General features: G+C 37.8%; 7 protein-coding genes and 1 long non-coding RNA gene across 16 annotated transcripts; 3 read left to right on the forward strand and 5 right to left on the reverse strand.

The window, feature by feature from the left end:
• Nucleotides 1-3,671: 3,671 nt before the first annotated feature.
• Nucleotides 3,672-4,423, reverse strand: LOC128736882 (C-type lectin 37Da-like). Its single transcript, XM_053831382.1, has 2 exons — nucleotides 4,293-4,423; nucleotides 3,672-4,232 (listed from the first exon to the last, which is right to left on the reverse strand). The coding sequence occupies exons 1-2, from the start codon at nucleotides 4,416-4,418 to the stop codon at nucleotides 3,849-3,851; spliced, it is 510 nt and encodes a 169-aa protein (XP_053687357.1). The 5' UTR covers nucleotides 4,419-4,423; the 3' UTR covers nucleotides 3,672-3,848.
• Nucleotides 4,424-7,184: 2,761 nt separating this feature from the next.
• Nucleotides 7,185-9,193, reverse strand: LOC128736906 (uncharacterized protein F21D5.5). Of its 2 annotated transcripts, XM_053831415.1 has the most exons (5): nucleotides 9,012-9,193; nucleotides 8,364-8,945; nucleotides 8,092-8,249; nucleotides 7,401-8,032; nucleotides 7,185-7,330 (listed from the first exon to the last, which is right to left on the reverse strand). In XM_053831415.1, exons 1-5 carry the CDS (start codon nucleotides 9,148-9,150, stop codon nucleotides 7,207-7,209), a joined length of 1,635 nt encoding a protein of 544 aa, XP_053687390.1. In that variant the 5' UTR covers nucleotides 9,151-9,193; the 3' UTR covers nucleotides 7,185-7,206. The 2 variants fall into 2 exon arrangements, with proteins under 2 accessions (XP_053687390.1, XP_053687389.1); XM_053831414.1 differs by having other exon boundaries at nucleotides 8,092-8,945.
• A 2,794-nt stretch (nucleotides 9,194-11,987) lies between these two features.
• On the reverse strand, nucleotides 11,988-47,642 carry LOC128734466 (sarcolemmal membrane-associated protein). 6 transcript variants are annotated; one of them, XM_053828685.1, is made up of 11 exons: nucleotides 47,626-47,642; nucleotides 46,804-47,237; nucleotides 18,047-18,352; nucleotides 17,775-17,930; nucleotides 17,358-17,707; nucleotides 16,982-17,294; nucleotides 16,777-16,923; nucleotides 16,585-16,719; nucleotides 16,399-16,528; nucleotides 15,871-16,346; nucleotides 11,988-14,141 (listed from the first exon to the last, which is right to left on the reverse strand). In XM_053828685.1, the coding sequence occupies exons 3-11, from the start codon at nucleotides 18,347-18,349 to the stop codon at nucleotides 13,197-13,199; spliced, it is 2,955 nt and encodes a 984-aa protein (XP_053684660.1). In that variant the 5' UTR covers nucleotides 18,350-18,352; nucleotides 46,804-47,237; nucleotides 47,626-47,642; the 3' UTR covers nucleotides 11,988-13,196. The 6 variants fall into 6 exon arrangements, with proteins under 6 accessions (XP_053684660.1, XP_053684657.1, XP_053684658.1 ...); XM_053828682.1 differs by lacking the exon at nucleotides 47,626-47,642 and adding an exon at nucleotides 47,518-47,620; XM_053828683.1 differs by lacking the exon at nucleotides 47,626-47,642 and adding an exon at nucleotides 47,518-47,614 and having other exon boundaries at nucleotides 46,804-47,266.
• Nucleotides 27,999-33,293, forward strand: LOC128738653 (uncharacterized). Its single transcript, XM_053833960.1, has one exon. It carries the CDS (start codon nucleotides 27,999-28,001, stop codon nucleotides 33,291-33,293), a length of 5,295 nt encoding a protein of 1,764 aa, XP_053689935.1.
• Nucleotides 47,643-69,911: 22,269 nt separating the features above from the next.
• Nucleotides 69,912-70,968, forward strand: LOC128734910 (uncharacterized). Its single transcript, XR_008411991.1, has 4 exons — nucleotides 69,912-70,140; nucleotides 70,313-70,371; nucleotides 70,543-70,617; nucleotides 70,836-70,968. It is a non-coding gene; the product is annotated as an uncharacterized LOC128734910 (long non-coding RNA).
• Nucleotides 70,969-71,007: 39 nt separating this feature from the next.
• LOC128734908 (ATPase WRNIP1-like) lies at nucleotides 71,008-72,799 on the reverse strand. The gene is made up of 3 exons (XM_053829311.1): nucleotides 71,818-72,799; nucleotides 71,596-71,767; nucleotides 71,008-71,532 (listed from the first exon to the last, which is right to left on the reverse strand). The coding sequence occupies exons 1-3, from the start codon at nucleotides 72,795-72,797 to the stop codon at nucleotides 71,008-71,010; spliced, it is 1,677 nt and encodes a 558-aa protein (XP_053685286.1). The 5' UTR covers nucleotides 72,798-72,799.
• A 7,972-nt stretch (nucleotides 72,800-80,771) lies between these two features.
• On the forward strand, nucleotides 80,772-81,674 carry LOC128738666 (myb-like protein F). The gene has a single exon (XM_053833978.1). The coding sequence runs from the start codon at nucleotides 80,772-80,774 to the stop codon at nucleotides 81,672-81,674; it is 903 nt and encodes a 300-aa protein (XP_053689953.1).
• Nucleotides 81,675-89,134: 7,460 nt separating this feature from the next.
• Nucleotides 89,135-111,711, reverse strand: LOC128735007 (uncharacterized). Of its 3 annotated transcripts, XM_053829458.1 has the most exons (9): nucleotides 111,640-111,711; nucleotides 111,393-111,580; nucleotides 111,148-111,333; nucleotides 99,351-99,969; nucleotides 98,537-98,672; nucleotides 93,919-94,061; nucleotides 91,209-91,488; nucleotides 90,508-90,622; nucleotides 89,135-89,996 (listed from the first exon to the last, which is right to left on the reverse strand). In XM_053829458.1, exons 4-9 carry the CDS (start codon nucleotides 99,421-99,423, stop codon nucleotides 89,826-89,828), a joined length of 918 nt encoding a protein of 305 aa, XP_053685433.1. In that variant the 5' UTR covers nucleotides 99,424-99,969; nucleotides 111,148-111,333; nucleotides 111,393-111,580; nucleotides 111,640-111,711; the 3' UTR covers nucleotides 89,135-89,825. The 3 variants fall into 3 exon arrangements, with proteins under 3 accessions (XP_053685433.1, XP_053685431.1, XP_053685432.1); XM_053829456.1 differs by having other exon boundaries at nucleotides 111,393-111,690; XM_053829457.1 differs by having other exon boundaries at nucleotides 111,148-111,690.
• Nucleotides 111,712-144,179: the final 32,468 nt, after the last annotated feature.

Below are 144,179 nucleotides of genomic sequence, written 5' to 3' on the forward strand. Positions count from 1 at the left end.
TTATTCTTCAACATATTTAATGTGTCTTTATTTATAATAAATTCATAGAATAAAAGCTAATTACCTAATTTAGAATTAGAAAAAAAAGCTCATCAACTCGGGAAGAATTATTCAAAATCAAATGGTGCTCATCTAATTGGGGCCCTTCAGAGTCAACAAAAAATGTCAACACTATTTCAACCTTTTTTTCTGAATAATTTGAACATTATTTGTAAGCGTCACAGGCGTGCCCAGACTGGGGCACACTGGGGCGCGTATCAACCTTTTCTATAAAAAAAATTCTCAAGGTAACCAGCAAGTATAAATATTGTAGAATTATTGCATTAAGTAAATTAACTGCACGAAAATAGATCCCGTCTCAAATCAAATTTAAAGCTTAATTTCAAGTTCAACGTTAAATAGAATTTCAAGTTCGATTTAGGTCCAATTTCAAGTCTAATTTAAAATTAACTATCTGTCATTTGAGCGTCTTAGTAAAATATCTGGAGAGCAACAAATTGATTAATGTTACCATTTAATTCTACTGCCATTTTATTAGGCCGTAAGAATCAAACGGTTTGCTTTATTTTTTCCGTGTTAACCTTATGAGATGTAAAGCACACTTTATTCATACGACCTAATGTCTACGTAACTGTCTAAAGGGTGTTCACAGTAAAATTGCAACACACAAAATCAATTCGCAAAATTCTAGTTTTTGTCCGATTCCAATCAAATTTTCAGTGTATTAAATTAAACTTAGTTGTAGTGTCTTTATCTTATTTAATTTCGCCTCCGTACCCGAATGTCCGTACTTTGACTTTAACCTCATCCATGAGATTTTTCACAACCTCAAAATCGCCATATTTTTTGCGTATTTACTTCATTTCTTCAACTGTTTTAAACGTTTTAGAAAATTTTGCTTCATAATAGCCCGGTTATTCTCGATTTTCCGCAGCTCCGGTGTATTTGGGGAGTTAAGATCTTTCGGCACGAAAGCGACATTATTTGCCTTATACCACTCCAGCACGTTGTTTGCATAATGGCATCCGGCCAAAAAATAGTAGGACAGTTGTGAGACTTCAGAAGAGAAAGAAATCGCTTTTAGAAGCACTCTTTCAAATACACCGGACATTCATGGTATATGTCCCAAACAACAATGTAAGTTTTATTGTACTCTTATGGCGGTCTTCATGACTAATTTTGGCCTTAAATGCTATCATCATGTTACTTGGGGTGGTTACGAAAGGTGTACTCCGTTGTCACATGAACAAATTGCTTGCCAAATCAAGCGTTTCTTGGCAAAGTTCGACACCCTCTGTTTTCGGAAGTTCTAGAACATCAAACGTATCCTTTGCAGTGAAATACTGGTTCCCCTGAATCTGGGTTAAGCCCGCTTTTACGTAGGTCTCCCCGTCTATAACACAGCAGTGTGGTTTTGCCAGCTTTTGATCGAATAAGTTCCGGGCACTGCTTTTCGCGACCACATTCTGTTGAACCTTGAATGTACGTAATCCAGCTCGAGTATTGTCCTTCTGCACGAAACTTTTGCTCAGATTCAGTACTTTTCCCACATCTCGAACGGAGGGCCAAAGGCCACAACTACACAACTACACGATGATCCTTAACAGTATACGGACGACTTTTTTCTCTGCATCTTGGCTTGTGATCGACATTCAGATGGTCTTTTAATCATTTTATGTCATAAGAAACCGTAGAATTCGGGATTTTCAACTTTTTACTGATGGCACGATGTGTTAGATTCTCATTTTCGATGTACTTGTGCAGATTTTTTCGCAAACGAGAGGTTCTTTCGACGCCAAATTTCAGATATTTGCACACCTGATGAAACGACTCACGTAGCATAAACGTTGCACTTTGGATCTTCTCCATGCAAAATTTCAATTATTTTACCCAACGGTTTGAAACATAGAGCAATTTGAGTGTGTTGCAATTTCACCGTGGACATCCTTTAATTTAGTTTCAATTTCAAGCTCAATTCTTCAACTTCAAAGCTTCAACTTCAATTCTTATTTCATGTCCTATTTTATGCCTAATTTCTAGTCCAATTTTAAGTGAAATTTTGTTTTTAATTTTAAGCGTAATTTCATGTAAAATTTTGAACTTAATTTTAAGTCCAATTTCATGCTCGATTTTCAACTCCAGCTTCAATTAAAATTTCAAATTTCAAATTTTTAGTCTGATATGCCTAATATCAAGTAAAAGTCTGATTTCAAGTCCCATTTCATATCTGATTTCAATTGGAATGTAAAATCCATATTCAAATCTAGTTAGTAATCTAATTTCAATACCAATTTTAAGTCCAAGTTCAAATTTCAATACCTACAAAATGTAATCTATTGTCAAGTAGAATTTTATAGTTATAGGTTCACTGAAGGGATACTGGAGCACGTGTCCCATCTTCTCTATGAAATATAATGTATAAAAATCATCAAGCCGTAGCCCAGAAATCCGGAGTTTTCAATCAAATTGGTCGGAATTTTTACGATAAGTAAATTAATTGCTTAAATATAGATCCGCCATACTAAAAAGTTTTAGGTTTGCTTTATTTTTTCCTGATGACCGAACTATATACTGAAATAGCTGTATATAAACAACCCGCAAAGATCGAGCCTGTACAACCTAACTGATTTTAAGTTGTGGCAACCTTATGCCCTATGAACATACAAAAAATGAGCTCTATGACTAGTGAGGCTACTGAGAAATTCCAGTGAACACACAACAGCACCCTTCGCTGTATTCAGGGACTACATAAAGTAAAAGACTGACAGCTGACAGCTGACAACCACGGACATACCCCACCTACTCTTGAAGTTTTATTTGAAAATTGAAAAATCTCTAGGTGTGTTCCGGATGTCTAAGGAATTTAATTTATTTTACCGTTTTTTGGCGATAAGTAAATTAATTACGTAAAAATCGGCTCTGCTTAAAGTCCAATTCAAGTCCAATTTCAACGTCGATTTCATGTCTAATTTCAAGTAAACTTACGTGTCCAATTTAAAAAAAAAGATCCAATTCCAAGTCCAATTTAAGTCTAATTTCAAGTTCATAATCAAAATCAAATTTTAAGTTTAATCTCGAGTCCAACTTCAGTCTAATTTCAGGCTTACTTTCATGTCCAATCGATCCAGTTGTAAGTTTCGTTTAATTTGAATTTTAAATTTGTATAATTGTATATTCGATTTCAACTTCGCTTCGCTCGTCCAGCACAAATCAACTTTAAGCCCAATTTCGAATCTAATTTAATCCTTAAATGCGCAATGTTGCTTTAAAACAACTTAGTGAAAAACATCCCAAAGTAAATTATGTTTATTGCCTTTAGATAAGGCCATTACAAATATTTAAAAAAGTTTTTGTCCCTCCGGTTTTGGGCCACTGAAGGGAGGGGTGAAAAAAAAACAAAGAGAAGCTGACAAAAACTTTGAAAATGATTTGCAATGGCCTAAGTTTTTATTTAAAATGAATCAGAATCAGCGTGCGCATTTAAGGGTTAAGGTGGGTACAAAACGGGGAAGCGTCCAACATAGCTCTGGCCATCCCAAGCTCCTACTTAGCGCCCTACGTTGTCAGACCCAGTAATGCTCTATTGAGCAGGTAAGCTAGGAGGCTGTGGTTCCCGCCTGCCTGATCAGAAAACTGTGGTTTTATGCTGACAGCTAAGAGGTAAGAGGTAAGAGAAATACATTTTATTTTAATTATTCGTTTCATTTTAGCTCATCAAGTACCTGCTACTGTACTGTGAAAACTTTGACCATTACAAGTTTAAAGAATGTACATGATATCAAAAGAAAAATTAAATTGATGGCTTGAATATAGTTTTGATATTGCAGCAAAACTTTGAAAACAGCAATTCAAAATTGCGATATACATTCCAATTCGTTGTTTTCACAAATAAAGTAATAGCGATGGGTTTTGCAGTTGTTATCATTCCAGCTCCAATACTGTTTAAACTTTGGTATGTATACCAGCTGCATACAATCTTCCGTCCCGTTGGTATTGTTAGGCTCACCTAGGGACCAATTTTCGTACGTGACCAGCTTTCCGGTGGCTGTCCATGAAAATACACCTTCTTCAGCAAGATCGGTTCCCCCGATCCAAAAGACGCATACGTCGTTATCAAACTTGTCGGTACTTTTGACAAATGCTGCTACTGCATCATTTTTTTCCTGCGACTGAATTGCCACTAACTGCATTCCGATTGAGTTACAAAATTCATTCGCTTTATGCCAATTAACCTATGTAACAAAGATACAGACGTAAACTGTTTACTCGAGTTAATAAAAGTTACTACTTACTTTAATATTTGGAATGTAATATTTTTTACTTGGATTTTGCAACCCAACGCGAAATAGTGCAATTAATAAAGCACTTAAAAACAACGATTTGCTATGACTGTTCCGCATCCTCTTATTCACGCACATTCAATGAAGAACGTCTCATTGACTACTATCAGTTGCAAGGTCAACGAGGTGAGGTGTTAGCACAATAAAAAAAAGAGCATCCTTCTCACTCTTTTTCGTGTTGTACATTATATTGATCGCACACTCGGTTAGCTTCGATAAACGGTCTAAAAAACCGTTCGACGGTATGATCGAATTCCGGCTGAGCGTACTGCCTAGGAGCCACTTAGCCTAATAGCTCTAATAACCGACTGCGAAGTCTGTCGATGAAAAGAAAAGGGTCAAGTGTCAAGTCTGCAAAAAGTTTTGTTAGAAAGAAAAATTACGACTTGAGAACAGGTTAGTAAAATTACCTAACGCGACTTGTTGTTTTATTTATTTATAAAATGTCGTTACATCCCTTATAAATCTCGAAATTATACCCTCCTTAAGAGACGTATTCTCAGGTCAATCGGTAACCGGCACTTCTTTTGGATACCGCTAATAACGTGCATTGATGAAAAATCCCGTTGGCCAGTCAAATCAACTTTTTCAAATTAAAACCACATTAAATAAAAAAAAAACTTTCAAATCAGTGATCTTGTAAAATTTGCGTCAATGAGTAAGATATGAGTGAACATCACCCTTATTCTGCGAGGCCTTAAACCTCACACTATCTTGGTGTAGTAAAGAAGGCCTGGGCATTAATCCTTCAAAAACAACAATTGTTCCTTTCACTAGGAAGAGGAAACTGAAGTTACAGTCTCTACACTTTGGGGAAGAAGAAATTAAATGTAGCGTCTCAGTTAAATATCTGGGAGTAATCCTAGACGCTAAATTATCTTGGAACGCACACTTAGATTCAATAATTAGCAAGGCGAATACTGCCCTATGGGTGTGTTCAAAAATGGTAGGAAAAACATGGGGCCTCAGGATAGCTTATGCTTCGTTGGTATGGCGGCCAAAAACTTCAGAAGCCACGGCTATTAAAAAGTTGAACAAACTTCAACGATTAGCATGCATGGCCATAACCGGAGCAATGAAAAACACACCTTCGAAGGCTCTAGAAGCTATCCTTCACTTGCTACCTCTGAATCAACACGTTCAGTTAGAGGATAAGAAAAGCGCCCTAACACTTAAACGATGGAAAACAATACTCGACGGAGATAAAACCGGACACTTGAGTATCCTGAAACTTCTACCTATTGGCCCAGTTGCGGAAATGAACAGTGATTGGATGGAAGCTAGAACCAACTACGACAATTCCATACACGGTAAACGAACCATCACGTTCGGTTTGAGATGAGGGTGGACCTAGCGTCCGTAGGGGTGCAATCAAGTTCTATACCGACGGGTTAAAAGTGGGAGTCAAAACGGGTGCTTGAGTGTACGACCCTAGAACTAGAATATCTGTAACAATGGGAGATTGGCCAACAGTTTTCCAGGCTGAGATAGCTGCTATAATAGAATGTGTAAACGTCTGTCTCGAAAGGAAATACAGACATGCTAATATCTGCATTTTCTTTGACAGCCAAGCGGCACTAAAAGCGCTTAAAGCTTTTAAGTGTTTCTCAAAAATTGTCTGGGATTGCATTTGTCTCTACGCAACTGAGCCAGGTAAACTCGGTAAACCTGTACTGGGTCCCTGGTCTTTGCGGAATAGATGGAAATGAACTTGCAGACGAACTAGCCAGATGTGGTTCTAACTGCAACTCTCCATTCACAGGTCCAGGTCCATTCTGCGGTATCCCGGACTGTGTGATGAAGAGTGAGCTGAAACAATGGGAGAGCCGAACGTTTATGGCCAATTTGATGGCCGTACAATCGCTCAAACAATAAAAAAAAATATAATGCCGAGTATTAAGGTTACTCAAAAGCTGCTGAGTCGCAATAAGAGAGATCTCAGCACATTTACCGATCTGGTGCCAGGACATTGCCCGAGTAAATATCATCTTCGGAATCTCGGTTTCGTGCAAGATGATATTTGTCGCCTGTGTAATGCCGAGAGCAAAACCTCGGAACAGTATCTCAAAAAGGGCCTAGGGAGATCTGGTTTGGGTCGCCGATCAGGATTACAAGGTTTATAAAACAAGTCATCCCTGATTGGCTCTCCAGCTACCAGCCTACCACTTCCTCAATAAGTGATAGGTAAGCCTGAAGCGTAAAGCAAAAGAAACAACGGGGCATGCCACAATAGTTCAAATTTCAAAATAATGGACACAATGGTAAGAGTACCCAACAGAAGAGTAGATTCTGCGAGGCGAGTGACGTGACTAATTTGGAGTCATCGCGAATGAGGCGACAATTGTCACCTAGGTGACTCGCTTTGTTTGCTGTATAACCTTGATTCTACTAAGATTCGAACCCACGACCACTCGCTTGTCAAAGCAGACTCGATAACCTACAGAGCCCCCCATCGGTTTGTCACTTAGGTGACACATGTTTGTTACCTAGGTGACACGGTTGTCACCCAGGTGACAGCACTCAATTCGACTCGCCGTGGCGAGTGACAATTGTCGTATTGAGTCACGTGACTTGCAGAATAAAGTGTCAGTAGTTACCAGAAATTACTAGAGTACTCTTGAAGCTGAAATAGTTCGAAATAACCGGAACAAATTGCATATTCATAACATAATTCACCACTATCATGTAGAAAGGAAGTCAAACCAGCATATATGAATCGGAAATAAACATGAAAGTCAAAAGTTTTTGGCTTGCTTCATTTTCCGAGGTGATCAGCAAACGATTTGAATTCTCAATTGAATAAAAACGAATTCTACCGTCAGAAAGGCAATCCGCCATGCGTATAATATCCAATCCATAACAGTAATTAACTTTCCAATAAGTACAATTTGTACAAGTTTTCTTCAACGTCAGATTTGAAATTCGCTAAAAAGTTTACCTTCACTATTTCACTGAAACCCTCTTCGATAGATGGTTCCTGGTATTTTGATCTGAAAGTATTTATAAAGTTATGATTTAATAAACGTATTTCACTTACCATTATACAACTGCAAAGCTTACTTATACATATTGAATACCATATCGTTTATCGATGTATGTGACCGATCAGTCAATTCTCGAAATATATTGTTATGTTTTGACTGCTTGTAACTGACGTTCATCACAAAACAGCGACAAGGTACGTTCCTTTTTTTAGCCACTTCGACAAAGCGTTTCCGGCTCTCCACGTCAGGGTTAGTGTTGTCGATGACAGCTGATTTTTTGTTCCTTAGCGCACTCTCCAGTAGTGAAACACATTTTTGCCATGAACCCAAAGTATCACGATTGATCAAAGTATAACCTTTCGATTCAAGATTCGCTCGAACAAAACTGCTTTTGCCAGATCCAGGAAAGCCAACCATTACTATAACTTCCGGTTCAGAAGAAACCATTTTACTTCCGCTTGGTGATAAAAGCTCTCGAAATTCGAAAACTGATTTCGGATCAAATTCCGGCTTAGTCCACTCAAGGTCTTTAGCATTCTGAAAATGAACTTCTGGAGTAAAGAATGGTATTCCAACGTTCAACGCCATTAATCGATCGACGCAAGAATGATCCTTTTTGCGTTTCACAGGTTTTTTCTGTTCTAGTCGACCAGCTGCGTCACCAACATAAAAACTATGTACTTTGTCTACTTCAAGGTCGTCATTATACTAAAAGCAATTGAAAATACTTTTAATCAAAAATGATTTATGAATTTGTTCGTACCTACCAGCTGACACATCTTATCCCACATTCCCGTTAAAGGCTTGCGGTATTCCCCTTTTCCAGTAGAGATATATACTTGCAGCGGAATGTTCAATTTGGATTGTAAGGCTTCAATCTTCGTTTTAAATTCATCAATTTTTAGTTTTCCTTTCGAAATTCCAGCTTGGTTAGTAAAAATAACAATTTTAAATCCATTTTTCGACAAAGATTTCAATTTTCCGGGGACTTCAGGAAACGCAATCTGCCAATCGTCAATTGTTTTTGGAAAAACGTTACCTGATTTTGTCTTGATAAGTGTTCCATCCATGTCGTAAGCGGCTATCTTATTTGAAGAATTCAGTCCTTTGCTATGAAAAATATACAATTGCTTTCCGTCGATGACTTCCCAACGGTTGCTCTCAACAGGTACTGATATTCTTAGCCCAACACTAGTTCGATTATTTAAATCCGTCTTGCTGTTGTTCCCATTGTGTGTATTTTCAGTACGACTTTTTTTGCTCTGTTTGGAACTACTTTCACTGTCTTTCGACAAACTTCTTTTGTGAGTATCTTTTTTGTCAATGATTTTGACCTTTTTATCGCTTTTCGTAAAACATTCAAGATTGGCAAACTCTTTTTTTCTTGGAACCAGATTATTCTGTAACATTCCCGTTTTCTCCTGTTCCATTTCACAGACCACCTCCTCAAATTTAAAATCAAAGGAATATTGATGTTCACCAGGAAGCAATTCCAGAATATCCCCATCGTAAGCTTCATATCCAAGGTGTTTTTCCAACTTTTTTCCATTTAACACCGACGGGTTTGAGCCAAGACATTTCACCAAAACGTAACCATCTTTAACATTGGCCTTAAGACAAACTGAATAAAAAAAATAGAACAAGTTGGTAATCTATGGTCGCTCAAGCAAAATCGTTTATAACACACCTTGCTGTCGTGAGCAGCATGGATCCTGAATCAGTGTTTGTGGACTGCGTCCTATAAAAGTCCGTTCTGGTTCAATACGAATCGGTGGATGACGATTGGTTAAAGACTTTAAGAAGCATTCTTTTAAAACTTTGCTCATTTTACGATAAATGTTGACTGACAAAATTCGGCACTAAAGGAATAATATTCACTTCGCTTACTCGCAGCGCTCGCAGCTTGCTCATAACAAAAGTAAACATTACATTTACTGACATTTACCCTTACCACAGTGTGGATGAATACACCGGTGAAGAAAAAGGGGAAAAACATTTCCTTTGTGAGCAAATATTTTATGTTTCACGTACAGATAGCGCAAGCATAGAGGAACTAGATATTTCTGGCTTGAGTTTTCAAAAGATAATCATTCCTTTTGCATAGGTTATGCGACCTATTGAAAACTAAGGCCGGATTTATTTAAGCCAGTATTCCATTTTCTCATAATGAGTAAAAACTTAAATTATAAAAAATAAGAAAGACTCTTCGTAGATTCAATCGTCAGTAAAGTAACTGGTGATTTCAGCTGCTGTACATCATTTAGACATTTCAGCAAAATCATTCTAAATTATGTATGAGTTCATAAGCCCCCCCTAGAAAAATTAAGCTGGATTTTTAAATTTAAGAAAAAAACTATAGTTATATAACTTTACATAATAAAAGCTTGAGAGTAATTTTTATATTAAAGTTCCCATGCATCAATGTACCTACATTTAATTTTAATATGCCAAGGAAATAAAATGGTCGAAAAAATGCCGGGGGCTATAGCCCCCCTAGAAATGAGCGCTAGTTCCGCCAATGACTAAATCTATGCATTCTGTGTCCACTTTCTAAATCAAATTCAACAAATTTAAATATTTCATGAAAAAAAACTGATACAAATTATTCTGCTGTTGCTGTTGCTGCTGATACCGTTCATCAGTCGGCGTACACCTTCTTTAGTTGCGGTCTAGGCGAGCCGTGGAACCGACTGAAAGATGAACACATTATATGACCAATGTATCTGGTAACTGCTTCCTTTTGCTTCAGCTTTCGTTTAATTATCAATCCATAAATCAATCAATACGGGGACGATTTGGTAGATTTAGTTCTTTTGGGATGAACTGGACTCCATTGTCGTTGTATCAGGGTCAGGGTAGCACGTCCTTACTGGCTACATTTGACTAAAACGTAACTGGATCATCACGGGACTTAATGAATGGTAAAATCCGTTTTTACCACATTTATGGTCATACACGGATACATAAAAAAAACCGTTGGTTTTCTTTCCATAGGAAAAGTATCTCTTGCCAAACCATGAATTTTCTCGCAAACTTATCTGCGAAAAAAAACTTGAATTTAGGTTAGGACAACGTCATACAAACTGTATAAGCGTTACTTCAATGATTCTCGCTTACCTAATTTTTCACTCTTTCCCTTCACGCCTTATCTTCTCTGAGATAGGTGTTATAAAAAAATTTGTTCCATTACTTTTTTCTACGTTTCTACAGACGGAGGCTGTCGATTGTAACAAACTATCGCCATAAAAAATTAAACTTAACTTGTAGAATTCAATTACCGGTTAACGATCAAGTACCTGGAAAGAACACTGAAGTAGGAAGTAAGTGGCCGCCACATTGATGCTTCGCCAAGTGCGCCGCAATATAATGCTACGGCTCTGAGTGCAGTGCAGGTTATAACCACTACATTCACGACCAACATGTCAAAAGGTCGAATGTGCAAGCGACAGATTCTCTTTGCGTCTCTCTGTTACGCTTAGGGTAAATGAGGTATTTTGGCCCATGCGTTACGCACACTCCATTTTGTAGGTAAGCATAATATAAGTTATTTCAATTATGTTTTTTGTTTTAGCTTATGAAGCATCCTGCTATATAGTGAAAACTTTGGCCAATACGTGTGTTAATACTGCACATGGATACCAGAAGAAAAAATTAAATTAATTATTAGAAGCACTTATGGAAACTCAAAGGACGCAACTCTGTTCCATTCGAGGGACTAAATAAACTAGAATCGGGAAGAGGGAGGGTCCCTCAGAGCAATTGTTTGAGGCGGTGTGCCTAGGGAGAGTGAAACAGTCAACTTTCTAAGGTAATTCTTGGCCCGATTAACAACACATCGTGGATAACGAGCGGGCCCTTCTCCCCACCTGCTGGAGTCATTCTGCATTAAGACGGTTTATTCAACGATTGACGAAACGATCGTGCAAACTAAACGTTATCGCGTCCGCCTCCAACAATGGTTCAATACGGAATTATCTTTCATGTTATTGTTCTATCATGTCGGTTATAATAAACTTTCTAATATATACATAAATATCATACCATAATACAAGAGTTGGGAAGCATGACCAATCGTTGAATATGACTAACAATTTTGACATGGTAGGTTCATTGCTATGAACGGATGTTCTGCTAAGGTGGTAGTACCATATATTCATATTCATATGCTTATCACGGCGGCATAAATGCATTTGAATGCGTCTGTTTTGCATGAAACGGTGGCTGAACGTGCACATGCGATTGCTGCATTGACCCAACTAGAATAGACTATATCAAGGTGAAGTCACGAATAAGACGTCTTTCTTAAGACTTGACGCTTCTTTCTCGACAGACTACACTGGCGACTATTAGAGTACAGGACAGTTACGGGACTAGTGCAACTATCCTACTGACTCTCTATCTAGCAGCACCGCATAGCCGAGTTTCGAACATACGACAACTGGTTTGTTAGACCAGTATCGTTCGTACCTCGAAACCAACTAAGCGGTTGAATAAGATTCTAATGTTTAATATGTTTAAGTCGTGCCTGATGTGCTGACGTTCCTTTTCTAGAGACGGAAGATAAAGTGCATACTTTTTGCTGCTTCATGTCAGGTGGACCACAGGGGTTTATCGGATTAGTTACTAAGCGATTCTTAATTTTTTCTTTTCTTTATCAGTTGATTTTCCTTAACTGCATCGCGTACTGTATTGTTTGAAATATATGTCGTTTTGCTGTTTTGAATGTACAATATCCATTCGACGTTATTGGAGCATTTTTCTCAGCTATAATTTTTCACCGTTTGCTACAAAGAATAAATAAGTTTCATTTATTGCTAACAAACAATTCAAGCAACACTCTTGGCATTCGTCTCGTACAATATTGTTCTCGAGTACGATAGCTATGGCTATAATTAACCTTTAAGCACTTCCAATGGTAATGGCTATGATGTCAACAGATGGAGTAGTCGGCTCACATTTTTACAATGTTTCGATCTCTGTCATCTAGGCATATTGTTTGGTTTAACTGCTGAATCATGACGTGCGGTTTATGTTCTCCCATACCAATTTAGCATTTGTACTTTTGAATTATTTGATACACTTTCTTATTCGAGTCTATTAGATTTACCCATGCATACAAGCTATTTCAGCACACGTTCTGATATTTTGTTATTGTACAATTTTAAAACGGTATTCGTCATATTGCGCCATAGAAGCATTTTGAATATTGTTTTATTTTGATGGCCTAGTTTAAGCTGTCTTATAGCGTAAAACTGAACTCCAAAAACTCTCGATACTGTGATGTCACCAAGGAACACTCGAAGTACGAAAGCTATATAGTCGTTTTTGGATAGATTTAGTAAACGATTTTTATCCACTGAGAGCGTATAAAAGCTATTATAACCTGCTATAGATAATATATATTCCATCTGCTTACAGAATTTGCAATGCGTTTAGGGATGAGAGGATGTGAAACTCTAAAAATCTTCTGTTAGTGAGTGATACTTGTATATAAAGTGTTTTGAAGGGTTTCCATATTATATTATCGATATTCAACTCATTTACAGAAAAAAAGAAAAGGAGTCCCTCATTCGCACAAACTGCTGAATTTTTAGCTCAAATTGGATTTTTCTATGCATCAGTATTAGTACATGTTTTCTTTTTCATTAATAATAAATATATATTAGCTATAGATTGTTACATGAAGAGTCGCAGAAAAAAACTTATAAAGCTATTTGCCGAAATACGATAGATTCATATTTAAATGATTTGTTTTTGATAAAAAAATAACCAAACAAATTTTACCGGTCTGCTTTTAGCTGAATTCGAAATAAATATCTCAATAAAATTCTCTAATCTCTGCAACTCAACTAAACTGAAAATTTTGATGGTTTTATGATACACGATTAAACATTATATAACCAACGATAACAATGAAGGGTGCTATGTACATTAGAAATTTTATCAACGATTTACTTTTGAATCGACTAAAATCGTCGTTCAACTTTTGCAGTTGCTGATTGAGCCGTATATTTTCTTGGGTAAGATGGGTATACTTTTCTTTGAATGCTATCAGTTCCTCTTCTCGTTGAACATCTGGATGGTTGATAAGTTCCAACTCTTGCTGCATACTAGTAATGCTCAGCAAAACTGGTTCAACTTGCTCTGCTAAAGTCCCATTTGGTTCCCCGATTTCACTGTCATAAGTTTTAACGATATTAGCATCCACCATTCGTGGTGTCGATTCACTGCAGATCATACTAGTGTAGCTAGAACTATTGATATTATGGCTATAGCTAGTCACAGAGTCGCTGGTACCAAAACTACTGTTATTTAAACTAGTCCTGCTATTGTCCAGCAGTCTTTGGCCGACAAAAATTTCTGTTGTATCGATCGTTTCCGTTTTTTCGTCCTCGTCTTCTTCATCATCTACTTCATAATCAAACTCTTCAATATTGGAGCTGATCGGAGCTTCTTCTTCCTCTTCTTGGGGTTCAGTTTGTGTCTCAGCATCAATAACGCTAGGAATCGGCACGTTTTCCTTTTTTGTAGCGCATTTGACATCAGTGTTCCCCACAGCATCGTCACTGAGCACAGGGACTGTCGGTTCCTGTTGAAGCATTGCACTTATCTTTTCGTTTTCGACATTTTTCTTTTGAAGTAGTTCGTTTTCCAAACGATTCATTTCCTCATGGCAGCGATCATTTAAGGCTCGGAGCTCTTCAGTTTCGATTCGCATCGATGCCAAGTCTTCAGTAAGACTTTCACAAAGTCGTTGCTTCTTTTCCAATTCATCCTGCTGCGGACGAGTACCCAGTTCCTGTTTGAGCGCACGTAGCTAAAATTGTAACAAAATTGTGATTAATAGAAGAGATTGAAAACCCGGTCTCTGCTCTACTATCATGGTTTATAGTTATTATAAAAGACGTGACGTTTTTTCGTCAACTTGCCGCACTAGTAATATTTTCTAGAACTATTACATCTTACTTCTTTTAAAACAAATTAAGATAGTCAAATCTCTGCTTTAGGCACATTCCATGCCCACCACGCAAATCAGCTCCTATTTAACCAAATCCCTGGCATACAACTGCACAGGGAAGTCCTCTATAGTCACTAATTGTGAGTCACTAATGTGTCTTTAGCTATATTCATATGATCGCCTAAAAATACAAATATTAAATCTTGCATCTTTAAATTGTGTAAACTGCACCACCTATTCAAAATATTGAGAATGTCAAAGCAAAACCAAAATACATAAACATATTTACCTACCCTATACACTTTAAGATTTATAGACGCGTAAAGGTTCATACAATTTACAACTAAATAGAAAATTTTCGAAATTCTTTTGCAGTGGATTAAGAATAGTTTGGTACTTGGGAATCAGTAGAAGAAATTTTAAAGCATGTCGGCATTACGCTAAAAGTACATAATAGCTTGTAAGGTAAGAAACGAGTTTTAACTCACATTTTGTTTTTACCTGGGTATAACATTTTTGTTGAACTAAATGGCCATAAACAGTCAGAATAAAAAAATATCTGGGTAAGCCGTAAGTCTGCAATATTTTTTGTTAAATTTATGCAGATTCCCTTACCATTTATTTTGATGTATTTTTACTAATTATGAATGTAAGCTTAGATTCATCTATTAGTTTCGAAGATGTCTGATGTTTTCGGAAACGACTAAATCGACTTTTAAAGTATATTGCCTAATATTGTTCCTTGCAGCAATTTTGCAAGTCCTACGCAAATTCATATTTTAATAATAATTATCCTGTACTTACCAATTAATACATTGAAAATATGCTTGTCAAGCAAGGAGTGGTGCAGTGGGGAGCAATAATGAAAAACTGATGGTTCAAATTGCTAAATTGCAAACATGTGTGGGACATGCAGAAAATAATAATTTTCGCATGGGAGTCTAAAAAGGTGGAATCTCTGCAATAAATAGGCAGTTTCTTTACATCGAAAACAAAGCAAAAGCGCACCTTAGCTTACATTCCGCTTTCGCAACTCTCTGGTCTTTTATTCAACTGATTTCTTAGCCAGCTGTTAAATGTAAAGGATAATTGCAGGGATAGTGCTACAATCCTATCGACTATTACAGTCTCTCTCAGTATATATTCGAGCATGCGACGACTGGCTTGTTAGACGAATATCGTACCTCAAGGCCAACCGGAAAACTGCCTCACCAATGAACATTTTTTATGTCATGAAAGGGCAAATGTCTAAATTGATTTTTTTATTTTTGAGAAGCCACCATTTTAAAAGTTATTATGTTTTATTCTATTGATTTATTATAGAATAACACCTTATAATTGAAAATTTTTTGGTTGGTTTGCTCCTACTTTGCTATAAACTGATCACAGCTATCGTGTGAATTGATCATAGCTATGAAACCTGTTTGGGGGCGTTCCAGGAGATTAGCCCTCTAACTATATATAATTCCCAGATATAGTGGCACTTAATTATTATCATTGGCTACGCAATGTGGTTTAGCACAGCAACGCCACTGTATACAACATGCAATGAACATTGGTCTAATATCGATAATACAAATATGCATACCTCTGCCTCTAATTCGTCGTATTTTATTTTGGCCACCAGGTTTTCCTCATTTTTGCGGTTATCTTCGTTTGTTCGACTAACTTGACGTAGCAGAAGTGCACAGTCGCTTTTGATGTGTTTGAGATTTCTTCGAAGTACGTTTTGATTCAATTCGCAGCTTAAATGTGCAGATAATTTGGTTCCTGCAGAACGTTTTTGTTGTAAATCCTTCGTTGTAACGGTGGTAATAGTCGTCGTCAAGATCGATTCGGTTGTGGACGGTGGCATTTGTTGAGAGTCATTTACGTTACTACTACCAGTAGTGCTCACATTCTGATTGCCATCACATTCCTCACCACCGCTTTTAACCAATGGCTCCATCGCTTCTTCAAATGGCCCATTGTCATTGGCATTCACCGAAACAGCAGCAACAGGTGCAGTTGCTGTGCTTGTCGTCGATGAAGAGGTTACGCTTGTGTTATCGTTTGGCTCATTTTCTAGAAAACATACATTTCGTTACTTGCATAAATTCGAAAAGAAATATCATACCATTTTCTATCCTATTATCAGTTTCTATAAAGAGAGAAATGTTCCTTTCCAAAGTAAGAATTCTTCTCTGCAGTTGCATCACGCTATCTTCCAAATTGATCTCCTTTCCATCAGGATTCATTTCGGATTCCTTGAAGTGTAAGAAGAGAATAGAACAAAAGTATTCAAAAAGAATGAAGTTCTTACAGCATCGTTACAAATGGCTTTAATAATATCTTCAGATCCTTCTAATTTCTTAATATCGGACTTGAGCAACCAATCGGAGACTGCTGAATCATTGTACTCCTGCTGCTGTTGTTCATCCTCATCAGATGCATAAAACTAAAACAAAAATATTGTTAAGAAATTGAAGATTTTACATGCTCTAACAGATACTACCGCATAAAAACTAATTTTTTCTTGCAACAGATTAATTTCATGACTAAGGTTGGCAACTTCAGATTCTTTGAGTTTTAGCAGTTCCTCGCTGGATGCTACTTTTTCATCATACTGGCTCTGTAGCGCGTCCAACCTTCCAGTTACTTCCTAAAACGTAAGTTTAAGTCAATTTTGTACTCAAAACAATATCATTATCAAAATTTACCTGTAATTGCAGTTGCGTTTTGTTCAGTTGTTCGCGCAGAAGAGAGCATTCGTCCTCACTGCTGCACAAAGCCTTTTCGATCGTTGCTAACTTATGAGTAGCTTCCAGCCTTTCCTGGTGCACTTTCCACAGGGCTTCCTTAGCTGAATTTTGATATTGGTGTTTTTCATCTTGTAACTTGAGAACCTCTTCGCGCAGTTTATCGTCAGTCATTCCCTTTTGGAAATATTGTAGTTTCTTTTCTAGCATGTCAATGCGACTGAGTAGCCGATCTTCGTCAATCATAGCTTGCCATCCGAGAGCTGAATTTTGCCTTTAATAAAATATACGATGTAATATATTTTTCCAGTTCGATAAAGTTATATATTAAACGTACTTTGTTGCTTCAACCATTTTTTGCAGACTGGTCAACTTTGTCTCCAAAATTTGTTCCCGCTGGTTTGCCTCCTGGATGTACTGGTTAAGTCGGTATAGATCGACTGGCGGTATTTTGGTGCTTTGACCGCCGACACCAATCGACTGACTCGCTTTTGTCTCTCGGCCATCCGGAAGAAACAATTTTAGTGTAGCTACTATGCAACCATGTGTTTCGCGTCGCGAATTCTCCATAACATCCACTCCGAACTGTACAATATCGCCAGAACTGACCTCGTACGGTTCAGATTCCGTGCTCGTCTGGCTGAGACGGACATTGTTGATGAACGTGCCATTGCTGCTACATGTGTCCTAAAATTTTAGCAAATGTTTTTACGCGTGATATGTTAAACAGTTATCTTTTCAGCAAAGCGTTTACCTTGATAAAGAACTTGCCATCACTGTACCATAATACGGCATGGTTTCGTGACAAGACTTTACAATCGAAGATTGCATTATTTTCGGAAACGCGATTTCTGGCTACCGAGCGACCGACTTTCACCTCCTGATGTGGCTCAAGAAATAGTGTTCGATTCTAGAACGGAATATACAGGTGATTTATTCAGTGCGTTACAACCAATGAGGTTCGATGTAGGTAGCTGATACTAACTCATTTTATCTAATACTCATGATCATTCAATCACTACTTACATTAAACGGGTGTGAATTTTGTCGACAAATAAGCACCGCCTTCGCCAAACCAGGCAGTCCGTTATTATTATTGTTACTGATAGTCACACCGTTACCGTTGTTATTGTTGTTGATGTTGTTTACTAACGTAGTATTGTTGTTCGTTTGATTCTGCTGCTGCTGTTGCTGTTGTTGAAGGTTGGTGTCCCGGTTCAGTGTCGTTGTCGGCGTCGAAGAATTGTTGCTCACTACAGGAGTTTGCATTCTTACTCCTGGCACTTTCAGGAAGGATAAGTATTCATCTCTATTATTTATAATAACCATGACCTGAAATCAATAAAAACCAAACGTGAAAAGACAGTCAATGAAAGAAGTGTTCAACCACCGACTCAGCAATTGCACATGACATAAAAATATATTTTACCATTTAAAACACCGAGAATACAAAAATACCATTTGGTAAGCAAAGCCTGCTTATTTCGCTGTTCATATAAAAGCAAATGAGCAGTCATTAACTTTGCGTCGGAAAGCCCAATTCCGAAACAGTCAAAAACAGGGATTCTGTTTTTAGAAATGTATTCACTGCATTCTTCTTGCCAATCTGACAAAGAGAATATATTTTCATGAACAAAATTTTCGTTTCAAACTAAAAACCGGTATTTGAAATTCACAGAATCAATGGCGACTCATTTCTTTTTAATCGGCTCCCATACGTCACTACATTACATGCATCGATATCTTTTACAATTGCGGGCAATCATGGTATATCCATTCACCTAACAATTTTTAAACTATTTTCAAACTTTAATTTAATTATAACTCATTTACTGGCCATCTTACCAATTGTGAGCTCTCAACTATCCATTAGTATGTATATACATATTACCATTAGTATGTATATACATATACTCTCACCTTCGCTAAGTTTATAGTTTTGGCCTAATATCAAGAATTTTTTAGCCTGCCTAAATCTACATTTTTCGCATTAAGCATCTATTCTTCCCCAACAGTATAAAAATAAAGTTACATGTTTTTTAATGCAAACTTTACTTGAAAAGGTATTAAATTGAAATACTCAATGTTACAGTAATATTGCAGAATTAAACCACGTAAAAATACTATTTTCGATTACATAAAAGTTACGTACATAGCATAGCATAGCATAGGCAACCGTACACACCATGGGTGGCTGATATGGTGTACCCGTAAGTTGACCATGTCCTTACGATTGTAGAAATGGGCACGTTAGTTGAACACCTATTTTAAGAGGATGCGCAAATAACTCAGGCAATCTTCATAGGTGTTCGTGTACCCAGTAATAAACGATGCGAATATAATACGAATATATAGGCGTAAAAATAAAATGAAATGGAGCATATATAGACAAAAATAGAACAATCTCACCAGCAATCTGTCGAATAAAATATAATTGCATCTTTGAGTTTCCATTAATGCATCTAATATACAATAGGGTGATTTATGTGTTTTGGACAAACGTTACGCCTCCTCTAGTTTGGACATTTTCCATTTGATTTTGCCGTAAAAGTCCAAAATAGAGTATGCGTAACGCTTGTCCAAAATATATAAATCACCCTAATTAATTCAGTTTTCCCTTCTGATATCCATGTGCATTATTTAAACTCGCTCACGGCCAAAGTTTTCACTGTACAGTAGGAGCTGCTTGGTGAGCCAAAACAAAACAAATCATTAGAATAACATATTAGGTTTACCTTGCCGTGAGGCTCAGCCGTCTGCCCAAAATCACAATTTTGAAATCAGGCAGCCGGGAACCACGCAGCTTCGCACCTCCGAGCTTAGCTACTTAACAGAACATTACCGGGTATCGCCACGTGGAGGCTCTAGGTAGGGACTTGAGATGGTAAGAGCTGTATTGGTCGCTCTCTTGTGTGCCTACCCTATTTCATACCCATTACATAAAAGTTACGTACACACACATAATTATTTTCAACTTTCAATTTTTCTGTACCTACGCTACCAAAATTTGAGAGTTTTGAAATATGCTTGTGACTAGATGCTCATTAAAAAAAAAACATTCATAAATTTTTGTACTGTAACCGCTAAACCTAACCTACAACTTACCCACACTGTTTTTCTTACCAACAGTTCCCCTATCTGTCATTTGTATCTGTGTCTGTAACTGGTCGACATTCAGGATAATTTAGAGCAGTGGTGGCCACGGTATAAGCATAATGCGGTCTAAATCAGATCTCCTCAATAGATTCGCGGCCCGAAATGACCTCTGACATTAATAAATTCAACCTATAGTTCCCGCCTACCATCCATCAAACCAGTCCACGGGCCGTAAGGACCATACTCAAGGCGGACCGCTGTTTGGCCATCATTGATTTAGAGGCTTCAACTACTTGGCAATGAAATCCCTACCTTACCTATGTGTTCTAAGGCATATTCTTGCGCTCAGCTTACCTCACATTATACTCCTCATTTGATTTGTATCAGTCAAAATAAAGTAAAGCCTTGGGTTTAAACCACTTTCTAAGACTTGACCCTTTCTTGTCGACAGATTTAGCCGCCTGTTAGAGTACAGGACAATTACAAGGCATGTGCAACGATCCTACTGAATCTATCCAGCAGCACGCGGATTTGTACTATTGGTTGGTTCGACCAGCCGAGAGCCGAGGTGGCTCTTGTCGTATAAAGAATTCCTCTCCACTGTTTACGGTCCTAGGCTCCTCTCCGCCAATCCGTTGCGCGTCTTGACACACGCGAGTCGGCTTCAACCTGGTCGAACCATCTAGCACGTTGAGTCCCTCCGGTGGGTTTCTAGAAGAGAACGGATTTCACTGCGCAGTCGTTCGGCATCCTTGCGAGGTGGCAGGCCCACCGCAATCTCCCAACTTTCGCCAGGTGCACAATGGGAATTTTTCCAAATAGTGCCTACAACTCGTGGTTCATACGCCTACGCCACTCTCCGCTCTCCGTTTATACTTCGCCAAAAAGAATCCGCAAAACATTTCGTTTAAATACGGCAATTGCATGTCTTCCGCAAGCAAAGTTACTGTCTCAAGTCCGTAGAGGACTACCGGTCTGACTAGCGTTTTGTACATCGTCAGTTTTGTGTGGCAGCATATGCTCGTACTCGACTTCCAGCTTGAATGAGTCACTGAATCTTCTTACTAGTATTATTGTCGGCGATGACCATCAACCACTTCCAGTTCATCGCCATCAATAGTCACTGTCCGTGGGAAGCAAACGTTGCTTTCTCTGGAGCCTCTTCCTACCATACATTTGGTTTTGGACGTATTGATTTGTAACCTAATCTTGCTAGCCTCCGTTTTTAGTCTAGCGTAGATTGCCTCCGCCGTCCCAAGGTTTCTAGTAATGATATCGAAGTCGTCTGCGAAGGTTAGGAGTTAGGAGTTACTCTTGCTGAAGATCGTTCCTCTCGTTTCGATGCCCGCTCGCCGGACAACACCTCCAATAGGGGTATTGAGTAACATACAGGAAAATCCATCCCATTGCCGCAACCCTCTGCGCGATTCGCAAGGACTCGAGAGTGCCTGAAACGCGCACGTAGCACATCGCTCGCTCCAGGGTAGCTTTAATCAGCCCCGTCAGTTTGTTCGGAAAACTGTGCTCGTGCATTTTCTGCCTTAGCTGTTCTCGTTCGACTGTATCGTATGCTGCCCTAAATTCCACGAAAATATAATGCGTGGCCACGTTGTACTCGAGATTTCTTCGTTTTGTATTGTTACATATCGCAAATTGTGGACAAACATAAGACGTGAACCGATAGCGTTCTTCTTGGTTTAGTACATGTTAAGCTAATTTTGGGGTTTTATTTTTTCTCTTTACTTGACTCGTAAGTTCTATTAATTATTTGCACCTCCTCTCTTGGCCAGCGACCACGCGCCTCCCCTTTTGTTCATCCATCAGTGCTGATTCCCATATGTCAAGTTTGGCAGAAAACTGTCCAGGTATTCAGGAGTTATGGTGTAACGTACATACATACATATCTACATATCGATGAGCAATGTTTAACTTACATTAAACTTTAACATTTTTGCAACGTTTTGAGCATAAAAATAAGGACCAAATATTTGAAAAGGTTGTTGTGAATGTAAAATTTGTGATGCATGTTGAGTCACCAGTTTTCGACCCACAAGATCCAGTTTTTGCCACTCCCAGAAGCATCATTTGAGTAGACTAAGTCCCCGTACAAAGTGCACACTATACAAGACGCTTATTAGACCGGTTGTCCTCTACGGGCATGAAACATGGAAAATGCTCGAGAAGGACCTGCGAGTGCTTGGAGTTTTCAAACGAAGAGTGCTAAGAACGATCTTCGGCGGCGTACAGGAGAACAGAGTATGGAGGCGGAGGATGAACCAAGAACTCGCACAGCTCTATGGCGACCCTAGTGTCCAAAAGGTGGTTAAAGCTGGACGGATCTGACGACACCAACTAAAAATAATGCTTATTTGCGTTATATTTAGAAATTATTTGCGTTATATTTATATTTAGAAATTCACACATACCTTCTCTTTATTATCTAATCTATCCATTTAAGTATGTATATAGTTTGATTTATTCCGTTAATTTGAAACTTTTATTTCGTGCAATAGTTAAAAACTAGGAAAACCCTTGGGCGCTAAAGGGTTAAAAGCAATCGAAAGATATTGGTTAGTTATGCAACTTTACTCTAAAGAATGATGATGGAATGATTTCATCATGTGTGGTGTGAACAATTCTCTTTCTAACTATGTGAAGAAAAGAAACCTCCGGGAAGCAGAAGGTCCGTTGGAGACTCAAATATAAGCGATTTTTACGCGATTTGAAGTAACGAATTCCTTATTTACTAGTATACAAATGTTGATAGTCATAAAAAATAGAATTGAGAGTTTTCAAATTTCAACAAACACCTTTGTATGACCATAACTCAATCGAAGAAAACCATATAACACAAAACAATTGGCAATTTGTCGAAATAATTATTATATTACGAAAATAATGACAAAACACTACGAAAATGTTCTCGCATCTCATTAAATACAACAAGGGAAAAACCTCAGAACGCAATTAATTTTTTTACTGTCTCCGTGTGCTCAAATAAACCAAGCTATCTTCGAGAATTCCCGTAACATGATACTTCCTTTCAACAGCTGCAGCTACTACTAGTGTTGCCGGCAAAGAATGCAAAATAAATAGTTTGGAGATGTTCCCCATGACGAGCCTTCCCTTCAAACGATGTAATTGTATTCAAATGGCGGTGAACACACTAGTAGCTCCAGGAGGGTAGTCTACTCGGCCCAAATTTCCTCACCCGACACCGCATGTTCGACTCATCTGACACAGTACGCGGTGCATTCAATAGGTACACCACTGCAATAAAGTCCATCACCGTTGAAACCGTTTAATATCGCGGTCGTTCGTGAGTGCACTCCAGTAACTGTAACGCAGCGGTTTTTTCATGTTTCGTCAGTCTTGCATATAGATAGCTTACGTGTTTGGTTATAGATACGTCTAGTAAAGTACATATATAGGCCTATCCAATGTGCGAAAAGAACGTGCGCAGACTGCCAGAGCTGATTGCTAATCTACTCAATTCGTTCTTAACTGTTCTAGAATACAAGGAGACTACAATATAGACTATTTACCTACACAATCTATAGAATCTTGGAGTTTTGACGTTATTTTATTGCTTTCGTGGTTAGAACAAAGCTTTCTAAATCTTTGACTGTTTTTTTTTATTATGAGTTGGTTGTAATTAAGTTAATGGTTGTATTAAGTCTGACATGTTAAAAAACAAATATTTTGCAACGAAAAATATGCACTAGTTCAATGTTTTCATCTGCTTTTTTTATTTCAAACAAAAACAGTTTATCACTCACTACTGATCTGCAAAAGTAATGGTGGAAAGCTTGCTTTTCTCTTCCGAAAATTTAATTTCAAAACTAATAACTTTTAAGTAATTTATGATAGATTGAAAAGAAGCAGATCAAACTGCCAATTATAGTTCATAATCAATAATTGAATTTTAGTTATAATTTTTCTTGTAACAATATTGGGCTCTCCGAAAGTAAAAACCGTCGCAGATTACAATGTTAACGCTTTTGAATTATGTACTTAATTATCTACCATTTTTCTAGTGTTTTGCAGAACATCCAACTGACATCATATCAAAGTACTGCCGAGTGCGGATAATCAATATTGAATATTTCCGCAATGAATGTGCCTTTAAACAACGTTAACAGTAAACCAAGACCAATCGCGTTGCTGGTAGTTTTAATGGTTTTAATTTCATCTTTTAACAGATGAGCATCTTTTAACACTTTGCCGCGTATTTGTATTCATCGCGAATTTTTTTACCATAGCGAAATCGTTTCGCGATGCACACAAACCACTCTAGCAACCCTTGTAACTTTCCCAAACTGTCAAGAGCAGGGGGCTGATATGACGTCACATTTTCGTTGCTCACATGAAAAAGGCGGCAAACACAAAGCGATTTCACAAAACGAATTTAACTAACCATTTTCACAGTTTCATATATTTCGCATCAATAGCTTACCTGGCATTGGCTATGTGATGCTTAAACCTTGGCTAAAATCAAACTAAAACTAACAAAAATTAGCAATTTACACATCCGACTCGGTTGTCAGCTTGAGCCCATCTATGACGCTGTCAGCTTGGGCCCGCTCTATGTTGGCTACGTTTTTTTGTATAGGTTGGTATTGGAAGTGTCATGCCCGTGGTCAAGAGTGACCGTCTCACCGTCAATGAGGTTTAAAGAGGTGTGGAAGAAGCAGAAATTTGATGGTTTTTGTAGCGAAAAATCAAGAATGGACGTCAAATTACAAAAACACACCGCGTAGGACAATGGGGTTTGTTTCTGGAGTTTGACGTCACGCTTGATCGTGATTGGTCGATTTACGATTCCACCCACACCATGATGAAGTTTCAACATTGCCACATTTGTATTATATACCAAATTTGCTTCGTAGTGGGGTTACTTTTGAGCGGAGAGGAAATAACTACTGATCTGTCAAAATTTAACTTCAAAGTTAATGTTTTCGCCAAATGGTTTATAGCCTTAGATTGTTTACCGTCCATGAAGATTGAAAAACTGTAATCTACTCGAATGGCGTTGTTTAAAGTATTACCTTGATTTGAATTCCACTACTGTTCCACACTATTACCCTTCTATAAAAAGTTATTGAAAAATGTTTACGGTGTGAGTTGCAAAAAAGGGAAAAAAATTAAAAACATAAAGCGAAAGCAGTGATAACAACGCATATAGGATATTAAAATTGGTTTTAGTTTAGTTGTTGTTGTGGTTTTTAGATTTCAAAAACGAGGATACTGGTGAAATGTGCAGGCACGAAATTTCTTTTGTGTGCGAAAAACATGCTCATTGATTTGTTTCGTAATTGTAAGTCAGAGGTAATCTGGGGTTGTAATCTAACAGCCTTAGGGTTTCAACAAAAACTTAAAATTTTGATTTAAATCTTTTTACTGCTAATACGCTAGTTATGCACTAGGATAGACGCGACATACCATTTCCATTTCAAAACATGCTTCCCAACCCTAATCCAATCGAGGAAGTCTACTGAGAGTCGCTCACTAGCCGTCAACCAACAGAAAGTGAAAGACTTCTGTTGTATGTTTTTTTTCATTTCACATCTATTTTTAAATCGGACATTCTCTCTTTTACCCGGCTTATTAGGACGGTAATATTGGCGTGCCGGTCGATTATATCGAGAATGCTTTTTGTCCTCGCTAAACAGGTCGTGGATTAGTGGGGCATACAGTTACACTCACGCACACATTATGTTAACTGTGTCCATCAAGAATAAGTCATCAAACATCACTTACACATAATTCGAAATCAATGAGTAAATATTTTCTGTTTCTTGTAAACCCACTAAGGGAAGATTTCTTTGTTTATCCCGTTCCGGACCGCAGGTATTTCGAAATTTTGCGGAAAATTGTTATTACGAAACAATTACTACTCTTAGAACGCAATACGAAGTGTAACTATTCAGCTAACATTGCCCAACTTTAACACATTGTAGGTGAAGCATGAAGAAATCTTTCACCTACACAATTGTGTAGGCTAGTGCTCAGTATTAAAGCAAGCAAAAAAGACTATAGAATTAAAATCTAAAATAAAAAAATAACGATTTTTCAAAATTTTTGGTCGCTTGTGTCCCCTAATTATAAGAATGAATTTTTGCACCGTCAAGAGGCTGCATTGGGGTAATATTTCTATAGCACAAAAGAAGGGTCATGATGGGCATGAAAATAAACCCATGCTAAAGTCACTTTGACATCGAATGATCTGATTCTACTAAAATTCGAACCCATGACCATTCGCTTGTCAAAGCATACTCGGTAACCTTTGAACATAAAAAAAACACTGAAAAAAAAATTCACTATGTTCTAAAGTCAGAAACAATGTAAAATTAAGATATACAGGAACTGGTAACTTCGCTGATTCTAACAGTATAGCAGCTTGGAATTAGTTTTTGTGTCGACGGTTTTAATATCACAAACAAATTGCAGATAAGTTGTTACTGGATTGTACATTTATCATAATGATAATTTTTGAAATTACATTACATCAAGAAAAGTACATATGTAGCATCGGTAACATATATAATGTCACAGCCTGTATTATGCCATTGAATAACTTGTACACAAAGGATTGCATTTACTGACACTTTTGACTGATACTAGCAGCTATGGCAGCTACTTTGATGAAGCAATTGAGCAATTTGCGTATATTTATCGTCTTGAAGATGAACACTACAATTAGCAGTCTGCGGCTAATGCCCGTTTGTTCATAGTAGTTTATAGTGTTTATTAATAGTGTATTATAACTCAAAGGTTCTAATCATATATTATTAAGCCAAATAGTTAGAACGCATAAGTGAAATATAACGTAGTTAATTGAATAAATCGGAAATTTGACAAGGTTTTTTGAATATCTGCGAGATTGAGTTAGCATCTGGTTTGTCAAGATATCTATCAATTTACGAGAAGTTTAAAACGCCTCCCTTGTTCAATGATTTTATGGTGTGCTTCCAGACTGTTAGTCACTCGAGTGTATCGCGATACGAAATAGTGAACGGAGAACACAACACAGATTAGTAGTGAAGCGTACCACAACTGTAATAGATGTCATGGAGCTCACTTAGAAAGGAAATCAACGAGGTAGAAATGAAATGATATTATACCGAGAAACCAAAGATGCTATAAATGCTTTGTGTTAGGTTTAGATCACATTCAGTGTTTCAATTAGATTCAATTTCGTAAAAACGCAAAGATAAGAGCGACGATAATATCGCCCTTAATAGTTGAATAGAGTCTGCGATCATATACCGATCGCATTTTTGATCCCCTTCGATCAGTTCCGTTCTGAGCACACTAGCAATCGGTCACACTAAAGTTTATAATAAATCCAACAGTGAAATTAAAGTTAAGTTTATCATTTTTTAAAATTGGTTGATTTTTTGGCAAGTTCCTGCGTTTTAAGTTGTATTCCCGAAACTTACGCCCGTGATCTTTTCCTGGATAAAACATGGTGCCGTGACCAGGATCACGGGTACAGACCTGGTATATTGTTCCCGCTAGTGCGCTGCACGTGGCTGTTGCCGTCGGAATTGGTAATTCTCCCGATTCCTCCAGTGTTCTGGTTACCAATTGTCATAATCCTATCCATCCCGAGGATTAAACCCACCGGAAAAACCAGACAAACAATATTTATCCCGAAAGTGTACATTATTAAACTTTGCCGACAGCCGTTTGCATCCTTGGCCACTACCAGTGGCAAAATTACTTCCGAGTTTCCCGAGCTGCAGATTTGTATAATACAAGGCCTGATTATATTCAGGCACAGGTGAGTGCCTGTCCAAGTTTACATCTACCCCGCTTTGGTACTTCCTGTGTCTTTCGATCAATTTTAGCTAAATCGTGAAAACTTCCATTCATCACGATGTCGGAGAAAAAGATGAAACAAAAGGAGCTGAAAAGACGGAACATCATCGATTCAATAAGGCGCATCGACGAATTCCTGCAAAATTACGATCCTGACCGAGATTCCCAAGAGGTAGCGATACGAATGAGCAGACTGGATACACTGATGGAGACTTTCGAGTCGATTCAAGCTGAGTATGAGACATTTGATGATACTGATGAATTTATTCATTTAAATACGGCAACCAGAGCAAAGGTAGAAGAGCAATATTTTCGAGTTAAAGGTGGTTTGATGTCGCTAGTCCCTCCCGCTGTACCAGCTCCAATTCAGCCGGTATCGACAGTACCTATAGTTTCGCAGTTTAGTGGTGTAAAACTTCCGACGATTTCTTTACCTCAGTTCGATGGGGACTTGAACGATTGGTTAACATTCCATGACTCATTCAATTCGTTAATCCATTCCGCTTCGGAGATTCCGTGTATCCAAAAATTCCAATACTTACGCTCAGCTTTAAAGGGAGATGCACTCAAACTGATAGAGTCGCTTACGATCACTGCAAACAATTACGCTGTTGCCTGGGAGTCCCTTTTGAACCGGTATTCAAACAAATACTTACTGAAAAAGAAGCACTTGCAAGCCATAACGTCCCAACCCAAGCCAATCGGAAAATCTATTTCATCCCTGCGTGTCGTGGTAGAAGAATTCCAGCGACATGTAAAAATTTTGGAACAACTGAATGAACCTACAGCGCACTGGAGCAGCCTGTTGGTTCAATTGCTTTGTGCAAGAGTCGATGAGCAAACACTGAAAGACTGGGAAGAGTTTATTTCTGCTGATGGTGATCCAACGTACACAAATCTTATCGAATTTCTTACCAAGAAAATCCGCACCATGGAATCACTATCCATAAATGCTGATTATTCTGTGCCATCCACTCCAAATAAACATCATTTTCCCGCAAAGCACCAAAGGTCATCCCAAGGTCAGCCTTCTTCCCGAATTGGAAGCTTCGCCGCGACGGAAAACTACTTACCCGCCTGCCATGCATGCGAACACCGACACTTCCTAGTTAAATGTCCTGTTTTCGAGAAAATGTCGTTAAAGGATAAACTCCAATTGGTTAACACAAAGAAGATTTGTAGTAATTGTTTCCGTAGGGATCATTTCGTTCGAAAATGTGCTTCCAAATATGCCTGTCAAATATGCCAAAGGCGTCATCACACTTTGTTACACCCTGGTTTCGAGACAACAGCGACTGTCATCGAAAATCCCAATCATGGCGCTACCCATGGCCAGCTTCCTCAACACTGCCCAAGTTCCAACGTTGCTCGATGTGAGATCGAGACGGTTCCAGCTGCAACTGATAAAATCGTTTCCACCAACTCAGTATCTGACCCCGGCAGTATTAACGTATTCCTATCGACGGTGGTACTCATCGTGTTGGATAGATATGGGAGAGAACATCTAGCCCGAGCGATTTTAGATTCTGCATCCCAATGCTGTTTGATGAGCGAACGACTCTCGCAACGATTAAACTTACCTCAACGACGTCTGAATCAACCAATCTTTGGCGTCGGCGAATCAAAAGTTCGAGCTACTGGTTTGGTTTCCACTGAAGTACGATCGCGAATTGGAAAGTTTGCAGTCCAAATAGATTGTCTGATTCTCCCCAAGATTACAACCATGCTACCTGCGGTCACTGTCAAAGGGGACAGTTGGACTATTCCCGAGGGTATTGACCTGGCAGATCCCAACTTTAACGTTTCCCAAAAAATTGATTTGATTATTGGTGCTGAACACTTCTATACCTTCCTGAAGGGTGGCCGGATTGATTTAGGAAAATCATACCCTATGCTGATTGATAGCGAGTTTGGATGGCTCGTTACCGGAATATCGTCACATGAAACAACCCATCACACTCCGATATGTAACATTTCTACCCTAGAGTCACTCGATAGGAACATAGAGAAATTTTGGCGAATAGAAGAATTGCACACAAAGGTACTTTCCCCGACAGAACAAATGTGTGAGGACTTTTTTCGTGACACGGTTTCTAGGGACAATTCCGGGCGGTATATAGTGAAATATCCAAAAAGGGAGGACATTTTTAGTAAAATTGGTGATTCCTACTCTAATGCATTAAGGAGATTGGAAAGCCTCGAACGAAAACTGGATCGGAACGAGCAGCTTAAGGAAAGATATCATACGTTCATGTCAGAGTTCATTAACCTCGGGCATATGCGTGAAATATCTCAGGATGAAAAGAAATCTTTGATTACCTGTTACCTCCCTCACCACCCGGTCGTGAAGGAATCGAGCACGACTACCAAGGTGCGCGGCGTGTTCGACGCGTCGGCAAAAACCAGTACCGGATATTCCCTGAACGATGCACTTTTAGTTGGTCCTGTAATCCAAGACGAGTTGTATACCATTATTTTGCGCTTCCGACGGTACCGAATAGTTCTTTTGGCGGACATAGAAAAGATGTACCGCATGATAAAAATACACCCTGATGATCAGTTTCTCCAATGTGTACTGTTTCGTTTCAACAAAAATCACCCCGTTACTGAATATGTCCTCACCACTGTGACGTATGGATTGGCACCCTCATCCTTCTTGGCGACACGATCGTTGTGTCAACTGGCTGAAGACGAAGGCCACTTGTTCCCTCTCGCTGCCAAAGCTCTCAAGCGAGATTTTTATATGGACGATTTCATCCGAGGAGAGGATAGTGTTGAGTCGGCGATTAAACTGCGCCGAGAGATGTCTGAGTTACTCACGCGAGGAGGTTTTCGTTTACGAAAGTTTTGTTCCAATTCCCACGAGGTCCTAAACGATATACCAGAGGAAGACTTGGCCACTCAATCCAATCTAACGTTCGATCCAGAGCAGACGATCAAAACTTTGGGAATTAGTTGGGAGCCTTCGACTGACCAATTTCGTTTCGAAGTCAACGTTAATATGAAAGACGCACCAATAACGAAACGTCATATCCTATCAATAATCGCGCGGCTTTACGATCCACTTGGTTTAATCGCACCTATCATCGTCCGGGCCAAAATAGTAATGCAACAACTGTGGACGTTATCGTTGGATTGGGATGAAGAAGTACCCGCTGAAATTCAAACCATATGGATATCCTTTATTTCTGATTTACCACAGCTTGCAGAATTTCGTATTGAACGGTATGCATTTGAGACAGGAGATGTGCAATTACACTGCTTCGCAGACGCCTCTGACGTGGCTTATGGGGCATGTGTGTATGTGCGTTCGGATATGGGCTACGGAAGAATCAAGGTGGAACTATTAACTTCCAAATCAAGGGTGGCGCCGTTGAAAAAACGCAGTATTCCGCGGTTGGAATTGTGCGCCGCTAAGCTAGCTGCTCAGCTAGTGGCAAAGGTTGGTACCGCTTTGGAAATCCGATTGGAGTCTATTTGGTGCTGGTCAGATTCTACCGTAGTATTATTTTGGCTGCGTTCCCCATCGCCTACCTGGAAAACATTTGTGTCAAATCGCGTGGCTGAAATCCAAATTCTAACCCATGGCTCTAAATGGCGGCATGTACCGGGAGCGGAAAATCCAGCTGATCTAGTTTCCCGGGGTATGACAGTCCAACAAATCATAAAAAGCGAGCTCTGGAGACATGGACCAGAGTGGTTGCAAAAAGATAAAACTTATTGGCCGGAATTTCAAATCCCTTTAGCCGCCCCGTCTGACGAAATACTTGAGCGTAAGGTGACTAGTTTGGCGATCCGAATACCACCACCACCTAACCCTTTAATAACTCGATTTTCTTTATATCACCGTATGGTACGATCGATTGCTTATTGCCTTCGATTTATTAAAAACTCTCGTAAGGGAACGAGAGAAAGCACCATTGTTCTATCGCTAGAAGAAGTGAAACATTCACAAACCACACTGGTAAAATTGGTGCAAGCTGAGTGCTACCCGAACGAGCTACGAGTTCTCCGCAGAGGACAATCGGTTGCCAATCAGTCCACATTGAAGCTGTTGAATCCGTTCGTGGACTCGTCTGGAATTATTCGTGTCGGTGGTCGACTGAGACTGTCGAATCAACCTTATGAAACCAAACACCCTATTCTCTTACCTGGCACTCATCATTTCACCCGACTGCTGCTTGTATCATACCATCGTAAACTATTGCACGGAGGAATTTCTCACACACTCGCTGCAGTTCGAAACGACTTTTGGCCAACCTGTGGTAGAAGGGCCGTACGCAGCACAATTTGGAATTGTTACCGCTGTACCCGTGCCGATCCTCGCCCGATTAAACAGCCTGTTGGGCAAATTCCATCGCCTCGCATCACTCCAAGTCGGCCGTTCGCATCAGTTGGTGTAGACTATTGCGGACCGGTCTATATTAAATCCAGAATTCGCAAAGGTACCGCAATTAAAGCTTATGTTGCGATCTTCGTATGCTTCTGCACCAAAGCAGTACATATTGAGTTAGTCGGGGACTTGACTACAGCAGCTTTTCTCTCTGCTCTGCGGCGATTTATGGCACGTCGTGGCTACCCAGAACATATTTATTCGGATAATGCCACGAATTTTGCTGGTGCCAAACACGAACTTCATGCTCTCTACCAAATGCTCAAACCATCCAAACAGAACAGTATCGCTACCAATCTCGCAACGATGGGAATTCAATGGCACATGATTCCTCCTCGAGCTCCAAACTTTGGGGGGCTTTGGGAAGCCGCTGTAAAGGTGGCAAAAAGGCACCTGCTTCGTCAAGTTGGAGCAAGTACATTACTTCAGGAGGACCTTGAAACGGTGTTGGTGCAAATTGAGGGGTGCATGAACTCGCGCCCTTTGACGACGTTATCAGACGACCCTAACGACCTGCGAGCTCTTACCCCAGGGCACTTCTTGGTGGGCTCATCACTACAGGCGCTTCCGGATCCGGACCTTCGGGAGGTTCCTACCAATCGTTTGAGCAGATATCAGTTTCTTCAACAAAAACTACAGCATTTCTGGTACCGCTGGACATCCGAGTATCTCAAGGAGTTACAACGTCAAGCTACCGTCAACCCACGTAAAGTCGATCTGAAGGTCGATCAAGTGGTTATTCTCCAAGATCATCAGCTTCCTCCAATTCGCTGGCCGTTAGCCCGCATAATGGAATTGCATCCAGGACAAGATGGTGTAGTGCGTGTTGCGACCGTACGTACTGAGGCTGGTATTTTTAAACGGCCCACTTCGAAGCTGTGTCTACTACCGTCGGCGTTGGAAGGCGATAATAATAAAGAAGAAACAAACTTAGAAAATAAGTTATCAGATTTAAATTGAATTGTAATTCAAATCATTTACATACTTATGAAATATTCATTTCGGTGGCCGGTCTATGTTAGGTTTAGATCACATTCAGTGTTTCAATTAGATTCAATTTCGTAAAAACGCAAAGATAAGAGCGACGATAATATCGCCCTTAATAGTTGAATAGAGTCTGCGATCATATACCGATCGCATTTTTGATCCCCTTCGATCAGTTCCGTTCTGAGCACACTAGCAATCGGTCACACTAAAGTTTATAATAAATCCAACAGTGAAATTAAAGTTAAGTTTATCATTTTTTAAAATTGGTTGATTTTTTGGCAAGTTCCTGCGTTTTAAGTTGTATTCCCGAAACTTACGCCCGTGATCTTTTCCTGGATAAAACACTTTGTTAATTGAAAATATAATAATTCACTAAGGGGTACTGAAAAATAATTTTTGCTTGCTAGTGGTTTTCAATCACCGTTGACTTTGAAAATTTTAAATGCAAATACAAATAGTCAAATAAATGATCATATACTGATTAACGATCGAATAAGATAGACAACTGTTATGTGCAAATGTAAACAAATTAAGAGAAAGTCATTTTCTGCATGGTTTTATGACTTGAAACAAAGTGAATTTAGAGAAAGGGGGAAATTGGAGTAACTATATTATTCAAAATTTCATGCAGCAATGACTTTCAACAATGCTAAAATTTATATGACATGAATGATATGAAAGTTAATTTATAACAATTCACCGACGTTACGTAGAAAACAACGATCAAGTGATAAAAACCGTCTGCGAAAAGGCTACAATGATAAAACAGCAAGCTTAATATAACTTTCAATTTCGTCTCCATTACGCTCTTTTTTAATTCAATTTGTTCCGAAGGTTAATAGATCGATTGACGATGATTATTTACAAGTCGGTACTTGGTTATATTCTTCTTTCTCGGTTGACAGGATTCAGCATGGAGAAAGAGCAATGAGGGACCTGAGAATTAATTCATGCTTAAGTCACTTGACCTCGAATGGCCTTAAAAGACTCTGATTCTCTGATATAATAAAATTCGAACACATGACCATTTGCTCGTCAAGCAGACTCTGTAGCCTTGTGACTACGGAACTTCCCTCTTATGTAAATAATCAAAATAAGATACAACTGCGGCGGAGAATATGTCGTCATACTATTATTGCTGATGGGCGTTTCTCAAAATTGTCAAGCAAAACGGATCGAAGTATTTCAGAATGACATGAAATTTTTCTTACGAGCACAGTTTATGGACTTATTGAAGAAAACAAAACACCTGACATAATCCACCTAGCACTGTGATCTGACCTGACCTGACCTCAAGATTTTTAAACCTCGTAAGATCTTGAAGTTTGATCCATCTTTATCGACTGGCTATGCAGACGGACAACGACCCTTAATATTTTTAGAAGCACAACCAAGCCAACCAAATCTTTCGGGAGAAAAAGCGCAACCTGGAAGAGCAGGAATATGCGGAGTTGGAGCGGCTGCATCGTTCTCAGGAAACGCGGAAGTTCTACCAGAAACTGAACGGATCCCGCAAAGGCTTTGTGCCGCGAGCCGAAATGTGTCGGGATAAAACTGGCAGTATTCTGACGGACGATCGTGAGGTGACGGATAGGTGGAAGCAGCACTTCGACGAACACCTGAATGGCGCCCAGGCGGAAAACCATGGCGGCGGGGAAAGCGATTTCGACGGTGCAGCAAACGGGGAAGAGGTGCCAGCCCCAACGATAGGCGAAGTTAAGGAGGCCATCATGCAGCTAAAGAACAAGTCAGCTGGAAAAGATGGCATCGGAGCGGAGCTTATTAAAATAGGACCAGAAAAGCTGGCCGTTTGTCTACACCGACTAATTGTTAGAATTTGGGATACGGAACAGCTACCGGAGGAGTGGAAAGATGGGGTTATCTGCCCGATCTACAAAAAGGGCGACAAGTTGGACTGTGAGAACTATCGAGCGATCACCGTTCTCAATGCCGCTTATAAAGTGCTGTCCCAAATCATTTTCCGCCGTCTATCACCAATTGCGAATAGATTTGTGGGAACTTATCAAGCCGGCTTCGTCGAAGGTCGGTCTACAACGGATCAAATATTTACACTGCGGCAAATCCTCCAAAAGGGCCGTGAATACAGAGTTCCCACGCATCATTTATTCGTTGACTTCAAAGCCGCATATGATACCATCGACCGGAAAGAGCTATGGAAAATCATGGACGAGAACAGCTTCCCCAGGAAGCTCATCAAACTGATTAAATCTACGATGGATGGTACGCAGTGCTGTGTTCGGATTTCGGGTGGATTGTCAAGTTCATTCGAATCACACAGAGGGCTTCGTCAAGGTGATGGTCTTTCATGCCTGCTGTTCAACATAGCGCTACAAGGTGTTATGAACCGAGCGGATATCAACACGCGGGGCACGATATTCAACAAATCTAGTCAATTCGTCTGCTTTGCCGATGACATGGATATTATCGGCGGAACATCTGTGGCGGTGGCTGAACAGTACACCAGACTAAAGCGCGAAGCAGAAAAGATTGGGTTAAAGGTAAATACGTCTAAAACAAAGTACATACTGGCCAGCGGAACCGAGGCCGAACGACACCGCTTGGGCAGTAGTATATTGATCGACGGCGATGAGTTTGAGGTAGTCGATGAATTTGTCTACCTTGGCTCACTGGTAACGGCGGACAATGATACCAGCCGTGAGATTCGGAGGCGTATTATCAGCGGAAGTCGTGCTTACTATGGGCTCCACAAGCAATTGCGGTCGAGCAGACTAAGTCCCCGTACAAAGTGCACCCTGTACAAGACGCTTATTAGACCGGTTGTTCTCTACGGGCATGAAACATGGACAATGCTCGAGGAGGACCTGCGAGTGCTCGGAGTTTTCGAACGACGAGTGCTAAGAACGATCTTCGGCGGCGTACAGGAGAACGGAGTATGGAGGCGGAGGATGAACCATGAACTCGCACAGCTCTATGGCGAACCCAGTATCCAGAAGGTGGCTAAAGCTGGACGGATGCGATGGGCAGGGCATGTTGCAAGAATGCCGGACAACTACCCTGCAAAGATGGTGTTCGCCTCAAATCCGGTAGGAACAAGACGACCAGGAGCGCAGCGAGTAAGATGGTTAGACCAGGTGGAGCGAGATCTGGCGGAGAGTACTCGGTGTCCGAGGAATTGGAGAGCGGTAGCCCTCAACCGAGTTACATGGAGAAATTTTGTTCAACAGGCTTTGTCTTAGGACGGCAAGCCACCTAAGTAAGTAAGTAAGCACAACCAAGCCGAGACACGAATATACAACGACTAACATTGTATCTCGGCTAGCTAACTGGGCGTTTGACACCCATATTGGTCTGATTTCGATCATTTCTCAAAAAGACCATAGAGATAGAGGTCGACGTTACACAGTGGGACCATTCTGGAAAAAGACGGTCAAAAGTCTTTCCTCGCTTTTCCAGATGTTTTGAGCTTACGTGTCTTCAGAGAAGTTGCTTAAAAAATATTCTGCATTTGTTGACATTTTTATACAACTAGATATTAAGGGGATAACACATTTGAAAAAATTAACTTATTATAATAGGCACTAGATAGCATGTTCGTGTGTTTGGCAAAGCTGTAGAACTTTGAATTTCATTAAACTTTGCCGAAGATACTAGATATCTGCATCATATGGTTTGTGAGATATAATTGACATCTTCTCGAGACCCGCTTAAAATCAGTTTATTAAACTTTTTGTACACAAAACTTCATCTAACAGGTTTGGCATGTTCTACAAACTTTTTGATACTATCAAAATACGTAATTTTCTGGAAGGTGTAAATATCGTATGTTGCTTTGCTTTAAAAATTGATTTGAAACATAAATTTTACCCTTTTTACAAGTATTTTTTTTCGTAAATAAACACCTACTGGCAGCTAAAGTTAGCATCGTTTGAACCGCCATAGAATAAAGTATAAGTGTGCCAAAAATTACGGCCGGATCTGCTCTGGCATTTTGAGTTTTGCTTTGATCATTTTGGTTATTTCAATTATGAATTTACATATGAGTTAGAAGAGTCAAGTTCTCAACAGGACGTTTTTACCCATAGCTTTACTTGGTTAAATGTTGACAACCTTGACCTGTCCCGAACATTTTGTCTATCTATGTCTATTTGTATTTAGATTTGATCCTTCCAATTTGACAGAGGCCACTCCTCTCTTGTCTTCCAACCACTTGCACATCTGTTTTCGTTTCGAAAATTTCCCTAATACAAGAAACAAAAGTTTTTTCCTAATTTTAACAGGTCTTCCCCTTTGTTAGCACACCCCCTCTGTTCAACTTCTCCCTTTTGTGCCACACTCATTCGTACATGTATTTTCTCTCCGAAAACCCCCACAATGAAAGAGAAACAAACCCTTAGTCCTTATTATGACCTCCCCCCTTAGTGGTACCCCCTCCCCTCTTGTCAACTAACTACATGTACAACTACTATCGGTCCAAATACAAGAGAATCACCGCCGTTTTCACTTATTCGGATCTCTCTCCTTCAGAGAGGCAGCTCTCTTGGCCGAACATACATACCCACGTTCACTTTTATATATTAGAAGATAAAAAAAATACCATAATTCCTTTAACTAATCGAACAAACCTCGTGAGAACAGGAAGTGTTTTTTTTTCGATCAATAACAGGGTTAATTTTTGGTTTTCATCAGTTGAAAATTACTTACTTTTCTCTCTGTAATTGGAAGATTTGAACCTTCATTACTCATTACAGCAGACCTACAATCTAAAACTAGTTTCGCCGAAAACATATTGGCACACAATTAATCCAATCATAACAAGCAAGATACATGATGGCAAAAAATCATTTCCTCGTTCAGCTGAAAAATTGGTTTGCCTTTCGCCGATACTGGGTACCGATTGCAGTCATAAGACGATGTAAAGAAAGTTTGATAAATTTATTAATGGATGTTGCCTCTTGAATGCGTCGAATTATCGCGAAGCGCTGTACATTCTTACGGGTTCGTGCACATGCGCACAATTGGACGCGTTCATTGAACGAGGTCGGCTCTACTCACAGGCCTAATTTCATTGCGCAGAAAAATCGCAAACCCGCCTGAAATGTCGGCTTCGAGTAGCCAACGGCGATTATTTCGACCAGATACGTACATCTTAATCGGCATTTTCCAATAAACAATCTCGTGCCTGACAGATCAAGCTCGAGCATTTTTTGTATGAATCAATCTTGCATAATTTCGGTGAAAATAACGAAAAGCAATGCAAACTGTTAGTGAATCGATTACAAAATTATATCACCTATTTATTATGTATCTTTTAGATATCAGTCGATAACTGACTATATCGAATTTCGAAATAAAAAACATAACGTTAGTTAGATTTCCTTTTAAACAAATTATTGAGTGGTAAAAAGTAAAGCTACATTCCGCTGCCGGAAGTTTTTCGTAACTGGCTTGAGTTGCCATTCCACATTTTATGGAAAATTTCTCGGACATCGCTTAATTCAAAGTCATAACTCATGAACTTTTTTATGAAAATGCAAGAAACTTTCTGAGCAATTTAGAGAAATATCAATTGGAAATTTTTTTATTAAATTTCCTATAAAGTTTTCCATGACGGTGAACAAATCAAATAAAATTAGGAAAACCATTTTCTAATTTTTGAAGAAATTATAAAACAGGTTTTTCTTATTCGCTAAATCATATTTTAGTGACAAAATTTCCACAATGCCATCATTCAGAGGTGAATTTTTGCCAAAAAGCATATCCGCAATATTTTGTCATGTTGCGACAAGATAAAAAACACGTTCAGTGATGTAGGTATTGTGATAAACCTCACGACCTGGGGCAACATACATTCCAGATTATTGCATATCGCGATAAGTTGCATCTATACCTATAAGAATGGATTTCTGTCTGTCTGTCTGTCTGTCGGAATCTCGGCTGGGAGAGGCTGTTAGAGTCAATAGGATCGTAGCACTTACCCCGCACCGTCCTGTATGCTAACAGCTGGTTGCGAAGTCTGTCGTATAAAAACAGAAAGTCAAATTTCGATAACGGAATTAGCACCCAGGCTTTTTTTCTGTCTGTCTGTCTGTCGGTACGTTCCTTAAAGACTCGGAAACTGCTGAACCAATCGGCGTGAAAATTTGCATGCAGGGGTTTTTGGGACCATGGAAGGTTCTTGTGACAGTTAGAGACTCCTCCCCGCACTAAGAGGGGGGCTCCCATACAAATAAAATACTAATTTCTGAATAACTAGGGAACTAATTAAGCAAATGGAACCAAATTTGACAAGTGGGTGTTTTTGGAGGCACGATTTTTTTCCATGGTGAATTGAGACAGCTCCCCTCTTTAGGAGGGGAATTATGACCCCTCCCCTCTTTAAGATGGGGGGCTGTGATAAAAATGCAAATTTTCCCTTATCTCGAGACAGTGACGTAGCCAGGTTTTTCGTTTAGGGGGGGGGGCAAGCCATTTTTTTATTAGAGAAGTTTTAAACCTAAGAGGTTCACTCGCCTCTGGAGGGAGGCCAAGTTATTATGCAGAAAATCATTTGTTTATGCAATATATTTTGTGCTTATGTTACAGAATTTTCTTTCGAATTAATCTCTCTGTCCTCCTTCTGGCGCATTTTTCTCCTCAGGATCACGGTCAACTCATTCCGCGCTCGTCGATGCTTGGCCAAATTCTCTCTTGTGGATATGCTGAGACAGTTTTTCCAAGCTCTTTTTTCCTCTCTATCGCTTGTTGGCATTCCCTGTCAAACTAATCATTTCGTGCACTCGAGGTTTCCGCTCCTAGCACCGCGGCTGCGGCGTCCTTGACGGGCAAGCGTATCATACTCCATCCGTTTTCGAGGGTCGAAGCATCTAGCTCCGCAGACGAAGGCAGAGCTTCATCCAGTACGCGCGCGTAGTTTTCGGCAACTGGCGGGTTGTTTAGCTGCCAAATGTTTAACCGAGGAGAGCGGTTTTGTTCCGAGGCATAAACCGTCGATATTTTGAGCGCACGTTCAGACTTGTTAAAAACACCGTCCGGTGGGTCATGGCTGCTATCCGTCCAGATACGCACGACAACGGGTGATTTGGATAATAGAACGTACCGGTGTTGCTACCTATTAGCGTGCTCCCCGACAACGCAAGAACCCGATAGAGAAGCTTTGTCTTCGGGTAAGCACTGACGAGCACGGTACCAACGACGGCTTGCATGATTTCATTCTTTGCATTCTTTCTTATTCGGTGTACGTGACTGAGTAGTCAGGTCGTTCGGGCTCGGTGCCCTAGCCGTGCTCTAGCAGGTGCCGGCAGGTGTAGGCTAACACGGTATCGCTCGCAAAGTAAAAGAACCTAAATAACTGCGTGGTGCGGTACGGTAAAAACTTATGAACGTTAGCGGGGGCCTTCCACAATGTCGCGTTGGTGTTCCATATCTGCTGCTGCTCAGTGGCGACTCGTCCGCATGTTCAACCTGTTCATAGGACAGGCAACAAAATTCAACCCGACAAAATTTTTTTTCATCACTAGTTCATGATTTCGTTTGAACCGACGCACATGCAATACGAATAATTCGGTAAATTATTAGTTTAGTTTACGAAGCTGCTGAGCAAACCGTTCAACACGACGTTTCAACGTTGCTTTGATCTCAATGCACAAGCATATACCAACACATTATTCCTGGTGTTGATTCTGCGTACGAAGGAGATAAAAAGAGAATGTGAAACAGCTTTTACTCGAAGGCGCGGGCGCATTATTGTCTCATTACTCGTTCATCTTCAGCATTGAACAACTTACTACCCCATATTCCTATGGCCTGCGCTTTGATTCCATTTTATCGAGTTACGAAGCTAATGAGCAAAACGTTTAATACGACGCTTGAACGTTGGTTTAGAGATTAGCACCAGGACAATGTATTGGTACGAAGGGGATGGCATGCATTATTCGCAAAATTTTCTCATTAACTCGTTCATCTTTAGCATTGAACAACTTACGCATATTGCTTGTGGTGCGTGTGGTGGTTATTCTTGAATTTGGTTCAATAGGTAAATTGAACGGAAAGTCTTAGGTTCGTAGTTAAAATTCAGAGACGGGTTTGCTGGTAAAGTAAACCGCCGTATTCCGTTGTTATTTAAATAATAGGGGTATTCCCGTAGCGCTTGTTATGTTGCGTATACGGAGTATTGCGTATTTATACTGCCGCTACTCTGCCGCTTCCATAGAAACCGGAACTGCTATGCGAATTGCGGCAGCATATACACGAAATACACCGTTTACGCAACATAGCAAGCGCTACGTGCATACACCTAATGTTTGTTTTATGAATAAAATATAGAATTTTGATAATAAAAAAAGCTGCGTATTAATTTGTATTTTTCGCTGGTTGAACAGGTAAGCTAAACCACCACGAGTCGCCACTGCTGCTGCTACTCAGTAAAAATTATCGGTCAGACCTTGTTCGACACAAGTGAAACTTTTGTTTGGGGCTGTCCTACGTCGTTGTTTTTTGATCCGGGGCCGCCCGGAGCGCACCGAGCACATATAATACTATACCGAAAAGAAGAAATCGGCACTGATGTGCGGTATCAAATTAGTTCGAACGAGAGCAGGCAAAATACACCGAAACCGGGAGCGTGTGACTTATGAACGGAGAGGAATGTTTAAGCACGGTTCCCGGAGCGGTGCGTGCTTTTACAAGTCTGCGAGTATGTGTACTGCTACTAGGTAATGGTCCGAGTCAATATCCGCACCCCGTAGGGAGCGTACGTTGGTGATGTTCGAGAAAAACCGGCCCTCGATGAGAATATGGGTGATTTGATTCGAAGTTCGTTAGTCAGGTGATCTCCAGGTGGCTTTGTGGATATCTTTGTGGGGAAGAAAGTGCTTCTGATCACCAAGTCTCGGGAAGCTGCAAAGTTGATGCATCGCTGGTCGTTGTCGCTCGTATCGGTGTGCAGGCTATGGGGCCCGATCACCGATCTATGCATTGCTTCCCTGCCGACCTGGGCGTTCATATCCCCGATGACGATCTTGATGTCATCGTCATGATGTCGTACGTTGCCTCCAACTGCGCATAGAACGTTTCCTTCTCGTTGTCGGGTCTACTTTTGTGTGGACAATATACGTTTATGATGGTGTAGTAGAAGAAACGGCCTTTTATCCTCAACACGCACATCCTATCGTTGATCGCTTTCCAGTTCATTACGCGATCGTGCATTTTGCCCAACACTACGAAGCCCGTTCTCAGCTCATTGGTCCTCCACACCTTCTCGCCTTTGTGACAAATCTCCTGCAGTGCCACGATGCCAAACTTTCAAGGTTCTAAATGATCGAGCAGCACCTTGTCGTCAGCAACGAAATTTAGCGATTTGCAGATCCAGGTACCAAGTCTACATTCCATGTCCTTATTTCGTTGCCTTTGTCCATGCCGAATGTTTCGAGTAACGGAGAGCTACATAGTTGAGAATGTTCAAAGATTATGAGAGATATAGAACGATTTCGGTTATATTGTTATTCAAAGGCGCACTTACCAAAAATATACTTGTGCTACAGTTTTAGCTCGGTGTATTGTTATTCTGCATTGAATTTTTTTTTAATGTAACCCAAAATATTTGGGGCGGGGGGGGGGGGCAAGGTCCTCAAGTCCCTCCTGGCTACGCGGCTGTCTCGAGAACTAATCAAGTAAATGGAACCAAATTTAGCATGTGGGGGTTTTAGGAGGCAGGAATTTATTTTATGATAGTTTGAAACCCCTCACCCCTGTGGTAGTGGGATAATGACTCTCATGCAAAGAAAACAGAAATTTTTGCGTAACTCAAAAACTATCGAGAAATTTTAGAATCTTCCATTAAACATCAGTCAATAAGGCTATTACAAATATTTTGTCCTCCCGCTGTTGGGCAACTGAAGGGAAAGAGAATTTTTTAATCGAGCAAAAATAATGCATTTTTACCTAAATTTTAAACGTGAAAACCAAATCTATTCTTGCTTTTCATATATATGTTATTGTTTTCCGTGCAAAAACCTACGAGAAGAAAGAAAAAATGGCGATTTTTCCAAATTCTAGTTTGAATTTCCATTTCTATTTGGTTAACACTCCGTACACTCGTTTTTTGAGTTCTTCAGGCTGTAGAATCCGAGATTCATGATTTATGTACAACACAGCTTAATTTGTGACAATACGAAGTTTGTTGGGTCAACTAGTTGCATATAAAAATATATAAGTTAAACTCTAATAATATTTTTACAATAGGACACTGCCTCTAACTTCTGATAATAAATAACAGATGTTGGCGCAAGTGTTTCATCATGCGCCAACTTGAGAGTATGCTTGAAACTATCAATGTTTCCCTGTTGAATACAACAGATGTCGTTACTTCGTAGCGGATAGTGTGTATTTCCGTAACAGCTGAATTTTGCGCGACAATAAATTTACTGAACACAACACCCTTACTCTCTTATGCATTTCAGTTTCTTTTGTGTTTATCGCTAATCGCATCATAACGTTTGACACCTGAACCAATAACTCGTTGGTAAACATTGTTTTTATTAATTGCGTTCATGTTGCGAAATTTAATTTTTTCGAATTGAAATGTCGCAAACATACCAGCTCCTCAAACCACCGAACGAGAAGTTTAATCTAACTTGTTTACTAACCGGGACGACGCAACTATGCAGGCACTTGCTACTTACAAAGCACTGCACGTAACGTTGTTCATCTGTTAGTATGCTGGTCGCGATTCTCAACGCAGGTGTTCGGGGGTAGGCTTCGTTCCTATGGATTAGATCCATCTCGCGTTTTTCTCTTGACTTTTAAAGAGCAGTGTTGCCAAATATTTTTCAGACTTCAGGATGCATAGGAAATAAAAATTAAGGACCTTATTCTCACAGGCACCTCACTTCTCTCACGGATCCTATTCTTACAGTCACCACCATCACCCCAACTTACAGGCACCATTTACTGAAGTTTTTGGAGCGTCTTAGTAGAATACGAAATGAGAAATTAAATAAAACAAAACTCCTATCAAATTCTACTATGTACATTTATACATGCCTACGACTTGCAGGCTTCATCTGTTCGAAAACAGACACTGAGGATGCCTGTAAGTCGTAGGCGAATTACGTATCTGTCAAGAATAAATTTACATAGTAGAATTAAAATGGATAAGGTTTCTTTTTTTATTTAATTCCAGGTTTCGTATTTTACTACGCTCGGGGAGTATTGTTTACCGACACGTTTTGTTCTTGCCACGCTGGCTGATAGCTTGGTTTGCTATTCGGTTAGCATATGAGAACGGTGAACGAGTCGGTAAACAATACTCCCGTTGTGTAAATGCGTGATAAAATCACAAAGTTCGATAACGCAACAAAACTTGATGTTAGACTGTAAGATGCCAGACGGCCTGATGGTGTAATTGGTTAAACAACACGCTCAACTAGAGATTGAGAGCTGTGAGTTCGACTCTCACCCTCGCTTAGTCGATATTTTAGTCTAAGATCAAGATTTTCAGTTCATCTTATTTTTGATTTGTCACATTAAACATTCACTCTTCCCGTAATGAAAAAAGTGAAGTAACTTATTGTCAACCAAAAAAGGTAGCATAATTATTTTGCATAGTTTATCCAAAACTGGTATTATAGCGTCATCATTGACACTTTGTACGTACTCATACTCTGAGTTTAGTTTATAAAAGTCTCGAAAAAACAAAGATAGGTATAGGTAATTTGAAAACATAAATTAAATCAAAGTTACCCGCAGGAACAAACTTTATAATACGCTAATTATTCTCATTCTATGTATAAAAATGCCTCAATAAAACAATGTTATTGTCTGATTTTTAATAAGATAATTTTCATAATCGTTAAACCTTATCTTCTTATATATAAAAATGGATTTCTGTCTGTCTGTCTATTGGGATGTTCCTTATAGAATCGAACACTACTGAACCAATCGGCGTGAAAATTTGCATGGGAAGGTTCTTATGATGGTTAGAGAATCCTCCCCCTACTAAGAGGGGGGGCTCCCATACAAATGAAACACAAATTTCTGCATAACTCGAGAACTAATCAAGCAAATGGAACCAAATTTGGCATGTGGGTGTTTTTGGTGACAAGAATTCTTTCTATAGTAAATTGAGACCCCTCCCCTCTTTAGAAGGGGAATTATGACTCCTCTCCCCTTTAAGAGGGGGAGGGGGGCTTCCATACAAATGAAATACAAATACAAATTAACTCGAGAACTAATCAAGCAAAAGGAACCAAGTTTAGCATGTGAAAGTTTTTGGAGGCAAGACTTTTTTCTATGATGAATTAGGGCCCCATCCCACTTTAGGAGGGAGGAAGGCTCCTATACAAATGAAATTCAAATTTCCTCATAATTCGAGAATTAATCAATCAATTGCAACCATATTAGGCATGTGGGTGTTTTTGGAGGCAAGAATTTTTTCTATGATAAATTAGGACCCCTTACCTTTTCAGGAGGGGGCGGGGCTCCCATACAAATGAAATACAAATTTCCTCAACTCCAGAATCAATCAAGCTAATGGAACCAAATTTAGCGTGTGCGTATTTTTGCAGGCAAATTGTTTTATTGTGAATTGAGACCCCTCCCCTCTTTAAGAGGGGAATTATGACCCATCCTCTTTTTAATAGTTGAGGGGGGAGGGGCTCTTATACAACTGAACTACAAATATCCTCATAACTAGAGAACTAATCAAGCAAATGGAACCAAATTTTAAAGGCATTTTTTATGATGGTTTGAGATCCCTTACCCCAGTGGTAAGATAAGATATCCCCCCTGTGGGGGATAAGGACTCTCATACAAATAAAACAGGAATATTTGCGTAACTCAAAAACTAATCAAACTCGAGAAATGCTAGACTCTCATAAAACAGTCAATAACAAGACCACCAGAAACTATCAATAGTAACACTAGATTATTCAGGGCGAAACGGCCGCAGCCCGTGAGTGTTGCCGGCGACCCGCTGTCGGAAGCACCGGCCACTTCGAGGGGGTATCCAGCCCACAGATTTCACATCTATCTAGGTTTATTTATTTTCCTAGATCTACTGACCTCTATTATTTTATTTCAGCTGGGTCACCCCTGCGAAATGGTACTTTCTACGAAAAGATTTTCCGTGAAATGGTACATCGCGCGTAAGGTTTTTCGCGAAATGGTATTTTGCGAAACTGTATAATCCGCGTTATGGTCAACCGAGAATTGGTGTTCCGCAAAATGGTATTCGGCGAAATGGTTTGTAATGATGGCGAATATTTACAGGCTATCCGCTTTATTTTATCAGGCTAAGCAATGGGGGGAGTTGTTTTCTACTTTACTGTGAGGAAAATTTGTATATTAAAACACCCATGAACTCCCCAGAAACTTGCAAAACTCAAGATTGCGACAAAGGTCATCCGAGATTCACGATTTATGTACAACACAGTTTAATTTGTGGCAATACGAAGTTTGTTGGCTCAGCTAGTTTTACATAAAAGTCAAACAAATCTCAACTTACCTGTACTGATCAAATAAATTATATGCGAGCGTAACTCGTTCGATTAGGTTATATCCTCTGCGTGAGATAGGTTTAATCCAAAAAATATCCTCTTCGCCTTTCACATCCAAGTTGGTTTGCAGACCAGTAGCTGCTCCTCTTTCTATATTGATCGAAAGTGTCTCTGTTGACACCGTTAAGCAGTTCCAGCTTTGTTTATCACGCTTGATTACCATGCAACAAAAACCTTCACAACTCACTAGTAGTAATTCCAAAATAAGGGCACTCCCACAGCTCTCTTCCGCTTTAATCAGAAGTGACACTTTTGAGCTGCACTTTCAACTTTGCAAACAAACTTTTCTCTTCTTCATACGCACTAATCAACTTCAGCTATTTTTTGTTTGAAACCCCAAAGTTGAATCAGGTTGGTTTGATCGAAATTGATTTGTGGCCAACTGCGATTAAAAATATTTAACACTTTTTCCTATCAACATTTCAATTTAGTAAACCAGACCTTCCGCCATCGAGGTAAAATGTTTTAATTTCGAAATGGACTAGACACCCTCTCTAAAATGCGAAGGAGCTCCTGTGGCACCAGGAAAATTTGTCTGCTCCAAATAAAATTCAAGTTTAGCTGCCTACTGTCGATGGTGATCGATTCGGCAATCGAAAAATGCTTGCCAATGCAAAAAGGGCGAGGGATAAAAATAATGATTAAACATGCCAGAAACTCACTTAATTTTACGATCGTGCATCTAGCTCTCACTTCTTTCTCGACAGACAGAATAATTAACGTTAATCACATTGAAAACAAAAAAGAATAGAACTGCAATCACTACAGACTGCGAGGACAAGACTCCACTATAAAAGCATCTACGATTTTTGTTAATATTCACTCATCAGTGGTTCGAATTTAGGTTCGAACCTGAGCTTCGAACAAGGTAAGTATATTACCACCACTAACACGGAATACTGTACGTACACAACTTCAAACAGTTGATCATCAGGGCTTGATTCTAATGCAAACTGTCATTTTTATCGATTGCCATGGCCAAGGGGCCATCAGTCATGATATGATTACAGCGGGGTGCTATCCGTATCTTAACGAACGGTGTTTGACAGTCCACTTAACGAAGGGCGCTATTTCAAAAAATGCAAGAAATAGCGCCCGTCTGACAGGTAGATTTGCTGCCAACCTTTGTCGAGATGTGCTGAGATGTTGGCAACAAAAACATGGCACCCATCGCAAGCCCCTGTATGATTACGTCGGACTTTCGAAAAAAGCTTGGAAAAGCGAGGGGATGCGCTATGCTATCCCTTGCTATGTATTGTGCTTTGCAAGAAATCTCGCGTCAATTTTGATTTCGTCCAATGTAACAATTCCACCATACTGAGAAAAACTAGATCGAAGTTCTTCGAATTGAACTTTAAATTGTTTCAAAATGAAATAATTTTCAGTCATTCACTCAACGTGGTTGATGAATAATAACATCCAATATTTAACGGAGATTTTAAAAATCTAATTAAAACTAAGCAGTTTTGGTTTATTATGGAAAAAGTTACATTGGACTGTTTACCATCTTATGCTGTACTTTGGACGATTTTATTTTTCCAGGCTATATTGCACATAAATTAAGTGAGATCACCGTAAAATTATAGTTACTATATATATAGTTCGGCGGATAGAAAACCAGGCGAATTGGCATCCCTGATTTATGAAATTAAATTTGAAATTATGGTGAAATGTGCAGGTTTTTACGAAAAATAATCACTGGCGGGTGTTGAAAATGACTAGTTCTATGAAAATAAAGTGTGTTTTTTTAACATTACTCCTGCATTTTCGATTTTGAAAAGCTTTTGGCTCCGCTTTTGACGTTTATTTGGCTCCCGATTTTCTATCCGCCGAACTATATATATAGTAACTATACGTAAAATACGTGCGCTGCCGTGCTACGCTATTTTTCAATATTAGGCTGCTTGTTTCACTTAAAATGCATAAATAATGCGAAAAAAAAACTTTCACTTGCTAAACGTCCAATGTACAGATTGGGTTTGTTTTGATTTTTTTTTGCACTTTGATGGACATCAGATGAGAACGACCGAAGTAACAGTCAGTCATCCGTAATTCGAATGTGCACATTGGACATTTTGATAATGCTAATTTTTTAACCTAAAAATAATTCTATTTGAGCAGGTGTTTTTGTATAACATAGAGTTTAAAAAGAGAAATAATTTGTTGTGATAAACCGGATTTGTTTACATTTGTTACATTGGACGAAATGAAAAGTGACGCGAGAAATCTTTTCATTCTCGGAAAGTTCATAGCAAGCTGTCAAAATAATTCAGTATTGAGCGAAGCTGACGAATTTTCGTTAATTGAATATCGATATTTTTCACATATCGATACGTATACTCAGTTGAAAGCATAATCAGCAAAATTGCTCGCATCACGTGACGATCAGCATTTTACATTTATTTTATAACACTCCGTATAACGTGTTAACATTTACAGAGCTGTTGTATTTATTTATATGCATACCGAAATTAACTATATTTCGAAAAAATCTCTATCGAGATTTCGTCCACAAATGTCGATACCAGTTATATCGATACATTATCGCCCAATGCTGAGCTCGCCAAATATTGAAGGATGTGCTTTTTTCCAGAGGTGCCATACAAATAGATCAATTTCTATTGTTTAGATTATTTGCATCACCATTCCGTACTTCTTAAATTTTGTTACTATTTACACCAATTTTTGTACTTATGATTTATATAAAACAGATTTTTGAATGTAAGAGGCTAAAAGAAGTTTTTTATGGTAGTTTTAGTTGCTAAAGCATCAGTAACAATTGCACATATAAACCAAAAAATATTTGGCCACCTTTCCTTGTTCTCGTTGCGGTGATTGACGATGCGGACTACCGCCGCAACACAATGAAAATTTATGTAAATAACCGCAATATTTGTTAGAGGATAACATCGCGCTTCCAAAACTGTCAACGCTTCCAAAAGTGTCAAATTTCAATGCAGTAACCTAGCGAGAAAAAAAAAGAAAAAAGCAAAACATCGAGTTTCTTTGTTCGATGTTGTACTCGCTGCTCCCGTTAATGGAGCATTCCCTTGTGGAAAAGTATATTTGATTTTTGCCAAGGGGTTTCCAACAGCAATGATTACTACGCACCATTGAAAAAAGTTACTTTTGATGGCCTTACTTATTAGCTCTGATTACCAGTAATCCAAGGTAATCAATCTCTTGTGATTACTATAAATCAGTCATGATTACCAACGATTACTTAAGATTATCATTGATTACCCTACTGATTAACATTGATTACCTGATTAATTCGCAAATGATTACAAAAGTAATCTCTGATTACGCCGCACTTCTACGTCATACTGGAAACCCCTTGATTCTTGCTTTGATTACTTCTAGCGCAGGGGGGATCTATTGGTAAAGAAGTGTGAAACTCACATGTGAAGGGGCAGGCAGGTGATCATAATTTTCAATGCCGCTCTTGCTATTTTTTTCTTGCCGATTTGCTGCTCTTGCCTGTATATTTAGCTTCCGAAAAGTTTCTTAGTTTGTTTTATTTACGCTAAAAATCAGATAAATGCATTATCGGGAGCAAAACAATACAAACGACAATTGCACTGCGTGTTTAGGTTTGAGTTTCTGTCAACTGCAGCAGACAAAAATAGAGTTGCGAGTCCCCTGGCTCGAAATTAATCTCACGCCGTTTGGTCCATGACAGTACAAACGTCATGGACCAAACACCATCTGCGGCAACGCACACATGTATGAAATTTGACAGCAATAGCCCAAGCAACCAAAAGTTCGAATATTACTTGACACGCGAACTCGAAAGTTCATAATTAGTTCAGATTCAGTTCCGTGGAACTTTCACGCTGATTAGTAGTGTATATCAAGTATATGTGGAACTAAATGCTTTAAGAAGTGCTGCGAGTACTTCATAGATACTTCAAAGCTATTAGGATGCTACATGAAGTTCTGAAGTAACTTTAGTTGCTAACAAGTTCTGCGTGTTGCTTTTTTGTTTATATTTCTGGTGATCAAACCAGCAGAACCTGAAACTATTGGAGATTAATTTTTATTTCACTTGAATAAATTTAATCCTCGCACATTTCTAATTACAAATATAAATTAGAATGTAATGCTCTTCATTATTGTGTTGTGTAGCATATGCTGTCGGTATCTCACTACTACAGTTAATTGCCTGGTTCCAAACTTTATGTTCTATAATTAACTCGCGCTGCATAAAGCTGCTGCAAGTTCCAAATCAAACTTTTACTTAACAACTCATTGGCAAAATTCACATCGCTTGTATACGACAAAGGTGACGCAGTGGATCGGTATAGGTTTACAACGCGGAGCACCCGGGTTCAAACCCAACAGCAGGCAAATGCAACGAATATAGAAGTTAGGTAGAAGTATAAAAATAGAACATAGAAGTGCTGCTAAATTTGTTTTTTCTTAGTTTTTGACAGTTTATTTCGAAGCTGCTTAGCGTTCTATGCAGTGAACCCAAGACAGCTTGAAAGTTCGGTTAATTACTTAAAAGTGATGCTGCTTAGCAAGTTATAGATTGATATACATAAAGCTGTTTAACCCTTGTTAGACACCATTATTCGAACTCTTGGTTACTTGGGAGATCCCCCCTGTTCTAGCGTAACATTTCAAAAGGACTTACTTCTAACTAGGACTAACTTCTCTGTGTTATAACATTGAACTACCTAGGTAACCAATAAGCATTAAAATAAGCAGTAAATCAGTCGTTTATTAGCATCCCTGGCGTTTTATACTGCAGGTTGTTGTTTATCAGCTTTTTGACTGCATAACTGTTGCAAATTGGCATCCACAATTCTATTTAAATTCTTCTTGTTGGTAACTAGCTGCAAATAAGCATTGTCAGCACTATAAGAGGGCTAGCAGTAAAGTAGCCGCATATTTTGCCAAAATAGCATTTAAGTAGCATTTAAGGCAACTTAAATGCTTATTGGCTTGCTTTTAAATTGCATTGGAAATGCTTATTGGTTACCTGGGTAGGGGTTTCCAGGAAATATTCAGATTAAAACTGAATTCGCTTAATCTGAACGAGGTGTTTTTCATATTAGCGGGGGTTGAGTGTATATGGTTTAGAATTTATATTTATGTATAAACTACCATAAAAATTATGTTTCATATCCTATAGTAGACGATTAAATGCTCTTCTACATACTTTTAATCAGCCATAAATAATATCCATGGCGATACAAATGATTTGTATGTGTCTCACACATATATGTCGACCAACATTTGAAAAGGGCGGATAAGCCAACTGTCAAACAGAACGAGTGAGAGTTCATTTTTCTATCCAGCTCCAGCAAAAAATAACTCGCACGGTCTGTTTGACAGTTGGCTTATCCGCCCTTTTCAAATGTTGGTCGACATATGTTATTTGTCAGATCACATTGCAAAAAATCATGTAGTTTCACACATAGCGTACAGCAAAGTTTTGTTAATTGGTGGTTCGTTATTTGGGCGGTTCGTTAATTTGGTGTTCGCTAATTGGGCTATGTGACAACTTGAATGTCTATATTGTATGGAATTTTCGAGTTTAGAAATTTCTAACAACTGTCAGTCGGCCCAATTAGCGAATCAGCTGGAGTGCAGTCGAGGCTCCATTAACGAATTCAGGCTGTATACGGAAATTTGCCTCAGTGTAGACTTAAAGGATTACAAAAGTAATCTCTGATTACTACGCACTTGTATACGCCTTACTAGAAACCCCTTCGTATCGAGTCGTCGCGAAATCGACACGGTAAAAAAATAACACGTTGAAGCGAAGTGATTTACCGTTGGATTCGCACTACTTGCCTATCATTACGATTCGAAATGAAAATCCCTTGAAAATGAATCAACACAAAGCAAAACGAAATCAACAGAAAATCACTTTAATTTCCAATGCGCTATGTTTTAAACTGTTGAGCTGTCAAATGAATTGAATGTATCCGAATTAATTTTTTTTAATTAATTTTTTTTATTGTTTAATTAAAAACAAAATACAAATAAAAAAAATAAACCTCAGTTGATGATAAATAAAGTGGATTATTGTTTGTAATGCTGGCACGTCCAAATATGGTTCATTGTTGTCATAACCGTGGTGGTGTGATGAATCCCATAACTTGAAAACAGATAGCAATTTATTAATTTTAACAACATACATAATCTAGCTGTACTCACACTCTAGAATAGCAATAATTTCATGCGAAAACGTATTTTCACCATCTGGATTTATGATTTTTTTTTCGATCACTGAAGGATACTTTTCTACTTCGCGAGTTTTTGACAGTTGTGAAATGCGAAAAATAATTAGTTGCAAATTCAATGCAAATATGTATTATGATTCGATGGTAATTTCCATTGAATAATATTCAACGAAAGATCTCTTCTTCGAAAAAGGGAAATCTCTCAAAAATCAACACTAAATCACTTCAATATGCAATGCTGCGTAACAGATTGATTCAAATGCAAAAGCACCTGAATTGAACGTGACGATTTTTTACCGTGGAGACTTGATGGTCTTGGATCGAGTCCTCTTAGAGCAATGAGGTTTAAAAAGGTGTGGCAGATAAAGACATTTGGTGGTAATACAGTATCCCCCCGCTAATCCGACACCCAATAATCCGACGACTCAACAGTCCGGATCTCGCTAATCCGGAAAATTCCGAATTAAAACGTATTGTACTTGACTTCTTTCAATCGAACACTACCTTCGTTTGGCTTCTCCGTTAAAGTCAGAATGGCACTCTTTCTAACTAAATGGAAATGGTACACGGTGCTGCTTCTAACTACGTGCACTTTTGCCATGGCTATAATATTTTCATTGCTATTCTCAATAGGCTGATATGCTTGCGCTTATTTCGACACTAACTAAGAATTTCTAAGTATTTTGTTGACGAAATTGAGTATTACCGCGTATAAAACATAGTTATTGCGTACTTACGACAAGTATTTTCAAAAATTTCCGGAGTTGTTTACGTATGGATGTAAACAAAACCACATTTCAAACTCACACTGACGTCAGTTTGACTGTCGGATTATCAAGTCAAAATTCGCTAATCCGGCTATAAATTTGTCGAATTAGCGGGGCGGTACTGTAGTAGCGAAAAATTAGAAAACGACGTAAAACCACAGAGAACAGACTACCAGGTAATTGACAAAAAGTGTGTAAAGGGTTTTTATGTAATCTACAAGTAATCCTTCAATAGAGCACCCCTCGAGCAGTAAGTGGCAAACTAAATCTTGATGTCGCTGCTATGTAACTTCAGCACAAAGAAATATTGATAAAGGTACATGCATATTTTTTGATGCGTTTGGCAAACTATTTCTGGAGGGCGCTACCGACAGATTTTACACACAAAAAATCGATTACTTCCTTCGAGCCTGTTAATCTGTTCTCTGTGGTAAAACCACAGAGAACAGATTAACAGGCTCGAAGAAAGTTTTCGATTTTTTTTGTGTAAAATCTTACGGTGGCGCCCTCCAGAAATAGTTTGCCAAACGCACCAAAAAAAAAAATTTACGCACCTTTATCTATATTCCATTGGTCATGTAATATGACATAAAGTTAGTCATGATGGCGCACGGCGGTTCGTCGGTGGTTGGTGCGGTGAATGCTTCATTGTTTTTCGGTATCTACGCTACGGATCTACTTTGTCAGGAAGATTATAGTGTAGGCCTAGCAAGTAGCAACATATTTATTGCCATAATAAATAACTACAGGAGCAAAAAGCAAAAAGTTGCAACCACCAACTACGTTAGTATCAACTTTTGGGATGGTCGAGATTTTTCTGTAAAATGTAAATAAATTGTTATTACATTTCATCCTTTTTATTTCAGTACGGGAATGGTAGCTGCTGTATTTGTCCTATTTTTCTGAACAAATTTTTGGTGAGTTGCGTGAGGATATACAATCACAGGTACATTGGCCTTTGCTTAATACTGAGTTTACGCGATGGAACTACACCCCTATTGAAATGTATATTTGGTCTCCCGGCACAGGAATACTATTCGAATGAAACATCGTATTCCAGTTGGATGATAATTATCTTACAGTGAATTCTGTATGTGCAAACTCATAAATGTATAGCAGAATCGCCTGATCCGCGAAATGTGCAACTACACCGTTGTGTTATATTCATCAATGTAATTGATGCCGCTGATGGAGGACGATTCTTCGTGATATTTAGTAAACTATGCTGGAGCTCCAGAACTAATATTTGACTTCGATTCGATGCTAGGATAACACTAATCGATTATGACTTCATATCGACCGGAGCCACTGTATCCTGTGCGTTTGTGTCCGGGATGCTTGGATTAGAAAAATGAAAGTGCAGTGACTAACGAACAAGCGAAGTATAATCTCTAATTTCATTTTTAAACAGTGAGATAGTAATTATGAAGCGGCGGTCAAGCTTTGATATTGCTTGTATGCAGCGCAATTTGCAATTGGCATTGAGAGGATTTCGTAAAAGCTGTGCAAAATTCGGCCGTTAGCAAAAATATCACGACCGACAAGTCGAAACAGTGTCGGTTCAGTGTGCAAATGAGAGATTCTTTTCGTGTCTTATCTTAGGCTACGCTTATCACAGAGACTTCAATGCATTTCAACGCAATTTTTCTTAACAATTATCTAGCTGGCACATTGGACCTTTTGACATGTTGATAGAGATAAGACATACAAATAGGATTAGCGTGAGGTGCTCTAATTGCGTGCGACTAATTATACAAATATTAAGCATGTTGCACTCTGAAACTGCTTACTTTAGACCAAAGGCACAGATTTAGGACACCTCATGGTATTGCATAGGATATGATTTTTCTCAGTTTTATATATATAATTCTTTTTTTTTTCTTAATTTCGATGTGACGGTCGTGGTAAAATATAAGATTTTATTCTCATTCAAATAAAGACATGTATAACCTAACAATGCGTTAAGTTTATAGATCTACGCTGCAGTTGGCAAATCCATACGAATAGCTTTTCTGCTTCGTTTTTTGTTTCGTTTTGCCTTTTGAATTATCTTCAGCTGCATTCTATTATCGCGTAAAAATCCTTGAATCAATGTATTCAAGATTACATCCGTTATTTTCTCAAAACAATCTTGACAAGCTGTTTCGTCAAATGATTCATACAATAAATACTCCTTCAGCCGGCCTTTAACGCCATGCCTGTTTTGGTAGAGAAATTTGCGGAAAAACCGCTTGAAAGCATATAAGGCCGTTAAGCCAATATCCATTAGCGAACTATTGGGCATTGTGACTCTGCGCGTAGCAATGACTGATTTGATTCTGCAAAAGGAGTAATTAGCATTTTGAAGAATATCCGTATCGTTGTGGTCTGCCGTTAGCTTCTTGTGGCACTTCTTGTGCGTTATTTTGCGTGCAGCGGCTCCTGCTATATATACTAACGCATTTAGCTCCTTCGTCGATGCCTCACAACCATCTGATTCAAGTGTCTTAAAACGGTAGTTTACGGTAGGTTGGGTCGCAGGGTTACACAGGTTTAAAAGATCATTTTCATCCAGCAGAGGTCGAGTACAGTCCGCTTGACAGTTTCGGCCGTCATTGGTTTCTTCGGTTGATTGAATCATGGAATATTTAAACGCGCTGCCAAATTGTAATGCGTTGGGGCAGTCATTAAATCCCCCTCTCCGGCGAATCTCCGCGAAAAAGTTTTCAAGACAATCCTGACATAAAACATTTGAGCACAAATATTTGCACTTATAGCGTTCCTTAACGTGTTTCCAAATCCATTTAATGGCATTTATATTGTTGATGAATCCTTTTATGTAGTGTGGATACCGTTGGCACAATTTCAATTGTTTAGACATTTCATTTGCCTACAATAAACGCATTGCAGTACGTATGTAACATATCTATTAAAAATTGACTGATTTTGGATGGCGATAGAAAACAAACTACAAAAGATAATTAAATGGAACAAATTTTTCTTCTATCCTACATTTATTAGGCATGTACGGAAAAAAATCAACAGTATTATCAGTTGATTTGAGGCAGCCAAGGCGAAAACGGTCAAGCAATTACTCTCGATGCTTTGTTTGTATTATCAGTTCCACGCCGGAGCAAAGAAGATGGACTGTGGCTATAGATTACAGAACCGACAACGCAGTCTAATACCACTAAATTTCGAATCAAAATGGAGAGTTGACTTTATTTATTATGGTACTTTCCAGTTTGGCTCAATATTTAGCTGTTTTTGAGAGCCTTGTCGGATTTATTAATCTATAATCTCTGTACTGCCGCTGGAAGCATATCTGTCCCATGTTACAAAACACGAAAATGGGAAAATCGCACTCAAAGTTGAAAAACTGTTTTTTTCTAAAATTATTTAGTTTTTAGTAACTAGTTTAGTTTAGTAACTTCAATCAATAACATCAATAACAAATTGAAAACATTTTATATGAAACGATATAATGCAATGAGACAATCATGCGTCCAGTTTGTTAGTGAGACAAATTGTCTTCAAATTTTTTTCGAGTTTTTCTAGGATAAAGTTTTCAATTCATATTTTTAAAATAAATATCGAATGTATACAAACTTGAAAGTTTTTCGACATTGTCTCAAAGAGAGACAAATAACATCAAAGCTATATAATTTTAGGAAAAATTAATTATTCAAATTTGAGTGACATTTTCTTCATTTTCGTATTTTGCGGCATGGGACAAATATGCTTTCAGAAGCAGTTATGATGTTGGTGAAAAACATTTTTACCACGAAGCGCGACGTCGGGGTCATAATGGATGACGATCCCTAATCCATTGTTCATGTTACACTCAACCCGATTATATGCGAAGAATAAGTTTCGTGTAAACCAAAGGCGTGCAAACTCTGAAATTCGTGTAAAAGTTTCGAAATTTGCAAAAGAAACGCGTAAAAAGAAATTTTAGCGTATATATAAAATTTTCAGCAAAATTATTACCTCTTTTACGTCGAAACAAGTGTTGGTTGTGTAATACATCCGTTGAAAACCCAACTTAACTTTTTCGAGAAATTCCAAATGACAAGAGTTTTCAGTAATCGGAGTTCTAAAAGGCTGAAATTTTTAGCATAGTAAATTCTATAAATAAATATATTATGTATATTTGTTTACCTTTCCAATTGAATCAGTATACTTCTCCTTGGAATTGAAGACGTCAAATAATTTGTCGTGTAGGTGAATAAAATCAGCTGTAGCTAAAGCACATTGCGGAAGCTGCTCTGTGTTCACGTAGTACCGAATACCAACAGAGGTAGTTTCACTGAGTGTTCGTGTAGCTAATGCTACATTCATCGTAGCAAACGGCGGTAAATCTATGCATTTTTTGCTCAATTTTGGTACGAGTCGCAAAGTAGATCCAATATCTACTTGAAAAAGTTGACGAATATGTGAAAACGAAGCAATTTTCTCGTCGTACACGGCGTTATTTTTATACAGAGCGTTTCGCGCACTTTTAGTCAAATGAGGTGCATCAAACATTATTACAATTTCTGTGCCATCTATTTCGAACACGGGATTCGACATCGTGACGCCTAATTCTCTTGCCATCTTCATATTGGTGGCAGACTGATCCATGACCACTACCATTGGATGCATGTCGCATTGTTGAACAGCTCGGTAACTCCTTTTAATGAATTCCAACTGGACCTTGCTTCCCAAACTATTATGGGCTAATAAGTATCCGATCGGCTAAAATACAGAAAAAATAAATGTTTAAACATCGTCTACCTAGGCTTTTATACGAGCCGTCACATACCTGTTTGTACCTTGAATATATTCCCGATGCCATAATAACTACTGCTTCCGTTGCCAGTTTTAACGGGTTATTTTTTTCTATTCTTCGGGATCTACCATCACTCGGGAAGCCATAAAAGGTGTCAGCCTTGGCTAAATAGGACAATTCCGCCTTGACAGACATTCCGTCGATTGCCATTGCAACAATACAATCTTTTTCTATTTTCTTATTCATTTTTTTTTTATTAATGACAGTAAAAATGGATCAAGACCCGGACCTATACGAACATGCTTGTGGTAAGAATAAACGGTATTTCTATGTGGCAGAATCAAACGCCCAGAGTGCCTCACATAGCGATATGCACGTGGCCCATTCATGTAAGTTCCTGCGGCAAATTTTATGGTTTCGGCATGCCATCTCCGTGCTGATGGCTTACGTTTCGCATTACGAAGACTATCAAAGATAACAGGATTTTCCAAAACCATTTTAACTAACGACTTGTTAGCAGTCTTATGTCTATTTAAAGTTTTCAGTTTACGTCGCAAACCATTTATGGTTTTCTTGTGCTTCATCATTGAATTGTATCTGCGCAAACTAGTTTGTTCAGAAACAAAAATTCGCCGATTTAGTTGTTTTATTTTATTTTTCAGGTCCGAATTAGATAGTTTTTCAAGCTGCAATTGGTTACGGATGGACTGATCTGCCGCGAAATTACTACTTGCACAGTAATTTTCTCTTGAACAGCTGCTATCTTGTGTACAGCAAGAATCATTTCTGTCGATGTGGTTAAATTCATAGTTTTCCTCTGCTGTAGTGCCCCGTGTACAATTTATCAAATTCAAATTTGAAGATTCCGAATCCTGGAAAGGCGCCGACAACGCTGCTTGCCACTTTGTGAAATCATCATCTTCAACGAACTCGGTCAACATAGACATTTCTTCAGATTTTTGGTAAAAACTATGTGAATTGTATAAGAAGTATTACTAGAACTATTAACATGGAAACTCTTTTTTTTACCTCTAGTTGGTTGCAATTGACCCATGCGATCTAAAATTTTCTGTGCTGGTCTCAATTTGGTATGACGAATGCAATTCAAGCTGTGCAAACAAGCTAGTGTTGATAAATTCCGTACCGTCAGGAACGTTTGAATCTGCTTGATATTGATAATTTTCTTCAACACACTTGATCGGTTTTAACATTTCGCTACATTTATGATGCATAAATTAATGCAAATTACATACAAAATACACATAATACAAAAGTATTAGCTACATCATATATTCGTAAATTATGGTTCAGTCATTTTTGTTTACCTTTCGACAGTTACATTTAGATTCCCTATTTCCGTACAATCAGACACATTTGGTTCGCTTTGTGAAGATGGTGAAGATGATCTTATATCGAAGGATTCCATGTTGCGCAACGGATCTAAAAAATCAGAGGGGTTGTGTACAGGACACGACCGCATATATGGGTGACGCAGGACTACGTAAGTCTCTTTGTAGTCATAGTAGCATGTATTCATGCTTGTAATAGGGTGTTTGCAGAGTGCATATGTATTGAAGAGCTGTTGGGCAGGCAAAAGTGACAGCTCCATATAAACTTAGGGGGTAAGGCTTGGAAAGGGCGAGATATTTTAAATAATTTAAAGTCTTCATTGAAAACAGAAATTACTATTTGCGTTATATGTATAGCAAGGTAATATATCTGTTTACTAATTAACAAATCTATTTTCAACAAACAAGCTGAAACGCGGTAGAATTGATCAAAAATGTAACTATTAACTATGTTAGCGGGATAAACCTGACCAAATATCTATAACCAGCGATTCCTTTCGGCCAAGAAAACAATAAATTATACTAAAATCAATGCTACATTCAGTTGTTTCGAACTTGGCCTATGCGGCATGCTACATCCGAAAATCATATTTTTGGGTCACCGATTTAATGCTAATTCACTGAAATATTAGTTGCTAAATGTGAACATATATATCGGGACACATTTCTTGGGTGATTTAAACATTAATTGTTTCGAATGTATAAATAATTTTAGAAAAAATGATCATTTTATCCAACGCGTTTTTGCTGCATCGAATAGGAAAAGATGCAATGTATGCCTAACAGACGTCTTGCATGTGTGTATGTAGCGAAAGCCCTATCATTCGATTCTTCATGTATACATGCTATATGCAACATATATACATGCTGCATGCGTTGTATGTAACATTTATCAAAGGAGTAACATTGCATACGTTCAATTCTCAAAAGATGCATTTGAATACAATTTAACAAAATAAAGAGCACAAACTATTGATTTTCTGCTACCTTACTGAAATTAAAGATTGTTTTTATTACCCATGGTTCCCCATGTTGAAGGGATTTTACCAATTCAATTCTATTTTATCAACACCACATCTTTATCGTCGTATTATAACCGAACACTACAGCTGTAGCACATTTTTCCAACACAGATATCAAATTCGCCGAAGTTTAATCGTCTCGCAGTAAAGAATTTGCGATCTGTTGGGACAGCGAACTTGTGTCATTTTTTCTGGCACACTTCCCTAACACAGACATCAAATTGGACTAGGTTTAATCGCGTTCGTAAGAAATCTGTTGGTACGAGGGGGCTTTGTCACTCTTTCTGGCGTACTTCCCAAGCAAGGACATCAAAATGGTCTAGGTTTAATCGCGGTGTTAAGAGATCTTGTTGAAATGAGGAAACTTCGTCACTTGTTTTGGCTTACTTCCCAAGCACAGATATCAAATTGATATAGGTTTAGATCATCGCAAAGAATCTTCCAACCAATCACGAAGCGAGAATTCTGGTAAAACATAAGTTCATTATTTCCAATTTTTCAATAATTCAACATGAAGAATCCATACTTTTCTTCATTTGGGTCAATTCTTAGAAGATTTTCCGATCGATTGGTGTAAGAATGTTGAAAATCGATCGGAAAACCGCTGAGCTATTAGCGCTCAAAACCTTTCATTTTTCGTGACGCTCGCATTTTTCGATTTTTTGGAATGACACCCTATATCAAAACTTGCCGTAAGACGTAGTCCTACGTCAAAAGTCTCTTGCCATTCTCCACAATCGTCGTCATATATGTAATCAACTGATTGAGACATCGGCACAGAACCGCAGTGCAATCTAAAAATACAGTGTACATCACATATAGGTACAAAAAGTTAAAAATAAATGTATACCGTTTTTTACCTTTTCCTTTCTGCATCATTATCGCGGAAATCAGTATACTGAAAGTGATCAGAACACACTTTCATGCGGCTCAATGCTTGTGGTCCTTTCCATCGAAATAATTGCATTGCATTCACAGAATTGCAGGCTTTGATCCATCTGAAACATCTACAAGAATGTTGGGTTAGAACCCGAATTTGTCTAGACTAGAATACATCGTACAATTGTTCGTCCGTCGGAAATTTGAAATAGGATATTCCATCGTTTTTTCCTTCTTTATTTGAACACCAATAATATTCACACTTTCGCCCCATCTTGGTACAGCAACAAAATTTTATTTTATCGTAAACAATGTTTAACTTAAATGATTTTTTTCGACTTTAGTTATCACATTTATCGAGTTTCGACAACTGCTTACTAAATCCTGCCTACTGCACGTAAATATCAACACGGATTAATGATGCTCTTCGCATACACCGTAAAGTGAAAGAAATAGCAAATTTTGCACCTTAGTTTAGGTGCATAGGTACTTAAGGAGTGAAGAGTTACATTTTCACAACGATTGAAGCGACCTCAAGTTTTAGTTTGCCAGTTATCATGACGTTTATTCGAGGGGTGTTTAACGAGGGGTTTTTTATTATATCTCATTGATACCTTTTACACACTTTCCGTTTTTTGCCTGGTAGTCTGTTCTCTGTGTTTTAATTTTCATGTTTCAACATTAATTTTACGTGGCAGCATTCGCTATCTGTTCTGCTAAACTATTTACCTGTCTTTTCTAAGGCGTTTTCATATGTGCTCTTCAATGTGCTTACTAAATTTTTAGATATGCCTTTTCTGAACTTGGTTATATCTTATGACTGAATCTTTAATTTAATTCTACGAGTTGGTATAAGTAATGATGACACTGTGCTGCTATCGTCACTTCTCCTCAGTGTTCAATGTTCCGACATTCCTCTTCCTGGTGATGCTTACTTCCGGTTGCGACTAATCTAGTTCTCCGCCTTTGCTACCTGGCTGAATGTTAGAACCCCAGTGAGTTTACAAAATGCAAAACGGCTTGTAAAGACTATTGATTGTTTAATGAACCAGTTTTCCTTGTGTGGTTACGATGCCCATCGCGTACTATCAACGTTGAGAAGTGTAATCCTAATAATGCCTATGTTGGTGCTGTGGTCATGCTACTTTATCCACTTTATAATTGAAGTAATTGTTTCTAATCTCACTTATTTTGACGTGACACAATTTTTCTACCTTGTTCTACAGTCCTCTATGTTGGATTGAAAAAATTTACCTTTGATGGTGTGCATTCAAGTTTTCATAACATTGCCGTTGGGTAATATTCCTTTTCTTAATCATTTCAGTTTTCTTTTTCCTATGGTGATCGCACTTCAATGCCTTGTACATTTTACAGTGTTTAGATATAAAGGTATTACTTCTTATTTTGCTAGCTTCTCATTCATAAACCTTTTATTCTTAAAAAATATATCATATGCTACCATTACCAAATGGCGGGTTTGTGTCGCTGCTACAACACCTCTTAAAGATGGTTATTTAATTCATTGATGTTCTTTGCGTTGTGCAAATTTTAATGCGTCGTTCTTTTATAATGTTTCCGATTAAACTCTGATAGTTTAATTTGCAGTTGTTTCTGTCGTTTTTTCCAGTTATAAAAGAATATGCGAAAATTTCCTTTTCTATTTTCCATCATTCCGTTAGTCTGATGGTGCAATGATTCTGTACCAGATAGATCGGCTCTATCCGAATCCTCTGTCTGTGTGTTTTCTTTTTTAATATTGTCATAAGTTACCTTAGCTATAGAATGCGTTGTAACTTCTTCTTTCGTTTTAATATCAACAAAATGAAACTGCTGATCCTTTTTGTTGTCGACTACCACAATTCTACTGTCACTTGAGTCAATTGTAACGTTATTCTTTAAGTTGTTCATCCGAAACGGTTTTCCCGACTTGTTCGATTTATTTCTGGTAACACAACTTGGAATGTATTTCTTTTTAAAACGACTCCAAAATGTCGTACCCGTTTGTTGTGCTTCTAACATATATTTTCCTTCGATTGCTTTAGTTTCATGAGATATTAATGTTTCATTGCCGTTCATACTTAAACCATTTTCTATTTCAAACAATTCTGTGTCATTCATCTCGACTGATCTTTGGAGTTCGTCGCAGTTTGAAAATAACTCTTTTTGTTTGGCCATTGGACCAGTTTTGTGAAGTGAGTTGACTGCATATGTTACACATTGTAATCCATTTGGCCATTTATCCGGCGGCCTTTTAGCAAATTTCGAACCGTAGAAATATTTCAATTTCATAATAATATTCTTCGTGCTTTTGTAAACAACACTCTCCCGTGGTAACTGACTCAAAAGATCTTTAATTGGAGTGTCCAGGTTTTCACTAACGAAGATATTTCCATGCTCGACCGTTGACTGTATTCGAGCGCCTATTGGTATTCCAAACTCAATCGATTCTGATACTATTGAGTCGATTACTGCTGCTTGTAATGATGAATCCAAATCGTCTCTAGTATCTACTGCTGTTTGCTTCGGTTGTATTCTAAGAGGTAGTGCTTCTTCGACATACTGATAAACCGTAAAAGTCTTTGTTGAACTTTCAATAGATCTAGGTATACTTAGAATTTCTGTATGTTTTATTTTCTCAGTAAATTCCGATCCTTGCATTACATGTTTTTGTTTATCATGGCCTTCCGTCGACAAATACCTCTTAACTGGCAATTCGGTGCTTTTGAGTTTTCCAATGCTTATATCGTTGTGTTCGACTTCAGGATCCAAGGGAATAATTGATGTTTCCCTGTATACATCCAACATCTTCTCGTAGCATAATTTAGTCGGGGGACTTTCCACGCCAGAAATAATCGAATTACTACTGAAATCCAAATAATCCGTTTCTTCCAGTAATTCTGGTGACAACTTGCCATTTCTATTCTCCAACTTTGTGTTCGTCAACTGTGATGTTAAAGGTGAAGTATTAATATTGTTTTCCAATGATAAATCATGCAATGACGTTGACTTATCTGGAGGCAAAGTTATTTTATTTTCCCGTGAAACTATGGCTGTCTTCTTAACTTGATATGTAGATTTTCGATCCGCTTGACATTTCTTGTCGACTTTATCCTGTTCATTCTTAGGATTATAAATACACTTATCTCTTTTCTGAGAGCTCAGTGTTAATTTTGGAGAATCGATCTTCCGTTTGTTCTCCTGGTCTACGGCATGATCCGTAACCTTTCTGATTTCCATAACAGAATCAATATTATTGTTGCTGGTTTCTGGTGGACGCGTCAGTCCTTCAATTAATTTAAGCGAACACTCAGTATCCGCTGAAATTAATGTTGTTTCTGCCTTTTGGCGTTTCAATAAAACCGAGAATGAACTAGATGTGTTACATTCAGCTGGAATCTTTGAGAATTCTTTCTCTTTTTTAGAAATCAAAGTTTTTGAGACTTTTTCCTCGTGAACTTTTTCTGAAGCAATCTCTTTTTGCTTTTGAGCTTTACCAGAATGTTTATTATTATCAATTTTAACAAACGGTCTTTTAATTTTGTTTCCCTTTTCAAAGCTCCAAATTCCAGTGCATGTCTTTTGAGAGTTCGTAGACAAGCTATCAACGATTTTACGTTTATTTAGGCAAACAACTTGTTTTATTGCCATGCTCTTCGTTTTATTATTTACCACACTTTCCTTAGTGAGAGTGTGAACTCCTTGTGAGTTTTTACAGATAGTCGTCTTCTCACCGACTTCAATCTGTTGCTTAATTGCAAGTTTATCCCTTACAATTCCAAAAATGTCTTTGTCTCTATCCGGCGGACTTATTTTATTAAAACTGAGACAATCTATGGTTTCTTGATTATTCGAGCATATTACTGTCGCTCTATCTTCGGTGTTCCTTCTTAGGCGAGGATGAAAATGTTTTGGCGGTTGCCTTGTACGCCGCATACTTTGCATTTCAACTTGTGGTTTCAACCAATCGTTTAATTCGCTCAAGTTCTTGACTTGGTTTCCTTTAGTTTCCTTAGCCCACGTGATTTGTAAACTAAGGGATAATCTGCTGATAATTTCCTCTACTAATTGAGGATCATCTAAATAGCAATAATCCTTTGATGCATTGATGTCCGAAACTAGATCATCCAAAGCATTCGAACAATCCGTTAAGATTGTTGCACTACATGTAGACAGATCCATTAGAATCTGCTTTTTCTCAAAAACTGCAGCTTCACTGAATCGGTTAGCTGCTTTAATTGTTTCGAAGCATCCTCCAAAATACTTCAGTTCTTGATCCGTACTTTCAGGATTGAACGTACCTTCCTCGGTCGTTTCTATGTTATTTTGTATCAGCCTTTGTCGTTCTTTGGTTGCCCAGTTTTCTTCTGGAACTTGTGTTTCATTTGCGAAACTCATATCGTCCGTTGGTTCAACTTTGTTTTCCTTAGATAGAATTAATTCCCCCATACCATCTCTATGGTTTTCAGGAATCCTCGATTTGCAATCGTTAGATTTCAGCTGCGTTGCTTCTTTTTGCAACTTGGCACGTAGGTCTTCAATTAATGCACATTTGATACAGATCCAGCGTCCTGCATCGGTTGGCATATTTATTAATTGTGCGCAAACCAGGTGGAAATACCTGTCGCACTCATCACATTGGACCATGCTGTCCGTGATGTCCTTTCCAGTACATAAACGACACCTGCCGTTGGGGTTTTTCATGAAGGAATCCATAACTTCTGTTGACGTGTTACTTTACAGGGGAATTTGCCTTTACTCCTAATCCTGCTGGTAATAGTTTCGATCCCTATGATCGGTAATGGTGAAAACTTTAACCGTCCTTGGCGAACCTTGATACTGTTTCCAATACTTAGTGGCCCATGTCCTCTTGACTTGACCTTATAATTTACATGTCGGTCCTCCTTTTAGTTCCGATTCATGTCCAAATGTGGCCGCTGCAGTGGAATACCCAAAATCGATTCCAAGTTCTGCAGGCCTTTTAGTGGTATCCGCTATCCTTGGTTAGCGGTTTGCTAGGTTTCCTTTAACCGTGCTTGTCTTGCCAGGGGAATCTCTTTCCTCCTTCCTGGTCTTTTAAAATATGTAGGCACTCTCCTTTCTAAAGTGCTACAGGATTTTATCGTGCTGAATGCTTGCCAGGGGAATCTCGTCCGTCCTTCCTGGTCTTTAAATGTCAAACCTCCTCTCTGAACGTATTGACCTTGCCAGGGGAATATCTTGGTCCTTCCTGGTCTTTAGAAATCGTGCTGATCTTGCCAGGGGAGTCTTTCGTCCTTCCTGGTCTTTTTTTAAAAAATGTGAGCACTTCCTCTAAAAATCGTGCTGATCTTGCCAGGAGGAGTCTTTCGTCCTTCCTGGTATTTTTTAAAAAATGTGAGCTCTTCCTTAAAAATCGTGCTGATCTTGCCAGGGGGAGTCTTTCGTCCTTCCTGGTCTTTTTAAAAAATGTGAGCACTTCCTCTCTGGAGTGACACCAAAATGTTACCTCTAGGGTATAAAATTGAGAGTAACCTGACTGGTCCTTTAAGAAAATGAGTAACTTCAAAGAAGTTTATCTTTGAACTTACTAACCAAGGTCCTTCTCCTAGTCGGAAGGCTTAGAAAGCAAGTAGGTAAACTTTTAAAGTACTTTTCGGATTAGAAAGAACCTTACTGCGTGTCAGTTTAACTCTCGTTTATTTTCCGCAAAACTTATCTATTTATACGTTGTTACAGGTAAATTCCTTATGGCTAATTGGAGTGAAAGTGATAACTTTGGTTTTTCCTATCTTTCGATACAAATTCAAATCATTTGATCCAGGTGTGGTGAAAAGAGATAGAAAAGTGGGAAATTATTTACGGCCTGATTCCCTAACTGTACCTGGTTGGCTGGTATTTCCATTTTCGTGCATTTATTCTTAAAGGGCGTAGACAATCTGACCTAATGGACAATACGAATGATTTACTCTGCCTGTTCCTTCCGCTAGTCAAAACAAAGGTCACTTTCTCCCGGGTTTGCTTTTGACGCTACCTGAGGCGGATGTAAAGTGTGTTCGGACCCTGCCTGATAAACATGATAAGTGCATATAACTGCCTATGCAGCTTAATCACCGAAAGGGGTCTTGCTCAGATACCTGGTCTTGGATTATGGTTTGCTTTGTTGATCCTTTCTTCTAATCTTTTTACAACTCGTACACGCAGGTACTGAAAATACACGATTTATGAACCTACATGTCAAGCCTTCTTTAGTTACCGGAAATAAAATGAATTTGGGATTAGATTAAATAATCTACTGCTGTTGCAGTTGAAAACCGTAATAATCGACTCGCGACATTCGCTTTTATTCTTGTTCTGTGTGTCGCAACTACGTCGCACGTGGTGCGCTGTGATCGCACATTGATGCGCTGTACAGCGCACCACGTGCGACGTAGTTGCGACACACAGAACAAGAATGAAACCGAATGTCGCGAGTCGATTATTACAGTTTTCAACTGCAACAGCAATAATAAACGTTTAATTAGATGCGTCCGTTACACATACAATGTGATATATACAGGTGTGGCAATGTTGGTTAAGTGGTGTTAGTGCAATGAAGAAATTTCATCATGGTGTGGGTGGAATCGTAACCGGACCAATCACGATCAATCGTGACGTCAAGCTCCAAAAACAAACACCATTATCCGACGCGGTTTGTTTTTGTAGTTTGACGTCGTTTTCTGATTTTTCGCTACTAATACCATCAAATGTCTTCATCTGCCACACCTTTTTAAACCTCATTGCCACGCATTGGTACCAAAATGTTAATTTTGACAGGAACCAAAAAATTTGCTGGGAATTCCCCTTTACCGAGGACCATTTGAAAGTTGCCCTCTTCACTCCTCAGTGGTTGGAGAATTCGCGAAAAAGTGATCGTTTGAATCGATGAACATCCCTCATGAACACACACTATTCGCCTGCCTCGGCGATAATGCACGCATCAGCTTTGAATTTTATCACGAACAGAACCTCAATGTGAACATCAGAATTCGTTCAAAAATTGAATATTGAACATTAAATGTGTTCGATTTATCGGATATAGAATTTCCGGGGACGCCAGAAAGTATTCAAAATAATATTACCACGAAAAGGGAATAGTTTAAAGTAGTGTTAGTGGCTTTACAAGCACCAGAAAGCAGTAATTTGCACTTTTGCGTTGCTCACGATATTCGTATATTCAGCGATGCTATTGGCCTTGCCAGCGTTGCTGATATTGTTCAGGGTTTTGCGTGAGAAAAAAAGAAAGTGAAGTATTTTTGCTTTTGTCAACACTCACGCGTTGACAGTTCAGCACGAGATTTCCTGTAAGTGCGAGCAGCCTACGAAATCTCTTTCAACGCTGGCAAGGCCAATGAAGCGTGAGTGTATGATGCTCATTGTTATAGGCGAATTGAACCACTCGCGTAGCTGTTTTATCATGATAAAAACCGTTTGCCGATGCTCGGCGTATATATTCATTTTGCGAGTTTTCCAACCTCTGTCACTCCTACATGAGATAGAGATAGCAACACACCATGCCCTTGCACTTAACCAACATTGCCACACCTGTATATATCACATTGCTCTTACAGGACTTCTCTCGCTTCTCTCTCTCCTTGTCACTAGAGTGACTATATACAGAGTGGCGACAATGTCAAAATTGGAATGATAATTATCTGTCAGTGTCATTCCAATCGAGCAGACGACCTATCCAACGCGTATGCAGGAAAGAGAAAGAAAAACTTTGGAAAAGCCGCATTGCATACATTTGGGATGACTTCTCGCGTAACTTTTCAAAAGGACCTAAGTAACATTGAGAGATTCTCTTTGGTCTTCCTCTCTTCCGATTATTACGGCGACATAAATGCATTTCAACAAAAGTTTTCTTGACGATTGGGTAGGTAGTGACACCAGCAACCGATTTATGCAAGGCAGGTGTTTTAAAGTGCATTTGCATCGCCGTGGCAACCGAAAGAGAAGAGGCACAAAGAGAATCTCTCATTGTTACTTAGGTCCTTTTGAAAAGTTACGCGAGACTTGTCGCCACTCTGTATATAGTCACTCTACTTGTCACGACACGACTGCAGACTGCACGAACCACGATCCAAATCGTCCATTTCTTTTCGAAAGTTTACGCTGTTGGTTGCAGTTGCAGGTTACGTTGATTTCTTTCTTAATTAGCACAAGTTTATTCACATATATAAATGTGACCAAAATTAGTTGAAATCCGGAATGTAGTTATTTAACGCAGGCATGTTGATTTTTAAATCAAATGCCTACAGTATGAATTTTTAACTTCATTGTGTAACCACGTGTACGGTTTTAAGGTAAGGTTATTAAATGAAATTTTATTTAAGTTTTTCTATGATGATAATAAACCTACGAATTATATGAAATTTTCTTTGATTCATATTATAAATGCACCACTATCTGAACGAAAAACACATTTGAAACTATTTCGTTTTTTCCAAAGTAAGCTATTTATAATTTTTATTTCAGGATCCACGATTAAATACCGTGCAACAAAAACGGAAATCGGAATATGCTTTGCTAAAGCGGTTTGTACTTTATCTAGTTCGTTTTAACATTTTTAAAAAATATGATGAGTAATTTAAAGTAATGAGCATAATGATTTCATTTTCTATGCACCACTATCTGAAAAATTCATAGCGCTAAATACGGCACTATTTTCTTCCAGTATTCCCTAAGGTTTGTTTTTGTAATTGCAGATTGAATATACAACGCATTTGCTGACACGCATTCACGGAACTTTCTGCAATTTAACAGGTGCTACCCAAATACAGGTAAGTGTTATTTTTGATTCAAACAAATTTTCGAGTCTGAACTTTGTCCAAACTGTAAATGTTTAGAATTCTGTATCATATGATGATAAAAATCCTTTAAATTGAATGAACCTTAATGATTCAACATCATTATATGCACCACTATCTGAAGATTTGAATTAAATGTGTACATATATGCAACGTTCAAGTTTCACTCTAATACCTTCATTTTTTACCAGGTTGCTGTGTGATCTTCAGGCAGACGAAAGATATAGGCTCAAGATTTTTAGAATCGAGCGGTCGAGTCGGAGCGGATCGGTTTATAAGAATCAATCGGCCAGATTTATGGAAAAACATTGAATAAAAATGAATCAACACAAACTATGTAAGTTTTTATTTTCAAGACATGTCCTATTCAGAAAAATAATTTTCATCCTCCAGCCCTTCTGGCATGTATTGTAGTCCGGATTGCTCCTTATGCATTAGATTATATCCTACACCATAGTTTAGATCTCGCGTAAGTTTAGTAGTGGCATTACGAAGATGTAGTGGAACACCAGGCATAGGTCCTTTTTGATTTTCCAGCGCTGCTTTGCAACGATTGAAAGCGTTATACACCTCTCGACTCTTGGGAGCTCTTGCCAAATATACAGCACAATGAGCAATAATACAATCTGCCTCTGGCATGCCAACTGCTTGAACAGCCGCTAACGTTGCCGTTGTCACTGTAAGAGCATTGGTATCGGCAGCTCCTATATCTTCGCTAGCCATTCGTATCATCCGTCGAACAAGATAACGGGGATCTTCTCCGGAGAGCAGCATCCGTGTACACCAATATAAAGCAGCGTTGTCATCAGAAGCACGAATAGATTTGTGCAATGCAGATATCAGCTCATAATGTTGATCTCCTTTACGGTCGTATAGTAAATGGGATTTCTTTAAGACAAGCGACGTTTCATTACAAGAAAGCATATAAATAAAACATAATTCTTAATTTACCTTTACCCCTTCTCGGATATCTTCCAGCGTAAGCAATTTTATCGCGCTTTCGTCTTCTTGCCGCTGGGCTGCTGCTGCATTCAAAGCTAACTGAAGACTGTTTAGTCCAATGCGTGCATCTCCATCGCAAATTTCTGCCAACCATCGTATACTTTCAACGCTGATCATCATTCTAAAAGAAATAAAATTAATGTTTAATCACCGACAGTTTACGAAAGTTACCTGGGAATGAATTGAAACTTGCTAATATCAGGGTTCTCGTTATTGTTTTCAAGCATGACTGTGTCAAATTCGGATAACGCCCGTTTCAAAATTTTTATTACATCTTCCACTGAAAGTTTTTCAAGAACAATAACTCGACAGCGACTTAACAAAGCAGAATTCAGACTAAAAGAAGGATTTTCAGTTGTAGCGCCGATCAGAGTTACTATTCCACTTTCCACATGTGGCAAGAATATGTCTTGTTGCAATTTGTTGAAACGGTGAATTTCGTCCATAAACAGTATTGTTTTTCGTTTAAACTTCATTTCATTTTTGGCCACCTTAACTGCTTCTTTGACGTCATTAATTCCGCTCATTGTAGCCGATAACTTAACAAATCGCAAATTTTCTTGTTTCTTACAGTGAGTTGCAATAATATGCGCCAATGTTGTTTTACCACAACCTGGAGGTCCCCAAAAAATCATACTCGGGATCGTATTATTTTCGAAAAGAGTTCTTAGCACTGTACTTTTTCCAATTATGTGCTCTTGTCCGATGTAATCGACTAATTCGTTTGGCCTTATCATTTCAGCCAGTGGAACGTTTGAATCCTTATTTTTATTTATACTCGTAGGTTTTATTTGTACCATTTCTTTTCTCTCTGTCGGGCTAACTTCATCATCGGACAAATCAATAATTTGTTTTTCCATATCCGCAATCGCATGGGAACTATCCTCTCCTCTAACCCGTTTACATGAATTAACCGGGCTTGATTTATTGAAAATGCTATAGCTTCGCTTCGCATCTCGAACTGGGTTTTGATTCTGTATGTTTGCTTTTTCTCGACTTGACGATGACGACGACACCGAAGCACCCTCCGCGGAATTCAGGAATAAGCACCGGTCAACATGCTTCTCAATTTCCTCCATCGAAAAAAGTTTGTCACATACGGGACAAGCAGATCTCACGCAGGAAGAAGATGGTTCAGGTTCATCACACATTGTTTGATCTCACATTAATTAAAATTATTTACAATTAAACTCCGACAGAAACTGAACAATATTCAAAAACGTTTGTAAACAACGTGACTGACTCATATTTTTTTAATCAAAATATAGTTCATTGATTGAAGCAAAGATGCCAGAAGTTTTGAAACAAAATTTGTTTTATTTCCTATCCTTAAAACTCCAAACAGGCAGCAGGAACCATTTTTCATTTCATAGTACACAGTACACTATATTATGTTGTATTGTCCTCATGTACTATTATTATTATTTAGTACTATTTATATTATTGTTCAATATTGTTAAATGAAAACTCTTCGGACTAATTTGCGCAGTTGGCGTTCCTGCTTCCTGGTAGCGCAATGAGATATGAATAGGTACGGAAATAAATCCTTTATAAGAGCTAGAGAGAGTAGAGAGACTTAGAGAGTTTCCAACTAAAACAATAAATAATGCAGCTGCCCGAAAAAAAATTTACATTAAATTTTGTAGTAGAAACATCTACAACAGTTTTTATTGTGAACATTGAAGCTCATGGTCAATTTATTGTAAAAGTGTCTCAAAATCTAATTTTATTATATTTTTGTTTCTTGTTTTATGTTATAAAATTGGTCATATTTCATTATAAATTTACTGTCTTTTTTAATTATATTTGGTTTTTTTTGCTTAAAAAAATTACCATAAAAGGACGGCAGAAAATTTTTGTTCGCGAAAAACTAGATTTTTTCGTTGTTAAGATACTTAACAACCCGTCATTTTTATGCTAGAATCTCTGAAAACCCAAGGGTATGTAATCATGCTATCTCTTTCTCATGTAGGAATGAAGAGAGCATCCTTCAACTTAGAATTAGAATTTCCATTGAAAAAAGCGTTAGCTGTCTCTCGGACCGAAACGTCAGAAAAACGGTTACACAGAAATCATATGCATTTACCGTTCGTTTCTCACCCCTGTGAAAACCATGAGTTATGGTGTTCTCTTTCGTTCCTTAGTGGAAATCGGACAACCGGTGGAAACTAGGGTCGTATGCGGACAGACAAGGGGGCACTCATGCGAAGGCTGAGTGTAAACTTTCCGCCTGCAAGACGGTTCTTGTGGGAGGTAAGACTACTAAGAACCAAAGCAGAGAGTCCAAAGCCCTTAAAGGAAGATGGTTTTAATAGCTGTTATCCATGGCTATTATGTAAAAACTTGAATGGATAAATCCGTAATCCAAGGTGTGACGTGACCCGTGCCGAGGGATGAATGGTGGAGGGGATTCTATAAATTCTCTCACCGCAACGGAGCTTGTGGAGTACCAGGGCGTCCTCCACAGCAATTTTCCCTTGCTACATCAAACCGGTCACTGATGAAGTGGACGATTTCCTACCTTGCATGCTCCTTGCCGAAAAACAAAGAAACGAATGAGGTGGAGAGGAACATAGGGGAGGAGCAGGACTTGAACGATGCGCTAGCAGAAGGTCAGTCCTGATCCTCGTCTATCCTCAACACGCCGACTCGTTGTGAGCCGACAAACCAAGATGTGGCTCCAACTCTCTACTCACGGGTCGAGATTCACTCTGCATGATCTCTGACTGTGTTGCCGAGTCTCAATAAGAGAGATCCCAGCATTCTTAATATACCGTGGACCGTTTTTAATCTGAACACTTTTTAATTTGCACCCCGTTGGTTTGCACGACGTGTAAATTAAAAATGGTTCAAATGTCTTTCTCAACATGCCATCATTTGCTTATGCAGACAATGCGCATAAACGCGATTTGTTTGTATTGATCTAGCGTGTTTAATCTGTTTCACATTGCATTTTCCCAACGATTATGATAGAAATCCGATCGGAGAATGAAATATTCGCTGCTTCCAACTTCCAACTGAATCAAACCACCAAAACAATAACACAGAATAGGGTGACCAGTTCACACAATTTCCAGCATATTTAGGGTTGCCAGTTGTTCAAATTACAAACTAACCCCGTTAGTTTGCATGAGGAATCGTTCAAACGAATGGGAGTCCACTGTATAAAATATATAACGTCGAGGATGAAAGTTACTCAAAAGTCGCTGAGTTTCAATAAGAGAGATCTCAGCAAGCTTACCGGTCTTGCGACAGAACATTGTCCGAGTAAATATCATCTTCGGAATCTCGGTTTCGTACAAGATGATATTTTACCTCGGAACATTTGCTCTTTGACAAGAAAATAGCTTATGGAAACGACGCCAAAAGTTACATCGGAAACAAATTTATTTTTGTTTTGTTTTTACAGCATGTGGCAAGTGTCATACTTGCATAGTAGGTTAGTTCCATCAAATACTATGGTTTCTGGGTGGTTTTGCATTTTAATTTCGCTTGATTGAGGAAAAATGAAGAGAGGGTACATTGGCCAGGGGGGGGGGGGTCACGTTATACACAATTCCCCTACATAACATTATTTCAGAATTTATTGACATTTGTGGAGTGCTGTATGTTATTTGTTATGAAGTAATTTGCGGTTTCGTCACTAACGAGAATGCCATTAGCTGAGGCTCGTTTATGTAAGAGTATGAGGGGAGCAAAGAGTGGAGGAGAGGATCCGGGAGTTTGAAATTTGATGTTGTTGATATTATTCCTACTGCAAAAAGCCTTAAGCGAGGGCCCCAGCTGATGTCAAAAAATCTTTATGTGTGTGCGTGGTGGAATACTTCATGCCATTTCAGTATGTGCTAGTGTGTTTATTCAATAGAGGTTTTCCGTCAAAATTTTTTTTCCACTAAATGTTCGGTTTTGACTCTTAGAAATTATACCCATATAAAACTTTCTTTATTAAAACCTCTAACTACTGTAAAAATGAAAAACTAAAATACGTATATTTCAACCCGTCACTTCTCGGATGTATTACATGCCTTTTTGTACCAGTGTCCTCTATTTTCACCACTTCGAAACCATTTATGCCACTCTTTACTCTTGTGGCAAGCAACGCACGAAACGAAAAAGAAGGTAATCATTAGCTTCATTCGTTTTGTCCTTTTCACTCAACCGCTGATACACATATGTCAATATCTGTTGTGCAATGCTGCCAGAAAATCTGAAAATTTTAATAAACAGTGCAGCCGAAACGAATTTTTTAAAACTCAACATTCGTGATTTGGTGAAAAGAAACTCACCATTCTTGCAATTTACATTGTTTGAAAAATCGTAGTAAATTCTAGAGTCAACGAAAAAAATATATTTTTGCACCATTATCACTCGTATTGGGAGTACTTTCGAGAAAAAATAAGAAAAGAAGGGATATGATCTGACGGAAAACCTCTATTGACCTCAACCTTACAGGGTGTTCAATAAGTTCGAATACAACTTTTCATCGTTGTGTAATTGCGCATCATGTGCATTCTGTGTATTGGCATTGGTGTTAAGGGTGTTAAGCTTTAGCCTTATATATTGGCTAACCGACGGGCCAGGTGTCGACTTGATGTCATTTGTTATTTGTTTACCGCGCGCGATGAAGGAGTACCGCAACGTCGTAGTAAAGTTGTATGCGAGAGATGAGCGACCCGGCGACATATTTCGGCGGTTGAAATCCCAAGGGGTGAAGCGGAATTTCGTTTATAACACCATCCGTCGGTACCGGGAGACGGGCACGGCCAAGTACCGTGCTAGATCCGGGCGGCCGCGTTCGGCGAGGACACCAGCACCGGTGGTGAGGGAGCGGGTTCGTTGAATAATGAACCGCTCGATCCGGAAGACCGCTGTTGATTTGGATGTGTCGATCGGGACTGCCCACACCATCATGGCAAAGGACCTGAGATGCAAGCCGTACAAGAAACCCAAGGTTCACGGGGTAACGGAGGCTACAACGAAGAAAAAGCTGCACAGAGCAAAACTGATACTTTCGCGGCACGCTGGTCAGGAGTTCGCGTTTTCTGATGAGAAACTATTCATCTTGCAACAGCCGCACAATGTCCAAAATGATCGGCTGTGGGCGTCGACGTTGGCCAGCATTCTCCGTCCCACATAAACATCCCGCGGTTCCAGAGCGCCGCGTCGATAATGGTTTGGGGGGCCGTTTCCAAGCGTGGAAGCTTCCACTGGTGTTTATCGAGAAACATGTGAAAATCGACGCCGCGTACTATAAGATCGAGGTTCTGGAGAAGGTTGTGGGCCTGGCACTTCGTGCCCTCTACGGGAAAAATCATTACGTCTTTCAACGGGACGGCGCTCCGGCCCACACGGTGAATATTGTCCAAGCGTGGTGTCGGAAGAATTTGACTGATTTTCTCGATAATACTTTGGGGCCTCCCAGCTCCCCGGATCCTAATCCCCTGGACTTTTATGTATGGTCGTACATGCTGACCAAGCAGAGCGAACATAAAGTGAGCACAATGGACCAATTTAAGAAACTCATTTCCAAGATCTGGGACGAGACTAGGTGTTTGCCGCGTGTGTTTCTTTTGAGAAACGTCTCAAGCTAAAAGCACAAAGGGGGGCTGCTTCCACCAAATATATCGTAAAGGTTCTCAATAAACACTGCTTCAATAAAAATTTACTCAGAAAAGGATATCTTGTGTTTTCATTTTTTAAACGCATTTTGAAAGTGTATTCGAACTTATTGAACACCCTGTAGTAATTTCTCAATTTCCGGAACGTTTTGGTTTTCAATTTATATTTATGGAGAATGTATAATGATGTATTGCTGTAAGCCTCGAGGGTAAAATGAGGATATTTTGGAATCTTTGTTTTGGGTGAACTAGTGCGCATCTTCAGGCAGGATACGGCTCCGGACGTTTTTTTCGACTGTTTCATTTCGCTAGCATATTAGAATCAAATGCAAATCAATGTATGAATCCTTATTAAAGTGATCCAATTTCAAATTGCTTCGAAATTTTTTGGTAGGTATAGTCAATTATGAATACTTTTTTTTAAATTTTCAAAGTTGAGCCGTTTGTTCCGCTAATTATTTTTTGTTGAAACAAAGGTCAAAGACTACATATTAAATTACAACAATATATATTTAGTGACACATTTTGTAAAAACTTTCTTTAAAACTATTAATAGGGTATTGTCGTTATCGTCGGGCCACTGTTATGGTCGGGCCATCACGATTTTACAGTTTTAGTAACTCATGATATCTATGATACAACCATTGTAAAACTTCTTACTGTGATAGCTAACTTTTCACAATATGGTGAGTTTCAATCGTGTATTCAAAACACCCGTACTGAATTCAGTGACTAAATCTTACAAAAAAAGTTTTCCAGGCGCAATGAACTTTACTTCAAGAAATGTTTCATGAAATGCAATTATCTAGATAAATTTTGAAAATGTATGAAGTGTGTTGTGTTGCACACGAAGACTATAGAAAATTCCCCTTCAGTAAGGTGTTTGGGAACGCTAAGGTGAAATACTAGAAAAGCGCTATTTGTAAAGGTCGGACCACTTGAGTAGTCATGATTGGGCCACCATAATTTTAAGCGCAGAAGCACAATAATCGCTAGAGAATGTCAGTCACATAAAATGCAATTAGAAATAGGGTATTTGTACCTATATGAGTTGTTGTTCTCGGAATTCATTCTTTTCATGTCTCTATATAGAATTTCAATACGTATGTCTTAGATTTTCTGCGGTGGCCCAACCTACACAACATGGTCCGACTATGACAACATTTTTTGTCTTCACGTAAATGCCTATAACTTTTTTATTTTTCAAGCAATCAGTTCGAAACTTTCTGGAAATATACCTTATTCTTAGACCTTTGCAACGATGTATTTAGATTTCCAAAATTCCTTTTGAAACGAAAGTTATGGGCAAATTCCAAAACGTGGCCCAACCACGACGACACTCCCCTACATGTGCCGATGATGGAACTTGTTTGAAAGCGCCTTGCAAAAAATATAATTTGGGGTGATCACCATAATTTACGAATCCGGTGGCAACACAACACCATATCAGATTTCTCATGAATGTAAGTTAAGTCGAAAAAAGATCAATTTTATCTCTGCAAAATTCAGAAATTTTGATTTATCTTCTCTTTATAATTTAAAAAAAAAACTAAGCTAAAATGCCTTCATTTGTTCGAAACTCCTAGAAAAATACGCTTATCATAAAAAATATAGTTTAATTGCATTTAAAGATATTGAGATAAACGACTTTGCCAAAACACATGATGGTTAATAAAGAAAAACGCATTTAAAGACATTTACGTTGCGTACTCTTCTAGGTCTAGAGCAGCGAATATATAACAGTCTATAATCAAATATGGGAAATTGCTTCCAAATGGGTATATTTTTGTATATATTGTTACTAAATTGGAAAACCTGCATATTGATTCAAGAGGAGAGTTCTTGCCATAAAATCATTAACTTAGGATGTTTTGCTTCGCATTTGTAATTTAAAAATAAAATTTCACTGTAGTCAATAGTTTGGGTTTTAATACGACTGTGATTATCGCACGACACGATGACTTCAAAAGCTCGACCATTGGTGATGCCTGTTAATAAGCTATTTAGCTCCTTCGAATAAAGACTCTCTATAGAGAGTCACAATACAACGGAAGGAAGAAAGAGAAACCTTCTTCAATATCTTATGATCTACATCTCCGTGAAATTTTCTCGAATGTTTCGTAAAGACCAATTACTTATAGTCATTACGTGCCGACTTGATTACAACCATCAGGAGAGCGCAATTTGCAGCCAAAACCTATCATTTCGTACGGCAGAGTGGATGACAATGTGTTAATTCTCGTTCACGTTGTTGCGGTTTGTGGAATCCACCGGGGCAGAAAACGAAACTTTTCCACCACAAATTTACAGCCACTTCAAAAAGTTTGCGCTTTTCAAAATTTTCCTCACGTCGCACCTAAAACGCGCTCGCTATGGCACACAAAAGTCGGCGTGAGCCGGAGATACCTACACCCAACAGAGACACGGTTTATCTCTTTCGGTACTGATGTTGTTACGACTGACGCGACCGAAAAAGGGCGCCAGAGAGATCAACGAATGCAACGGAAATGGAAGTAAAAGGAAAATATGTGGTTTTCCGAGATCTTTCCGAGCAATGTTCTCACGTCGCGCTCGTGCCATTTTGTGCGGGAAGTCGGAAAATTTGTCTTTCGTCTTTGTTTCTTTTAATTTTTTTTAACTGGTTTTTACACTCCGGTAAATGTTGTTGCTCCAAACGACGACGACAATGAGACCGTCGTCTGCTAGTACTGCGACAAGATAAAGACCAACTATCGTCTAACATATGCAAGTCAGGAACTGCTTGCCTGAGAGCATCGTCACTGAAAACAATGCCCATGTAGAGGCCTAAAGTGAGTGCAAATGAACTGGTGCGTACTAAATGTTTAATTTACACTTGAAATGTTTTCGAAAAAAAAACATGTTATGAAAGGAAATCGTGAGTCGAATTTAACTGAATAAAACGGAAAAGCACAAGACGCAATTTGTGTCGGGTTCAAACTTCCGTAGCCTTGTTTGAAGTAAAGTGTTCTGATTTTTGGACATAACACGTAATATGGTGGCAGTGAATCGAATATATTTTTTGAATGTTAGTGTTTACTATGAAAGCATGAAATCTATTTGCCAAAACTGCTTTACGTTAACCTTGAATCTTGAATTAAAGTTTTTGTGAGAATGTTCCTCGGGTATGCACAATATGTCTTTTTCAATTAAATCTGGTAAGTCAACGTACTTCTTCAAGATCAAAGCGATTTTCTCCACACCATGGCAGGTGACGATTTTTCATGGTACCGTCGGAAGGTCGTATGCCCCACAGTATCTTGTTTAGATATTTCTTCTTAATAGTTGAGTACCAAATAGACTCGTAAATTCGCGTCTAGCCATTGAGCCGTAACTGAAAAAGACTTGAGCGTGCGATATCGACGGACTGCTTACTCAAGCGGAACCCCGTAAGCATAATCATACTGTTGATATAAAGCTATTGATCACAGATCTATCTTGGTTAGTTTGTTGTGAAATCTCACTGTGTAACATTTCAATCGAACGAACATGAATTGCAAGCTGCTGTTGGCATTTTGGTGTACTTTGGCGTTTACTTATGGCAGTGAAGAGCCAAGTGCTAGTTCATATGTGTATAGAAGTTTCGACACAGGACCAAAACACGTGGTATACTTGAACCCTGCACGGCAAAGACTTGTATTTCCTACGCTAACTCAGCATGAAACAATCGCATTTAAAGCTAATTTAAAACCTGGTGATGATCATGATAGTAGTGAAGAAGCTGGCACAATAGAGGATAGTGCAGAAATCGAGTCAAAAGTGAAAGAGGTTAAGGAATTAGACGAATCGGATGAATCTTCTGAAAAACTTCGTTACTCCAAGAATGGTGAAAGGAATCATCATGGGTTTAAAACACAGCGTAATTTAGCGAAAGGAAGCAAAGGCAGTCACGGAAAGGAGAATCATTCTCGTTCATACGCTAATGAAGGAGAAAAAAATAAATCATATAACGATGAAGATTCTTATCATAAGAATCATCACGATGAGGAACATCACACCCGAGGAGGCAAGCATAGTGAAAAGAAGCATCACAAGAAAGGATCAAAAACGACTGGCTACCATAATGTTTACCACAAGGACGAGTTCAAGAAGGAGCATATATTTTACGATACTGCAGATCACTCTGGGTCATTTAGAAAGTACGGATCTTCACATAAAGAACGATCAGACGATAACGAGGAGTATGCACAAGGTGGACACAAGGAGGAGTCACATTCGAATAAGAAAAAATCCAAAAACGGTTATTCCAAAGACGGGAAATACGACAGCAATCATCGAGAGTATAATAAGAGTCGGAAAGATTCAAGTGACTATCGGGATCGGGAGGCCTTTCGAAATGAGAATGGAGAAACAGGATCGAATGCACACGGTTACAAAATTTATCATCAATAAATTATTTAAAAACTATTGTAAGTGCGAAACATCTATTTATGTATTTTTTAAATAAACGCAATGTACAGGACTGCCAATTGACATATAAATCTAATGGATGTTTTTAGATTGTTTGTATGTTTGATTATACTCACTTCAACAGCTTAGGTCCATCATGGTCCATCGCAGAAGGGTTGGGATTTGAATCCGGGTCCTCGGTGCGATAGGCGTGAATGCTAACCACTAACCGGGATTGACCCCTTGTGTTTAAATTGTTTTGGAGTTGAAATTAGATTTTTATAATAAAACTAGCTGACCCGACAAACTTCGTATTGCCACAAATTAAACTGTGTTGTACATAAATCGTGAATCTCGGATGACGTTTGTCACAATCTCGAGTTTTGCAAGTTTCTGGGGAGTTCATGGGTGTTTTAATATACAAATTTTCCACACAGTAAAGTAGAAAACAACTCTCCCCATTGCTTAGGCTGATAAAATAAAGCGGATAGCATTTAAATATTCGCCATTATTACAAACCATTTCGCCGAATACCATTTTGCGTAACACCAATTCTCGGTTGAATATAGAGTTTCGCAGAATACCATTTCGCGAAAAATCTTACGTGGAATGTACCATTTCACGGAAAATCTTTTCGTAGAAAGTATCCCAACTGAAGGCTCAACTGAAGGAAAGTAATAGAGGCATAGAGGTCAGTAGATCTAGGAAAATAATAAGTAAGCCTAGATAGAGGTGATCTCTACGGGGGCTGCCCCCCCGCAGTGGCCGGCGCTTCTGACGGCAGGTCGCCGGCAACACTCACGGCCTGTGGCCGTCTCGCGCTGAATTATCTAATGTTACTATTGATAGTTTTTGGTGGTCTTGTTATTGACTAATGTTTTATGAAAGAGTCTAAAATTTCTCGACTTCGATTAGTTTTTAAATTACGCAAAAATTTCTGTTTTATTTGTATTAGAGTCCTTATCCCCCTACCACAGGGGTGAGGAGTCTCAAACCATCATAAAAAAAAATCCTGCCTCCAAAACCCCCCACTTGCCAAATTTGATTTGATTTGCTTGATTAGTTTTCTAATGAGGATATTTGTATTTCATTTGTATAGGAGCCCCCCCCCCATAATTGAAGGGGGAGGGGATATAATTCCCGTCGTAAAGAGGGGAAGGGGTCTCAATTCACCATAGAAAAAAATTGCCTATAAAAACACCCACATGCTAAGTTTGGTTCCATTTGCTTGATTAGTTCTGGACTTATGAGGCAATTTGTATTTCATTTGTATAGGAGCCCTCGCTCCCAAAATGGGGAGGGGTCCTAATTCACTATAGAAAAAATTCTTGCTTCCAAAAACCTTCACATGCCAAATTTGGTTTCATTTGCTTGATGATTAGTTCTCGAGTTATGAGGAAATTTGTATTTCATTTGTATGGAAGTCCCCCCTCTTAAAGAGGAGAGGAGTCATAATTCCCCTCATACTCTCTTCTCAATTCACCATAGAAAAAAAAATTTGCCTACAAGAACACCCACATGCTAAATTTGTTCCATTTGCTTGATTAGATCTGAAGTTATGAGGAAATGGGAGCCCCCCCCCCTCCTAAAAAGGTAAGGGGTCCTAATTCATCATAGAAAAAATTCATGCCTCCAAAAACACCCACATGTCAAATTTTGTTCCATTTGCTTGATTAGTTCTCGAGTTATGCAGAAATTTGGGTTTCAGTTGTATGGGAACGCCCCCCCCTTAGTGGGGGAGGGGTCTCTAACCATCATAAGAACCTTCCCTGGCCCCAAAAACCCCTACTTGCAAATTTTCACGCCGATCGGTTCAGTAGTTTTCGATTCTATAAGGAACATACGGACAGACAGACAGACAGAAATCCATTTTTACAGGTATAGATAATTACAGTTTCTGTACTACGACTCAAATCAAACAAATCGCTGGTTTTAGTTTTAGCGATAATTATCGTATGCAATATTTATTTGGAATGTTACAATAATTCGAAGGAATACTATAGGAGTCAACAGAAAAAAATGCAAAGTTTTTCATGGCCTGTCATCGTTTTAATATTCTTTCCGATAGAACGCAATATGTGATCAGAGATTACCATAAACAATTTGCAATATATGTATTCGTAATATTTCCGGTGCGATCATGACATATGAATCTAGATTGAGTTATTTACAAGCTTTTTACATTCTACATACCATATTATTTTATTTCTCACTGAGAAGGGAAAGAACGTCTGATTTGTTCTATCTCTTTTACATAATCGTCATAAAAAGGTTTGTCTCACAAAAATGGAATCTTTTTATGGTCAAGCCCAATTGTTTGCATTGTGATTTATTTACATTCCGAAATCGTGCTTCAAAATTATTCTAAACGACAAAAACTGATATGAGCACTTTGAATCAACGAAACGAAAAACATAAATAACAAATTTATCAATAACTTATCAGCAAATATTGAATTCTATAACGTATCACTATGCGATTAATAGACTTTTCGATACAATCGTTTTTATCCCATACTTAGTGGATGTACTTTTTCCCATCCATTAGTGCATATTGCATTTGTACATTTGCATGGCAGTCACACCGGCTATAATTTATTTGTCCGCAGCTTTTCACCCACTTCCGACCAATAATTTGATTATTGAATTTAGATGTGTACGTGTACGTGAGCGTATTTTATATTTGTCAGAGGTACTGTTTTTTATACTGCACGGTTAGGTTCCACCTTTCGCAAGCTACGACACATGTTATATGCCTACGCACTGCAATTTTATTAATTGCCTAAACTAATTATAATATAATTCTGTGTCAATTTTATACACCCACGTCAGGTTACCGTTTGAGTTCAAACGGCTGCTGCATCCGGTTTTCGCACAGTCTCTCATTTCCACTGCGGTCATTATGTTGGTTCGTTTAATCATAATGTTATTAATTATTTACACTTGTCTCGGACAAAGCTCCTGTATATTTACACCAATAGGCTCGCGAGAAAAAAAATCTCGTTCATAAAATTCTTCCATTTGTTTGTTATAATTATGGTGTGCTCATAACGTTGTGCTATTATTTACTTGTGCTGGTAAAATGAAAACTGTCACACATAAACAGTTTGTAAGCTGCCTTGACATTTGCGTTTTTTCTGTTTTGTGTCATTATGTTTTGTTTAGATGGATTTTAAAGTCATTAGATATGTTGCACTCCATGATAGCACAGCATAGTGCCTCTGTTACAACGTAACTCAATATAATCTTGTTCATAATTTTGTAAGTACCTACGGGTTTTCATTTTTCATTCATTTTGTGGTTGTTTTAACATAATTTAGATACCATTTTTCTTTCATGATTTAGGTATAAATCATTAACAAAACAAAAACTCAAAATAACGAAACAACTTGCCGAGAGCTGTTTCTCACGTCAATCAAAAATTGAAAAATTGAATAATTTTGGCAAACGTATATATCTTCTTAATTTAACGTAAAAAAGTCAAAGAATATTTTCATTATGATGAAGATGATCAATTGTTAAATTAAATTGTCCGCGAGTGAACAAAAGTTTTAGATGATTGTATTTCAATTATTGCAATTTCACTTAGGGGGAAGTTTCCCAGCACCGGACAGCTCCCAATACCGGACACTTCTGATTTTCATAGTTCAAATGGCGCACCTTAGTAGCTAATATAATGAAATCAACAAAAAAGACAAAAAATTAGCATGTGTGATTTTATTTATTAAAATTTTGTTTTTCATGTAGAAAATATCGTTCGTTAATTATTTTCCAAGCTCCATAGCTCATTTTTCCACAAAGATATTCAATGCGTTAAAAATATGGATTGTACCCAGTGTTTCCCGTCCCTCAATACCGGACAGCAAAATGCTTTACTTGGTTCAGTCAAATTCGTGAATGAAATCAAGATTTTACAAAAACAGAGATTGAAAAGAAAGAAAACATCACTTATACCGTGCCGGTTATCTTAAATATGAAAAAAAACAAGGAAACCAGTTGTTGATCAGTTTTGCGAGGCAAACAGAGAAGTTTCGATGTAGTGCATAAAAAATTGTTGATTTTTATTCAAAGCAATTTTTCAAACATCTTTGGTCAACAAGACCGGCTAGACTGCTGTAACTACCGCGGTATTACGGTCAGCGCAGCCTACAAGGTGCTTTCCCAGATTTTGTTCCGTCGTCTATCCCCAATAGCAAGAGATTTCGTAGGGCAGTATCAGGCGGGCTTTATGGGGGCCCGTGTTGCTATAGATCAAATTTTTACTCTCCGACAAATCCTCCAGAAATGTCGAGAGTACGACGTGCCCACGCATCATATTTTCGTGGATTTCAGAGCAGCATACGATACCGTTGAGCGCGAATAGCTATGGCATATAATGCACGAGTATGTTTTTTCCGGAAACTGACGCGGCTGATCAAAGCTACTTTGGAACGAGTGATATGCTACGTGTGCGTTTCGGTGACACTCTCATGTCCTTTCGAATCGCGCAGAGGGTTACGGCAAGGGTATGGACAGTCCTGTATGTTATTCAATATCGCTATTGAAGGTGTGATCCGTGCATCGACACATCGAAACGAGTGAAACGATCTTCAGCAAGAGTAGCCAACTTCTAGCCTTTGCAGACGACCTCGATATCATTACTAGAAATCGTGGGACGGCGGAGGCAATCTTCACCAGACTAAAAACGGTGGCTAAGAGGAAAGGATTACAAACTAATGCGTCGAAAACCAAATATATGGTAGGAAGAGGCTCCCGAGAAAGTAACGTTTGCCTGCCATGGACAGTGACTATTGATGGCGATGAACTAGAAGTGGTTGATAAGTATATTTGGGATCTCTGGTCACCGCCGACAATGATACGAGTAAGGAGATCCAACGACGCATTCAAGCTGGAAATCGAGCCTACTTTTCCCTACGCAAGACGCATAGGAGCATACGCCGCCGCACAAAGCTGACGATGTACAAAACGCTAATCAGACCGGTAGTCCTTTACGAACTTGAGACAGTAACTTTGCTTACGCAAAGGTGTTGCGGAATATTAACGGAATACAAACGGAAAACGGACGGAAAGTGACGGAGACGTATGAATCACGAGCTACAGGCACTTGGGGTTGGGGTTGGGAGACTACGGTGGGCCGGCCGCGTTGCAAGGATGCCGGACGACTGTGTAGTGAAATTCGTTCTCTTCAAGAACCCCACCGGCACCAGGAATAGAGAGACTCAACGTGCTAGATGACTCGACCAGGTTGAACTTGCGACTTGCGTGTGTCGAGACGCGCAACGAATTGGCGACGAGTAGCGCAGGAACGAGTACAATGGAGAGAAATTCTTGATACGGCAAGAGCCACCCCGGCTCTCGACTGAATAAGTATGTATAGTCAACAAGTATGCAAGCTATAAGAGATTTTAAACATTTTTCCAGGTATCTTTCAGAAATATAAGCCCTGATTTGGTTTATTTTATTATTTCTGTCAAGCGTCCGGTACTAGGATACACAATAATATTTTTTATCGATTTCTTATTTAGCTTCCAAAATGGTTCATTAGTGATGTAAGTACGTGTAACCATTTTTATTGAAAAATAGTCTAGAGTAGTTCTCTTCCAGTGAATAAAGTCATGCTAAGTGTTGATTTTATACATGTCAAAATCCTTAGGTGTCCGGTACTGGGGGACTTTCCCCTGCCTATTATATCGTGACGATTTCGCGTGTTGATGATTATCAAAATGGTTATAACTAATAGAAAAGTTGTAAAAATAGGCTTCAAAAATTTGAAAATGATAAAAACTAGCGAATATTCAAGCTGTAACATGAATAAAATAATCTGTGACAATTATTCTGTAAAACAAATAGTAGTTATAATGAGTTTTCTCAGCTTTGAGAGTATGCTGAACACAAACTACAGTCAGTGCACAATCATGGGTTAAACACAATTATGGGTAATTTTAGCTTTAGCTACTAATTTCCGTTGAAATAAGACCCAATGATTGATCAAATTATTAGTGCTACTTATGAGTAACAAATTTATCAATCAATTAGTATAATATTCACGTATTAATCGGCAGATAAAGATACCTAAGCAGCACAATTTTTGGCACTTTTAGTTGAGGAAAGTTATTTACGACTGGAATTGGTTTTAAATCAGTTGCTACAACTGTTTTGGGGTAAAGTCACCATGTGACAGCTGTGTGACCCGTGATTGTGGACTGATTGTATAAATTTTTTTGAAATAATACACATTGTATGTATGTAATATGACAACAAAATGGATCAAGCCTCACTAGGTTTAAAATACGTTATGAAATATCAAATAATCAAATCAAATAGAGTGATTGTCATGTGAATAACACGCCATAGACTACCGCTCGCTAGACGCTAGACTACATATAACGGGAATGATACAAAAGTGGTCTGTAAAGCGAATGATGGTAATAGGCAGTTCTACACGCTTAAAAAATTTAACTCATGAATGAATAAGATTAATTCAGAAATGAGTGAGTTTCAACTCAAAAATGAGTGAAATCCGACTCACTTTTACAAAAAGTGGAACAGCCCAAAAATTTGAGTAATTTGGTGATTTCTCAATTCTGAGTAGTTTAGGCCGACCTCATAACTGAGTTATATTTAATCATGATTTGTGTAAGTATTACTTAGTTTAGGTGAAATAAGAAGACATTACTGCAGGTTGTGCTTAGCTGCAAGTAGAGAAATTACGATTATTTTTAAATGTGTATTAAGAGTGTCACAAATCTCACTGTAAATGTTCAACTCGCGTACACGCGTACATTTAAGTTGATTTAGAATAATTCGGTTCGTGTTCGCTTTGTGAGCCACATGCGTCATCAAAAAATTGACAAAACGAAGTTTTGTTGAAAACCTCTTCGAGTTAATTTTTTTTAATAACATGGTAACAAGATTTAATAAGATGGTAAAAGATTGCGATCGTGCGATGAAAAAAGTTCATCGGGTATTGCAGTGCAGATTTTTTTTCGTCAGAAAAAATTCCGTATATGAAACTCAAACTTTTGTAGCTTGTTACTTTAAGTAATTTGGAGATTAGCACAAAAACTAATGAAATAGTGTGATACGCAAAAAGTTCTATATCTGTTCTCGTTTTTTTACTTGTAGTTAGATGATTGTAGTAGATCGATGAGTCAAAAGCATTTTTGTTGTATGAAGGCAATATTTCTGTAGCTTTCCTCTCTACTTTTACATACTTTGCATAATAATGAATTTTCAATTTAATATGCAGGATCAATTTTTTTTAAGTCATTGCCAAATGAGTTTAGCCTTATGTGTGCTAAAAAATGTCATGGAAAAATAAAATTAAAAATAATCTCTTGGAGGGTGTATATTAGGAATTTAAATTAAAAAACAAATCAAGATTTAAAGTAACGAACCTACTTTGGATCCCATTTGCAGCTGTACATAATTTTGATACTTGCATTTTATTATGCTGTAAGTGTCCAAATTAGGTAAAGCTTGAAATGGGGTCCAAAATAGTTTAGTTACCCTATTATTTAAAATAATTTTAATAACTTTTTATCGTTTGAACTGAAACCAAGAGCTTTGTTACCAAAAAAAATATTTTGTTCATATTCGGATAAATTCAAAGTATAAACAGTAATCAGTGATGAACAACATACACTTTAAGTTCGGTTTTTTGTATTCCAATTTAAATACTCAGTATGCGTGATAACATGCACAGCATGTTCAATCCACTTCCTCTTTTAAACAGTCAATTATCAGAATTTTTTGTAACCGATTTCAACCGTAAAAGTGTGATAACAATAATTAAACTAGTTTGATTCTAAACGGTCGGCTGTTATTCAATTATTTTACCTGAACAAACACAAAAACGAATCATTTTATAGCAACCGTAAATACACGCACACGTATTGTAACAACGCACCACACTATCATCGTTGCAACTAGCTCTTTGTTCGTTTAATTTATTTATTCATTTCTCGCACCTCGCACAGGCCTATGCTCCGCATTCACACTATCTTCACACTTGACGATCACAAATGGGTTTCGCCTGCAACTGTATATTCCACACATGATGGCTACCATAGAACTTCGACGTGGTCAGAGGCGACACATGCTCCACAGTATCTAGGATGCGATGCACTATTGTTCCGTCTACAGCCCAAGTCGATTAAATTAGCTCACTGTAGCTCGATATACAACGGGGCAGCAACGTTACCAGACCGGCTAGCAAAATATTCAACAAAAGCCATGTTGGGGTGGTCAACCGGACACGTGTCGCGTCTGAACTAAAATAATCCCGGCATTTTCCGCTTTCCGGTGTGTAATCGACGCAGTGCATCTGAAAGAGAGGTAAGAGAGATAGGTATGTAGAGAAAAAAATAAAATCTGGAAAGCATGATTGAAGGGAAAGCGGTTGACCGCTTGGATAGTTCCACAGGGCATTACATTATGGAAGGATCTATTCAGTGTGATCATGCATACTATGAATAGGTCAGATGACCGTGAACTATACAATTTCCCTTTCTCGTATGGAACATGAATTTCGGAACGATCAGTGCGATAAATATCAAATATTGGCAAAGTACTGATTATACAGTGATTTCATCGAAATTAGTTTCTTTCCTTTGGCAAAAGCGAACTCTCGGTTACTAGTGCACTCTTAAATGAATTTACATTACATGTAGATTGGTTTGAGCTGAAATTTGATTAAAACTATTCAAAATGGCCTTTGAGTGTGCAAAGTTTTAGCTAAATGCATCCTATTTGCAAAAAAAAAAACTTATTCAAGAGTGCGGACTGTTGATTGTGTAGTGTGGCTGAGTTGCAGCACTATAAAGTAAGGAACTTACCCTCATCAGAGTGTTGGACATCTTGTCGAGAAATTTTCGAGTGAAAAGAGCCGTTTCATCTCCACACGCATGCCGTACCGTAAACTCGGAACACTGCTTATACTTTTGAAACGCACTGTGGGTGAGAAAATGAATGAAAATTTTCGTATTTAACTTTAAGAATCAGTCAATATTTCAAAATTCTTTTGATGCTCACAAGAGCGTAATCGATACTACAATATCACCAAAATAAATAAGTTTGCATGCCTTTCTATAATCATTATAACATCAATATTATATCGGTTGATATTCCTTTGTTTAACGTTTTAGCAAAACCTGAAAATAGAGAAAGACGAAACTATTTCTTTTATTTCTACTATTTATTTAACATTTTGACAGATGCGTATTTCATCTTCGACATGTTTGATACAACGTGATACAACCATCACAGCGGAACTGAAATAAATAAATAGTAGAATTTTAAGGAAATTTTTCGTCTGTCCCAATATTACACTAAATATAAAAACAAAATATTGATGGAAACATTAGGTTAGACTTAGTTTGTTAAGATATGAATTGACAATAAAAATACACATGATTTTAGAGCATCCAACAAACGATTCGAAAAGTTGGTCTTATTCTGCTCATCTAAGTTCCGTTTACTGTAAACACGATGATGAAATAGAGCCGAAGAAAGCATGGAACAAGCACACCAAACTCACCAGCAAACAGTTTTAAGTCGTTCCTCTTCCGCATCCTCAGCACTTTTCGTATGGTTCCGTTGGCGAGAATGCTGTTGCTGCTGTTGCTGCATGTCATTCATAGAAAGCGACATGGCAGCATTCGGTGTCGGTTGGCCTGAGGCACCACCGGTGGGTGACTTCGGCGTAGTACCGGTGACCATCGTTTGTCCGATCTTAGCCATTGTGCTTTGATAGCTGACCGCACACACTTCGTAGTCCTTTTTCACATGTCGCATGCAAGGGGCATGCCTAAGAAAGTCTGTAGCGGCAAGTTGGGAAAGTGAGGAAATGTCCCGTTAAGAAAAGAGATAAGGTTAGATGAGCTTGGCAAGCTTTTCTCGTCGATTTTCGGTTGTCATGTTTGCATGGATGAAGGGTATAATGTGTTTGTGAATTTGTACTGCTTATTGAATGATGATAAAATGTTTCCCATCATAGCGTTAAAAAAAACTATTGACAACAATGGAATCCAAAGCTGACAACGTAGGAAGTGAACTTATACTCGATTTGAAAATGCTTTACAGAAAATTAAAAGTACGAACGTTGTGTACACAATCAGTGTCGCATTCAGGCGTTAGAAGCCGCTTAGTAGAATTGAGTGGAGTGTGTTTTTATCGAAGTAAATCAACAGGATGCTCTAGTAACGTTGCTTGCTATAACTGTGTTGTCCAATACATTGCCGTGATTGACTTGCTAGCATGTTGTCACGGACAGACAGTATGCAATGGAGGCAACATTTTACAACTGATAATGAAAAGTGTTCAGGGGTGAGCACAGGAACAAGTGGATAAACACGTATGTGGTGGACCCTGTGACGGCTTCAATATGGAACGAGCAAAAATAGATATGACCGACCTATTCATCGTGGTCATCCTGTCAATGGGGGAACATTTCTTGGATTCGGAACAACACATTGTGGCACGTATACGTGCTATTCTCCTATCTAGCTAGCAGGCCGGCCGTGTATGGGATATTCGTCCTCGAACGAAATTGAATTCTGTAAAGGCACTCTGTTGAAATTTCTCTGTTTGGCTATAGAGAATGAATAATGAATGGCCATCGTTTAGCTGATCTCTCTTATGTTTCGACCGTACACGTAGACGTGACACTGCACGACTTGCATTCTCTGCACTACTCACCGACAATAGTGAACTTATTGAAAATGAACGGTCAGTCAGCGAAGTGTATTGGGAGGCACTCTGGATGGCCAGGTCCGAAACGATATATTGGATGTTTAGATCAGAGGTAATACACAAAGGATTGATGTTTCTACGTAATTATTACCGTTAACATGTCCTTACGGGAATGGAGACGATAGCATATGAACTATTGTATACAGATAAACTGCAGCATATTTTCACGCGCAGTGTCTAAGTGCAGATATGACTTTTATTACTGCAGCTACTGAACAATGCGTTATCCCATTGGATAGTATTAAAAACTTTGTTGAAACAGATCAACAAAAGACAAAAAGATTTAATAGTTTGAGTTACTAAATTCAAGAGAATAATGTCCCTTCATACTTTTGATGAATTTATTACAGTATCAGTTCGCGTTCGGCACGGTTCGATATTTGTAACATACATTTTTCTGGCATGTTACCAAAAGCGAATTGTTGCTGTATTATATTTTTATCTCTTTCTTTTACAATAGTGAAAAAGGTTATACTACAAGGAAATAGTAAAATTGGAACGGTACAAAATTATATATAGACCGTGGGGTTCGCTCTCAAAAGGTACCTTTTTATAAATTTCTACGTTCATGATTTCGACATCCATGCATGAAATAAAAACATTTTTTTCAAATGTTGGACCAATTCGGTCATATCGAAACAATCTTCATCAAAAAGCGCCACAAAGAAGGGGGGTTAAAGATATAGCCGCCAAAAAATGAAAAAAACCGGCATTTTTCATTTCAGAAAAAAGAAAAATACCACCTTGGTTGCAAAAATAAAATTTAGCCCTCTTATAGTGTTTTTGCGGGTCGGTTGTATTCACAGAGCTTAAACATTATAAATGCCTTCTTTAAACGTGTACTAATAAAATAAAAAATCCAACATGTTGCTTAGTTTACAAGAAAAAGGTACATACAATTTAAAAAAAAATCAAGCACGGTGTCTTATTGCGTCGAGTTTGTACCGTGAGGCACTGGAATGACTTTTTAATCCACTTCCTGTAGTTGAATCGTTACAAAATTAGTTCAAAATAAGTCGAAAACATTGAAGTCAAGAATAAAAACAGGGCGTTTTTCGAAATATTCCGACGGCTGTGTCCTTTTAATGGTTAATGACATGATTGATTCATTCATGTTCAGCATTAGATTTTGTGAGAATCCTATCCCAGGCAACGTAATAATACGCTAAAAATATAATATAACTTCTTATCTGTTTCTTATTTCATCTTATTTTATTGACAAACTTGCTCATGACACGAATAGGGTAGAGGTGCAGTTTGAAGCTTTTAATAAAATTAATTTTTCATTTATGTACGTATTTACACGTTTTAATATTAAACAAAAGACATGGTAGCATCAACATAAATTCAAAATTGCAAAACACGAGGGTATAGTTTTAGTGATATAATTTTTGCAGATGAATATACCAAACAAAACTTTTTTAGTTGGAATAAAAAAACAATGTGACTATGAAGCGGTATGAAACATGAATATAATTAGTACAATACGTACGTGCCTTCCTGATAAGGTCCTTCTTCGCACAGCTCGCGGATGACCTCATTGGTGCCATGATACAACTTATTGAAATGGTCCCTCTGATGGATGTTCATACAGCGTCGTGTATAGCTTCGTATACAATGAAGCCCTGAGTGCAGGTCACTGTATTAGAGAAAACATACAAATAAAAAAACAATCGTGTAAATAAAAGTTAAATAATTTTAATATTGAATACAAAAAAGTATCACACTCAATGGTTCAAGTTAACATTGGATTGGGTTCTTCACTAAGAAACGGTGTCAAGAAGGATAGCTTATGCAAGGGTGGAGGTTGGTTAACCGAAGCGGAAAATTTATTTCCTGCCACACAGCAGTTGTACAGCCTTGTCAAAAGTCATAGATAAGAAGCTGAAATGTCTTGTGACATAAGTACAACAGCGTCGACCTACCAGGATCAACACGGTGGGACACCTTTCCAGAATGGAAAATCATATTACATGTGTAACCGTTCCCATCTGTCTTGTTTTTTTTGAGCCATCGCTCCGGGGTGGCTACTGAAACTATTTATGGTAAATCGTCTTAGTCTGGAGCTTTGCAATGAAGTGGGATGGAAACTTTGAAATCCCAAGAAGGTTCTGATCTCAGTTTGAACCGTTTTAAATGATCCTTGTTCGTGTGCTATCGAGATACTAGAGATGGGGTTAGATTTTTTTCCTCCCAGTTGATTTGGTGCGAACGTATGTAGGTACAACAGTTTGTGCTTTCATTTATATTTCATCATTCCCATCTGAAAATGCTGCCAGATGTCCATCCGTCAGTCACTCGTCTTTTCCTGGTATACGAATGCGTGTGAGTTTGTGTCATGTGTTCCCAGGGTTGTCGTTGACATCGTTCTGTGAAGTCTGAGGAAAATTCATTGGGGGTCGAATTTTGATGTAAAATGCGATAGCAAAGTAGAACATTTTTGGCAAATTCAATCAGTAATTCACACCAGATATATATTCCGTGAATGAAAAAGATACAAACATTAAATGAGATTGAATAATATGCTTGTAGGCTTTTGATACTAATTAGCGCTTTTACCAGCATACCAGCCACACTACACTACCTCACATGAATCCTTCCCTTTTCGTTGCAGAATATGCTGCTGTGCTACATTGCGAGAGCAGGCTTGCTATCATAAAATAACGTCGTGGGATCAACTAGATACTACTAGATCTACTAGATAGGGATCAACAGATAACATTGATCTCTGGCTTGAGTAGAAAACAACTAGTTTTTTTTAGTTTTCTAAAAAAGGCACATTTTTTTAGAATAGTAAGCAATTTAAACATTTTTAAATTAATATTCATTTAACTGAAAGCCTTTTTTTAAAGGACAGGTGCATTAGATTCTTATTAAATTAAGAGAAGAAAATAAAATGAAAGGTGTAGAATTTTAGCTTCGATGAAATGATTGCCACTACTAGGTGAATCAATTTTATGCTTTACCGTTATGTCAGTGGTTCCATATTGATGTTACACTACTATCTGCAGAAAACGGGTAAAATTTCAGTCATTATCCAATACAATGATGGTGAAAAATGCGCCTGGGCCACTGCTTTGCAGGATTCTGATTCTGATGCTATGGAAAAGCGCGCTTGTTTTCCGCTTGACACGTGGGGTTACAACCTTAGTCCGCACATTTGGCCCTACTCACATTGTCAGACTTCGGAGCCGTAGTTGAGTAAATGAGGTGAGAAAGGCAAAGTAAAACATACAAATTACGAATGTGAGACACATATGATACATAATTAAAATTTATGACAAGCCGGTTATTTTTGCCTGGTGCACTGCCTTTTGCTTTTACCGGTGCCCAGCCCATTGGAGAATCTCATTGTTCATTTGGCGATTATTAATGTGCTCGGAAAATTTGGCAAACCATTATTTCAGGTTTCTAATCGAATATGTTGAGCTTTATTGTTCCGTTGTATAATAATGATAATGACAGTAATGATCTAGAAAAATGGCTTGTCTAAGGCTTTTCTGTATTTTAATCCAGTTTTGAATCCCAAAGGGAAAATTTATCTGCATAAAAAGCTGTCTCATACTGCTGAGCGCGTTCCGTGCCGGTGTTGTAATGTTGATGTAGTACGGAAGCGAATTATATATGTTATATTTTAATATAAATTTTCTTCACGAAAAATAAATAATGCATTTAGTCTCTTTTAGAGGTTGCCTGAGATATGAAATCATAAAATCAAAATGTTATCTATAACAGTTGTTAATAATGTGACGAATTGTAAGTCGAATGTTACTAAACTTGTTGGCAATAACAAATATTAATTCACTTTTTGGATGAAGACTGAATTTGAGGAAATTAAACATATAATGAAATATATTGCGGAGTTTCCTCCTATTTAGATTCCCACGCGAAAAATATTGGCGTGGTTATTTCCTGCGTTTACCACGCATGCTTGCAATTTAGCAATTTGAACTATCAGTTTTTCGTTATTGCCTCCCCACTGCACCCCTCCTTGCTTGACAAGCATATTTTTAATGTATTCAGTAAGTACAGGATAATTATTATTAAAAAACGAATTTGCCTAGGACTCGTTAAATTGCTGCCAGGTGCAATAATTATTTATCTTATTTTACCTGACCGTTTAATAATACCGAGAATGGGTTTTCTCGCATTATTTAAATCAAATTAAAAAAATCCACAATGCCATTCAAATGTAATTAATGTTAGTCGCAAATTGACTGCGTATCGAAGCGCAATACATAAATCAACCAATGCTGTAAATAACTAAATTCTTGTTGAATACAGATACCGCAATAATTTCAGTTTCCGTGAAATTGACATTAAACATTTTATCTAATGTAGCCAAACCCGCATCGTAGGGCTTTCCTTTCACTAACAGCAACTATAAATTTCTCTTTTCAAATCAACATGGTCCGAAATTAGAAAAGTTTTTCCATTTCTAATTACTCAACAATGTCAAAAACAGTTGTACACCGGCTGCTGGCTAAAACGGGCAATGTCGATTAAAATGTGTTTAGAAGCGGAACCCGAGTCAAATCGAGCCGAGTGAGGTTGAGTGTTAGCGAATGCTGTCAAAAGGTTTGCCTTCGCCCTTTGCAAATAAGCTGGCCGTGGTAGTTCAAGCTAGTACAGTTGAACCGGCGGAAAAACAATTGGCCATACGATTTGGCGAAAATGTTTCTACCATTAGATGCTCATTTGCTTGGTTGCTGGTTGTAAAAGAAATTGTGTTTTGGAACGTATATCTTGAATTTAAAAGCTATTTTTAAAATAAAATGATCGAATATAGGTACTGTAAGTGGTAAAAGTTCTCATTATTATATTTATGCATATAGTAATTTATTTCACCAGATATTCAATCTGTCAATAAAAACTACGGGCTTCGTGAACATAAAAGTGTAGTATTTCTACCGCAGGACCACTGACAAAACTAGCAATTTATTTTTCAATGGTTTCAAACATGGTAAGTGAAAATGAAAAATATTATTATGAGTTATACTTTCACCAACACAGAAGTCCATGACAACAAGTACATTAAATAAGTACATAGGTTAAGCGCTACAGGGTGCGTTACGAATTTTTGCAGTAAATTTCAATTAGCAATTTCTCATGCTTGCGAAACAATATTCAAATATATCTGGCAGCACTGAATAGCTTATACTGTTGGGTGTCAGATGTAAACAAACAGTGTTAAGTAAACTGAAAGATGTCTAAACATGAAAATAATCGGTCAGCCGTCGTCGTTTTATTGCGCGCCGGAGCAAGCGTAAAGGAGATAGTTCGGTCGGTAAAAGTATCGGAAAGAAACCCAAGTGTACTTGGGAAAGGCTTGGGAAAGTAATAAGCTATCCTACAGAACAGGGTCAAAAAATCTTTGGCAACTCTTACAATAAATCCCAAATTTCTGATCGCCTGTGCAATGATATGAGAGTAATGATTTCCAAAAGACATTTGAGTGTCCAAAAGTACCCCAAGATCTTTTACTACTGTTACTCTGATGCGTTGCTTTTCAGATGGAGCATAATTCCGATGAATAGGGGTTTCCCACGAGAAAAAGACATTTTTTACAGAGCACTTAAACACACTCAAAACTAGCAGGTTTCCAGAGCACCGATTATGAATGTCATTAAAATGCTGCTGTAATTCGATGCAATCTGCTGTCGAATGTATTACAAGGTAGAGCATGCGTCGTTAAAAATGTCGTTAAAATTATGAAAATAGTAATTGCCCAGATTACTTTTAATAGTATTACGTAATGTACTTGAAGTTTTGTATGCTAGAAACAGTATTCGAAAATGACTAAAGCTAGATGGATTCATTCGGCAGGGCATGTTGCAAGAATGCCTGACAATTATCTTACATAGATGGTGTTTGTTTTAAACCCGTTAGCAACATGACGACCATCAGCGCAGCGACCAACGTAGTTAGCTTAGATGGAGTGAGAACCGTGGCAGCCCGCAATTGAGTTAATTTGACAAATTTGGTTCACCTTAGGATAGAATGCCAATTAAATAAATTTACCGAATGATGATACTACTTCAATAGGAGAGGATTTCACTACTCAAATGTTCTACAAAAGTGTTAATTAAGATTTGATATTTAAAAAATACTCACGGGCATAGTTTATCTAACTCCTCCTTTTTCGTGACGAACGAAAGCTCTGATGTTGCGGAAAGCATTTGCAACGGTCTGGTACATTGGACGAGTTCTTCCTCACCGCAATCTTCCGTAATCACCTGAGTGATGGAGACTGTAGAAACAATTAACAAAAATTATTTACAGTGAATGTAAAAATAAAAATATTAAACTTTAGTTTGAAATTCAACATTCAAGAAAGATGCGTTTAAAGTCACTATTTCAAGTCATGCCGGTTTGAAAAAAGTCATAGTTTATTTCATCAATATGGGTTTTGTCACGGAGAAAGAAATCTTAGTCAACTTTAGTCATTAATAGTTGGTTTCTAAGAGGTTTAGAGGTTTCTAGAAAGCAATGATTTGAACTTTGTGGGCTTTGCCGATGCCCTTGCCATAGCAATGTGTAGAAAATGCAATGAAGTGATATCGAGTATAACAAAAAAAGTTTGAAATACACACAATATTTTAGTGTACTTCAACAAAAAAAGCTGTAAGCGATTTTTTTTTTACTTTTGTGGAGCGAAAAGTTTCGAGTAGTAGTTTCGAAAGGCACAAATCTTCCATATGATTGTGAGGAACGTGCTACTCGAGCCAAAGATGCTGATAGCTGCGAAACCATGACGATACTATGCAAATTACTAATAGAAAAGGTTTGAGGTCAATCATTTTGTTCTGTTAAAAGTTTTGTTTTGTTTTGTTAAAAGTTAGAAAAGGTCGTAAAACTCAATTTTTGTTATAAAATATTCTAAAATTATTACTATAACACAAGCGATAATTTGCATACATATATTTACCTGCCACTGTTACAAACAGTACGTGAAAAATGCTTGCCGTGATGCCGACGCACTTTCTGTTTCGCTTCATCATTGACGTTATTTTTACTTTCGAATGTTTTATTTCTTACAATCTTACTCGCGGGCACGTTGATGATACAATACCACTGGATCACAGTTGTTTTGTCACTTCACTTTTGAACTGAGCTTCACGATGGAAAATTATCCAGGATTTCCACCTTGCTCTAGGGATGATATAATTTTTAATACCACAGTACACCTTGTTTTTCAGGATCCCACCTTCCAGTCTTGGTCACCAAATCAGTTTAATCCGGTTGTGGTTTTTGGCTCTCAGTCGCTTAGAGGTAGGTGCTACCCAGTTTCAGTTTGTCAATTTTAGCATGGATTTTGCTTTATCCTTTTGCGTTTGTGTTTTCGTTTCTGAGCTTATAGCCACAGAAAATCCCTATGTACTTTGCATTGAAGCCAGTTAGAGGGTATGAATAAGATTCGTTTAGAGCGAATATTTTTCCCGGAATTAGTTTGGTTTGAATCAGAAGTAACTTGAAGCTTGAAAGGTTGACATTGCAATTTGTCAACTTGTTTCTTTAATGAGCACTGCACATTAGAGCATCTTCCCCTTGAAACAAAAAAATAAATGAAGATAGCACATTAGATTTATATTGCTACTGTATTTTTACTTTTGAAAATGATTATGTGATATACAAAACTGTAGAGTGAATTATTATCAATATAATATAAACGATTTATGATCGGTGCCTATAAGTCCAATTTGATAAGTTTTTTTTTCAAACAGTTCCACTCGATTCAAGATCTGTTCAGGTTGCCATATTTCTTCGTTACCGATATGCTGTGTCTGTTGAATGTCCAATGGAACAACTTTTCTTATAAATTCCTCACCAGTTGGAATAAATCATTGCTCGCTGCCATAACTTTTGTGTTCCTTCAGTTGTTCGGTTTTGATGGTCTTTTCAATTTTTTTGCTCGATTCTGCAGTTAAATTTCCCCTCTCGTTTACGAGAACATAGAAAGTTGGTTGGTTCGGTTTCTAGTTTCGGATATAAAGTTGGCTGAGTTTTGTTTGAAAGTGAACTATCGATAGGACAAGTGATTCCCTTCATGCGGTTGATTTACCGGGTTTGTTCGTTTTCAAACAATGGCCAATATCGGTCGGATTCTGCAGTAGGAGCTGAGGCGCCAGTTTTTGTTTTTGTTCACTTTGTGACGACGTTCAACTCGTGGTTGGAAAGGGGGCTCTCCTATATAGTCGAAAATGGCGAAAACCATTAAAACTCTCGTGAATCAAAATGAATGGCATTGAAAAAACGGTTCTACACATTGCGGATTCGTTTGAAAGTATACGGTAGATTCGAAGACTCTCGCTGGTTGTGCTAAAGATTGTATAGTCTTCGTTGGTTGTGCGTAGTTAGTGTAGTAATCTCTTTTCCAAAACAAAAATCGAGATTTGGATTGATTTGTATGCAAATCGAAATGTAGTTTCGAAATTGATTATTTCTAATAGAAATTTGCTAAAACGCTTTTATGTCTTATTTTCAAATATGTCAAACTAAACAAATTTATTGAATAAGCAAACAAATATATTATTACAGTAAAAATGTTGCCATAGTCCATTGAAATTCATACAGACACGAAAAGAAAGAATTCCGTGAAAAACTGACTATATAAGTATAAATACGCAATTTTTACTAACATTTTTGCGAAATTTTGGCGGTCTTATAAAACCAATATTACTACAATCGCCTTTTACGAAGCGTACTACCACAAGCAATAAAATAAATTGTAAATGCAAAACAATTCTGTATAAATTCAACAAAAAATATTGTAGACTGAGGGCTTACCCAGATTTTGTTTGATTCTGTTTGATTTTTTAGTTCAACGATAAGGTCTGTTATTTCGAATATTAGCTAGTTTCTATCAAAGAAAAAATTGTAGAATCGAAAATAAGTATTTTTAATTTTTAACTACAGGTAATTGTTATTTCTAACTATCATCATTTTTCTGCGTGTAAAATCAAAAAACAACAACAATCTAGGTTTTTGTCCTATTAATTTTGTTTTATTTTAGCACATTTTGTGTGACTTATGTTCTCTAGAGAATATAGAGCTTCTGCGCTTATAATTATGATGGCCCAGCCATGACCACACAAGTGGCTCCATCTTTACAATAAGCACTTTTGTAGCATTTCGCCTTACTCAACGCAAACACCCTACTAAACGGGATTTTTCTATTGTCTGAAGCACTTTTTTTATAAGATTTAGTCACTGAATTCAACACGCGTGTTTTAAATACACATTTGAGACCCACAATATTGTGAAAATTGTTAGCTGTCACAGTAGGAAATTTTATAATGCTTGTACATAGATAGCCCGAGTTACTAAAACTGTAAAATCGCGATGGCCCGACGATAACGACATTGACCTATATATTCTGTCAATGCATTGCTGTATTTATTTTGAAATTACAATTTAGGGAATAACACGAACATTTGCAAAATTTGCTCTTTTGTTTTGTCGTAAGACCACGTATTACCGCAAAGTGTTATTCCATAATCTAGATTCTAGTTTCCGTCACACAAATATAAATGACAAAATCTCCTCGTACCAATAAATCCAAAATTATTTACCATGGTTAAACTAAGGGAATGAGGTTAGCAATAAAACAATTTTTGATTTCTGCAAGGTAAGAGGACAGTAGTAGTTTTGTTCTTGATTTTGTTAAATTGTCTCCAAGTGCACATTTTCGCCAGGGCCAATACGATTTTCATCATGGAAATGTGAAATACTAAATTGAAACCGTGAAATACATTACACGTTGCTTAATATTGAAAACTGAGACTTTTCTTTAAATGCTTGAAATAATAAAATATAAATAAAAATATGCTAAAGATGACATTTAACGTACTGCAAATAAAAAGATTCTGAGCAGGTTGTTTGGATTTTAAGAAATGCATTTCAATGGAAGACAAATAAATAAGTGTGAACATCACGTTCATTGTTTGTGGCGAGTGAAAAGTAGATTACATACCACTAACAAGCAAACGGTCAAGCGGTTCACAAACCTTGTGCCGCAATTAATCAAATCACTCTCGCTTGTTACCAGGCAGTAACCAAAAACTCGCTCAGCGATAGAATGACAGTAAATCAGTAAGAATTATCAACTTTTCCACTGTATTTTATTATTGTAATTCACGTTGATTGAGGGTTCCAGAAAGCCGGATTTTCATGATTTATTATTGTTTTTTTTCATGCTCCAGTTGCATCCGGGTGCTACCTCAATAAGAATACTTTTTAGACGTGCTTCAGATAACCGTATAATGACGCTCAGTACAAGGTCCTACAGGGAAATACCAAAGCCGCAGATTAAAACGAGCAATCATGCACTAACCCAAAAATAGGCGGGCTCCGTAGCCGCAAGGTTATCGAGTCGGCTTTGACAAGCGAGTGGTCGTGGGTTCGAATCTTAGTAGAATCAAGCCATTCGATGTCAAGTGACTTTAGCATGGGTTTATTCTCAGGCCCCTCCATTTACCCTTCCTTCACGCTGAATTCTATATTTACCCTCTGAAGCCTCTTGTCAGTGCAAATGTCCCTTCTACAGTAAAGTGTACTGGTCAGAGGTACGAATGAGTCCTCGCCAGGGACGGCTATAATATGCGATAGTACTTGCAGCGAGAAATAAGTGGGTAAAGTAGATCAAGCTTTGAAGGAAGGGTAAACTTTAATACACATAAGCATGCATAAAATTTAATAAGCATATGGCTCATTCAATAGCGATTATAGCAAAAAGAAATGCAGTGCAGGTCATACAGCAAACACCCGGACGATATCACAATAGATCAATTATACTGGTCGCAGTGATGAGTCCACGCATGGAAAAAAACAAAAAATATACATGTTAGTATCGCATTAAATTTTAAGTGTTTTTACTTATTTTACTATACTTATTAAAACTGAACACTTAAAAAAAATTCTACCTTTGCTGGTCCAAAATGCTCAAATTTACTTATGATATATTCTTATCTAAGTAGATTATCTTTGAGTATTTCTAAGGCCGTGAGCCATTTCGTAAATCTTCCGAATCTTCCGAGATCAGTAGTTATTTCCCCTCTGGTTGAAAATAATCCTTCGTTGAAGCATGAATATTTTTGTTAGTTCAGTATAGACAATGAGATCTAACAAAGGTGACGATGAAAGCTTAGATTTTATCAATTGATTTTTCATACCGATGGATGGATCTTAGCGAACTTGTTTATTCAACCCGCGTTAAAATTGGATGAATTTTATCTATCATATAAGATCAATAGATCACTAAAAAGTCATCCAGTTCTAAACCAGGTTGAATGAACAAGTTCGTTATCACAGAAACATATCTTCATCCTCTTATTGAGTGAACCAACTACCCATCCGTCAAAGTATGCAATGGTTCGCAATTCAAATTGAAATTTAACCATTTGAGGTGAAATAGTTAGTGATCTGTTAAATTTTAACTAAAAGTTAATAATTTCACGAGATGGTTCACAGTCTAAGGATATGATTAATAGTTCAAGCAAATATGTAATCGAAACTGATTGTGATTTCAAAACGAACTGGTAAAGCTTGCAAATTGGAGGGGATCAGTCAGAATAAATAACAAATAATATAATCCAAAAAAGTTTCATTTTCCTCAAGTTACCAATTCCGTTAAGTTAAGTCATAGGACGAAAAGAATCGAGTGGTATTTCAGATTCAGATTAATCATTATAATTAAATAAAATAAAATAGAACAGATGATCTATCACTGCTCATAATTTAGTTGATATTTTCAACCTGTTATTGTTCACTGAGAAGGATTTGCTTAGTTTAAATTTAAAATCATTGACTGTAATTTTAACTGATATCAAGCATCCGTGGTTACTTTTTTCATGTTGCCTCTAACAAGACGCCACATTGAATACTATAAAGTGCAGCTAAAAATTCTGGCTGATACATATGGTAATTGAAAATAGCGTTAATCCCTTCAACCGTCGTCTTTCTGCCGGGCTGCATTTTACTATCTCTCACCTATCCGTGGAAACTAGATAGATGCAGGATATATCATCATTTGCCAGTTTGTACAACTTTTATCATGCCAGTCGGTCGCGTGCGAAAACGATGTAGCGAGCGTAAATCCAGTTTCCTATCCTTAATGTGACGCCTAGTATTGCCGTATAAGGACGTTTCGCTGTTCTGGTTACTTTGTATGAGAAGAAATTTGATGGAAAAACGACTGCTTTTTCCTCGTTTTTCCGCTTCTCCGGTGCACAATATGTCATGCATGAATCAACCTTTCACCTTCGCTAGATCTTGCTCTTTCTATCCATCCCAGCGAAAATAAACGTCTAGGTCTTCGCTTGTTATTTGCCAAACCGTGAAGATAAAAATTAAGATTTTTTCTGTTCATATTTACGCTAGAAGTCAAATGTTTAGATAGAGAGAAGCAGAAACAGCTGTGTGTACTTAAACTATTTGGCTTGCCACACAGCTGAAAAATATTTGACTTTTCTGGACAAATTAGGTTTTCAGTCGATTTATTGAACTCAATTTTTGCTATGCTTTGTTACTTTTAGATTATGATTACTGCAAATAGATGATTTATTTTAAATTATTCAACGCAATAACGACGTATTTAAAACAAATTTGAATAAATGCGATGGGAGTGCCATCAGTAAAATTTAATTTCCATAGACAGCAGCTGTTGGCTCTTTTAAATTCAACTAAAACTTTTTATTTTAAGATGCTGAGCCTCTTACAGGACAGGATCGCACTTTAGGTGGTATTAAATTGATTTTGCATGTACAGAGGTTAATCGTATTGCAGTTGATTAATATCAATGTGATTTATGGCCCATATGTTGTTAAAAATGACAACTTTACCCTATTCAACATAGAAGGCAGGAGAATGGTGGTGGCCACACGAAAGGAAATGCCAAATGAATTAAGTGAAAAATACCGAACGCGGTGAAAATTAGCAAATGAGTTATGAAAAGCCAGGCGGCGACTTCCTCATTTTGGTGGAAAATTAATTTACGCTAAGGGTGACTGCTTTGTCCGCCGCCTATATTCAGACTACTTCTTTCACGCTGTTGCAGTTTGATAAGAAGAAAAGTTGGTAAAACTACGGATCGTGCATACTACCAAAAGTTGCAGTTTGCTTTCTACTTTTCTGATGACCGCTGTTAGAACGGTTCGCTTACGCCGCACGATTACAGTGGGCGGAATTGTTAAAAAGCAGAAGTTATTATTTTTTCACGCTAATTGCATAAGCACGGTTGCTACAGAGTTTTCACCGATCCGTTTCTTTGCAGGTATAAGGTTTAACGAGAACGGCAGGCTATAATTCCTCTCATTAAAATGGAAAAGTATGAGAATGCAAGAGCCGGTTACAGATAGAGCTTCACACGAGTAACTTCTTTGGTCAAATCATCTATCTAAGCGGTTAGGTAAGCATTAAAATAAAATATCAGATTTTAAGTACAACACTAACATTGACAAAAAAAATTCTTCGGGTGCTTTCAGAGTATTGTATTATCTTGTATATAGTAGAATGTACTCATTTGTCGTACCTCGCATGTTGACTTTGTATGCCTTAAATTTATGGTGGCCCAACCATGACTACCCAGCCGGTTCGATCTTGATAACAAATGCTATTGTAACATTTGGTTTTATAACATGCTAGCTGATTACCCGACCTTACTCGGGGCCCCTTTGCCTCTCAGTCACTTGTACATCTATTATTGTAACGGAAATTCTCATAGTGCAAAAAACCAAATCCTTTTTTCATTTTAATGTGTCTACTATGAAAATCATTATACTGGAAACTAAACAAAGGTCTTTTTTTACCACATATTCCTCTTCGGTGGAACCCCCTCTTTTCTCAGAGTTATTTGCACAACTGCAGTCGGTTTAAATGCAAAAGAAACACATTCCCTTTTACTTAGCCCCATGCTAGGGCCCCCTCTTTTGGCAACCTCCCAGTGCTGATTCGCTTATGTCAAGTATGCCAAGTTTGATGCAGAACAATCCAACCGTTTCGGAGTTAGGGCCTCCCCCCTATTATGAACCTTTTTGTCAACCCCTTTAGTACTGATTCCCTTATGTCAAGGAACATGTATGCTAAGTTTGGTAAAGAACCGTCCAGGCATTTCGGAGTTATGGCCTCTCCCCTCTGTTACGAACACCCCCCCCCCCCCTCTTATCAACTCCCCTGTGCCGATTCCCTTATATCAACTGAGGTTATGGTGGAACATACAAACAAACTCACGCTCACTTTTATATATATAGATAGATAGATAGATGAAAAAGCGTAACATGATGGATTTTTTCTACGGCTTTTATTATGAAGCACAATACACTTAAGAAATTTACAATGGTTACCATAAAGATTGCCATAAAGATTTTGAATCACTGCGCCAGGGAAAATTTTTGGGTATGGAAGCATGTGTATTTGAACTATAGAATTCACAACACGTTTTGTGTATCACAATCAACATTAACAATGTTATGAAAAGTTAGCTGTTACAGAGATTGCCCGATTGTCCTTCAACTACTTGTAGATCTGTCGAAACGAACATTCTCATAATATAAGAAACAAAACGCTTTTTCTTTATTTGAATGTGCCTACCCTTTGTCAGCTCCCCCTCCTGTTGTCCCCTAGCCGCTTGTAAATCTGTCTTCTTTCAATTAATTCCTATAAAGCTGGTCAAAGCTTTTCTACGTTTTGAACCTCTCCCTTATTAATAGTCACCCTATTCTCCCCAGAAATCAGAAATTCAGATATTTCATGTCGTCCAGCCAGTTGTCCATCTGCTCGTTCCAAATGCAAGAGAAAGGCACCCCTTTACCTGAACCTTCCTCCTTCCTTGTAAGAGACCGTCTGCCTCTTTTGTCAATCCCCCTGCGCTGATTTTTTTATGCCAAAAAACATATGCTTGGCAAACGACGTTTGATGAAGAATCTTCCAAACGTTCCGGAGTTATGGAGTTATGGCAGAACATACACTCATACTCATATTTCCTTGTCCCCACCCTGTTGGCTCCTTCCCCTTCTGTCACGTAGCCAATTATGCAGCTGTTTGCTATCTGAAAATGCCTATAACGGAAGCTAAACAAATTTTTTGACGTAGGACTACGTCTTTGTTTACTATACTGGGACTGGGTACCACTTTGGGAAAACGAGAATAGAAGTGTAACGTTTGAATGAAAGATTTCAAATTGTAATAACTTCTGAACTACTGTATAAAACTGAACAATTTATATGTCGTTGGATAGATAAAATGACCAGCAATTTTATGGGGAGGGGGGGGGGGGTAAGAGAGTAATTTTAAGAAAGGGGGTTCTTATACAAATGAAACACAAATTTCCTCATAACTTGACAACTAATCAAGCAAATAGAACGAAATTTGGCATGTGGAGAAGGCAAGATTTTTTTCTATGGTGTACTGATACCCCTTCCCCTTCTAAGAGGGAGGGGGCTTCCATACAAATGAAATATAAATTTACTCATAACTCTAGAACTTATCAAGCAAATGAAACTAAATTTAGCATGTGGAGGTTTCAGAAGGCAAGAATTTTTTCTATGGTGGATTACGACCCCTTCCCTCTATAAGAGGGGGGGGGGGCATACACATAATATACAAATTTCCTCATAACTCTAGAACTAATCAAGCAAATAGAACCAAATTTGGCATGTGGAGGTTTCAGGAGGCAAGAATTTTTTCTATGATGAATTATGACCCTCCCCTGTTTAGGAGGGGGGGGGGCTTCCATACAAATGAAATACAAATTTCCTTATAACTCGAGAACTAATCAAGCAAATGGAACCAAATTTGGCATGTTGGGGTTTCTGGAGGCATGAATTTATTTTATGATGGTTTGAGACCCCTCACCCCTGTGCTAGGAGGATAAGGACTCTCATACAAATAAAACAGAAATTTTTGCGAATGTGCCATATTTTCTGCTATGTAACAAGCGGTAACAAGTAACCAATGGCCCTTTTAAAGGCCACAAGGGAGTTAAAGTAAGATTATTGGAACATGTTAAGCTACGCATAATCATATTTAATACAATAATCTGTGGGCTGATCATTCATTACTGTTTCAATCTTTATGATGCACACCAGTGATTTTTTCTATGTTTCAATGGTTGCAGGCGTTGTACTTATGAACCCCGTCCACGTATTTTCAAAGCCACCATTGCATTCAATGAAGAATTGAATCTGTATATTTCACTTTCTCTCTTAATAGCACTCAGATTCTTATAAACATACATATGCCTGAAATGCAGTTTACATTAGTCTTTGATCTAATGATCTGATATAGTCCTACGTCACCCTTTCGTACAACACTTAGGGCTGTATACCTTGTAGTTTTTTCCATATACCCTCCTCAGCGCCCCCGCCCTCCATAAACCATTCCCCTTTCTTGCCCAACAGTCTTGTTAGAAACCACCTCCTCCTTTGTTAACGTCCCCCTGCGCTGATACTTTCATGTCAAGGAACATGCGTGCCAAGTTTGACGAAGAACCGTCTAGGCGTTTCGGAGTTATGGCGGAACATACATTCATATTCAAGTTGCTCAATTCTGGAAAATTGTGACGTAAAATATTAAATTCAGAGTGGAATTTAATCGTGAAATTGGTATCTTTCATTATTTTTTTTTTGTATTCTACTAAGACTTTCATAAAAAACTATTTTCGAATCTAGTGGTCTAACATTTCCGGAACGATACAGCTATGTAAAAGCATTCTTGTAAAAGCTTGTAAAAAAATTTCCATGAGGTCGAACATACTGTGAAAACTTAAGTTATGATTTATCCCCTTAAAGTTTTCTGGAAAAATTGTAGATCTTAATTTCTTTTGAAATATTGTATTCATTCATAAGTTCATAAACTATGGCCGTGCACAAAATTTCATTGAATTCTGTGATCCTTTTGTGAGCCTATTAAAAAATGTCAAGTTTCAGAAATTGGATACAACACGCTGCAACTAAACACTCAAGTCTCTTTTTACATGTTTTTTTTATGAGTTTTGAATTAACACGGTTGTTTTAATGACAATTTTCGAATTAACGCGGTATTTTACATCAGCTTTCGAATTACCGCGATTTTTTAGCGATTTTTAAATTCGAGTGGCTTTTTTGTTATTTTTACATTATTTTTCGAATTAACGCGGTTTTTTTTAAACAGTTTATTTTTACGCGCCACGTATCCCCCATGCAAAAAAAAAAACTTGAGTGTAATTTTTCATAATATTTAAATTTGACTATGAAGTTTAGAGCAAATGGCAAATTGGAATAAATATCAAAATTAAATCAAAGACAGTTAAGGTGGAAGTTCTTGTTACGGTTAGAGTATTATCGTCATGAATTAAAACCTCAGAATAAATAAAATCATCACTATTACGATCTTATAGGGCTATAAGGTATTGCCACGGAACAACAATTATATAACCAAGAAAATTATTATTGTTTTAAATCATTATTCGTTGAAATTTATATGGCGTAGACAATTTGCTAACACTGGCCTTTGCTACTGCAAGCAGATTAAGGGGACATGAACATCCAAAAATTTTGAAAAAATCATTTATTTTTATTTCAGATTTTGATTCTGCAATCTTTTCCGCTTATTTTGATACTAAACTTGTAATGATCCGACCATCCGACAAAATTTTATTTTTTCAGGCATTTATTTTTCTTCTTTTTCGTTTTTCTTAAGCTGTGTTTTGTTTACAAAACTGAAAAGTTATAAAAGTCTTTGCCAAGCTACTACCAACAAACCAAAAAAAAGTTTGTTCCAATACGTTGTATAGTTTCTCAGAAAAAGGTACATAAAGTTTAAAAATCATGGTTTTTCTGTAGCGGCGTTCATATGTTACTAAGGATGCAAACATTATACATTCGAGTTTGTGTTTTAATAATAAAATAGTTATTGTAGATTGTGGTAATACTACTTGACCGCCTTCTTGCTTAAGAATAATCGCAGATACGCTGAACATCAATTGGTAGTCAACCGTTGCTCTCATATTATCATTAGTGATTTTTTTTTAAACCATACTTGTCGCTAGAGATAGTCTCGTCGAGAACCGAAAAAGTGCAGCAGCCAGTGACTAGGGTCTGCGCTAAATATATGTCCATATTATTGAGAGTCGAAAGCTGACGGCCTTGCATTTCGTTTCTTTGGGCCCAGATTTCGTTCGATGGGTCAGGAATGACGGGAAGGGTGCTCAATGAATAATCCGAACACACTGAAGTTGTTTTTTACGCAATTTTTTTTTTATAATATTCGTTTTTCTGCGATTATTCTACAGCAGTTTGAACGGATGTGCCTTATCAATTTAACCCCGGTTACATTATCTATTTTGGTGCCCAAGAAATCATATGATATACACTGCCTTGGCTACGCGATACGTATTTCTCGCGTAAAAAGCGAATCAACTGTAATTTGTTCAGTTGTTACATTTTCCCTTTAAAATAAGAGAGAACCTGCATTTTGCATCATTCACATACAACGCTTGTTCGCGCTCCTCGTGGGAACATGCTGTAGTGAAATACATACGATATCTATATTATATTATTCATGCTTTTCGCTTAACCATGGTTGAAGCATCAAAAAAGACAATCGTGTTTCTGATATTTATGCTACCGACACGATTTCGGCCACCGAGGTTCAAGTATATCAAACAAATTTGCAGTATTGTTTTTCTTCTTTTTTAAGGTAACGTATCGTATATATTACATATCGTTATTTTTGAAATTTAGGTTGCATACCTGAGACAAAAAGATCCTCTTTGTAAATTACAGCTTCTATACCAGATCCTCTTCGTGTCTTGTCGGCTAATTGGCGTGTGCCTCTATTTGATGCAGTCGGTGCAGGTCGTCGTGCTCATTAAATCAGAATTGTTGTTGCTATTTGTTAAACGGTTTGATGAAATTCAATCCCTTACCAACCAGTCACTATAATAAATTATTCAACACTGTATTGGCGCATTTAGGCGAACAAACAATTTTCTTACTTTGCGTCATATAATCACCCAGTTCTGTTTAATCATATGCTTGTAATGTACACAAAACACAGAAAGCTGTAATTTAATTGCAGATTTATCGTAACATAACCATTAATGCTTCATAAATTTTCACAAGTATTCTGCCTATGTTGACAATCTCATCAATTGAAACTAGTTTTAGATTGATCGTTTGAAGTCTGAAAAAAAGGCAGCAGACTTAGCATTATTTATATCTATCAGTTTTAACGACTCGCACATGCTTTCCACAGCTCCGCGGAGGACAACGTAACTTTTCCTGTTCGCTTTTCCAACCTGCTCACGACGACGCTTCGCAAACGACTGTCTTACTTGCCGGTACTGATGGATGTGCTTAAATTCAGAATACTGAATTCTATGTTGTGAACTGCTTCCGCCAACCGGTTTGTTTTCATTTGGCGGTTATCTCAAGCGCATTTTATGCTGCTCGTCTTTAGTTCGGTGGAGCTCGGGTGTATTCATTTTGTTCGTGCTTTCGATTTTATTCGGTTTCCGGATGAATTCCGCTCGATGCAGTAAGCATGAATATTATATTGCTGGTTGAAAACAGTCCTACATACAAACTTTTATTCCAACGATCGTTTGACTCGATACTATGCAGTACCTTCCCGGTTCGTGCCCAAAAATTTTGATAGACGTTCTATCAAATTTATAATCGAATGCATTTCATACTATATTGTTACTATTGTTTTAAGTGCTTCTATAATAGCTAACAAAGATGACATTTTGTACGATAAAAATAAAAAGCTTGCATTAAACTTTCATTATTTACTTTGAAAATAGCAGCTCACAAATTTTATTTCCACAGAGCGCGAGGGTTGAAATAAATTCAAAATACAAACCTAGAGTTTAGTTTTGATTTTTAATATGAAATGGTAAAATGCATAAAATACGGTTATAATGTAATTCTAAGCAATTTTATATTTGTCATTTCATACTATGCAAACCACGTGTAGTTAACCTTTTTGGATTGATTGGGTGATGGATTGTTTATATCAGGTCAAAAATAAAAGTCCCAAGTTTTTTTTTCAAGTTGGTTCCTTCCTTGATCAATTGGAACACCAAAAAAAAAAGTCGCGTTATTATCAAGTTCTCTAATTTTATACTGCTTATATCACCGCAAATATTAGTTTTTATATTTTCCACTGAAATTACCCAAATTAACCTGAAAAGAGCCTTTAAATGACAATGAGTACAATTTCATCTCAAAAATTTTAACATCATATTTTCTAGACTTTTCACACTCAGATTCAAATTCTTATCACTCATCATCAGAAGGTATTTTGTGGCGATCCCGAGACACATTGTTGCAAGAGCAAAATAAAATCTCATTGAATCAATGAGTCTCCATGCGTTCCCAAGTATTAATTTCGGATTCATCACGTACTATTGGTCATAATGCAGACGAACCAGACACAATGCATGTAGCGATAAGACTACAAAACGGCACTACAGAAACAAGTCACATAAACAATACTTCTGGTTAGATAAATGTGTGACGAATGAAGGATTTGGAAAATCGAAAAAAACTGAGTATCAGATTTCCTGATGATAAACGAAGTGATGTAATTGGATAACGCACTCGACGTGAGTTACTCTCTTCATAAGAAAAATAAAAAATAACTTTACCCGTACAGGTTATAATAAAAAAATAAAAGAATACAGCATAGATTTGCTGAACAGTGTTGCCAACCTTCTAATTTTACATATGATTGGCAAACCAAAGCCATAGTCAAACCAAGTAAAGCCATAAATATCCTGTCGAGAACTTGACCCTTCTTAATCGACAGACTTCGCAGCCGGTTATTAGAGTACATGACAATTACGGGGCTAGTGCAACGAGCCTACTGGCTTGTTAGGCCAGCATCGTACTCCGAAGTTAACTGGAGGGGAAACCCAGGCTTACTTTTCAGTTCTCGAAAAATTGGGCACAGTAGTAGAGAAAAATTACTCGAATTCCAGCAAATTTAATGATTTTTTTTTCATGCGCCGATTCAAGTTTATTAATATAGGTTGCATACATTGACCTCACACAACGCTCATGTGTTTTAGTTTTGATCGCACCAGACTCACATTGATGAGTGGGATGATTTTTTTGCATACGGATTATCTAGTTCTACTATTCGCATTACAGCTATAACAGTGCAAGACACTTGTGAACTAATGTAATCAACATGGTCAGTGAAAGTAAGGCCAGAAATGCTAAACAGTTTGTAGATCACTTTGAAGCTTTAAGCAATTCACAGGACATGAGGATATTCTTGAGTGTGGTAAAGTTATCTTGACTTATCTGTTAATCTGTTTTAAGCATACTACCAACCTTGTTTTGCATTTAAGATGAGTAAATTTTTCGGTCCCTGTTGGCCTCGAAGTACGATAGTGATCTAACAAGCCAGCCATCGTACGTTCGAATCTCGACTGGGAGAAGTTATAAGAGTCAATAGGATCACAGCACTAGCCCCGGAAATGTTTTGTACTCTAGTAGTTGACTGCAAGCTCTGTCGAATAAAAAACAGAAGGTCTAGTTCTGTACACGGAATGTACCACGTAGGCTTTACTTTTCACACGTGATACTGCGTGTTACGTTCTTTTGTGTTGTGCTGAAAATGTAATTAAACCATCATCAGTCGCAAGATTAGTTACGAGTTTAAAATGCTTGGAAGGGATACAACGTTCGTGCGTCAACAGTTAACCCATTTCGTCTTTGGTCCGATAATACTAATCCCGATTTGGTGAGTACACGCGGGCTGCGATTAAATGATTTTAATCGGAACAAAGAGCTCGTTATTAATCTGTTAAGCTATCCGGTGTGGCTTCGAAGTTGTTTGTGTATACTGCGAGAATGTTGGCCTGGCTGTTTTGTGTGCCAGCGCGATGAATGACAGCCGAGATTTCTGTAAAGCAAAGCATGCAGCATCGGATTGCTTCCAGTCTCAGTTTATTCGCTTCCTCTGGATGTTGAGCGAGATTGAACTTTCGCTTCCGGCGTTTCATCAATCATACATTTAAGAATGTATGACTGTAACTTTTGTGCATAGTTTAAGTTCACATTAAAGAGAAAAGAACCATCGTTTAATCTATGAACTTTCCAAATAATTTTTTTAAATTGAAATAAAAGTCTGAAGTTTTTGGAGCGTCTTAGTAGAATACGAAACCTGAAACTAAATAAAAAAGAAAACTTCGGATTAAATTCTACTATTTGATATTTATTCGCGACAGATACGTATTTCGCCTACAGCTTGCTGGCTTCATCAGTGTCTGTTTTCGAATAGTTTGAAAACATAAAATATATTCTCTGTGTTCGGATTGGAAAGAAGAATGTAGTGAATACAGTTTTTAACAACAGAAATTTTACGCAACTTGTACGCAAAAACTATTTCTGTAATTTTAATAGTGAAATTAAACTCTGCAGACTGCAAAAAAATGTTCTAATTTTAATAGACTGACATTCAATAAACCGAGAATAAGTAGTAATGTTTTGCTTTTTATCACAACATGTGTCCTAAAAATATCTTCTAATCATACTTAGTTAATGAACTGGTTAATCACGACAGACTAACTCATCTCATTACTATCGATGCCACCATTGAAAAAGTGGATTAACCTTGATTTATTCTCATGCAGGTGTTCTCGGTATCGTTCCAAAGTGCCAGATCTATTCTCATCTAGAACTGATGAGTTCTACAAACTAATTTAGTGTATATCTTTATACGAAATTTGATTTAAAGTTTACGCTTTGCATATGCTGAAACAAACAAACTCTATCACGTAGGCTTCCGGGTTCTCTATATTGCACTCGCGCCTCAAAATATCAAGTTCAGGTGGTGTTGTGCAACCGGCAGACGATGCAGATCTCTTACGTACATCGTCACGGCCGTGTCGCTGAGGTTCTGCTCCACACTTGCTCCGCGTGAAATATAGGCAAAAGTGTCATCTGCGTATAAAAGTGAGCGTAACATTTTGAATGTAGGTTTTTGTCAAAATTACATTTACGGTTGGTTTTGCATGCCGACAATAATTTATTAGCATTTTTTTTTTGTTAGATTAGAATCATTTTAACACTTTTAGGTCATTCGTGACTTCTGCGGGGTTGGGATTTGAACCCGGGTCCTCGACGTAAAAGGCGTAAATGCTAACCAATACACCGGGACTGACTCCTTTTATGAGCATAGTCTACGATAGTAACAATTAAAAACAATATGTTTAACCTATGACGATATATCATCATCTGATGCGATGATTCGTTTTCTGTGCTGATTTTTTTACAAACTGACCGAGTAATTTTAAAAGCATACTTTCGATGAATCTCGTTCAAATATACCCAAAACAAAATCTTTTTATCCAAATGAAGTGAAAACAAATGTTGCTCGTAACCCGCACTTTTCATGTAACATTTACGTAAATTGTTCAGTAGTTAATACTCGTATACAAACCGGTTAACGTAGGATTGCAGCACATTTTATCCATAAACTAGGAAATAACATTCCATTAAATTTCATGTCAATTTTCAGTACAGAAAAGTACGTGAGTTTTCAAATAAAAAGAACATGTGGATTTTTAGACCTTAGGAAACAATTCCTGTTGGTTGTCTGAAGACCACAGTGGAGAATTTAAAAAAAAACAAATGTCATTGAAGTTAAAGAAATTATTTAAATTTCTAAATCTGTTTTATTGACTGTAAGCCATTTTTCCATCCACATCCGCATAGTGCGTCGAATATATACAAGCAAGTCACATCACAAAAGAAAACGAACCAACTTTTGTAATTCGCCACACAACATGCAACTGGGACGTCAACCAAAGCACCAGCCATATTGCAAATACGTTCAGTAAGAATTCAGTCCATGGAAGCATGTCTGTATGAGTTTCCAAACTCTCTAAAGGAATGGGGAGCATCACCAATAGCCAAATGCGAATGTCAACGCACCCAACGAAAAGTACTCTATCTTTTCGCAACTTTTCCAGTGAAACAATAGGAAGTGTGTACGTAAACACACCCGGACGGAACAATAATAGCACCAGTACTAACCAGTGCCGGTTCCATCTGGCCATCCGTCTCCAAACAATCCAACCGAGATAAGAATTGCACCACCACAACTTCCGCGGTGAGTCGTTGGTTGTGGCGGGTCTACTAGCTGGCAATAGCAACAGAACAAACTAACGACACGTTCACCATGCGTTGTCGTTCGGGACAAAGGATGCAAAGTTTAATCATCACCATATGAATGGCTATCCCAAGGCACACGTTGAAGGTTTAGTCGAAATGTGACCACCAACGAACAGCGCTAGAGCTGGCTTGCAGCTGAATGCAACTGTTAGATCTCTCGATACGTTCGGTTGCGTTACTGGTAAACGCGGCTCCTGGCAGGCATAATTTAATTTTAAGACCACTAATTTCTCTAGAGGCACACCCATCTGATCTGAACTATCAGGATAGAGTTAGATAGAGTAATCGAGTTAACCTTTAAAAACCTAAACTGAAACTAATAATACGGTCTAAATTACTGATCCAATTTTGGTTGCACAATTGGGTTTCATTTAGAGTTTTGTTCAAAATGAAAATCCCGTATAGAGAATTAATTCGATTTTAATAACACGATTTCATCAATAACAGTATTTTTTACAATACGGACGAATACGAGCGGATGTTCGAATTTCCACAAGAAGCGATTGTTAGTGTCAATAAGATCATTAGTGCCGCAATTACCCTATACATTAACAGCTAGCTTCGATGTCTATCGAAGAAAATCAGAGTGTTCCGAAAACAGAATGGAGCCGCAAGCCTTTGCTTGTTGGTAGTATTTTATTAGTTTATTAGTATAAAAAAAGTCCATCTAACCATAGCTTTTGTAGCCGTAATATTAAATTACAATGAAATCAATTAATATTTCAAACAAAAGAAGTCAACAAAAGAAACCCATTCATAATATTTCAATAGTATAGCCTATTTTTCATTACACGGTATAATGTAAAGCATCCTGCTATGGAAAATAAAATTACTTCCATTTCTTATTCTTTACCAACTGTCAGACATTTCAAATTGATATTGGCCACCCACTGCCGCCGATGCTCGAGCTTCGTAGTGGAAACAGAGGGCGACCACTCTGAATTTACGATGCCAGCCCATCAGAATGAAACTAAGAAGAAAAAAGTAAAAATTTCAAAACCAACCACAGAAAAGTGAGAAAAAGCCACACGCCATCACACCTAGAGGGGGAAAAGAAAAAACAAAAATGCCAGTTCTTCTGCGCTCACACGCTGTGTCTCACTGACAGGATCTTACACCACAGGGCGGGCAAAGAATAAGCACTTTTTCCAACAAAAACCACCTTCCAGCTGAGATCAAGATTTGCTCATTTTTGTCTTGCTTTCCATAATCGTTGCACATTGGTATGGAAACGCAACAGACTGTTGAATTTTTACCAAGTACGCAATTGGCCGAAGTGAGTAAGAAAACTGTAAAAGGAAGTTGGCTCTCTCGTATTCCTGCTGCAGGGTGTTTAAAAATGTACTTCAACCTATCATACCTGACAGTGAATGTAAATCTTCCTCGATTTCATTTCCAATCTGGTTGCAATTACCACCGTAAGTGATGTAAAAGCTGCTTGACCTCAATCTGGATCCAAATGATGTGTTTCAGATATAAGTTGAACCAATTGTATGTCAGTATAAAAACGAGTATATTATTCCGCTTTTCTCTTTTAACGGTAATGTTTAAAGCGTTCACAGCAAAAGAACCTTTATAAATTCACAAATTGAAAGTTTGAAGCTTTTCTTCACTAGGCGGTCAAAGTGAGCAAACAGTAAAAGTACTTCTTCCGCAGATGTTTTCTTTCATGCGAAGCAGAACATGAAAATAGGAGAGCTAGTAGCATTAAAACAATATAATTTAATTATGATTGGCCTCTATATCTACATAGCATTTCCATTGGATTGTCATCCAAGTAACTGAATAACGGTTGTAAACTAATCGTCAGAGTTGCTTATTTCAGAGTCTTACTATAGATCAGTCCAAAGTGGATGTAGAGGCGAAGTAACCCTGTGATAAATTCATAATTGTTTAATAATATGCTCAGGAAATAAATGGCAGTCATGACGTAAAGGCTAGAATAACACAGAAAACAATTGTTAAGTAACTGTTTAAGCGCATTTACAGCATTTTTTATACGAAATTTGTCAGGACAAATATTGTACTTGGAAAATTGCTTAACTTCAATCCGCAATTCATATTGCTTGTTTGTGAAAAAGCGTGAACAAGTTTTTAAAGCTTCTAATCAGTATTTGTATTCGACAACTGAAGTTTACACGATATTTCCATATGTTTTATTTAAACATAATAAAGGTTATTCCGTTGTCAAAACTATTTTATGAATGGTTGAAAACATTTTTAGCCTAGTTCTCGATCAAAACTACGTCCCAAATAGTCCCAAGGAGCCGTTTATCTCTAGCAAAAAACTTAGCTTACTTCAACGTAATTTTAATCAAAATTTATAAGCAAGAATTATTCATAGAATCTTTCTGCGCGTAGTTGTAAACGTATGAAACGTGCAAAACCACCAAAGAGATCCGAAAAGAATTATTTCAAGTACAGTTTCAGTTCGAAAGTATTTGGCAATCAACTGACTAATTGTTAATAACACACAAATTTCTAATCAATATATTCCCAGTTAGCTCTCAGCGTTTATTCGATTAAGTCATCATTTATCATTTTAATTTTTGAACCTCTCTTATTTGACGCTTGAATGCTATTGATTTAACCAGCGAAACGTGGTTTTAATATACGGAAAAATCAATTAACGTAAGCCACCAGATCCATCACATCTTTCTATGCCAAGCAAAAGTATACATCTGAAACCAGCGCGACAGGGAACAAAGTCACGTTACTTTTAAAATTCAATTACACTTAATTAAGATCGCAATGCCTGAGCCATGGCTGTATGTGTCTACATCATCGGCATCGCTGGCAATCACCAACGCATAACACACTCTATGCCTAGGACTCCTTGTTTTAGTTCGTTGTGAGATAGACAGCAAACACGTTCGTAACTAAATTGTTTCATTTGACACAGGAAAAATAGTCATTAGCGAATCTACAGCTCCATCAGTCAGGCAGTCAGTCGGTTTGCTTGAGACCGCACAGAACCTCATGTATGCTGATGGTATGCTAGTTTTATGCGCGTCGAGAATTCACCCACGCACTACCGGTTCATTCATTTTACTCGTTCAGTGCTATTAGTAGAATCAGGTTGGAATTAATTTGAATCTTGAATGCGGCGATAGGTCCGGGGTTCAGGTTTTGATGCCAATTGTCAATGGTACCATAAATAATAAAATTTTCATCATTGCAATTTGCCAACTTTCGCTTAATGAGCGAGAACAATGTATGGCTTCTACAATGAAATGCAAATTTTATTCGTGATATAATTTGTGTAGCGATACGTCGCATCGAGGACTCGTTCAGCTATATTATGCAAAGTCGGTTTGATCGAGCGTTAATTTTAAAATTACTATTGATTGTAAATGTACCACAAGAAGCAATTTCTGATACATAGTGATTGTTCTGTGTTAATAACTAATAATAATAAGTGACCTTTCGTTATACTAATTTTAAACGTTTGTTGAAAAAACGTTCACAACTCTATCCCATATTTTAAATTTTAGAAATCATCACCATGCAATTAGATTACAACGATTAGATATAGATATGAAACCATAACAATAATCCCCACACAGTATTTGATGGCAGGTAATATGTAGTTCTAATTTCATGAATTGTTCTCCTTCATACCGAGCCGCAGCTGAGCTATATACGAAACGGTACTTGTGGATAAAACGATTACTAAGAGACATGGCATTATGTGCCGTGTGTCGAAATAGTTCGCTGTTGGAAGATTTCAGAACCGAAGTCAATTACCTCGTTTCAGGGTATTCCCAAATCGGATGACATCCACCCACTGGTGGCAGCTACCAATCGAAATGTTGCCATTTCACTCACGTATTTCCCATCTGTCCAATGTCCATTTAGTAACATTTTGCTGGTTCATTATTATCGCTGTGTTGTTCCCTATGAAAATGCGAAAAATAGATGAAATGATAACCGCCAATGATTATTGTAATCGAAAAAGTAAAATTTGTTACGTCGACGCTTAAAATATCAAACAGCATGAGTTGCGACTTCAGTATAAAGTGAACCCATTGCATTGCATTGTATTGACACGTCATGGCATCCATTGTATTTTCAATACATTTTGTCACAATTTAGTCGCAGCGACTGATATGCGACAAATTGAAATGTGTGTTTTGGGTTACTGCAACTTAGAATATAACAACAGGGAAACTAGAATAGCACAACTTGAATATTTAAATATGGTTGGTATCATAGTTGGTATCTGTTATTCAATAACCAATATGTAGCGTGTATAGTTGCACATAGTTTACCACGTAAATAAAATAATGCATAACCTTACAATATTGCATCATGAACTGAATTTATTTCAGCGATGGTCATCAACGTAAATTCGTAGATATAATTAATTTGGCATATCACAACATTAATTCCCGTGCAGTTTCAAATTTGTGGTGAAACTTATGATTCTAGGTTTAAATAATTGCGGCGCTATAATTTAATCTTTAATTGGGATTGAGTGGTGAATAACTCATATATTAAGGAAATCCTACTCTGGAAAACCGAAAAAATTGAATTTTTTTGTTTTAATTTTTGGGAGGCTTAAACCTTCAGAACTGTTGTGGCAAAAAGATTTTTCAATCGGTGAATCTCCTTAGTCGTATTATTATCGACAGTAATCTGAAATCCCAAATATATGAACTCATCGAACACTGTTACTTCACTGCTGTCAATAGTGACTGTCCGGTCCATGGAAGGCGAACGTTGTTTTCTCTGGATCCTCTTTTTGCCACATGTTTAGTTTTTAACGCATTGATTTATTACTTAATCCTCCTAGCCTCCGTTTTTAGTCAGTCTGTGTTAGATTGTCTCAGTCGTCCCAAAGTTTCTATTATTGATGTCAAGGTCGTCTGCGAAGGCTTGGCTAATTTTGCCGAAGATCGTCCCTCTCGTTTCGATGCCCGCTCGTCAGATCAATACCTTCAATAGCGATGTTAAATAACATACAGGACAGTCCATCCCTCTATCGTAACTCTTTATACGCGATTCGAAATTGAAATACGCTTGTAGTATATCACTCGCTCCAGGGTAACTTTGATCAGCCACGTCAGTTTGTCCGCAAACTGTTCTCGTGGATTATCTGCTATAGCTGTTCGCGCTCGACAGAATCGTATGCTGACCTGAAATCCACGAAAATATGATACGAGGGCTCGTTGTACTCCCGATATTTCTAGAGGATATGTTGGAGAGTGAAGTTGATCGCTAGTAGCACGGACCCCCATGAAGCCCGCCCTATACTGCCTAATACGAAATCTATTGCTATTGGAGATTGACGACGTAACCAAATCTGGGAGAGTGGCGTTGATCAGCGGTAATGCCGTGAAAATAACAGCATCTTCAGCTGACCGATTTTTCCATCCATTTCGTCATCTTCTGGTACATCGCCATTAAGATTCTCATCGAAGTTCGTTTGTGGCCAAGTTTCCCTCTGTGTCCCTACAGCCTACACATATCAAACTTTAGTGTGTATCCTTTACGATATTGATTCACTTTCTAATAAAACTTGCGCATCTCATTAGCCCGGAATAATTATACTAGCTCGTCATGATCTATGTTCTCCTTCTGGTTCACTCATTCCATGCTCGTCAAATTCTTCTGATTTTCCGATTTTTTGAAATTTACTATTAACTATATTGGATTTCCAAATCATTCAAAAATACGTTAAAATTCATTAGGAGTATTAAAATATCTTATTCAAGGTTCATTTAGTTACTAATGAGGTACTAGTATCATAGTACCGTAACTACAAAAGATAGAGCAAAACTTTTTTCAGCAAAATTGTAGATAATAGCTAGTATTACAAATGTTCCTTATATAACTTTGTCGAATTTTGCTTTGCTTAGACAGTACTGTCAAATAAATCCAAATTGAGTCAAAGTGATCGGACCATCCCTGGTTCAGTTTCACATTCAGTTCACAACAACCCAGTTAGCTTCGATGCTGGTCTAACAAACCAGGTCTAACAAAAGTTTACCGGGTCGGCTAGTATAACATAATTATTAACGTATAATGTTTATTTTTTGGTCTGGTCCCAAAAAATCCAAAAAGAATTCCAGAAAACTGATTATTAATAATTATTTATATCCAACATCCCTTATTCTCGTATTATATTTTTAAGCCAAGAAATAAATTTTTATGTTCTCTTTCGAAAAATAGCTATCTTTCATAAACAAAGTTTATGAACAATGTTTATAAATTAACAAAGGGCGAAAACCTAATTTAATCCACCTAATGCTGAAAGAAGCCTTTGTATTAGTTTTGCTGACAGATATGTAACAAATTATAAATAAATTGAATTATTCTTCAAAATTTTTTAGTTGTTCCAGATAATTTTAATTTCAACCCATACTTAGCGATTAGTGTAAAACATTACTTACTCGTGTCTTTCTCTGCATTTTCGAATAGTCACTTTAACATAAAAATCCGGCAAATTACCTCTACGGCAAGCCGAGCACGATAATCATGGAGAAGGGTATACAAACTTCCGACTGAGTGACCGACAAATCGACGGATGCTAGTTTGAGCGGCTGAAAGTTCCAATTCGTTGGACCTCCGTCATTTCTCGGCTAGCCTTACAGCTACCGGTCACTATCGGAAATGTTTCCCTGGAGTGGTTTTGAATGTGGTAAAGTTTCGGCGTTAACCTCATCTTTACTCCTATTTCAGCAGCCAAACCCGTAACGGCAGACTTGTTTTCATTAGTGATTTCCGGTCAGTAAAATTCAATGAAAGTTTTTATTGTTGAATAATAAAATTTTCACCTGATTTGTTCGAATAAACTAACTTTCCCGAGCGGATGTTGGAGGAGAGATGGAAAAAGTAAAAGCGATTTCACAGGCATTATACCGTTCCGATTACTTATTTATGGCTGAGAATAATTACAACAGTAGCACAAAGCTTCACAATTTTATGTCTCAATGAAAATACATCGTGAGATATTTAAATGCTTATTTTAGAGTTGATTCTTTAACTGATGTAGTAAAAGCTATCAAATGTTATTAGGTAATAGTATCGTATTTTTATTTTAAGAAGAAAATTATGTATTGCACACTTATATTGAAAAAAAAGTAGATGCAATGTAGGTTAATTTGAAAAATAAATTAAGGCGACCTAAATGCTTATTGGCTTGCATTTGAATAGCATTGGTGATGCTTACTGGTTACCTGGGATGCTTTCATAGTTACGTAACTGTCAAAATAAATCATCTTAGGTTGAACTCCTCAGAAACTTGCAAAACTCGAGATTGTGAAAAAGATCATCCAAGATTCATGATTTATGAACAACACAGTTTAATTTGTGGCAATACGATGTTTGTTGGGTCAGCTAGTTTGTTTATAAAGACAATGCACATGATCACGATTTGTTTAATAGGGATCTAGCATTTTTAATCACTTTCACATTTAGTTTCCTCAAGATTCTGAAAGAAATTCGATCGCAGATTGAAATGTTTGCTATGAACGTATCCTCGAAGAAGGCAACTTGAGTGTACAGTTTATCAAATATGAATATATAGGAGTAAAAATAAAATGAAATGGAGTAGTTATATACAGGAAGAATATATTTTTTCTTCAGATATCCATGTGTGATCTAAATTTGTTACGGCCAAAGTTTTCATTGTACTAAAACGAAGGTAAGGCTGAAACGCTAAAACGAGACAAATAATTAAAACAACTTATATTAGACTTACCTGCTCACTAGGCCATGTGGCTCAGCCATCTGCCCAAAATCACAGCTTTGAGATCAGGTAGCCGACAAGCACCCAGCATGATATTGAAATTTATTTTCAAAAAAACGTACATTGCTCACGTCTGTTGATTTTAACTAAAATGATTACTTCTTATAAGAATAACACGGAAATTGTTATAGTGAATGTTTTTGGAAATACATCATTATATAAAACTTTGTTATATTCAAACTTCATTAGTCCTAAATGTCAACCCATCATGGGAGAAATATTTGCTGACCAACTTTTTTTTTCTCTACCCGAAACTGTTCAGCCAGGCCACAACATTACTATGCACAGTTTTTCCCTCGCTATTGTTTAGAGGGTAGGGCAGAGGTCAAAACTAAAACTTTGTACAATTTCTATTTACACTACCGTTGATTGCTATTGCTCGCTGCATGCAGACAAAATATTTATGATCCTAGTGGTTCACCGCGAAATGAAAGTCTGTTATGGTAGAAAGTGAGGCAGAGAATAAAGTTTTATATTGGAAACGAAAACGAAAATTCATTGATAAAATGGAATGTCGCCACCAGTATGATGAAATAATATTGCAAAACATATTGATTATTTTGAATTTTTCTCGTAGTTACTTGATAGATCATATACTCAAAAAGAATTAACAAAATTGTTATCGAAATTGATGGTTCGTATAGTTTGATAAATTGAAGGATTATCTCAGCATCTAATCGTATCAACTATTCTATCAGTTGACTACAAATATAACACACCGATGATTGCATTCCAATCACGCTGGAAATATCATTATACTGATTTCTATCCTGATGCGGTGTCGTGGTATGACCATCCTCTTGCTATAAAACAAGACGATGGTGATGGGAAGAGAGACGAACGTTTCTCATTCATGCCCTCGTCGACTAAAAGCACAAAGACTCCTGCGACGTGGTCTATTACATGCTTGATTTGTGCTATGTATAGATAAAAACTAGCAGCCTTGCGCTTTTTACTATATTGCTATTTATTGTTATCTATTCCACCAAAGATCATGGCTGGTCTTTTCCAAAGTCATCTCTCTGAGCGCGCCAACGGAATAGGAATTTTTATCACGTCTTCAGTCGTTTTCTGATGATTCTATTGGCCAAGCTGCCGCCGCTTCTGCTGAAAGGGCGAACAAGTCGATTTCATCCAAATAACCTACTTTTACTGACGAAATTTGGTCTCTTTTTACTGTTGCCTACTTAGCAATGAGTGGCGCCCGCCTGGATGGAGACAGTAAACGACCACGCGTCTGCATTGTGATTACATTCTTGGGCCGTCATATAAGGAATGTAAATAATAAGGTTACAATACTAATGAAGGATTAAGTCAGACGCCTGAGAGATCGGGAATGAGCTAGACAAAACCGAGTGAAGTAGAGACGTTTGCTTGAAATGGTAAAATCCTAGCTGACGGAAACTGAGTAGCGTGTTATACAGTGATTTTAATTATGTTTTATAGTCTATCAATTTAGCGGAACACATTTACCCCCACATTTATTTTGAATTAAAAGTTTTGCGACTGTTTTCAATTTATATTAATATATTCTAATTTAATTATCCTAAATAAAGAATTGTTTCTAAATGAAAATGTTACTTATTTATGTTGTTCTAACATATTATAAAATTGAAAAATTCTGATATAGAATTCTCAAAATTAAAAAATAGAATCTAATGAAGATGTTCTAGCTTCGGTTGAACATCTATCTAGAATCTAATGAAGGTTTTATTTTTATATAGCTAGTTGCAATTGAAAAAAATACCGCCAAATAATTAATTTTGAATCAATCTGCATGAAAGATGAAGATGAAAAATTAGATTTTAAATCTATACCTATAAAAATGTATTTCTGTCTGTCGGTCTATCTGTCTGTCCGTATGTTCCTTATAGAATCGAAATCTACTAAACCAATCGGCGTGAAAATTTGCATGTAGGGGTTTTTTGGGGCCGGAGAAGGTTCTTATGATGGCTAGAGACCTCTCTCCCCACTAAGAGGGGGGCTTCCATACAAACGAAATACAAATTTGTGCCTAACACGAGAACTAATCAATCAAATGGAACCAAATTTGGCATGTGGGGGGTTTTGGAGGCAGGAATTTTTTTTATGATGGTTTGAGACCCCTCAACCCTGTGGTAGGGGGATAAAGACGCTCATACAAATAAAACAGAAATTTTTGCGTAAACTTAAAAACTAATCGAAATCGATAATTTTATTTTATTTATTTCAGACTCTTCCATAAAACATTAGTCAATAACAAGACCACTACAAACTATTAATTAGGTTTATTTGTTTTCCTAGGTCTACTGACCTCTATTACTTTCTTTTAGTTTTAGTGTTCGTGTTTTAGTGTTAGTGTTTAGTGCAAAATGGTATTCGGCAATATGTTATATATTTTATCAGGCTAAGCAATGGGGGGAGTTGTTTTCTACTTTACTGTGAGGAAAATTTGTATATTAAACTCCTCAGAAACTTGCAAAACTCGAGGTTGTGACAAAGGCCATCCGAGATTCACGATTTATGTACAACACAGTTTAATTTGTAGCAATACGAAGTTTGACGAGTCAGCTAGTAGTTTATATAAAAAATCTCAAAACCGAGTAGTAATTTGAACATTATCGTTTTTAAAAGAAATTCTTTATTTTATAACTGTACAAACTAGGTTTCCATGAAACATTACTAGATTAAAATCGTTCAAATTGAAGAGATTTTTTTTGTGTTTACACAAATACATGAAGTAGGGTGATATCATTAGAGTTGGGCCACTATTAGGGTCGGACCACCACAATTTTACAGCTTTAGTAACACTTACTGTCTATATTCTTACTGGGACAACTAACTTATCACAATATTGTGAGTTTCAATCGTGTATACAAAATTAGCGTACTGAACTCAGTGACAGTCAAAAACAGTTTTCCAGGTGCAGTGATTTTTTCTTCAACAAATGATTCATAAAATGCAATTTTCATGCTAAATATTGATGTATTAAGTGTGTTGTGCTTCATATGAACACTATAGAAATACATACACGGAGCGAAAAAACTCCAGTTTGTTTCAAACAACATGACTGTTGCTTTAAGCCCCTAAAAATATTTTTATAACAATCTGAACATATTGTTGTTTCAAAACGAAATTATATTTGAATCAAGAAAATAACAGTTTTGAATTAAAAGTAAAAAAGCGAAGCCTGGCGCCGAGATTCGAACATATGACGACTGGCTTGTTAGACCAGCATCACAGAACAGAAGTGGAAGTCCGAACGATTCGGCGATCAAAACTGGTAACAGAGACTTTTTCATTTTTCTTTTTCTTTGGGAAGGTTTTCGCATAGAAGCGGATAACAGCAATATAAGCAGAACGCTCGCTGCCAATCGCATAGCAGATTTCACATGCTTTCGTGTGCATTCGTGGAAAAAAGTGATCCGCTACCGCCAGGTTCGCTAGTATCTGTAGAAAGTAGCATGTACGTGTTTGGATTTCTACTTCCACTTCTGTTCTGTGCCAGCATCGTACCTCGAAGCTCACTGGGCGGTTGAATTAAAAGTAAAGTATTTTCAAATTTGAATTTACTAACTATAAATGATATAACTATAAATATTTTCATTTCAATCATACATTTCAGTTGGAAAGAAAATGAAATTTCTGTTTGTGCGTAAAACGTCCATAAATATGGTTGAAAATACATGTTTATTTTCCGTGTAAGTATACAAGATCGCTAAAATTTTGTAAAAATGTGAATAAAAATAAGGTATTTGTACTCATATGAGGCGTTTTTACGGAATGCTTTCATTTCATGTCTCTATATCTGAATTTAAATACATATTTCCTTGATTTTCAGGGGACTACCCCTGAAAATCTGTACAACATGGCTCGGCTTTGACACCATTTTTTGTCTTCACGTAAATGTATATCTATAACTTTATTATTTTTCAATCTATCATTTGAGATTATCCAGAAATATACTTTATTCTTAGACCTTTGTTACGATGTATATAGATTTCCATAATTCCTTTTGAAATGGAAGTGATTGGCGAATATCAAAAAGTGGCCCAACTATAACAACATTCCTCTATTATTAAATTACATAATGTGTATTTTAAGAATGTTGCATCTTGAGTTTAATTTTTAACTTTCTAGAGAAAGTGTTACAAATTTATAACTGTAATATTGTCAACTGACGTAATTGGTACTTTATTTAAATTCCAGATTCTATATTTCCTATAACTAACCTCATACAGTCCCACTCACCGTACTGTCGCCTCGTAAAATCGGCTGTAACACATAATTCAGCAGTACGGCTCTAGTAAACGGTTGGACAGTGACATAATCCAATACCGCCGCAAAAAAACGTCTGTTCCATATCAAGAACCCCTTCAGTTCAAAGGATAGCCGAGACCTCAAATCACCCCGACCGAAAATATTTCGCTTCCAAATGTCTGTGCTATGAATACAGATGCTCAATTGTCATCGAATTTATTTTGAATTTATAGCCTTCTCTGTGGTTGCAATGTCGCTCGCTGTATGGAATTTCGCTCTACGGCCATATATTCATCCTAGCAAAAAATCAACTAACTTCACTCATGCCGTACATCAACCATTGCTTCGATCGGGTTCATATGGAACCGATATCCCTTTCAAAGGCATACGATATTTGGAGGGTTATCGGTACTGCCTTTCCGGTCGGTTCGTATGCAGGATAAAAAACATGTACACGCGGGAAATAGAAGCATAGTTCGGAACACAGTTGGACCCCATTGACAGCTTTCAGTACAGAAAGCCACCTTGCGACCACACCAAACAGCGAGTTAGCCCAGTAAGCGTCGCAAAATTGAAATGGCAACGACGGGAGATGGGGAGACCATCCGATTTGCGTTTCAATTTTTGCTTCAGTTTTGGTAACATTTCAATTCGACGTGTTGAATTTTTCATAAATCAATCATTGTTCTTTTCGATGTTGTGATATATTTATTTCACTGAACTGTTACACTGACATGTTGGTTCCAACAAACAAATCGGCAGAATGTGACATGCGTAATATTATCGCCAATAGAACATTACGACGCAAACTACGACGGAACTCAATTACGACGAATTATTATTTTTTCAACAGTATTAATCAGATTTGAAACACGTGCCTTCAATTTTAAGATAATTGATTGCAAAAACTGCCAAAAAAATTATACCAGCATTTCAGCAATTACAATTATTCCACTGATGATAACAATAGACATAATCCGGTTTTTTTTTCATCCAGTTTCAAAAGTGTCCGCTATCTATTGCAATTTATTTATATAATAAATAACAAAAGGCTTTATGCAGCCGACAAAAAATTCTCGAGCTATCGTGGCCAGAGTAGCTTATCCACTTGTGCAACGATTAAGACTAGGTATCTATCGGTAAGCCGGTAGAGAACGTTGGTGCTATGTGTTTCCTGAAACAGTAATCCACCCACTGCATTGATAACAGTGAGATGAACAAAGGTCGTCTGACCGAACTTCCGAGCCGGCACCACAACGCAATCGGTCAACTTATCTGTTCACATCGCTTCGGTGTGCAACGAATACCGATAATCTCGCAAAGCGCCGTTGGATCGTTATCGGCGGCTTGTCATTTTTCATTAAACAAAACGCTTTTCTTTCAAGAACACTGCTTGCTGATTCGTTTTTTAAACAAATTCTATGACAGGATTTACAAACTTTTTCACTCCCAGAACCTTCGTATTCGTTGCGGAAATCGTGTACTTGAACGGTTACGGAAAGGCAAATAAAGTCAAACAATAAAAATCAATCAAATTGAAATAAAACATAACACAATATCTGCTCCATCTATGAACAGTGCGTTCGTGAACGGAAAACATTTACCTCTGTTCGCTTCAATACGGACGATGCGACTCCTCTTGTTTAACTCCCCAATAAAATGTTCTATTATTGTGTTAACAAATTTATTCCCTCCTTCTCCGTCTCAATAAGCTGGTCTTCTTTGCAAAAATCAATTAATAATAGCAGTAATCATGAAAATAATAAATAATAAAAAAAAAACGATTTTTAGCGAGACATTCAGCTCGCAAGAACAATCAATGAATGATTATGATGTGCCGATTTTCTACACAAAATATATTGTGGATCTAAAGTTATATGACTAATAAATATGCACTTTCGTTGTTTTTGCAAGGAATTTCAGAATTATCCATTTTGTAATATTATGACATAATGACAAGATTATTATTCTGACTTTGCATGCCATAACAATAGACAAGCGTAAGCGTATACGTTCAGCAGAGCTTTCAGTGAAACTTCATCCAAACGAGCCCCGTCAGGGGAGAGTAAAACTTAGCAGTAATTCCTACCGCTGGGCAGACCAGCACAGCACAAGCCAAACAGTAGGTATACATTCTCTGATAATCTTTTTATTTTGACAAGCGCTTTTTGCAACACGTCCCAACACGTGATGGCTATTATTCTGTCCGAACGTCAAACTAAAGATGACAATGTACTTGGCATGGAATGTAATATTTTCAACAGATCACAAAGCGGTCTCGGTAGATTTACAAAAGTTGGGATTATTGAAGGCATTATATGGGTGATGGGATCAAAATCCTCGGGGATATCCATTTACTACAAATGTATCGCTTTCTTCATATACATTCAAACGGAACCTGACATTTTCCTTATATCAGCAGACTTCTCAGCCAGCTGTTAAGTGTGTCTCGGAGCCAGTCATTAAAGTATCATGAATCATGAAATACGTTGTAAAGAAACTAAGTCGAGTCCGATTTAGTTCTAACAACAGGTTTTGATGGTTTTACCTTTTCGTCACCGATTTTTATGCAACTAGTCGTATAAGTCTTATAAGATGGGAACTCAATAAATGAAATATCTTATTTGTCTTATTGAAAAAATTAACTCTTGGGTTTTTTATGTAAAATAACCTAAAGAGTGCAAACATCTGTGGTTATCTCACATCCTATATTTTATTTTGGTAATTTTTATTTAATATCGCTTTGAAACATTAAAAGCTAGTGTTTGCATCATTTGGAAGTTGAGGGTATAAGTAATATTACGATTTTCATATATTCTCGGTTATTGTGATGTGTCCAGTAAATGCTGTAAATGTTGGAAAACATACATCTTTTACGGGCTTCTGAAGAGTGGTTTTGTACGTACTTGACTCACTACCGTTCAGATTCCACGAGGCATATTATGCAATTATAGCATGATTCATGACTGTTATGACAGTTTTGTGCGATTTTACTATCTCTAAGAACGTTGCAAATTTAATTTCTTACGGATCCAAAACCGGCACTAGTGCTTCAACTTCCCGTATTTTGTATTACAGTATGTTCGTAGCTGCATCCATATGAGGCATTCCAAGATAGTGTAGTAAAATTTTCAGTATGATACGATGATACGCCCACCCACCGGAAAGCTTTGATTTAGTGGCTTCTTGATGCGAGAGAAATCAAATCGCTGATTGACCACGAATGTATTATAGAGAGCAAACCATAAACTAGTTCCCCACATGAGGTAATCTAATCAATTCAACCGTCAGCCATGTCCAATCCATTGTGGCCACTGCATCAGCTGTAACGTTCGATCACGTTCCTGCGATAGCGTCACGTATATCAATTCCGAGCAGCAACCTCCTGCTTGCTATCATTGTGTACTGCTAGTTTCTTAGCTCCTTATTGAGCGTCGGAAAGGAATTCAAGCTCGTTTCACAGAAATCCTGACCGTGGTTCAAACATTATATATCGTTGATTTCCTACACAGTATAGTCTTAGCTCCAAACTGTTAACACGAAAGCACTGATTTATATTTATGTTTTTGTTGTGCGATTGGTAAGCACAGGTTGAAGTTGTTAACAGTTTACTTGCTTATTTCATGAGAAAAAATTAAAAAACCTAAAATAATAGCGATATTAATGACTAACAATCAGTTTTTATTAGGTTTGAATTTCCTCTTGCATCGTTTTGTTATCTGTGTGATTCGATGCGATTTTGGCAAACATATTTATTCTCCAGATCGATATGCCATAACAATGGAAGTATGGTACCGTGTTAATGTACGAAGGGGTTCTAATCAAGCGAAGCCCATTAAGGAAAACAACTTTCGCTTGAGCGTTATTATTCTACCCAAGCGTCAAACTAAAGGTTGATGGAATGATTAAATTTATTCCATGATTTCGAACAATAGAAAAACTACCATTCAGAACGGCTCATTGGGATGTGAAATTTAACATTGCATAATTATTACTATTTTTTATATATTAAGCTGCATCTATATATCAGTTGAAAACATTATTTGATAGTATAACAAAAATCGTAATATTGAATATTAATCGGTTTTATTGACAACGTTTAGGTAATGGATCGCTAGGTTAAAGTTATTCACAGCAATCACAATCCGAAATTATTGAATAAGCATATATACAATCGCTAAAATAATGTCTTAATCAAAACAACATTAAAATAAGTTTGAAATATCAGCTAACATTTTATCTTGTACCGTATATAACTTATATACTTTTAAAATGGTATTATATTTTTAATACTGTACAATCTTGTGCAACACGAGATGTTCTCGGATGCTTTTGAACAACTAGTAAAAATATTATAGGTTGTTGATTCATGTTGATTGGTTATTTTGATCTGACCGTTTTATTTGCGTCACAGACCCAGACTAGACTTAGGCAATTACGGCAGTTATATTGATAAATAGCTATGATTGAATGATGATTTTTACGCTCACTTTAAAAACACGTCTCACTCAAAATATATTTCTTCCACATCCATATATCCACATTTAAATAACTGCTGCCTTATTGAATTATTGGTAACCAAATTGAATCGGTAAGCTGCCCACAGTCGATAGAGATAAATGCCATCAAAATCCATACTGAAAGACAGTAGCCAGCAGAGTTGTATCTTAGCTATCAATTTTAATCTAAGGAAATCAGTAAGCTCGTTCAGCAGCATGTCGAATGTGCAGTCTGTTGATAAGCGACGCTACAGTAAATTTTTTTTGCAGATATGCTGGCATTACGGTAAATTTGATTGAATTTGAAGATTTATTTTTACTGAATATTTTTAAAAAGTTTTTAAAACTGAATATTTTTAAAAAATTATAATTTTTTTAGAACATCAAGATAATGCAGACATATTATCCAAATTAATTTTTATAAGAGCGGGAAATTCCACATTTAGTTATATTTTGTAACTAACGTATCTAACGAGAATTATTGTAAATGATTCATTGTGTCAATGGAAAGGGAAATTTAAAGCTTGTATATCGAGAAGTGATCTTTTTCAAGCATAAGCATAGAACCTTGAAGCTCCTCTTAGTTTATTTATGTACACATAAAAGCAATATGACAATATGACTAGCTATATGTAAAGAGCGGATAGCATTCGATCCATTGACGTTGCAAACAAATCGTTTTACAAGCACAGTCCCTCAGGACACGTCTCGATTGATATGCTGTTTGCTGTACTCGATAGGCAAGCTGTGAAGAAGCATAAGGCATGAAATATGACACTTTCTGCCTATGCAATGCAATAAAAATCGCCAATAAAGCTGGTTATATGCTTTAATAGTTTCAAATATGATTTTGTGTTTGAAACATTCATGCTGTAGTCGCATTCAAAGTTTGGTGAGTACATTATATTTTCATATTGCCAGTGAAATTTGACAGAGATCCTGTATTGTTTGTAATACATGTACCAAACACTGCGGCTTATCATCTTACGCTTAAAACAACAGTCTGTAAACCCGGTTTTCATTTCTATCCAGCAAAAGTTACTTTCCTCCTAAGAGTCATTTCTTGTAGTTTATCCTCATTTACAGCACATCTCATAAGTGGATTATCTATTTAATTAGCAAAAGTTTTTTGCTCTCATGAGAGTCTTTTAGCGCTGAGATTTGCTGGAAGTGCTTGTTTTGTTGAGTATTTTTTCTGCCTTTATTGCGGTTTGAGGCTGGCGGCATGGATTTCACTGCATAGCAAAAAGCATAGGAAAGAGTTGCCCAGGCCGTATAATTCTGCTAATTAGCATCTGCTCTGCTGCCCGGAAAATCTTTCTTCCAAGGCGCTGCCGAGAAGCAATACGAGTAGGGCTACAAGTCTTGTTAGTCACTTCCTTTCAATGAGTTTACCTTCCAGTCTTTTCATTAGTTCGAGATCAGATAAGGTCACTTAAGAGGAACAGTTTACTCTAGAAATGATTATGAAGTTAAAACATGTTGTTGATAAAAGTGAAGATGAACTTATACGCTCGGATTTAGAAACCAAGCAAACCACAAACGATATCAATACTATTCCGTACATCACAACACAATGTGCTGATAAACGAAAATTACCTCGTTAGGAAAAAATAATTTCAGTGCGAAGCTAAACAAAAATGAAGACGTGACTACAGGCTAATGACAAGAGCTAAGGAGCGAAAGAAGATTACCAGAACGCGGAACTAGTAGCTCAATTAGAGTTCATTATATGGCTAAAACAAAACGATGAAAGGTAGGATAAAAGTAATTTCTAAACGATAGACAACTTTCGTGCGCGTATCGTTAGCCGATGTTCTGATAACATATTCCAAAGATGGAAAAGCAATTACTATCTGCATAAAATATAAACTATGTAATTGTTGGAAAATCTGTTTTCTGATAGTTACAATAATGTTAGAAGTCAATTTCCATGAATTATAAAATCAAACTAGAAAAGTTAATTACCTTAGCACATGCATTGATGTTGTCAGTCCTCACTACAGTTTGCTTTTCGAGTCAAACTAAAATCAAACACAAGTTTTCGGTTGGTCGCAGCATGAAAGTCTGAAAGTTTATAGTGGAGGTATAATTATGAAGTGACATACTTTTGCGCTAGGCAAGCGCAAGAGCTCGGTGACTCTTTATCACAAGGACGCTCGGCAGAGCTGCATATACGAGCGAGGACAATTTCGTTGGACATTGATTCAAGATACTCTTTGGTAGACACGAAGACAAGTGGAGTATTGTGGGGCAAAAGAAAAGAGATTTATTTTTCTGTTTTTCAATTTTAATTCTTTCGCATAGAAAATTTGTTTGAAATTACTAATGCAGTGCAAAGGCCCTTATACACGTGGGAACATGTTGATCGAAACTGTTAGTGAATTCATGTTTGACCAACACGCTCGGCTGTGAGTGAGTGCCACGAACCAACCTGTTAAGGAAGATGTTGGGTTCGGCGCCGCTCGAACGTGTCATTACACGCCAACATTTTGTTCACTTCCAACCCAACACATGCGTACATGTATGGGGGCTTTAATTTAGCACTACTGTCAGTATTTTTCGTTTCTGTTTGTAGCAATATGGTTTTGTTGTAGGAATGGCTTATTGTCTTAAGATAAAAAACAGCAGTGTTATCATACAACTTACATCTACGTTGTATTCCATTATTTTATATTACAGGTATAACTTGCCTTAGGATGTCTTTCTTAGTTCACCCAGTTAGCTTCGAGGTACGATGCTAGTCTAACAAGCTAGTTGTTGTATGTTCGTGCTTCTGCTTCTGGAGCCAAGTAGGATCATTGCACCTGCACTATAATTGTCCTGTGCTCTAATAACCGGTTGCGAAACCTGTGTCGATATGTAGGGTCAAGTCTTAAAAACTTTTATACCCAAGGCTTTGCTTTTTAGTATGTCTTTTGCAGATTTGATTTTTCTAATTTGCCTGACTTACCTCACATTGCCTTATTGCAATGTCACCTTTCGACAGTAATGAGATACGAAATTATCAAAGTTAAGCCTAAGTGTAACATTCTGTTTTCGGAACCTAATTACAAGATATATTTTTTTGTTTTTTATTCTTATTTCCCGATTGTCAGCATTCTCCGAAAGTACTAACCAACTGAAAAATTATTTGATTGATTTACTAGATTCATTTCACCATGTGTTCTGTTATTTTGCCCCGCCGTCCCACATAATTAAATTCACAACTAAGACTAGCCTATCATGTTAGTGTGAATATATGTGGGAAAAGTCGTTAAACAGTACAATTTATTTTGTGGTCGCCCACCCGTATCACAAGCGGTGCTAAATACTCCTTACTCGTACTGTCATAAACACATCACCATCAACATTTGATAATTTGAAGCTGTGATATTTCATGTGCCAGCAAAATTTCACGGTCCTTCTTTGAGCACCGACCTCTGCTATCTTAATTAGCCGTTTGAGTTTTATAATCATTAATATTTCTTAATAACTATATGATGGAAATTTTGTTTAAATGTTTTGAACAAACATCATTTATTTGGAATTATTATTACAAAAATGCGCTAACTTTCCGAAGGAACATTTAATTCTTAAAGATTTTTTTTTCTAATTCAGAGCAGCTCTGGAAACCATGCGCCTGTGTGGGCTTTTTACTAGCGAGAACTTTTCGGTGAGGTAGATATATAGAACAACTGTGCAATGTAGCTACATTTCCTGTAGAAAAGCTTTATCATTGAATCGGTATTCAGGAGCAACGGTAGCACTTGTTCTTTGAATAAATATCTGGCCTTTGCCGGTTGCATGTGCAGTTTGCTTTGGGGTAAATTGTACTAAGGATTTTTTGATGACTTGATAGCACAAACGTTTTGTAAGGCAACATGTAACAAAACACTCCGTCGTGTTGTACTTACAAAATCAATTTAATTTAATTTTAGTATACATTTTGAAAGTATGTTTTACTCTTCTTCTTGTGTAATGCCTGCAGTGGTGGGACTCGTTATTGTTACCACAAAAGAGCGTTTAAAAGCGTGGATCACACATTTGTGGTATGAATGGTTTTCGTGTGTCCACCAAGCAGCCCTACAATCGACTGTAAATATGAACTGCTTAGTATTCCTGTTTCGGAACGGCCAGAAAGAAATTCGGGTGTTGTTTCTATTTTAGCTAGAAGCTCGACTGCAGACTGAGCTCTTCATTTCTATCCGCATTACTCATACTGACTAATTCGGTCATGCAGGTTGACCAAAAGTGTTTGAAATTGTTTTAAACTATTTTCGGATTTTTTGAAATGTGCTTGGTTACATAATTACAAAGTTTTTCAGGCTATTTTTGGATAAACTAACAAGGAATAACTTTGGTAGCTGAAGCATATGGGTTTCCATCGATTTCCAAAATATCAAAATACTCACGATAAAAACTGTAAGATCTTCCTAAACATTTTTAGACCATGCGTGGCTTTTAATTGACCTCTTGGTTTATTCCTCTACGTTTGACAAAGCAAAACAAAACCAAAATGCTTCGTTCAGTCTTCGAAACCTGTTCTGTTTTTATACGTGAGACCTCGCGGGTGCAGCTAATTGTTAAAATGCTGGGCAACTACGGGGATAGTGATACAATCCATAAGCAATTTACGCACTCAAAATTAAACCTAATGCCATTTTTTATCTTGACCACATTCCAGACGAGAACAACCGCAACTGTCGTGTGATACCGCAATCACATCCCAGAAATGAACCAATTTCATAAATTGAAAAAGATGACCACCGGATATCTTCTTTGAAATGCCAGTTCCATGCACGGACAGTTCACATGCTGCCTTCCGGTCGGTTGGTAAAGGTGGGCAATAAACGAAAAAGGTGACTTGCAACATGCCACGTCAGCGTCGCTTTAGTGGCATCCCTGTCCAGCTGGTTGATATGATGCTCACTATGCTAGGAAGTAATAAATTGGTTTCAAGATGAGGTACCAATCAGCAAAAGTGCCAAGCTTCGTCCCGCTCGGCTTGATAGCTTCGGGAAAAGTGCTACGCTCCCGGTAAACTTTGGTTCTACAATGAGCAGAAGAAATAAAAATACGCAAACAACTTTCAAAGTTTTGATTTATGCATTTCACAATTCAACGTTTCCAAAGAGTGTTAGAAGTTTGCACCAGAAATAACTGGTCGAAGTGTAATGGGGCTCAGGGTAGCAAAATGGCATGCTTGCAAAATAGAAACTAAATTAGTTATCATATGAGCCGTTCTGGTTTTTTCATTCTTTTTAATCTATCGTTTTTTGCTTACTAACGCTGTTAGCAGTAACGTCATATTTTTTTTGTATTTTGGATGCTTTCCCCCCAGATATTAAACGTTATACAATTGTTATGCTTTTACCTAGTGACCCTTTAGTGCGGTCGATTGTAGTTGACAAAAAAAACAACGCTTTCATGAATATGAAATCAAATAAATACGAAACATGGATCAGTCAATATATAATACGCAATTGATATGTGCAGTTTACGATTCCACAGAACGAAAAGTGATGTTGGCGCACAGGAAAGTTAAAAATTCAACTTTTTGAAGGCTTCATTAATTTTAAAATAGCACATTAAATCGAGCCATCATTTTCGGACGACGATAAATAACAGTCATTATTTGTACATTCGTGTTGCTCGTTATCAGGCTTCGGCAATCTCGAAGGGAGCAGCGGATATTTACATGGGATCGCAACAATCGGGCGGATGTTGAATAATGGATCATGCATATTTTTGTGGCGGTCGAGGTCAGCCGGTGGGTAGCACGTTCGATGATTATTATTGGGAAGATTGCTGGTATGGAATGTGCCACATGATCGAATGATTTAAATTCTGCTGTACGTTTTATGCGTTATCGAAATTGCATTGCGCAAGAAAAATTCAGCTAAAAAGCATCAAATTCTGAAATTGAACAAGTTTCTATAACTATTTGATAGTATACCCACTTTCGTAATCTCCACGTTATGTTTATCTCACTAAATGCCACATGTGCCGAAAATGAATACTCGCTACTAGACTGTAATAAGAGTGTAACATTAAACGATAGAAAACTTTTTCACGAGGCTTCATCAGTGTCTGTTTTCGATCAAATCTCCAAGTCCTAGACCAATAGGTTTTAGGTACCTAGGACCGAGCACCCCCATTGATACACATTTATACAGGTGCGGGCAGCTTTCCGTAGCAAAATCGAAGCTTTGTAAGTATTGATTAGAAGGCACATTTGGAGGTCGAAATATATAGCATTTTTGTTGAAAATTGAGGTTGGTAACTGCTGCATCTATCGCTGAGCAATAAATAGCTTGCAGTTAGATGGGGATGCCTGATAGCTGACTTCAGGTTCACTAGCCATTACACATAAAATGTCAATATATGTTGACGCAAAGTTAACAGTAAAAAAGAATAACAACTTTATCATTGTTAGTTGGTTGGAGTAATTAACAACTCCAAGTCATTCAATGTGCATGGTCATCTTGTCTTAGTTTTCAGCACCAGGTTAGAGGTTGAAAATAAGAGGTTCTAACTGACCCAAATTTATTCGACCATCCAACGGCATAATCGTATTAGCAGCTTTATTACGCCTTCCATCAAAATCACCACTACCACAGACAACCACATGATGGCACTTGGACCTGTGTCTGCCAAGGCCATAAATTGCATCCAAAACGCACAACTCATAAATCTAACACCCAAGTATAGTCCTGCCACATACGCCAGCCACATGCATATGACCCACATGAGGGCTGAATAAGCCGTCTGATGCTAACATCAACCCGTCACAACGTGGCTGCCTTGAGCTGTGCATCGCCAAATAAGTTAGTTTATATGACGAAAACTCATTATAGAAAGTTTGATTGCATCATTGCAATTCATTTCCCGGACAGCCGACAGCTAGTGGGAAAACAATAAAACGTGAAAAGCTGTGAAAATTGTTTACGCGACACCTAATGGTATTCATAACTAATATGCATTTACCGAATGTGTTCCTATCGTTAGAGTAACAAATCCATGCAGTACTTAACGAAACGTTTTTTATAAATCATTGACTAATTCAAAACAAATTAGTTCTATAATTTAAAACTTAGCAAGTTGTAATAAACTTAGCACAGATAGAGTATCAAATGCATGTCGATTTTCAATAAATCAAAATTGTAATTAACGTTTCTTCTTCTTCTTCAGCAGCATAGAGCCGGGGTGGCTCGTGCTGTTTCAAGCACTCGTCTCCATTCAACTCGGTCTTGGGCCACTCGTCGCCAATTTCCTAGTCGTCTCAGAAGTCGCAAATCGCTTTCGACCTGGTCGAGCCATCGTGCACGTTGGGCCCCCCTGTTCCTGGTGCCGGTGGGGTTGTTGAAGAGGACCGTTTTCGTCGCACTGTCGTCCGGCATCCTTACGACGTGTCCGGCCCACCGTAGCCTGCTAACTTTCGCTAGATGTACGATGGGAGTCTCCCCAAGCAGTGCCTGTAGCTCGTGATTCATACGCCTCCGCCACTCTCCGCTTTCAGTTTGTACTCCGCCAAATATCGTCCGCAGCACTTTCCGCTCAAACACGGCAAGGGCGCGTATGTCCTCCGTAAGCAGCGTCACGGCTTCAAGTCCATAAAGAACTACCGGTCTAATAATGGTTTTGTACATTGTTAGCTTCGTGCGGCGGCGTATGCTTCCTGATCGTAGCGTTTTACGAAGGGCAAAGTAGGCCCGATTTCCCGCTTGGATGCGCCGCTGGATCTCCTTACTAGTGTTGTTGTCCGCGGTCACCAGCGATCCCAAATACACGAACTCTTCTACCACTTCTAGTTCGTCGCCGTCAACGGTTACCGTCCGTGGGAGGCGCGCATTTGTTTCCTTTGAGCCTCTTCCTTTCATGTATTTGGTCTTCGACGCATTTATTTTTAGCCCAATTCTCCTAGACTCCGCTTTCAGTCTGGCGTAGATTGCCTCCGCCGTCGCAAAGTTCCTGGCTATGATATCGAAGTCATCTGCAAAGCCTAGAAGTTGGCTACTCTTGGTAAAAATCGTGCCTCTCGTTTCAATGCCCGCTCGTCGGATCACCCCCTCAAGAGCGATGTTGAACAGCATGCAGGATAGACCGTCACCTTGTCTCAACCCTCGTCGCGTCTCGAAGGGACTCGAGAGTGTCCCAGAGATGCGTACGAAACACATCACTCGATCCAATGTAGCTCTGATCAGTCGCGTCAGTTTGTCCGGAAAACCGTATTCGTGCATTATCTGCCATAGCTTGTCTCGATCGACTGTGTCGTATGCTGCTTTGAAATCGATAAAGATGTGATGCGTGGGCACGTTGTACTCCCGACATTTCTGCAAGATCTGTCGGATAGTAAATATTTGGTCCGTAGTTGCGCGAGCCCCCATGAAACCCGCCTGATAATTCCCTACGAAACCTTGTGCTATCGGTGACAGCCGGCGTAACAGGATCTGGGAGAGTACCTTGTAGGCGGCGTTTACCAACGTAATACCACGATAGTTGCAGCAGTCTAGCCGATCACCCTTTTTGTAGATGGGACAAACCACTCCTTCCATCCATTCCTCCGGTAGCTTTTCCTCCTCCCAAATCCTCGAAATAACCCAGTGTAGAGCCTTTGCTAGCGTTTCCCCGCCATGTTTATAAAGCTCTGCCGGTAGGCGGTCCTTCCCAGCGGCTTTATTGGTCTTCAGCAACCTGATTTCTCGTTTGACTTCTTGGAGATCAGGTGCTAGGACATCACTATCTTCCATGGGCGCTCCTAGGTTAATTTCCGTTCCGCCTCCTTCTGCGACTTCGCCATTGAGGTGTTCATCGAAGAACTGCTTCCACCTGTCGACCACCTCGCGCTCGTTTGTAATTAGATTCCCTCCCTCGTCCCTACACATGTCAGGTTTCGGTGTGTAGCCCTTCCGAGTTTGGTTCACCTTCTCATAAAACTTGCGCGTGTCATTAGCTCGGAATAGTTGTTGTAATTAACGTTACTTCGATTATTATTCGAAAAACCGTAACATAATATCCATTAGAATTTCCGACCAGCAAGCTAGTCCTGTTAAGCTGACGATTAAATTCACCATCTGTTTATACGCGTCACAATGATCTAGCAATTGCATTCATACTCTAGCGTCCAAAAAGGTAAATTTGCCAAGCTTATAATAAAATCACCACCTGTTCAGACGCGTGGCTATGATTTAGCAATTAAAGTGATTTGATGATAAAATTATAATAAAAACAAAAGCCTGATGCTGAACCCGGTGGTAGGCAGGATAATGGAATCAATTTGAACGACCCTGTTGGAATGGGAAAAGCCGTCGCGGCACCGCAGCGCATTATTCTGCTGCCACAGTAGGGGTTCGTGGAAACCGTCCATTTTGGATTCAATCGAGAATAGAATAACAGTTTGCAATATAATAAATCGGCTATTTGCGTTTGGAGTTAGCATCATATAACGATAATCGGGGAATGGTTAGCGACAACGCGGGGAATTGTAGATTTATCCTCATGGCATAAAATCAAAATTAATTTCAGGTAAAATGACTGACAAACACGAACCGGGTGTTCGGTGAAGTTATTGTAAATTTTGAAACCAACACGTTTGTAAATATTTCTATACTGTTTTGCTGTATGCCAGTATATTTTGTGGTTGCGGTCGGAGAATCTGTTTTGGACACACTGTGCATTTTCAATTTTATTTTCCCTAGCAGAAAATGTGTATCAAATTTTCAGCACTAATTAATATATATTGACTCAGGCGTAATTGTTATCCTTTCTAATTTTACTCAATAAAAGAATTAAAGATACGCTACTATGAATGCTTTTTGGAGGCAGCTTTGCTAAACTATTAGTTCGCAGACCACCTTAGCTCTTAAAACTTGACTTAGTTTTACGCAAACCTAAAAAAGCATAATCCGAAAATACAATATGTATTACAATTATATTATACAATTATATTGTGTATTATTGTTGTAATCAAATCTATATGACGCCATTGTTAGTATATAGCAGAAGTACGATCGCTTCGTACCGGCCATTGTGGTTCTGTATTTGGCGAAATCAATTGATTAAAAATTCAGTCGAAAACGCTCTAATCCAAATTAAGTAAACTTTCAAAAGGACCTCAAAAATACACATGAAATTTTGTCACATAGGGTACGGGAGGGTATTTTCAGTTTATTAAACGATTACTTGTATTACTTCAGCTTATTGAAGCCTAGTTCTAGTGGAAAAACAGGTGGTTTTGATGTTCTTTTAATAAAAAAACAGCAGATTACTTACATTTTTGAGAAAATAATTATAACATATTGAAATCGTATTTGGCAAAGTATTTTTAGCGGAATGAAAAGAAAATGAGCTGAATTTAGAACCTGGCTAAAAATATCCTCTTGTAACCTAGAAAGGAATTCTTATAAGGTTTATTCTTCTACAAATAAGGTTCAAAAGGCAAGGGCAATGGGATAACATTTGATATTTTCAACAATCCTCCCTCTCAAAATAAAACTAACTTTTTCGAGGTAATCGTTTACTTATGTTTTTGTTTGCCAAGGAAAAACGTTTTTTCGTTCGGTTCACTGGTTCTCAGTGTGTCTAATGAGGTGTGCTTAAAATGTTTGCCAAAAAATTACGCATGCTGCTGATCTTAGTTGAACCTGTTGTTTGCATAAATATTTTCTCCTCAAGCAGCGATTTTCTGAAAGTAATCAAGCAGAACACTGGTCTTTATTACCCACTTGTTCCTTTGAAACTTGAACCTCAAATGAGATTGTCTACAGCCAAATACTTAAAGCAATCAAATCATGTTGCATATCGTAAAATAACTTTATAATTCATGCTGAACTGAGCTGGTAGCATATTTCTTGAAATACATATACACACAAAGGAACATGAATTCATTCAAACGGCTCAAGAAAACAGCGTTTATTAATTTGCTGATGAGCAAAACTTTTCTCGTTAGTAGCATTATAAACAAAAACGTGAACAGCATGAAGACACGAAATGATAATCTGGCTATCCGGGAGTGACTGTGTGTAGTTTGGCTGTATTATTGTTGGCCGTGCGTTAAGTTTCTACTGCTTATTTCTTGGAAATTGAAAGCAAGTATAAATGAATGTGTACGTCTAATTATG

Source organism: Sabethes cyaneus, chromosome 2 (genome assembly GCF_943734655.1).
Source record: "Sabethes cyaneus chromosome 2, idSabCyanKW18_F2, whole genome shotgun sequence".
Lineage (NCBI taxonomy): Eukaryota > Metazoa > Arthropoda > Insecta > Diptera > Culicidae > Sabethes > Sabethes cyaneus.

Coding starts and splice junctions, on each gene's coding strand:
- LOC128738666 (XM_053833978.1), top strand. CDS start 80,772: ATGAATTGCAAGCTGCTGTTGGCATTTTGGTGTACTTTGGCGTTTACT.
- LOC128734466 (XM_053828685.1), bottom strand. CDS start 18,349: ATGGTTATTATAAATAATAGAGATGAATACTTATCCTTCCTGAAAGTG. Junction 16,529..16,584: donor AAGCCATTTGTAACGATGCT/GTAAGAACTTCA, acceptor TTACACTTCAAG/GAATCCGAAATGAATCCTGA. Junction 16,347..16,398: donor TGATAATAGGATAGAAAATG/GTATGATATTTC, acceptor TATGTTTTCTAG/AAAATGAGCCAAACGATAAC.
- LOC128734908 (XM_053829311.1), bottom strand. CDS start 72,797: ATGTGTGATGAACCTGAACCATCTTCTTCCTGCGTGAGATCTGCTTGT. Junction 71,768..71,817: donor AAGTTTCAATTCATTCCCAG/GTAACTTTCGTA, acceptor TATTTCTTTTAG/AATGATGATCAGCGTTGAAA. Junction 71,533..71,595: donor ATATCCGAGAAGGGGTAAAG/GTAAATTAAGAA, acceptor CTTGTCTTAAAG/AAATCCCATTTACTATACGA.
- LOC128735007 (XM_053829458.1), bottom strand. CDS start 99,423: ATGATGAAGCGAAACAGAAAGTGCGTCGGCATCACGGCAAGCATTTTT. Junction 91,489..93,918: donor AGAAGGACCTTATCAGGAAG/GCACGTACGTAT, acceptor TTGCCGCTACAG/ACTTTCTTAGGCATGCCCCT. Junction 90,623..91,208: donor CGACTTAAAACTGTTTGCTG/GTGAGTTTGGTG, acceptor TCTCACCCACAG/TGCGTTTCAAAAGTATAAGC.
- LOC128736906 (XM_053831414.1), bottom strand. CDS start 9,150: ATGAGCAAAGTTTTAAAAGAATGCTTCTTAAAGTCTTTAACCAATCGT. Junction 8,946..9,011: donor ATGCTGCTCACGACAGCAAG/GTGTGTTATAAA, acceptor TTTTTTATTCAG/TTTGTCTTAAGGCCAATGTT. Junction 8,033..8,091: donor GGGATAAGATGTGTCAGCTG/GTAGGTACGAAC, acceptor AATTGCTTTTAG/TATAATGACGACCTTGAAGT.
- LOC128738653 (XM_053833960.1), top strand. CDS start 27,999: ATGTCGGAGAAAAAGATGAAACAAAAGGAGCTGAAAAGACGGAACATC.
- LOC128736882 (XM_053831382.1), bottom strand. CDS start 4,418: ATGTGCGTGAATAAGAGGATGCGGAACAGTCATAGCAAATCGTTGTTT. Junction 4,233..4,292: donor ATTACATTCCAAATATTAAA/GTAAGTAGTAAC, acceptor TTTGTTACATAG/GTTAATTGGCATAAAGCGAA.